General features: G+C 42.1%; 13 protein-coding genes across 21 annotated transcripts; 6 read left to right on the forward strand and 7 right to left on the reverse strand.

The window, feature by feature from the left end:
- Positions 1–8393: 8393 nt before the first annotated feature.
- Positions 8394–11010, forward strand: hmgcl (3-hydroxy-3-methylglutaryl-CoA lyase; the record flags this gene model as incomplete). Of its 2 annotated transcripts, none has more annotated exons than XM_083907750.1 (9): positions 8394–8498; positions 8639–8722; positions 9006–9113; positions 9247–9342; positions 9441–9589; positions 9701–9764; positions 9867–10055; positions 10148–10273; positions 10723–11010. In XM_083907750.1, the coding sequence occupies 9 exons, from the start codon at positions 8403–8405 to the stop codon at positions 10822–10824; spliced, it is 1014 nt and encodes a 337-aa protein (XP_083763876.1). In that variant the 3' UTR covers positions 10825–11010. The 2 variants fall into 2 exon arrangements, with proteins under 2 accessions (XP_083763876.1, XP_083763877.1); XM_083907751.1 differs by having other exon boundaries at positions 8403–8489.
- A 1756-nt stretch (positions 11011–12766) lies between these two features.
- On the reverse strand, positions 12767–14472 carry gjb3 (gap junction protein beta 3). The gene is made up of 2 exons (XM_083907418.1): positions 14342–14472; positions 12767–13750 (listed from the first exon to the last, which is right to left on the reverse strand). Exon 2 carries the CDS (start codon positions 13682–13684, stop codon positions 12818–12820), a length of 867 nt encoding a protein of 288 aa, XP_083763544.1. The 5' UTR covers positions 13685–13750; positions 14342–14472; the 3' UTR covers positions 12767–12817.
- Positions 14473–17306: 2834 nt separating this feature from the next.
- On the reverse strand, positions 17307–18456 carry gjb10 (gap junction protein beta 10; the record flags this gene model as incomplete). Its single annotated transcript, XM_083907747.1, has 1 exon — positions 17307–18456. One exon carries the CDS (start codon positions 18454–18456, stop codon positions 17671–17673), a length of 786 nt encoding a protein of 261 aa, XP_083763873.1. The 3' UTR covers positions 17307–17670.
- A 1860-nt stretch (positions 18457–20316) lies between these two features.
- On the reverse strand, positions 20317–24575 carry ppie (peptidylprolyl isomerase E (cyclophilin E); the record flags this gene model as incomplete). The annotated part of the gene is made up of 10 exons (XM_083908039.1): positions 20317–20385; positions 20535–20677; positions 20766–20951; positions 21634–21757; positions 21851–21954; positions 22063–22144; positions 22795–22821; positions 23150–23193; positions 23316–23414; positions 24545–24575. The coding sequence occupies 10 exons, from the start codon at positions 24573–24575 to the stop codon at positions 20317–20319; spliced, it is 909 nt and encodes a 302-aa protein (XP_083764165.1).
- Positions 24576–24997: 422 nt separating this feature from the next.
- Positions 24998–35521, reverse strand: pabpc4 (poly(A) binding protein, cytoplasmic 4 (inducible form)). Of its 2 annotated transcripts, none has more exons than XM_083907879.1 (15): positions 34910–35521; positions 31649–31842; positions 30551–30666; positions 29435–29574; positions 29259–29353; positions 29044–29181; positions 28654–28749; positions 28271–28540; positions 28010–28100; positions 26968–27060; positions 26716–26840; positions 26544–26634; positions 25656–25786; positions 25477–25584; positions 24998–25397 (listed from the first exon to the last, which is right to left on the reverse strand). In XM_083907879.1, the coding sequence occupies exons 1-14, from the start codon at positions 35100–35102 to the stop codon at positions 25483–25485; spliced, it is 1875 nt and encodes a 624-aa protein (XP_083764005.1). In that variant the 5' UTR covers positions 35103–35521; the 3' UTR covers positions 24998–25397; positions 25477–25482. The 2 variants fall into 2 exon arrangements, with proteins under 2 accessions (XP_083764005.1, XP_083764004.1); XM_083907878.1 differs by having other exon boundaries at positions 26716–26846.
- Positions 35522–40427: 4906 nt separating this feature from the next.
- tmem54a (transmembrane protein 54a) lies at positions 40428–44128 on the forward strand (the record flags this gene model as incomplete). The annotated part of the gene is made up of 6 exons (XM_083908040.1): positions 40428–40450; positions 42231–42427; positions 42652–42711; positions 42955–43149; positions 43227–43364; positions 44000–44128. The coding sequence occupies exons 1-6, from the start codon at positions 40438–40440 to the stop codon at positions 44126–44128; spliced, it is 732 nt and encodes a 243-aa protein (XP_083764166.1). The 5' UTR covers positions 40428–40437.
- On the reverse strand, positions 44129–48909 carry LOC310942111 (putative histone deacetylase 1-B). 2 transcript variants are annotated; one of them, XM_083907417.1, is made up of 14 exons: positions 48804–48909; positions 48004–48116; positions 47787–47904; positions 47617–47691; positions 47389–47527; positions 47144–47285; positions 46966–47058; positions 46775–46883; positions 46553–46693; positions 46191–46299; positions 45982–46112; positions 45742–45894; positions 45575–45626; positions 44129–45473 (listed from the first exon to the last, which is right to left on the reverse strand). In XM_083907417.1, the coding sequence occupies exons 1-14, from the start codon at positions 48853–48855 to the stop codon at positions 45446–45448; spliced, it is 1455 nt and encodes a 484-aa protein (XP_083763543.1). In that variant the 5' UTR covers positions 48856–48909; the 3' UTR covers positions 44129–45445. The 2 variants fall into 2 exon arrangements, with proteins under 2 accessions (XP_083763543.1, XP_083763542.1); XM_083907416.1 differs by having other exon boundaries at positions 45724–45894.
- A 1366-nt stretch (positions 48910–50275) lies between these two features.
- lck (LCK proto-oncogene, Src family tyrosine kinase) lies at positions 50276–69171 on the reverse strand (the record flags this gene model as incomplete). The annotated part of the gene is made up of 12 exons (XM_083908171.1): positions 50276–50469; positions 50555–50686; positions 51076–51229; positions 54013–54089; positions 56715–56894; positions 58332–58484; positions 58568–58717; positions 66045–66148; positions 66301–66399; positions 67185–67275; positions 68710–68770; positions 69064–69171. 12 exons carry the CDS (start codon positions 69169–69171, stop codon positions 50276–50278), a joined length of 1503 nt encoding a protein of 500 aa, XP_083764297.1.
- A 5189-nt stretch (positions 69172–74360) lies between these two features.
- fam167b (family with sequence similarity 167 member B) lies at positions 74361–77818 on the reverse strand. The gene is made up of 2 exons (XM_083907443.1): positions 77475–77818; positions 74361–75619 (listed from the first exon to the last, which is right to left on the reverse strand). Exons 1-2 carry the CDS (start codon positions 77778–77780, stop codon positions 75356–75358), a joined length of 570 nt encoding a protein of 189 aa, XP_083763569.1. The 5' UTR covers positions 77781–77818; the 3' UTR covers positions 74361–75355.
- A 1874-nt stretch (positions 77819–79692) lies between these two features.
- On the forward strand, positions 79693–84651 carry LOC310942543 (myotubularin-related protein 9; the record flags this gene model as incomplete). Its single annotated transcript, XM_083907944.1, has 11 exons — positions 79693–79877; positions 80103–80153; positions 80443–80551; positions 80696–80821; positions 81369–81542; positions 81879–82096; positions 82201–82362; positions 82966–83107; positions 83186–83406; positions 83514–83665; positions 84551–84651. 11 exons carry the CDS (start codon positions 79693–79695, stop codon positions 84649–84651), a joined length of 1641 nt encoding a protein of 546 aa, XP_083764070.1.
- Positions 84652–85431: 780 nt separating this feature from the next.
- On the forward strand, positions 85432–87536 carry tdh2 (L-threonine dehydrogenase 2; the record flags this gene model as incomplete). The annotated part of the gene is made up of 7 exons (XM_083908041.1): positions 85432–85624; positions 86100–86142; positions 86223–86293; positions 86378–86781; positions 86867–86957; positions 87030–87299; positions 87391–87536. The coding sequence occupies 7 exons, from the start codon at positions 85432–85434 to the stop codon at positions 87534–87536; spliced, it is 1218 nt and encodes a 405-aa protein (XP_083764167.1).
- Positions 87537–88612: 1076 nt separating this feature from the next.
- Positions 88613–97112, forward strand: srrm1 (serine/arginine repetitive matrix 1). 6 transcript variants are annotated; one of them, XM_083907961.1, is made up of 17 exons: positions 88613–88693; positions 89559–89648; positions 89831–89953; positions 91974–92144; positions 92371–92465; positions 92580–92807; positions 92906–93091; positions 93178–93297; positions 93410–93618; positions 93789–93860; positions 94262–94348; positions 94561–94696; positions 94807–94890; positions 94986–95465; positions 95549–95735; positions 96029–96202; positions 96306–97112. In XM_083907961.1, exons 1-17 carry the CDS (start codon positions 88673–88675, stop codon positions 96402–96404), a joined length of 2562 nt encoding a protein of 853 aa, XP_083764087.1. In that variant the 5' UTR covers positions 88613–88672; the 3' UTR covers positions 96405–97112. The 6 variants fall into 6 exon arrangements, with proteins under 6 accessions (XP_083764087.1, XP_083764083.1, XP_083764082.1 ...); XM_083907957.1 differs by lacking the exons at positions 88613–88693; positions 89559–89648; positions 89831–89953 and adding exons at positions 90069–90304; positions 91173–91215 and having other exon boundaries at positions 91347–92144; XM_083907956.1 differs by lacking the exons at positions 88613–88693; positions 89559–89648; positions 89831–89953 and adding an exon at positions 90069–91215 and having other exon boundaries at positions 91347–92144.
- Positions 97113–97936: 824 nt separating this feature from the next.
- clic4 (chloride intracellular channel 4) lies at positions 97937–113575 on the forward strand. Its single transcript, XM_083908133.1, has 6 exons — positions 97937–98331; positions 108298–108407; positions 109998–110123; positions 110350–110456; positions 111506–111687; positions 112548–113575. The coding sequence occupies exons 1-6, from the start codon at positions 98263–98265 to the stop codon at positions 112710–112712; spliced, it is 759 nt and encodes a 252-aa protein (XP_083764259.1). The 5' UTR covers positions 97937–98262; the 3' UTR covers positions 112713–113575.
- The last annotated feature ends 18663 nt before the right edge of the window (positions 113576–132238 follow it).

Here is a 132238-nt window from a genome sequence, read left to right on the forward strand (position 1 = left end):
CCAGAGGCAGTTAGACGGAACCCCACAAATTCGATGACAGGAACTGCAAAGATGCACTTCTCCCCGTTTACTGTGAGGTTGTGGCGAGAAAGCACATTAAGCACTCTGGAAAGATGGCCATCGTGGGACACAGCCGTCTGCCTGTGCACCACAATGTCATCCAGGTATACGACCACACCCGAAATGCCAGCGAAGATGGTGGCCATGATCTTCTGAAAACAGCTGGGAGCAGAGCTGAGGCCGAAGGGCATGCGGGTGTAGCGGAAGACTCCCATGTGTGACACAAATGTAGTGTGGTTACGGCTGTCTGGGTGTAGGGGAACCTTCAGGTAGCCCTGGCGAAGGTCAAGCTTGGAGAAGACCGTGGATCCATGGAACTGAGCAGACAGCTCCATTGTAGGCAGTGGATATTTATCGGGGATCACTGCTCTGTTCACCTGTCTGAGGTCCAGAGGTGGAAAAAGTACTAAAATATTGTACTCAAGTAAAAGTACCAATACTTTGATGAAATATTACTCAAGTAGAAGTAGACATGACAGATGATGATGAAGATGACATGCAGTAACTAAAACCATGTTCCTTGTCATTTAAGAACTATGTTTTAACACCAAACCTTCCCCACTGAAAAGATTGAAAGGTGAAGTCACCACTGAGAATCGTAAAATGAAGATCACATGCTGATTTAGGCCCTGTTGATGCACACCAGTTGTGATGGTTCTGCTAATTATGCTGTGTTTGAGTCGTTAGATTTGCTTTAGTTAGTTGGGAAAACTTACTGATATAATCAGTTTAGTTTGACAAAGAGGGTTAACATAGTGATATTAAAAGTAACTGAGATATTTAGTTAGAATTTCAACTTGGACTGAGAATTTAAACAATATTTTAAATCAGATCCTCTTTCTCGTTGAATCAATTCACTAAACTAAAAACAAAACAATGCCAATAAGAGTGATAGATAATTATTGTGTGTTGAAGTGATTAGTAATTTACTGTGAAGTTCAGAAAACAGTAAATTACTGTGTGTTACTATACATTGATATTATATTTCTACTTGTGCTAATAATCAATAATGAAAAAATAATGTCTCCGCCGCAAACATCATGAGGCAAAGAGAAGCTCCACTGCTGGGTTGCATGCCACCATGCATCGTTTGTGCAAGTATCAGTGTGTACAAAAAACTGTGGAAATGTCAGCAGCCAGTTTTGTGGAGGTGAAGGTCACAGCTCAAGATGGCAGTCATTTTCTATACTGCAGACATCTCGGTGTCCATCCTCTCGTTCTTAGGGAGATCCAACATCTTAAATAAAGCATTAGTAAAAACACGCCCAATGAGCAAATACACGGGATTACAAATAATGCACTGAGAGAAAAATATGGTTTTACCTTTTGATCCATTTTCTGAACATATAGCTCAGCACAACGGCCGCCAGCAGCAGCAGCAGAATCACGACAACAGGAGGAGCCATCTTGGCGTGGTACGCTACAAAATAAGATAAGTTATGCTTATCACAGTTCATCTGTATATTTATTGCTCAGTCTTGTTACACAGTATCATCGAGCACAAACTATTATTATTATTATTATTTCTATCCTGGTCGCTTCCATCACTCCACCATCACTTGACCTGGTAGTGAATGCTGATTAAACACATGACCACTGCTGGTCAAACTAAAGTTTAAACCTGGGATTAAACAGGTTGCTCGACCAGTAGAAATGGGGTGTTAAAGTGACACATGACCACAGATGCAAACACAAAGAGTTTTTAACTGAATCCTCCATCAGTTCTGGGTGGAGAAAAAGAAGCCAATACAGTCTTTAAAAAAAAAAACAAGTCTGTCGTGTAGGAATGGAAATGAATCTGAGGCAGAAAAAAAAGTCTGCTGTGCGTGACATGTCAAACAGGAACTATTGACACATAATGTTATGTTACATTACATATTACATCAAAAAATCTGAAAGTCACATAATCATTTTCAGCTGCCGCATTTATCAAACCCTGATCAGGCAAAGGATTGGGTGACACACATTTTATTTCGCATATTTGATTGGTGATTTTAGTTTGATCAATGAAGGCCAATGAGTGAGAGACTGTGACAGTGAGTACATGCTCACCTCCGGTGCTCCCTCCAGTTTCACTGCAGTTGGCTGTGAACAGAAGAGATTCTTACATAAGAACAGCGGTTGAATGGAAATACTGTGAATCTACTTTAAACTAAATGAGTCTTCACTGAATGAGAAAGTCGCCCTCATACAGAAATAGGCCTGACATGTAAACGATACTCACTCTTAATGTCAAATGGGACCTTACGAAGATTCTGTGAAAAAGAAAAACAGAGATGATACAGTGAGATTATTATTATTATTATTATCATAATAATAATCATTTTAATTTAATTTCTCCAAGTTATTAATCATACTTACCGTTTCTTTGTGTATAAACCAAACTCAACACTTCTCCTGTCCTAAGCACACAATATTATTCTGGTACCACTTTACATTAGTTGTAATGTAATAATATGGGGAAGCTATCAAATGTAATGAAAAAAAGTAACTTTTACCAAGTAAGATTGGTAGTAACAATGAGAAATAAGTAGTCTGGAGGTAATATTACAGTAATACCAAGTTATTTCAAAGGTAATATCCTGCTAAAAAATGACTACAGGCTACAAATCTGTGTAATACCTTCACATAAACATGTTTGGGATTAAAAATTGATTTTATTGGAATTCAACCTCCCTTACGTCCCACACGCAATCCTCTGTTTAAAGGTAATAATGTTCATATTATGTTTAATGAGGGACTAATAACGTGAAAACACCTACTGTGACATCACCAACAAACTGCATTGTCTGTGAATAGAGTGCTGATACTGCTGTTCACAACTCCATCTTTGGGCTCGAGTGATTTGCCTTTGTGAGTTGCCAACACACGTTTCTACAGTCAACAAACAAAAGGACAAATTAATGTAGGTCATGACAAACACCACATAACAAAGTGTCTCAGTGTGATGCTTATAAAAAATAAGTTTAGTAATTAACTGATAATATACTTAATATAACTCTTAATTGAAGCTTATCTTATAACTGGACAATAATGTCTGCATCCCTTCAGGTATGACAATATTACCCCACTGTGATGTAATTTTGTCATAGTACTATCAATATTAGTACATCATGATTTCAATTAAAATAATAGGGACTGGACTTGTACTCAATATTTTGCATTATGACCATAACACTGACCCCTCCTGTGCTGTTTACTGTTGACCAGTTAAAGTCGCACTCTGATGCATCAATAGGTGGTTTGACACTGTATTTGAAGACTGCAGCGATCTGAGGGAGAAAATCTGGAGATACAAGAAAACATTATCAGAGGCACAAACTAGTAACACAATGCTGACAGAAAGACCTGTGCTCATGCTATACACATGACACTTTGTCTCAATAGAACATGCAGAATATGTGAATATCGAAGGCTACCGACTGCTGTCATCCACATTTTCTAATTTTTAAGAAGATAAGAATGGAAATATAAGCACTGGAGCACTTCAGACACGTGTGTGGTTTGGCTTAACTCAACACACTTGTCGCTTTTCTTTTTATTTGACAGACTTTGTATTCAATTACATATAAACATAACACGATATTGTTATTACTCACATGCAAATAAGAGCAGCACCAGTGTTGTCCTCACACTTGTCATGGCTGTAGTCGGACAGAAAGAACCCTTATCTAAAAGCGCAGGTTTATATACCGTCTCCAGCGTGTTACCTCCACAGCAGCGGGCGAGAACAGGTGGAGGATTTATGTGACAATCGCCTCTGTGAATGAAGTCAACAAAAGATGCACAACACAGATAAAACTATGTATTGTATCATTATCATTTTGAAGAAAACAAAAAGCTACATTTAGGATTAAATTAAACAATGTTTGGGTTCCCCAAAATAAGCACAGAAAAAAAAACTATGCTTAAATTACAGCACCATCTCTGTCAGGAGCATTTAAGATGACGATTATTGTGCTGTGCATCAAAATGTCTGCACTTCTTTGATCTCTACCATTATTTCTTCGTCATTTCTCTCCTTCCTGCTAAGTCATCGCTTCTTTTTTCCCCCTCTGAAACTTTCCCTGTTTCCTTCCTGTGTCTCTTAACCGGTGCAATGTTGCTGTTGCCTCCTTCTGTCTTGACATCAAACTTGACAACCACAGATTCTAATAACTCCTTAAAGGTCCCATATTATCCAAAAAACGACTTTTTAATCATTTTAATACTTATATTTGGGACTGTGGAGGCCCTACCAGTAGCCAAAGTGTGAAAAAAGATGACTCAAACTCACTCGTGGAGCTCCACTTCGTCCGTAAAACACGTGCTGGCGAGGGCAACGGCATCTGAAAACCGGAAGTCTACAAAAAGTTCTATTCTTGGCTCCACAGTGCAGCACAGCAAGTCTTCCAGCCTCAGAGGATTTATCTGTCCAGTGGATACATGTTATATATGACAGCAATGTGCCTGCTAGAGCCTGCAAATGGTCACGTTTCCAAATGCTAACTGCTGTCAGCTCCCAATAGCCTCATTTCATGTGCTTAAGTTTCGCTTTCATTCTTACCAACCAGAGCGTTCTGAACAGGGCTGTTTTGGCAGGGTGATTGGACTGCTATGGTGATTCATTCTTATGGTATTTTGACCAAAGCATGTCACAGGCATGTTCATGAGAACACCAGGGAACTAGTTTAACTTGGAGAATTAAGATATAATATGGGACATTTAAGGGGAAATAAGTAGTTTATAGTGCCATCTAGAGGAGAGGCTGAAATTTACAACAAAGACCTGCTGCTCTACTCACCCCTCCCTTCCCTGAGCGCTACGGTATCCGCAGCTGGTCAAATCCTCGTTGTCTTTCTCCGTGTCAGCAGATGAGGTTCGTGAGGCGAGGGAGAGGGCGAGCTACCGCGGCCGTAGCAGACGAAGCGGAGAGAGAGGAGGCGGGACTTCCACGACAAGTAAAGAGACGCTTGTTTTGTTCTCTCGCGTTTGTCCTTACAGGCTCCGGTAGAAACATGCCGTCTCGCTGCTAACAGTGGCTATGCAACCGCGGTCCGCGGTCATGTTATTTAACATGACTTTTTGAAACACTACGAAAATGAAACAAAAACTATTATACAGCGACTAGACAATGCAGGAGCACATAGTATGTATAAAAAAGTGGATTTTGGGTTATATAAACCCATAAATACTACATATTGTACCTTTAAGAGGTGGGCGGCACAACATGCTGTGTGTGTGTTTAGCTCATGTTGAGGCAACCTTATTCACAGTCACATTATAATAACAGGGACTACTTATGGGGAAAAAACTGAGTCCTCATAACATAAATGTCCACATTTTAAGTTGAAGATTAGGATTAGTATTAGGCCAGTAACTAAGGTTAAGGTAAGAGGTCTCCAGGAAATGAATGCAAGCCAATGCCCTCTGAAGTCATGGAAACCTTAACTATAAAAAAACAACATAAAAGTGAAAATTGTTGTTGAAATCATTCAGTGAGTGAGCTGTGTGTCCTTGTATGGGTGATCAAAAGTCCTTTAACACCTAAGCCTCAAAATGTCCGCCTGAACTTTTTTTTTTGCTCATGTTGACCATAAAATGTCTTGTGAATAAGTGCTTCAGTCCATTTTTTCAGAATAACCTTCAATATCTGGCAGTTATTTACAATTTGTTACATGTTAAAATAGTGTATTAGTTAAAACAAATGAATGAATTCAGTCAACAAATGCACTACTTTCACGACAACAGTGCTTTTACTAAGAAACAGGCACAGAACCTAATTGCTTCACAGTTTATTTACCTGTGAACTGCACATAACTAGGCAAGGAAACTAGGAAACTAGGCAAGACTCAAAATCTCTGTAAATCTCTTATGCCATGCAGCCTGATTGTTAAGAACCACAGTGAGAATGCTTTACCTGTGCGTGAGGTCAGACAGATGCTGCCACTGACTGTCACATGGTCCTAGTGTCTGTTCAGTCACATGGTTCATCAGAGTGAAGACAAAGCCTCTTTAGTGAACAGCTCGGACATGACATCTTGAGAAAACACACATCAAAAAGGAAACAACATTCCTTATTTAGAGAAAACATGTTTTATTCTAAACACACATCTGTTGATTCAAAAGATTTCTGGTAAAGCTCTTTCTTACCTTGGACTCCTTGGATTCTCTTTTGTGTGTCTGGTGACCCAACGCACATAATGGTGTTCTTCACTCTCCATGTCAAACTCCCTGTCAAAGACATAGAGAATAACACAGATAATATAGACTCTCTCAACTGCAGCACACCATACAAGACACCTCATTCCTCTGACAGCAGTGTTTGAATACATTAAATGCAAATGCATTCTTGATCAACACGGGCCGATAGTCACTGATGACTGTGACAAAAACAGATGATAAAATAATCAGTCAAAGACACATTGCATTTATGCATTTTGATTTGTATGTGTTTAATATACAAACCAGTGTGTACTCACTGTTACTATTTTATTGTTGTTAGTATTACTACTATTACTGTTAGTATTATTACTATAACTGTACTCATTAGCTGCATTAGTGACTGACTCTACACACACACAGACACACAACATACCCTACCTGACATAACCCGTACTACCTTCCGATGTGACTGCCCTGTGCTTTATGTTACAGTCTTGTCATTGTTTGTCATGTTACTGCAGCCAACAATTCCAGTGTGTTGACAATAGTCATAGTGTGTCACCTAGTGGTAAAAACTACCTTCATCTTCTGCCCCTACAGGAGGCTTTCAGCTAAAGTGGTGCTGTTGCTTCCATTTTAGTGCTGCTGCCATTTGAAGTGCTGATGGCCCTGCTGCTGCTAATGCTGCTGCTGCTGGAATTGCTGGTGCCACTGCTGAGGATTCCTCTGCTGCTCCTGCTGGAGTTTATGCTGATGCTTATGATTGTTCCACCACTGCTGCTGCTTCTGACTGGTACATCACTGCGGCTGCTGATTCTCACTGTCACCACCCCTTTCCTAGTGAGACCAATCGATTTACAAAAGACAACGTTAACTCTTGTGGGGCTTTCAGGTAACATTTAAGGGAAAATACACCTGTCTTATATAGTTTTGTAAACACGTTCCTAGCCTTTTAGCTTTTTTTTTGCACAGAATTGGCCTCTTTTGAAATCACATATTTTACTGTCATTGCACTTAAGTTTAAGGGTGTCATTGTAATTAGAGATTAATGTCATCTTGTTGCACCACAGCAGAAACGCTCTTCCTACTCTTTATTTTCAATAAGGTACTTTTTTACACCGACAATTCTTTTTGTAATGTATTAAGTATAACTGTCAACATAAAAGCACCTTTACTTGAGTGAAACGTTAGCATCCTTTACCACCTCTACTGATTTTACGACACACAAAATGGACGTCACGTACAACTTCAAAAACACAAGTTCGCGGTATTTTACCACAATATTCCTCAGACTAGCAAACCAGTGTTCCTGTTCAATGGCTCTTTCCGTTGTTAGCCAAAACAAACACGCTTAATTCTAAAACGTCTAAATTCCTGTGATGAAGCAAACAAACACTGCTGAAAAGTGATTCTGCATTCACGATAGCAAGTTAGGTGAGGGCTAACAATGGCTAAGCTAAAAACTATCATCACAGTTAACTTTTATTAAGAAAGAAAATCACAACAACGCTTAACAAAGTTCAGTGTCATGCAACTTCTTTGACAGTCAAAGCTGTAATAATATATACGAAATGAACTCACCGCCATTGTGAGATTTTTTTGACTCTCCATGCGCACAGGTGTCAAGAAGTCAAGAATTCGCTAAATTACGTCGCTAATTGACGTCATTTCCTAATTTGCATAGTTCTCTAGTTCCGGTCCGTCCTTGCACAACATGAATGATGACAACAATTCCCATTGTTACAGAAATGGCCATTACAAACATTGCCGTTAACTTATATTTCGACTTTTTATCTCATAATTATGACTTTTTATCTAATAATTTCGACTTTTTAAAATCTCATAATTATGACTTTTTATCTCATAATTTCGACCCTTTTAAAACTCATAATCATGACTTTTTTTTAATCTTATAATTTCGATTTTATAATCTCAGCATTTTGACTTACCTCTTTTTTTATGGCGTAAATGGGCTTCCATAGAAAATGGTCTTACAGAGAGATGAAAACATTATCCTCTTCCAAGGACGTTATGTTATGATAAAATGTAATAAGTGAGGCATAATAACAGCACGGAAAAAGCACGACGAGCATTCATTAAAACAGCAATTTCAAGTAGTTCCGATCTGCGGCAGGTAGATGGCGCCCTTGCGCTATATGTAACCGTAGCTCCTGGCGAGGAAGTGTTCACTGAACAACATGGCGGCCTTCATAAGGTTTGTCAACAGAAGCAGCTACAGTTCAGCGATGGGCCAACAGTTCCTGACGTTCAGCTCCGCAGCAAAGGTCCAAGCAGTGAGTTTGAATATTTATTGTGCTCTTATTTGCTTATAGTGACGCGTTGTGTGGTTATTTAAGCCGTAATGTGTGTACGCAACATGCTGTCTTTTATTAGCCTGTGACAGGTAATGCTAAATCTGTTTGTGTGTGTGTAGGCTGGAGTCAGAGCAAACTCCGTTCTTCCAGAGAAGGTGAAAATAGTGGAGGTTGGTCCCAGGGATGGTCTTCAAAATGAGAAGGTAAATATTCACATGTGCATGCTTATATTTTATTTAAACAACACTTTAGGGTGTTTGTCGTGTCAGCTGTGTTGTGTAGCTAGGGCTGAGTCATATTTTAATAACAAAGTCCAGTATGTTTTTCATCTGCTTCATCAGGGTTCAATACGTAATGTTAATGTATTATTGCACTAACACTGAGATTCACATTTATAGATAGATAGATAGATTTATGTCTGAGTTTCTGCTGTGTTTTTAAAGTCCCCCCTGATTGCTATTGTTGCTTTTCTGTCCCCGCTCTCAGACTCTCGTGCCCACCGAGACGAAAATTAATCTGATTGACTTGTTGTCAGAGTCGGGACTGGCGGTCATTGAGGCCACCAGCTTTGTGTCTCCAAAATGGGTCCCGCAGGTGAGTCTGTTGTCCCAGAGCAATTCATATGCAAAGTGCTGATGTTGGTCACCGAAACAACAGCGTCTAGGGATGAAAGGGGGCTTGCTTTGTCAGCAGTAATAGGTTTCTGTTTTTGTTTTTTTTCCGTCAGATGGCCGACCAGGTGGAGGTGATGAAGGGGATTTGTAGAAAACCTGGAGTCTCTTATCCAGTCCTCACCCCCAACCTCAAGGGATTCCAGACTGCTGTGAGTGCCCACCATTACATTCCAACTAACTGTAGCTCTATATACATTAAAAGGTTAGATTAACTATAGTACATTTTCCTTGCATTTGCTTTCTACAGGTGAAGGCAGGAGCTTCAGAGGTAGCCATATTTGGAGCTGCATCTGAGCTTTTCAGTAAGAAGAACATCAACTGCTCTGTGGACGAGAGTTTGCAGCGCTTCGACGAGGTTATGAAAGCAGCTAAAGAGGCCGGTGTGCCCGTCAGAGGGTACGAGTATACGAGCTTGTGCTTAACGAACCATTAAATCCTTGGCATCTTTGCACCCTGGCAGTTTTGATTATTGCATGCGTCTTATATTTGATTTGTTTGTGGTCACAGATACGTGTCGTGTGTTCTTGGATGTCCATATGAAGGCAACGTTTCACCTGAAAAAGTTGCACATGTGAGTTCTTTTTTGATGCTTGTTTACATTACTAAAATCACTATTTTAAGATCTTTGACACCTAAGCTACATATAAGCTCATGTTTTGTTTCTGTCCTGCAGGTAGCGAAGCGTTTGTACTCTATGGGCTGCTACGAGATCTCGCTGGGTGACACCATCGGAGTGGGGACTCCAGGTAGCATGGCTCAGATGTTGACAGCAGTGACCAAAGAGGTGCCAGTCAGTGCTCTGGCAGTGCACTGCCACGATACCTATGGCCAGGCCCTGGCTAATATTTTTGTAGCCTTACAGGTCAGCGACTGCTACGATTATTGTCGTTGCACTTTCTCTAAAAAGGGAAATGTTCTCTCTCTAAAGAAGGGGATGTCGTCTTTGTTTTACAGATGGGGATCAGTGTGGTAGACTCATCAGTAGCTGGACTGGGTGGCTGTCCCTATGCCCAGGGTGCCTCTGGGAATGTCGCAACTGAAGATGTCGTCTACATGTTGCACGGACTTGGGATTCAAACGGTAAGAAGCCACAGTTGTGTTGTGTACTCGTGTGTGAAGCGGCTTGTTTTTCATTAAGGCAGCCATGTTATCAGATGACACCGCCTGGTGAGATGCACATCTCAGGTGCATGTCTCTGCTCTTCATCGAGGAGACTGTGAAAATTATCTCTTGCAGTTCCAGTGGCTAGATCTGTCACATATATAACAAACACAAAGCTTAAATGTTTTGATATTTTCAGGACTCTAGATGCACATATTTATACTGTACAGTCCTGGCATTTAGTTGAGTATTTGGACATGTTAAAAATGTATAGCAAAACTTAGCAGCAGTGTGGCTCAGATGTAAGTCAAGAAAGAAACCTTACAAGTTTCCTTTTGCAAGTGGTTGTAGCTATTTATAGTGAACATGTTGCCTCCTAAAATGCTTAAGTTTAAGTCAGCGTCTGACTTTCTCTCTTCACTCATCAGGGAGTGGATCTCACCAAGCTCATGACCGCCGGAGCTTTCATCTGCCGAAGCCTGAACAGGAAGAGCAACTCCAAAGTGGCACAGGCCACCTGTAAACTGTAAATATATGTGTATGAGAGTATTATTATTTTAATATCTGGATGGTACGACCCTATTTGATTCGATGATCACTACATGAAAGTGTACTGCTGGAACACGGTGCCTTATTTGCCGGCTGAAATCATCAGTCCTTATACATAGATGTGGTGGGGCATTGTGGTGGTTGATGATATGTGAATGAAATGTGTGTCTTTGTCTTCCTCTAATATGTTAAAAGTATTTATTTTAATATACCTGTACATATCCAACGACGTTGTGAAATTTAAAAAAATAAACATTTCCTAAAGGAATTGTGTCATTGATGCTCGAAAGCCGCTAAGTCGATGATATTAAGTAGTAAAGCGTGAGCTAATCTTTGACAATCTTACACTTTGCTGCCGAAAAGATTCAAGATAAACGCCGCCGCACCTTAGGGAAACCCGATCGACGAGTCCGACAGGCAGACTGAGATTCTTAACTGCAAACCTCGTCAACACTTTGCGACAGAGACGTTCATGTGTGACGGAGAAAAAGCAGCTCGTCACGATGATTCACGGAAATTTGCAATGAGGAGTGTAGGAGTTTTGACTTATGAGCTGGCACCAATGGAAAATTCAGCCCCTCGAGAAATTAGTCAACGTTTTGTGGGTCACTTAAAAATGTCCTTATTTTTTAAGGAAAAACATTATTCTATTCTAGCTGCAAACGTCTGGTTTTTAATGGAATATGTACATAGGTGTATAGAGGCCCATTTCCAGCAACCATCTCTCCAGTGTTCTAATGGTACATTGTGTTTGCTAATCGCGTTAGAAGGCTATTGGATGATGAGAAAACCCTTGTGCTTGAAGGTCAAAATTATTATTTTGAATAAAATTGAAAAAATGTTGCAACTCTTTTGATGAATAAGAGTGACATTTACTGGAAAACACACAAAAATTCTATAGGTGACCCCAAACCCGTGTATGTCGAGCCTTAGTTTTGTCTTTCTCTGTTATTTCCTGTGTAATGAATCCAAACGTTACTCTCAAACGTAAACAAAATCATCGGAACACACATTCGATATAGTTAAATTTAATTTATTCAACGTTATAAAAATGGACACGTTCAGTAACAAGTGCAGGGAAAAGTCCATTCCCACCTGATGTGCACAGCGGAGGAATAACAACTCGTAACAGTTCGTTGGCCGCGCTTCCTCCGGCTGTGCTCCAGCTCCAGCAACAGAATTGAACAGCAGCATTCCTTTTCGCCCCGTTTAAATCAACAAGGCGAGTTTGTGTACAAAAAACGTCAGCGGTCTGTATGTACAACATGTGGCTGTGGCAGCACAAACCTGAGAGGCAACATAGAGGAATAAAGTGATGATATATTGATTTAGTTTTGGGGAAATAATCTTGTTCAAAAGTATAAAATAAGTCATTTTTGGGCCAGTTAACACACCTTCAAGTATTAATCAGCCATAACTCCAGGACTTTGGGAGCGTCCATGCTCCGGTGCAGCTGTGTTTACCATTCATAGACACTTGAGATCATTGGGACGACAAAACTGTCCCAAGATCTGAGAGTAAATTAAATAAAGAGATGAGTGGACTGTACACTATACACTCAAAGCACCCTGACACACCACTGTAGACTCTGGCAGGGAGGGTGAATACCTCTGCCAGGTGTGTCCTGCCTCTCTATGGCTGGTGAGTGACTTTCCTTCCTGTGTCAAAACTCCAATCACAACAGACAAGAGTGAAACTCCACTGGTATGTTCTAACAGAAACTGTGAAGATGGAAAGGTATTGTATTGTAAAAAACATATTATCAACAAATCAATTTGGCTCTAAATGACTTGTAAATATTGTGGAAGTTGACTTGGAAACCAAAGTTCACGCTCTCCAAAAAGAGTCTCTCGCATCCAGTAACGATAACTCAGCCTCCAGGTTCTCACACATACTGTGTTTCTGGCTCACTGAACTGAGTCTCAAGCCCAAACACCACTGAGCTCCTGATATTTGTCCCGATGTTGGCTTCCATCACGACATGGACGACAGGTTGGGAGCCGAGGCCCGTATCTTGTCGTGCAGCTTCAGCGTGGACGGCTGAAATGACGGGAGGGCGCCCTTGAAGGTCGGCGGCGGGCTGTCCTTCTCCTCGATCGTCGGCATCGGCTGGTTGCAGTTGTTGAACGGGTCGTCGTGGTAGTCGGCCCCGTGATGCACGGCCATGTTGCGGTTGCGCCTCTTCATCTTGTTGGCGCACCTGGCGATGCGCTTGGAGATGAGGTAAACGATCTCGCAGATGTTCAGGACGATGCAGAGGGCCGACGCGCCGACCATGAAGTAGGTGAAGACCTTCTTCTCGGTCGGGTGACCGATGTAGCAGTCCACCTGGTTGGGGCAAGGCGACACTTCACACTTGACCAGCCTCGGCAGGTAGAAGCTGTCGTACACCCAGTGGAGGAGGTAGAGGAAGACGACCTCGATGGCTGTTTTCACAAAGAGGCTGATGAGGTACGTCCACCACAGGCCGCCGTGCTTCTTGCCCGTGTTGTTGTAGAGCTTGGCGCTCTCCCCGTGCTTGGCCCTGTACTTGCGCTCGCGGTCGTCGCGGTACGCCACGTGCATGACCACCATGAAGGAGGGGCACGTGACGAAGATGAGCTGCAGGGCCCACAGGCGGATGTGGGAGATGGGGAAGAAGTGGTCGTAGCAGACGTTGGCGCAGCCGGGCTGCTTGGTGTTGCAGTCAAAGTCCTTCTGCTCGTCGCCCCACACCCGCTCGGCCGCCACCACGTACACCATCACCCTGAAGACAAACACCACCGACAGCCATATTCTCCCGAACGCTGTCGAGTATTTGTTCACCCCACTGAGAAGAGCTTGGAAGGTCTTCCAGTCCATGTCCTTGGCGGAAAATCAGACGAATCTTCTGAAGAATCTTCTTCTCGTCGCAGTTTGTCTTCAAACCTGTTAGGGACAAAAAATTGTTTAGTTTGGTTTCAATCCAAATGGCTCCAGTAAACACCAAATGATATATTTTAAATCAGTCATTGAATGTGAAAACATTTCTCGCATATCATTTAAATAAGCCCCACCTTTTCTATACTTCTGACAAAGAGGCAGAGCAACTCGAGGCAAAACAGTCATGTTTGAACGCTGCTTTTGTGTTTGTCTTAAAGCGCAACTTAACACATCACTCACAGGGAAATGTGTATTCTATATGTAGACGTGTGAACAATATTAGTATTCTGTGGTAAATCTGTTGACGAGACCGCACGTGTGAGTATAATATGGGCGCTCTCTATGCCTTTTACGCACGGCTCCCGTGCGTCATTTCGGTTTTCGTGGCCAAGTTTGGCACATTGCCGACAACATATCTCTTTCTCTCTTTCTTTCCTGCGGAATTACTGAACTATAACTCTGACCTGATGAATACGATGAAGTTCAAGAGAGCGAATAAACACATCTGGGTTTCGACTGGCTCGAACGCGGACATTCGCGAAGACATCCTCTCATACTCAGACTCGCACACAAATAAAAAAAAATGTTTCCACTCACCGGAAGACGTTTTAATCCATGGTCGTGAGGGAAAGCTGCATGATTCCACGTATTTCCAACTGTTTTTGTCGCTCGCTTTCACGTCGTTTCAGTTCCCGGGACGCACAGATTAGTCTCTATAGACAGGTAGAGGGGACGCAGTGTTGAGAAATGCGCTCGTGGGTGTGGTTAAAGAAGAAAAACTGGAGCTGACTCAGATGATCCCCTTTCTTTTCTTTTCTTTTTTTTTCTTCCTCTCTCTCTCTCTCTCGCTCTACTTCCCTCCCTCTCTTTCTCCACCTCCTTCTCTTTTTTGTGCCATGGCCACATTCAAAGTGTTCAGCTCAAATGCAGTTAATAAAGCAGGTATAAACCATGTCCAGGTACTTGGACATAGGTGAGTAGGACAGTGAGGGCCTATTATATATTGTAATGTCAGTGTGAGGAAATAAATATATACATAAAACATAGAATTCTGTTCCTGTGCCAATCTGGGCATCTAAAAAGAAGCATATTATAGTTTATTTCTACAAGTTGTAGGCGTGTTGTTCTTATGTGCCATGTTTCCATGATGACGTCTCTTTGTCTGAACTTGTTCCGCGGTGTATATTGTACGTAACAGAAGCAGACACACCCTGAGGTGAATATATTTGTGCCGTGCATGTCCTCTGCCCCCCCTTTTTTTTTTTGGTCGCTTCCAGAGTATAAGCTGTTGTGACGGGGTTACTGCTGCTGTGGAAAAAGGTGAGGAGGTCACGGGAAGAACTCGTGTCATCGCTCGACAAGGAAACGCGTATTAATTGTTCATTTCCTGCTCATTTTTGTTTTTTGACTACATACAGCTGAGATGGAAAAAGGCCCTATTGTGTTTCATTGTCCTTTGTAAAACACTAATGGTTCCAGTAAGAACCATTTTGATACAGAGAACCCTTAAAAACCCCTTTCCTGAATAAAGGGTTTTAAAAGGGTTCTTGGTGGAACCTTTATAAAAATGTTCTACCTGGAGCCAAAAAGGGTTCTCCTATGAGGACAAGCCAAAGAGCCTTATATGGTTCTCCTTGGCACTTTTATTTCTCACTCATATTTGCTTCTACGTTTCCATTTTTTGACAATTCTCAGTAGAAAACTTCCCGTACGTATGTCTGTTTTCATTAAAAAGAAATTGCTCATTATTAGTCATGTTTACAGATGAATCCCCGGTCTGTGGATTATCCAACCTTGGCCTATTGTCAACAACTTGCCAGATCTTGCAGATCGGAGCCTGCGTTCAGATCTTATGAACCCTTTGTTTACGTCACGTATTAAAGGGCAGAATCTTCGCCTTTTTAGCCACGTTAACGTTCCATTTCTGTGTCTGAATGATAAACAGAATGAGTCTCAAAGTCTCGCAGCCCTGAGCAACAACTCTCAGAGTATTGTTAGAAGTATCGCAACATTCACAGAGACATCACAGAGATGAGAGGAGTGTTCAGAGAGAGTGGGAGGGAGGGAGGGAGGAATGGAGGAAGAGAGAGGTTTTTGGCTGCAGATGATGAACTGGTCCAGGCAGTCGACACTGACACACCTGCAGGAATGCACCCCATGACTCAGCCTCGGCCCGGGCCGCAAGTCCTAACAAGATGGAACGCTCTACTCTGCTGGGTACTGTGAGAGGAAGGAAATGTACTAGAGCAAAGAGAGCGAGAGCTGGGGCAAAGATAGATAACACCCTCCATTAAGTGGGAGTGGTAAGAAACAAACATCCTGGAGCCTTTTTTTATTTATTTATTTATTTCTACAGCCCGAACCATATAAGGTTCTTTGGCTTGTCCTCATAGGAGAACCATTTTTGGCTCCAGGTAGAACCTTTTTATAAAGGTTTCACCTGGAACCCTTTTGGAGGGTTCCATCAAGAACCCTTTTAAAACCCTTTATTCAGGAAAGGGGTTTTCAGAAGCAAATGGTTCCAGGTAGAACCTCAGCCCTTGTAGAAGGACCATTTTGGAACCCTTATTTCTAAGAGTGTAGCTGCAAATGTCTGGTTTTTAATGGAATATGTACATAGGTGTATAGAGGCCCATTTCTCTCCAGTGCTCTAATGGTACATTGTGTTTGCTAATGGCGTTAGAATGGCGCTATTGGACGATTAGAAAACCCTTGAAAACCCTTGTGCAATGATGTTAGCACAGCTGAAATGTCTCAACTATATTTTCTATTCAAGTTTTGATGGGAAAACACAAACAAAATAGTGTAGGTGACCCCAAACTTTTGAACTTTTGAAACTTGAAAGCTCACAATCTCTTTGGAGAATGTTTCCACTCGTGTGGAGGTAAGGTCACACACACACACACACACATAGTTTCCCCTTTAAATCCTGTGGCATCCAGTCTTTCAGGTATTATTACATTTCTGTGCACACATAATGTGAACAGGTGTGATTCAAAAACAACAGCAACTCTTCACAGGAAAAGCAGTGATGCCAGCTGCTGATTGAAACATATTCACTTTCAGAGTACATCCTCTTTCCCCCACTCTCACTACATCTGAGCAGTGTAAATACTGGATTCATCCATTCAGATAATTGTAAAGACCTTCAAATTCCTGCACTGGGTGGTTCCACGCGTCAGTGCCGATGAATCAGAGGAGGGGGAGGCTCCTCCTCCTCCTCTGCTTCCTCCACCCTTCTCTAAGTACCAATCAACCCAAACAATGACGGCGCCGCTGCATAGCAACAGGAAAAAAATCAGTGTAAGTAGTGGAGAGGGTGGGATTTATGGGGAAAACATGGTAAAAGTGGAAACAGAAGGAAAGTCTGTGATGTTTCTCTGTGCAAAAAAACAGCACACGAATGCACGTCAAACGTGAAAATAATCATCTTTAATCAAAAAACAAAATATCAACAACTCAATGTCACATAATTACAAAAACTTGGCATTATGAAGACTTCATGAGGCCTGTAAACACACGTTCAAAACCTTTTGATAAATTATGTTTTTTTTAAAAAGTACAACATTTACAGAGTAAAGCAGAGGGGGATAAAAGCAGCAGAGTCTGCGGTGAACGGTTTAAGGCTGGGCACCGAACGGAGGGAAAATCTGACACAGAGACCACATGTGTTTATGGAACTGTACTCTCCAAAACCACCCGGTGACTCATGTCAGTGAATTCAAGAGCAAAATCCTTTTCTTTTTCTTTTTTCTTTTCCACCAATCCCCCAAAAACAGTGGTCACATTCCAGATCAATGACACATTTAGTCTCGTGTGACTCTGGAACCAAAATGAACTCCAGTGTAGTTTCAGGAAGTGCCTTCAGGAAGTGAGAGGAAGCATCTTTCCTCGTCTTGTGTCTTTGCTCGCAAAGTCTTTTCCTCTCAAGATATGGCGACACTGTACGAGGGCGCCGGCGTCTCCGGCGTGTTCCCCCGCTTCACCACGGCGCCGTCCATCAGGTTGCTCCCGCTGGACATGGTGTTGGTCATGGCCTTGCGAGAGTGGTGCATGTGCGTGAGGCACTCGCGCAAACGCTTGCCGATCAGGTAGACGATCTCGAAGATGGAGAGCAGGATGCAGACCAGGCTGGTGACCACCATGAAGAGGGTGAAGATCCGCTTCTCCGTGGGCCGCGAGATGAAGCAGTCCACCTTGTTCGGACACGGCTTCTGCTCGCACTTGATGAGCGACGGGAAGTCGTAGCCCTCGTAGATGTGGTAGACGAGGTACACGAAGGTGGCGTCCACGCCGATCTTGAAGACCAGCGTGAGGACGTACGTCCACCACAGGCCGCCGCGCTTCTTGCCCGTGTTCTGGTAGAGGCGGCGGCAGTTCTCGCCGTACTTGAGGCGGTTCTTGCGCTCCCGGTCGTCCCTGTAGGCGACGTGCATGACCACCAGGAGCGACGGGCACGTGACGAAGATGAGCTGCAGCGCCCACAGGCGGATGTGGGAGACGGGGAAGAAGTGGTCGTAGCAGACGTTGTGGCAACCGGGCTGAGCCGTGTTGCACTTGAAGTCTTTCTGCTCGTCGCCCCACACCTTCTCCGCCGCCACGACGAACACCATGACCCTGAAGAGGAAGACGATGGAGAGCCAGACTCGGCCGAAGGCGGTGGAGTACTTGTTCACTCCGCTGAGGAGGCTCTGGAGGAACGACCAGTTCATGACGAGGTTTCTTCTTCACAGTCTGTCTGTCTGGACGACAGGGCAGACTCTAGGAATCTGTCAGTGGAGCAAAGACAAAAACAAAAAAGTCTCACATTAAAAAAAAATGTACAGGAGGAAACAAACAAAAAAAAAATACAACAGGACAAAGGATTTAAGTCATTACGATGTGAAATCACGTTTTTACACGCGAGTTTACAAACAAACGTGTGTTTAAAAACGAGCACAAACGCGACTCTGGTGTTTTATTACACTTTAGGAAACAACAACGGAGAAAAAAAAAGCACTCTCGCTGCGCGACACAACTTTATACGAGCACGCGCTTTTTTTTTTACGCATACATATCCAAAGTTGGAAAAAACACACACAAACGCCAAAGAAGAACAAAAGTCCGCGTCAAAAAACAACAAAAAAGTATCGAGTAAATCCAAACATTTACACTTAGAACTTCGTAACAAAGCGACTTTACGAATACTCACAAGTTTGTACGCAGATCGTTGCGGTTCCGCGTCGAAGTGGAGGAACAGGATTTGGATGAAACTTGTGCGGCGATAATGTGAGGATTTCTCAACAGGAGAGAGAGAGAGAAGGAGGGAGGGAGGAGGGAGAAAGAAAGAGAGAGAGAGAGAGGGTGGAGTTGTTTGCCTGAGATGTGTGAAGAGCTCTCGACCTGCTCAGGTGTGGCTGTAACGCTCCAACACACACACACACACGCACACACGCACACATTCACAGTATTTCAAGTTTGATACGCCCTTTTTATTCTAAACAGTAAAGATTTACATCAACATAAATGTTCTGCCTCCAGGACCTAGTGTTTTTTTTTTTAAATTGTTATTATTATTATTATTATTATTATTATCATTAGTTGCCTGAAATAATTAATATGTTGTATATTTAGTATTGGTTTTACTTTTTTCTAAATAAGACAATGTTTTGGTAAAATGAGCAATAACTTTTTTTTTTTTTAAGAAATAAAAAGTATTTCCATTTACCAAATGAAAGAGGCAAATTTCCAAATTCTGTGTTGTGACAGAAATGTAGAAATAAATGTAAAGCATTTATTTATTTATTTATTGATATGTAAGGTCTCGTCCCCCATAGTTATGAAACTTTTGGATTCTAATTAGTGAATTCCTTTAGCAAATCAAGATTACAGCTCTAATTTGATTTAAAACGTTAAGTCTTTTTAATCTTTTTTTTTTTATATAGTTTTATTACGTGACCTGTTTATTTGTGTTTGTTTTTGTATTTTCTACAGTATTTTATTGTTATTGTTTCAGTTGGATTTGATTTATTTAACATCTGGCTCATCTTTGTGTAGATAAAATCTCAGACTGTTTACTAAGTTATATTACACCAAACAAATTCGGGGAAATAAAAAAAAGAGAGAAGAATTTTGTGCAGTGCAATACATGACAAGGAATAAGATGTTTGTCTGTTTTCCTAATAAACAAAATGTAATATCAGTTCATCAGTTTATATAAATGTAAATGGGTCCTTTTGACACGTTTCAGCAGATACATATGTGATCGCTCTATTCATCTTATGACAGTAAATAAGAAGCCTCCAGAAGCTGAGGGTTTCAGTTTAGTAAATGAATCAAAACTTCTTTAAAAAAATATTTAAAAGGGAAAGAAACTCTGGGAGTAAGTGCATATATACAGATAATAAAGCAGCAGGGTTGTGACAGGTGTAAATGTGACAGTAAGAAAGAGTAATCCCAACATTTCATTTATAAAAGTATGACTTAGTAGAAAAACTGTGTTTATTGAAATATTTACATGGCAGAAGATGTGGAACACACTCGTGCTCTCACACATTTACACAAAAACAGTCAAGCGCACACGTGTTACTCATTCACACATATTCTCCACAGTCTGAAATGATCACTTTCTGCTTGGGTTTCCCATCCTTTGTGCCTTGAGCCTGCAAAAACAAAATGTTATCACAAAGACTGCAATACAGTGCTATAAATGTATGTTAATATCTATTATTTTCTTTGAAACATCATCTAAACACATGGGAATGAGAATGGAAATGGAATCCTGGCAAAGATAAACCCCTTTAACATTTACCTCCATTGCACGGACAACATCCATTCCTTCCACCAGATCTCCAAACACCACGTGTTTGCCGTCCAGCCAGTCCGTTTTGTCCGTAGTAACGAAAAACTGAGAGCCATTACTGTTTGCCCCTGAGTTGGCCATGGAGAGCTGTCCTGTGAGCATCAGAGACAGGTTTGTCCAGTCAGTAAAACAACAACAACAACAAAACACATCTCATAGACTGCTTATAAAGCCCCTCACCTGGAGCAGTGTGTTTCAGGATAAAGTTTTCGTCGTCAAACTTCTTGCCGTAGATGGACTTGCCGCCGGTGCCGTTGTGGTTGGTGAAGTCGCCTCCTTGGCACATGAACTGAGGGATGATACGGTGGAAGCTGCTGCCTTTGAAGCCGAATCCTTTCTCGTGCGTGCACAGGCAGCGGAAGTTTTCTACAGAGGATTTTGGGAAAAGGAGGTTTATGGTATCTTCAGGGGGCGGTGCTACCATTAGGAGAGGTCAGGGCCTCAGACACCAGGGGGCCTCGTCATCCCCACATTGTGTTTCAGATTTACTTTTTTGTATATATATATATATATATATATATATATATATATATATATATATATATATATATATATATATATATGTTACCATAGCAGAAACTTGCTAGTCTGAATGTTCATAGAGGTCTTAGTGAGGTGAGGAGCGAAGAATTCTTCTACGGAAGATGAAATTAATTTTGGATAGTTACCACAGCATCTGTTGAGCTGGGTTTAGCTAATGCTAGCTGACACACACACCATTCATAACTGTAATACCTTCAAAGGTTTTGTCTTTGTTTTTCTCTGACAATGTCATCTATGACAATAAATATTTAGCTTTTGGCCTGAGGTAGTCGCGGAGGTCTCGGAAGGGCCTTGGAATCCTTTGCCTGGGGCCCAAAGTTTCCAGAACCGCCACTGGGTGTCTTTCTCTAGTTTGTCACTGTCTTGTCTCTTGTCTTGTTGAATTAAACTAATAATAGCACATAGTAATATTTATCTTTCAATGAAGGTGTTTTCTTTAGATACATAGTGTTTTTGGGGGGGGAGAATGTGGCCATGGTGACACTGCACACACACACAAACATACCTGCTGTCATTGGAACAATGTCAGCCCGCAGAAGGAAGCGTAGCCTTCCTGCCGGCTTGTTTCCGATCTTGATGTCCATGTAGACCTGAGGATTAACTCTGCCTTTTTTAGCTGGGGGCTCAGCCTGAGAAAACAAATCACACTTGTATTAACACCTTCATAAAAGGGTCAAGTGTCAAATACAGCTATAAACAGTCAACGGAAAACACCATCTCACCTCCTGTGTCTCCGTATTGGTCGTTTCTCCACCTGCAGCCTCCGCCTCTGCTTCTTCGATCGTCTTCCCCGAGAACTTCTTCAGCCAGTCATCGTCCGACCAGACTGAGGGGAAAAGCACAGGCAAGAATCAGACTCTTGTGTCCAAACATAACTTGTATATCTATACAAGTGACTTCAAAGCCATCTATGAAAGCAGTTTTCAATAATCACCTGGTCGAGAAGAACCTTCTTTGATTCTCATGGGCTTGGCGATGTTGACCCGGACAGTCCGTCCAAAAAGCTCAGACTCATTCTAAGCGTTAAAAAAAAAGAAGACATTAACAAAGTTTGTTTATTCCTAGGACCAGCATAAAGACACGCCAAGCAAATGCAACCTCCACAGCACTTAACATTATTTGTAAATATTGTAAATTACTCATATTTTCATTACCTTATATTTAATAAATGTGTTCATACGTAATGCTTGAATGTGTCCTTGTTTTGCTGCAGTTTCTTAAGAAGTTCTCAGTGGATTGAAGGTGAATTTAGTCCAACATTATGTATGAAAACTATTTGTTTGCTACGTGCATTTATCATCATCATCCTTACTTTATTATATATTATTTTTTTTATATTTAATGACAAAATATTTAGCACATTACCTCTTTTTCAAACTTTGCTCAGAAATGTAATCTTTCATGAGCAAAATAACAATCTTCGATCGATCGAACAGAGTAAATAGTTTTTATATAGAATAAAAACAAGTACTATATTTTCTGTTCTTTCTGCTCCAAATAACAAAGAAATCAAAACGAGTCATTTTGGTTTGTGGACAAAACAAGACATTTGAGAACATCATCATGTCCATGTTTGAGAAACACTGAGCATCGACAGGTTAATTGATTGTAAAATAATTGTTAGTCGCAGCCTTAATGTGTGTGTTCAGGAGTGTGATCCACTCACCATGTTATCAATAGCTGCTGCAGCATCCTACAAAAGATGGAGGACATACAAGGGTTACTCAACACAAAAGGACCTCCAGGTGCAATATCAGTCTATGATGAACCTGCTCGATACAAAACAATATAATGACAGTATCACAGTTTTTACAGAATTCTGAAGTTCCACTCAGTTGTGTTTTTATGGTTTGTGGCTGTACAAAAAATAAGTTTAAGATAACACAGAGATAAAGGTGTGGGCAATGTGTGTTCACTTCAACAATGTACCTACAGTATATTCTGATTTGATTCTTGCAATGAATTACTCATTCATGTTTGGTCTAGATAGTAGATATCAGACTAGTACAGTCTCTACATACCTCTGCCAGTTCAAACTCAATGAAAGCAAACCCCCTGTGCTTCTCTGGAAAAAGAAACAGACACATTCAAAACGTCATTTCATCATTTTACTCTCCGTGTTTAACGTTACATGACATGAGACAGTGCATTACTATCAAACACGTCAGTACAAGCTGTGACTCTTACCGGTCTCATAATCTAGCGGTATCTGGATGTCTATGATGTCTCCAAAGGGGATAAAGGCTGCGTGCAACACCTTCTCATCCACCTCTTCAGCCAGACCACCTGATAAACACATACAAATGAAAAATATAAAATGCGCCAGTTAATAAGTTATACTCAATATTAAGACACATACATCAATCCTAACATAGTAACTTGTTTTTATAAGATATATGCAGCTAACCAAGCTAAAATCAGCCATTTTATAAACAGACCTCAAGTGGATGGCAGACATTTGCAGCACGGAATTATGTCCTTGTCACATGACAGTGGTCTCTCTCTGTTTTCAGTGAAGCATCTAGGCCATATTTACATATTGTATACTATTTACATAAGAGCACACTTTTTTGTTTTTGCAATATCAGATACAGTCCATGCTAGGACTGAGCAATAATTACATGACAATATCTCTGAGATATAATTTCCTTCAGTAGCAAATAAGAAATGTTGAATAAATATTGTACTAGGTAAACACACATTAAGATATTTAAAATTTGAATTCATGTTTTTTTATGAGCAAAACCCAGACATCTTAATTTTGACTGATTTAAAACTTAGCAAATGCTTAACAAATTTACATTTCTTGTATCCTGAACATGTAAACAGATGCCTTTTTTCCCAGCAGATATTTTGTGACAGCAGGTGGATAATAATACACACTGAACTAATAAGTATACAACAAAACAGCACAAAAACACATGAGAAATACTAAAATAAATACTGCAAAAATACAGACCAAAGCAGAAGCTATTGATAATGGGCCTGAATTACATTATTGACCGGATACTGAAATAAAAACAACTGTGGAGGAGGTGAAGCACAGGTGCTAATGATAACAATTCAATAGCTGTGTGCATTGTTGTGGTAGAACATGGTTTTCGGTGTTGTTTAAATTTGAAAAAGGAGTAGTTTCAAACTCTCTTCAGTTTATTTACGCACGCCTGTACCATAAACTTTACTATACAACCTGACTCAACGTGTTTTGTTCACGTTGTTCTTTAAAGTATAAGAAGTTTAGGACATGCTGTATTTCGCCGGCTGCATTGTGTGAGTGTTTTCTATAAAGTACACTTTATATATGTGTTCCTCTCCGGGAATTCGAGGACAATGACCTTCAAACGTCAACTAAACTCAGTGAAACAACGTTACAGCGGCGAGTTTTAGTGGAAAAATAAGAAATAATTATAACTCACCGACATATAGCACTCGTTTGCTGGCGGCCATGTTGGATTTAACCCTTCAACTTTAACCCCGGAAGCTCGTGATCGGTGGAGTCAAACTAAAGACCCCGCCTCCCTTGTCTTGTGCACTCTGGTGCCACCTGTCGGACGAAACCATCGACACAGTCTTCACTTCGATCTCTTTTATTATTTAACTTTTTTTTTTCACATGAAATAAAATTTGAAAAAATAAAAATAGGAACATGCAAGTTGAAGTCATGTTAATTTAATAAAATACTGTTTTTTCTATGTTTGACCTAATAATAATAAAAAAATACTACAAAAATAAATATTAAAACAACTGTACTGTTACAAATAGCTTTGACTTTTTTGACTCATCAGATAACACATGGTTTCTGCTGTGATCTAGTCACAAAGTAATACACCCAATTCCCCCCAGGGATGAATAAATTCAAAACACAAGAGTTGTAACCTTGATATATCATCACTTTATTGACAATACTGCAGACCCATGAAAACATGATAGGAGTCCATCATTTCAAATCAACCACCAAACATCGAGAAAGAAGAAGAACAATGCTCTATTTCCTTCAAGTATTTATTTTTTTCTCTCCTTAGCCATTAAATGAAAGGTCCTTCATTCAAGATTCATTTGCACTAGTGCTTTAGGTTAGCACTTCAAAAGTATTACAGATCTAGAAAACTATGAAGTGTCATGTTTTTTTTGTTTTTTTTTAATGGTTCAAGTATGTTTCAAAATTACATTTTTCTTTTCTTTTTTTTCCTTGGTTTTCATTTTTTGCATATTTGTTCAGAGGACTCTGGTGTTTGCTTCTCTTCCCATCTCTGATTGTTTCTCTGTGCCCTGTAACAAGACAATGACTTTACATTAGAAAAAAAAAAGACGAATCAAGCGTAAATAGTTTGCAAATGAACGATCATACCAGTCTTCAAGATGTGGCCGCGGCAGGAGTGGAAGCCATGCTGCCCACTTTTTGGGTGGCGTCTTTCTTTGCCTGATGAGCCTGCAGCACTGCAACAGCTTCTTCCACCTGCACAGAAGACACAGCACATGTGAATACAGTCACAGTGTGGTATGACGTATAGAGATAGAGGAGAGTACCTTTGAACGCAGAGATTCATGAGACTCCAGCATGTGCAGCAGTTCAGAGTTGTCAATCTCCAGCAGCATGCCGGTGATCTTCCCTGCCAGGTTGGCATGCATTGCCTGAATCAGTGGGAAAAGACGCTCCCCTGGTTAAAACAAAAAAGAGCAAAAATCAGGCTCCTGAAAACCTTTTTTTCCAGCTGGAATCACACGTTTGTAAACTTCTGCACCAAAGTCCATAGAGGAAAATTTACATTTTTAGCTTGCAGGGACATGACACAAGTTGTAGGTCTACTGTCCACTGATTTGGTTGATCTGAATGACAGATTTCTAACAACCAAGGCACAAGAGAACACATTTGAACTGAATGATGGAGGCAACAGTGGATGAACAATTCCTGTAGGTCATGATGTAACGTTGCTGCGTTTCTCTATGGACTTTGACGCAGAGGTCATAAAGGTTAAAAATGTCTGTCTCCAGCCAGTTATTAAGATTTTGTAGATTTAAGCATGTTTTATTAGGTAAACTGTTTGCTAAGTCGCTATAATCTGGGTTTTCTTCTGTCCTGTCAGCAGCCATTTAATTCGTGAAAGCCAATATCCTGCTTCTAAAATGGTGGACTTGGAGTAAGGTGGAGCACTAAGTCATACATCCATACACTCTTAGAAATAAGGGTTCCAAAAGTGTCCTTCTACAAGGGCTGGGGTTCTACCTGGAACCATTTGCTTCTTAAATTAACCATTTTGATCCAGAGAACCCTTTAAAATCCCTTTCCTGAATAAAGGGTTTTAAAAGGGTCAAAAAGGGTTCTCCTATGAGGACAAGCCGATGAACCTTATATGGTTCTACTTAGCACTTTTATTTCTAAGAGTGTACTTGAATTGCGGTTCATTCAGTGTTTACCCAGCATCTGTTTCTGCTCCTGAGGAGGCGCAGCAGCGAGCATGGAGGCAGTGAGCGGCTCCTGACCCTGAACGTGCACAGCCGGCTGAGTCTGGGAAAACACAGATCGATGTGAAAACGACATTGACGACAATTTGGACGGTGGAGCTGGGCGTTTCACGCGTTAACCGACCTGCTGTAAGGCAATCGGCTGCACTCCCTGGGGGTTGGGGTTCCGGATGCCCGTGGCGTATTTGTAAGGAGGCATGGCTCGAGGGCCTGGGACTCCCATTGATGGACGAGGAGCCATGGTCTGACCTGTAGCTGGCAGCCGGGGGGAAGAGATGGGGGGGCAGAATTGACACAAATATCTTCTAGTGCTTATGCAGTGGCAATAAAATTGCACAGCAAGAGTCAGATGATGATCAGCTGTTGGCGAACACACCTCGTGGACCCTGTGTGTTGCTACCAGGACTCATGTGTCTCAGGTTGGCGCGTGGTCCTGGCTGACGCAGTGAGCTGGGCATTCCCTGGAAACCTGAAAGAGACAATTCCTTTTTCTTTAATGATCTATGACAGCATATTTGATGATGCTTAAAACTGTAGGGCATAACTTTTGAATATAAATGTCCATTCGATAGACGTCGAATGAGTTCAGCGCCACATAACTATCTCTGTGTTTCTCAGTAGACCACAGTGCTGCAGAACAGGTAGTGATTTGTTTATTGCCAAGACAGATGGAGGCAGCAGCAACACTGCGCTAGTAAAGTGAGAGGTTGGTGCATGAAACTGAAAACACAGAACAGGAGAGAATTCTACCGCAGCTTCATAGGTGAATAAATGCGACGCTGCCGTGCTGCCACTGCATACACACAAACGCTCCCTCTGAGGTCCGTCAGTTATGTTTGACAGACTCAGCTTCCAGATACAAATAGCTTCTGTTAATAAAGACCAAATGGAGGCAGAATAATAACATCAACAGCAAAATGTAAGCATTAAATAAACTATATTACACTACCGTTCAAAAGTCTGGAGTCACCTATACATTTTTTTGTGTGTTTTCCATTAAAAGTCACACTTTTATTCATCAAAAGAGTTGCAAAATGGATAGAAAATATCGTCAAGACATTGACAAGTTAGAAATAATTTTTATTCAAAATAAGAATGTTGCCCATTCGTCAAAGAACCAGCAAAACTGTTTATAGCTGTGCTAACATCATTGCACAAGGGTTTTCAAATCATCCAATAGCTTCTAACGTAATTAGCAAACACAATGTACCATTAGAACACTGGAAATGGGCCTCTATTCACCTATGTACATATTCCATTAAAAACCGGACGTTTGCAGCTAGAATAGTCGTTTACCACATTATGTATAGAGTTATATTCATTGAAAAAAAGTGCTTTTCCTTAAAAAAGTAAGGATATTTCTAAGTGACCCCAAACTTTTGAACGGTAGTGTACATGTATAGGTATCATATGCTCACCTTGACCTCTACCTCCTTGTTGCTGCCACCGAGGGTTGGGTCGCATTTGGGCCAGCTGATTGGGCGCATAGTATGTCGTCCTATTCTGGGCCTGTTGGACACAAGAGAGACACTTATCATTTAAAAGACCACTGACCCTGACACTATATCCATATCCAGCTGACATCTAGCAGCACTAGCGTTTGAGCAAAACTGAACCGAAGCAGTCGCATCACATTAAGTCACATGATTGATTCTCGGATGACTTTAACTGTCCCCCACCTGGGGCACGGCGGGCATGAAGTAGCCGCTGGTGGGCTGGAACTGATTAATGATGGCATTAGCCGGCATGGCCCTCATGCCGGCGATGCGCTGCATGTACTGGTTGGTGAGATGAGCCTTGCGCTCCTCCTTGCGCTGAGCGAGAGCCACGTAGAGAGGTTTGGAGCCGACGATGCGGCCGTTCATCTCAGTCACGGCCTTGGTGGCTTCCTCGGGAGAGGAGAAGCAGACAAAGCCGAAGCCTTTGGAGCGACCTTCTTCAAGCATCACCTGAAATGTAGACAACGTGCCTGAGTGACTTTAAATATACAAATAATGTCAGTGCTGTTGCTGTTATACTTAAAAATGGATTATATCTGTGCAGTGGTCTGCTTTTTATTTACCTTGGCACTTGTAATGGATCCAAAGGGAGAGAACTCCTTGCGCAGTTTCTCATCGTCTATTGTGTCGTCCAGGTTCTTAATGTAAAGGTTTACGCCCTGAAACAGAACACAATGAGGTACAATCACTGATATAAATACATCTATTTAAATATATAATGGATTTAAAGCTGCAGTGCGTAACTTTCAGATGTGTGTTATATTCAAACCACTGTTAAAAAAGCGCCCACAAAACGCTTCAGAAGTGAATTCAGCAGTTAAATGCTCCTTGCCCACGCTGTATACACACAAATGCTCCCTCAGTCAGGTCTGATAGTATTGTTTGACAGAGCTGTTTTCACAAAGACGAGACACATAGTCACTAGATAGAGAGAGAGCCTAGATTCTGCTGACCTGATAACGACTGATCCTTTCTTGTTTCAGCAGCTCAAACTTCCTCTTCAGCTCCGCCTGTCGCTCCATCTTCTTCTGCGCCCGCCCGACAAAAACGGTCTTTCCGTTGAGCTCCATTCCGTTCATGTCCTCCACCGCCTGCGGATGGCGCCGCAGGTTATCAGAGGAAGTGTCTCAGTAGATACAGTACACTTGACACGTTTAGGTGAAATTACCTTGTTAGCGTCCTCGTGCTTCTCGTAACTAACAAATCCAAAGCCTCTGGATTTGCCAGTGGGGTCGGTCATCACCTTCACACTGAGAGTTTTACCTTGAAATGTAAGAAAAAAAATCAACGTAAATGAACGTGAATAAGGATGGCTGGTAAAGACCGGATCAAGTCTCAGTTTACCATATTTGTCAAAAAGCTCCTTCAGCCGCTCGTCATTCATATCGTCGCCAAAGTTCTTGATGTAGACGTTGGTAAACTCTTTGGCTTTGGCGCCCAGTTCGGCCTCCCGCTCTTTGCGCGACTTGAAGCGACCCACGAATCTGAAAACGGGGGGGAAAGAGAGAGCAGCGAGGCACACTCTTGTAAAACAGTCCTGAGAAAACTGAGAAAAAGCCACCTCTTCTGAATCCTCATTCCAAATCTAAAACACTGGTTATCCGGGGGGGGGGGGGTTTGGGGGGGGGTGAAGAATGCTCTCCATACAGACCTGACCACACAAACACGATAAGTAAAGGACATTCTTTTACAAAACATGGACAAGGTTTACATATCACGGCTACGTTTCATTGTGTGAATCTCATCCCTCCTGGAGTAAACCATGGACGAAAAACAAAATTTCAGCCGTTGTTAATATTAATATCACCAAAGGCAGGCAGATATGTTGGCATGCTAGACAACACAGTGACAACCATCAATAATCCTGGTCCAAAACGTGATGAGGAGGTTGGATGGAGAGGGATGGAGCAACAGAGTCTCACAGTACAAAGGAAAGCTGAGGTGGACCAAATGATCTTATATACCTTGTTGTGATGACCTCTCTCCCCTTCTGCCATCCAGTATTGCATTCCTGCATTCGATCCATCACTAAAACACACAAGCGTGGTCATACACACACACACAAACACTCCAAAGACGGGGGGGTGACCAGCATGTGGACAAATGAAACAACAACAACAACAACAATCCGGTAGGAAAGATAAGTAAGAGTTTTAGTGAGTTCTCTATCAGTTCTCGGGGGGTTATCTTCAAACCAGTGGCAGTGAGGGATGAGTTTATTAGTCAGATTTTTCCCCACACACACAAACTCACCAACTGAAAACAAGTCAAGTGAGATTTATACATAAGGAACAAAACACTTTACATCAGTCTAAATCCACAGAGGCCGTCGACATCTTGACATCTGGACAAACATTGAGAAATTCACAGCTGCGTACAAACACTGACGTTCAAGCGAGATAGCAGAGCCAGGTTCTAACGGACGAGGACGCGTGTGCAACAAGGCGATCGGACACTCACACCTTGCGGTCATTGAGGAGCATGCCGTTCATCTTCTCGATGGCGCGGTCGGCCGCATCCTGCGTCTCGAAGTGGACGAAGGCGTAGCCCTTGGATCCGTTTTCGTCGCACACCACCTTGAATGCAAGAAATTGTTTAAAAGATACAGTGCGTAAGAAGGGTTACATAATATATATAGGTTAGAAGGGGTTTATATAAGTGTATAATCACTTCAAATATGCTGTTGAGTAGCCTTTAATTTGTACTCGAGGCAAGGATCTACAGAGGCCGCCATGTTTCTGCAGTTTCTACAGGTAAAGCATGCAGTGTATTTTGCATTTTAAAGCATATGCATAGTATGCAAATGAATAAGAATGAAAGCCACCCGATGGTGAAGTGCGATACTGCAAGACCCTGACGCGCAAAACTACACCAAGGTCCTTGATACGCGACAGGCGGCATGTGCGCGGAAGTATACCAGGGCATTTAGGAAAAAGGAGGGGTGAGCAGTTACAATCTGCAGTCTCACCAGTAGATGTCACTAATTCTTACACCCTGGACCTTTAACCTTTATTCACTCATTTTGCAAAACATTTGGGGAAAAACAGGGCGTTATACTACTCTTTCGAAATCTTAAAGGCGCCATATGTAAGAATGTGGCCAAAAACAGTTACTACACTCAAATACAAAATACAGAGGTCTTTTAGGTTTTCGTTTCCATTGTAGCTCAGACGTACCTGGCAACCCGTGGTTGCGCGGCAGATGAGACTCTACTGACTGCAATGATTGGTAGACGGCGGTAGGTGGCGCCACATGCCAAAACATGATTTGCGGTCTGCAAAATATTTTTTTTAATGCAAATATTTTGGCTGTACTGTTGTTGGTGAGTTCAGTTTGTTATATGAACATTATTCCTGAGTCTCTGTGACATATTAGGATGATTTTTATGGCCAGATTTAGATTTATCACTTAATGCACCTTTAAAGACACAATATTCTGGGTTTAAAGCCCCTTCAGAAACAGTTAAAACAAACTGTATATGGGGATTAGGTGACTGGCGACCTATGTCAGCTGCGACCTTCATGTGGAGGATAAAGATGAATGAATGAATGAGTGTACCTTGCACGATAGGATGTTGCCAAAGGCAGAGAACGTGTCGTACAGGGCTTTGTTGTCAATGGACTTGTCGAGGTTCTTGATGAACACGTTGCCCACGCCGGACTTCCTGAGGGAGGGGTCTCTTTGGGACCACATGATTCTGATCGGCTTCCCTTTGACCACGTCGAAGTTCATGGTGTCGAGCGCTCTCTCGGCTGGAGGGGAGAAAGAAAAGATATGTATATATATATATATATATACATATGGCGCCTCTTAGACTGCCATTATGCACTGTATGGTTTTCTATTCCGCCGATACCATTGTGTAAATGCAAACCATACCTTTTAAGCTCCAAACCTCAGTATTAACATTAAGGACAATGATACAGTGGAGTGGTTGAGTGTATTAAAACAGCCAGAACATTAACAGAGCACCGAGCACGTGCGAAATGGATAAGAGACACTAGCAGTGGACCATGTGTGCTGTCTGTGAGCAGCTGTGTGTGTGTGTGTGTGTGTGTGTGTGTGTGTGTGTGTGTGTGAGGGGGGGTCCTCTAACTCAACACATGCTGTTCTACAGAAGCAGTTTTTTTAAAAATAAAAATGTGTTGCCATCGATATAACAATGGCTCTTAAATGTCAACGCAGGTGTAAAAAAAAAATGTCCTACATCCTTTTGTTCAGTTACTCCACAGTAACACACACACACACACACACACACACACACACATACAGTCCAGGCTTTCCAGCTAAAAAGTGTCTGGTAAACAAAACAGAGCTGCCTTGCGTCTGCTGGCATCAGCAGTTTGGCTCGCAATTGTACTTCACAAGCGGTGTGTGCTCAGAGAAGGTGTGTGTGTGTGTGTGTGTGTGTGTGTGTGTGTAATGTGGACTTCTGGAAGGTTCACAGACAGAGATCTTTGTCACAAAAACAGTGTAAGCGATCGCTCATAAATGAAGCGGTGATGGTGAGCTATACCATTCTGTCATCTGAGAGTAAAAGCATTGTGGGCAGGCAGATTTCGGGGCTGCTGAAAAAGTGGCTCTATATTTAGAGAGGGGTCCTGAGAGGTATGTGCTGGCCTGGACTGAGAGTAGAGCATTCTCCCCGCCATTGATGGGGAAGAGACTAACATCAAACTTCAAACATCTTGTTTCATGCACAAATCAAATATATTTAGTTTACTGTCATAGAGCAGCAACAATACAAAGAAATATTCACATTTTATAGAAGCTGAAATCAGATCTTTTATTTTTCAAGGACTTGCAGCCCTAATCGTCTCTCCCGAGTGATTACACCCTCCTATTTCATCATTTTATCATACCATTTTAGATGAAGTGGCAGCATTTAAATACCCAATGGTCACCATGTAACACCCCCACGTGTCTTCCCTTCCAACAACAAATGGCGTCTTCTTGCTTGTGGTTCTTTCTCCGTTTACTCGGGGAAACAGTGAACCCACGTTTCCTAGAAGTCGTAAAAACCCACCGTGACTTTTTTGGCTCGTCACAGGTGCTGGAACATTGATAAGAGTCGCGCACAAGTCTCTCCACACAAAGTAAACATTATCAGCAGACAGCTGGAGACGACCGCAACACCTGCTACGACTGCTCAGTGTCAGGATGTCACGCCATGTCAAAACGGTGGTTTCACAAGAAAGACTCCTAAAGGTTTGGCAGTTATGGATGTAAAAGGTTAGCTTTCAGAGCCCTATAAGAGATCGACTATCGCACACATGCTCCTTAAGTTAGACCATTATACTTTCAAGTAAGTAAACGAATACTAATGAAAAAGAACCTGGGGAAACTAACTGATCCACACAGAAGCCTTTTGTTCATCTACACTACCCTTGTTTGTTGTGAATGACTTGAACATTCACTGTACTCTTCATTTAATATACATACACATACATATACATATATACACACATTTATATATATATACATACATATACATATATACACACATTTATATATATACATACATATACATATATACACACATATATATATATATACATACACATATATGTACATATATATATATATACATACACATATATGTGCATACATATACATATATACACACATATATGTATACATACACATATGTACATACATATACATATATATATACATACACATATATACACACATATATATGCATACACATATATACACATATACACAAATACACACATATGTAATCATATACATATATACACATACACATATGTATACATATACATATATACACATATATATACTATACATACATATAAATAAATACATATACACATACACATATATATACAGACACATACACACATATATATACACATAAATACATATGTATTTATATGTGTTTATATGTGTATATATAAATACATGTTATACACATATACATACACATAAATACATATTATGTATTTATGTGTATGTATATGTGTGGGTGTATGTGTCTGTATATATACATGATATGTGTATATGTATTTATTTATATGTATGTATAGTATACATACATATACACATACATATATACAAGCAGATTGCTTTCAGGTTAGTGATGAGTCGTTTATCTACTCTTGGTCCTCAACACTCGTGATTGCCGTCACCTTCTCATGGTTGCTAACCTACATGTGACCTAGTGTCAGGAACCTTCTGGGAGCAGAGGTCTCCAACTGGTGATGATTTCTGTACATGTTCAATGCAAAGATCATAAATACATTTCTATTATTTAACAAAAAATATTGTTCCATAGCAATAGCCTTTTTGTTTTGTTTTAAAATTCTGTCAAATAACGTGGTCGTTTCCCCCCCCAAAAAAGTTTGACTTTTGACCCTTCTGACCAGACTCCATGCTCAGTGGCCCCTGTTCTAGGGGGCGTTTTCAACATCTTAATATTTTTAATGGATGAATTAGGAAACTTCAGTGTGACACAGAACCCCACAGAGAAGCACCAGTCTTGGGAATGAGTTGCACTCAGTGGCCCTTTAAATAGGAGCAGAAATGGGTCATTCTGGGCTGAATTAGAGATCAACCATACATACATTTTCCCACTGATTGTTGACTTTAAAGCACGAGTCCAGCTCTGTGTGCTTTAACATCAGTAGTGACATATCTATATGTGGAGTATAAAAGAACTGGGACATGCTTTTTTTTTTTTTTTAAATGTGGGTCAAGTATAACGACTGACATTGGTGAATTCTCCTGTGATTTAGATGCACATTTCTCAGGGTGACATTGCTGTGGTGGCTCTGCATCGCATGCACAGATGTCTTACCGTCGGCAGGCTGGGAGAAGTTGACATACGCGTATCCCAGCGATCGCCGGGTGATCATGTCCCTGCACACCCGGATCGAGAGCACCGGTCCGGCGGGGCTGAATTTCTCGTAGAGCATCGCCTCCGTGATGTCTGGGTGCAGGTCGCCGACATAGAGAGAAGCCATCGGATAACTCCCGGTCGCTGTGTTCATATCTCGGACTTGTCAAATGAAAACGTCGGCCGCTATCCCTCTCTATGATGAAGAATAGCCGATGTGAAGTGACTTTCCGATCCCAAAAAAAAAAACGACGACTGACTCCGAGTCAAAGTTGGGAGGAAAAAAATAAAAAAGGTAAAGAAAAAAAATCCGGTGTCCTGAAAGTACGATTTCTTCCTTTAAATACGTTAACTTCGGGTTAAAGCCCGAGGCCTCCTGTTTTTATTTTTTTTAAATTATTAATATTTTGCGATTTTTATTTAAGAGTTTGTTTTCTTTTTTTAAGTATTGTTGTTCTTGTTTTTATTTAGATTTTGTTGCTTTTATATTTTTTATATTCTTTTTATTTAAAGTTTTTTTTCAGGAACAGTGAGTTGGACACTCACGGTTGTTTTGAGGCCGGGGAAAGAGGCTGCGCGTGCGACGCGTGGTCACTTTATAGAGAGCGGCGGCGCTGCGGAGGAAACAGTGGCCAGGGTCAAAGCTGGAAGAGAGGGGGGGGAAAAAAAGAAAAAACACACTGAGAGCATGTGCTGTAAAAGGGAGAGAGCACTGTGGAGCTGTCCTAACTACACAGCCCAGCTGCCTACAGCGACCTGCAGAGGGTTCACACTGAAACACAGCTCCAGTCACTGCAATAACCGCACAGATTATAGAAAAACATGGATTATGAGATTAAAGTCAAAATTCTGAGGGGAAAAAAGGAGAATTCTGAGTTTAAGAAATAATTCTGAGATTAATTCAAACATGCATATTTTTGTTCAGAAGAGTAGTGCCACATAAAAGAAAGTAGTAAGAAAAAAAACTAGCATTAAGTCTGAGATTAAAGGGAGAACTCTGAGTTTAAAGTCAGAAATATGAGATTAAAATCAAATTCATTCAAACATGTATTTTTTCCCTGAAGAGTAGGACCACATGAACAAAACAATTGAAAGAAAGAAAAAAACCCAGCATTAATTCTGAGATTAAAGAGAGAACTGAGATTAAATGTCAAAATCCTGAGGGGAAAAAAGTCAGAATTCTGAGATTAAAATCAAATAATTTCATTCAAACATGCATATTTTTGGTCAGAGTATTAGGGCCATGTTTGAAAAAAATTTGGAAAAACCCACATGAATTATGAGAAAATAGAGTCAGTCTGTCAATGTGAAAATAATAAAAAACTACAGTCTTTTTAATCAATACCTTTATTCAACTTAAGTGTTATAAAAGTCTTTGAAACTGTCGTTATTCTGCTTTGTCCATCCTCCTAAAAAAACGAAAAGACAGAAAAAAGTTAAACATGACCAACACAAGAGTAACTAGAATAATTAAACATTCCCTATTGTATAAAGCGATTGTTTGCATAATTTTGAGTGATTGTATGAGATTCCAACACCAACTGCCAAGTCAGACCCAGCTGAGACATGAAAGCTCAAATAGGAGGCAAATCAAAGAGTAAATTAGGCCAGTGGCTAAAAATCTGTTCTGTCGCCCCCTGGTGGCAGCCATGTCCCATTCACTTGCATCTGTGCCGCATAAAAATAAAATTTAAACCAAATCCTGGACAATTTCTCAAAAGTACCTCAAGAAATCCAGGAAAGCTGAGCGCAGTCCCTTCTGCCCTTCCCTCATCGCCATCGCTCGTCTCATGGTCGCAGGTTTGACCTCCAGCTTCTTCGGCGCCACCTCTTCCTCCTCATAACTCAGCGTTTGCGTTCCATCTGCACTTTTGGAGAACTGGAGCTTAGAGCGAATTATTGGTCCATCGTCAGCGGGCTGTTCGCTGGACTTCTCGGCCGCTTCTGCCTGCATCCGAGTCGGCTCCTCTTCCCTTAGGTTAAGGTCAAAATTAAGGTCATTCGGTGTCATCTCAGCTGGTAGAAGGACGTCTACGGTCAACACTCCAGACCGTCCAAACCGGTTTAGTCTCCGAGACTCTGCTTTGTCAGGGGCTGGAATAGGCCATCCATCCACCGAAGGAAAATTCAGATCCAAAAATGAAATGGATTTGAATTCATTTTGAACATTAATACCACCTAAGGGTAGATTCAGGTAAGATGAAGGTTGTTGCTCAGGGATGTCATTTAAAGTCACGCTACGTTCCTTCAACTCAGTGTCAGAGCCATCATTGGTACGGTCCTCCATCTGCCCAGGAAGCAAGAGGATCAGACTGGAAACTGGGTCCTGAATCGCAAAAACGTCACCCTGCAGGGGCGAGGAAAATTTGCTTCTTGAAAGCGACGCACCAGAAACTAGCGTCTCCGTCACTGCAGCGTCGGACTGCATCGAGTCGGTAACCGGTGGAGGAGGCAGTTGCTGTTCAGACGAGACGTCGGGCGTGGAGCTCGTCTTCACGTCGTTGTCCACAGTGACAAACGGGCCAGTGCTGACCGTGGCCCTGAAGCCTGAGATAAACATGGTCTGTGAGACACCGAGTTACGCTGTATGATCTACTGATCATTGCACTTAAAAGATGAACAATCACTGACCTTCATGATGGGGTCTGCCTTTACACCTTGAGCTACAGCATTTACACACCTCATCGTCTCCACTCAGGTCTTCCCATCTGAAATAGGAACACATTTATCCATAAATTAACTCAAATTAATTATTTTGAATGTCATGACACTTCCCAGTAAATAAGCCAAAGAGGACAAAACTACTCGCATTTCTCGGGTTTATTTCATTCAAACGAACAGAGCATTTACAAACGTAAAGAATCATATAAAATGTGAACATTTTGTCTTTGGTTGTTGATCTTTCAGCTTCTTAACTGTCAATATTTCCTGGCTTCTTTGCTCCATATCACAGTTTGATCATTTTGAGTAAAACATATGGACCAAATAACTAAAATGGTCAAGAAAGGAAATCGATTATGAAAATAGTGTGTAATGTGTATTAGTACTGTACCTTGACTTGATGAAGTTATAGTTGCAGGATTTGGAGCCAGCCGTGATACCCTGGTTTGAGATGAGCGCAGTACAGTGGATGTAGATCTGCAAAGTCAAAATATAACTTCAGATGCTCGAAAGTTGATCGAAACAGCAGCTTCTGGACTTTTAGATTCTCACCGTTTCACCCATCCTTCCGAGAAGCCTCTGGGATTATGGGTGAAACATCTTCAAGTTCAAAACGTCTGCCTTAAGTAACGTTTGAGGTCTACTGCTCACATAGAGCCGAGCATTGACCACCTTGGTGGATAAAACTATAAAACTCACCTCAGCCATTAGATAAGTTGTGTTCAGAACAAAGTTGACCACATCCCCTCTGCCAGAGGCCACAAACTGTACAACAGGATGAGGAGAACCCAGGGCGGCTGTGCACCTGGAAAAGAGAGACAGGTTCACAGGTGGTCGCAGTAATAAACACTGCAGTGACTGAACTAGCGACTTCTCACCCTTTGTTCATAATGACCGCATGCCGAGGTTTACTTTGAGGATCCGGCGACGCAGAGACAAAGCAGGACTGGATGAAAAGCTGCTCACCACGTCCAGTGTTAGCAGAAACCTGGAGGTTCACAACCTGGCCTCTTTTATAGACGTCGGACACGGCAGCACTCGTCCAGGACGCTGCAGGAAAAAGTAAAGGTTTATAAAAACACATTTGTCAGCTTAAGAACATCTCAGATCTTTGACTCACAGTTCATGGCTTTGATATCGAAGGTCCTGCCACCTTCTGAAGACACCGCTGTGAAAAGAGACCTCTCTGGGATGCAGGAGACATGCACTGTGGAAGGAGTTTGCCTCCAGGCGGGGAGAGGTTTCTTCATATTCAAGTGCACGGAGTTGGTGAACATCACCAAGCCGTTCTGCATCTGCAAGAAACAAGAGCGTGGATTCACAAGAGCCTTACAGGAGGTGAGGGGGAAATATGGTGAACTCACTTTATGTGTGGTTCCACACTCATCCACATTGTAAGTGAAGACAACTTGGTTCGCTCGCTCTCCATTGCTGTAGCAGCCATTCCCCAGCTGCACCTCCTCCGCTGTCAGCATAGCACCATTGATTCTCTTATCAACCAGCACAGATAAGCGGGATTCGTCACAAAACACCTGTATCCTGGGGACGTTCATCATGGGAGGTAATTGAGCGTGCATGTGAAAGTCAGGAACCGGGCTTCGCCAGGAGCTGAAGATGGAGTCATGTGGAGTGAAATCGAAGTTTCCCTCAAATGGCAAAGGCTCAAAATCTGGGAAAAATCCAGGAAACGTATGGGACAGCATGACATCCTGCCTGTCTATCACTGACGCAGAGACTAAACAGCCCAAAAAGACACAAAGCAATAGATCCACGACCCTCATTGCACACCATCAAAGCAGGTCAACCTCTCTGACGGCTCCCTGGCCACAAGTGAGGTATTAAATAGGCGACAGAGGCACAGGTGTTGGTGATCAGGCTAATGAGGCTAACATGCTGCATTCAGGTGACTCAGGTGAAAATCTGTGAGCATCTTTGACAGCTGGAGTAAATATTGTTACGTAATCCCAGTTTTCATCATCTGCCAAACGGCATCATTAGCATATATTTACAGAAACAATGCCAACTGTTCTGATGAATAAAAATGACAAATTCTTCTCCATCTGACTCACACGTCCTGAATGTTTCTCCAGTGAATGTCATTGCTCTTATCTTTAACTCTTTAAGCATCAAAATGTCCGTGTGGACTTATTTTAACCAGAAAAGGGCCAGAAAAAGTAGCTTTTGCTCATTTTGCCCAGTTTTTGTCAGTTATTTACAATTGACTGCATGTTAAACTACTGTTTTAACAGTTAAAATCTTAAAATGTAAATTTTAGTTGTATGCAAGCACCAGCTTTTGCTTCATTTTTAGGCATTTATTTATTTATAAATAAATGTAAAGCATGTATTTATTTATTTATTCATGCATTTATTAATCAATTTTTTATTTTTTTATTTATGCATTTATTTATTTATTCCTGTATTTAGTTATTGATATGTCAGGTCTCGTCCTCCATATGTCTGATGATTAGCATGCATACACTCTGTACTCACACACTGTTAAAATCGAGAAACATTTATCACACACACACACACACACACACACACACACACACACACACACACACACACACACACACACACACACACACACACACACACACACACACACACACACACACACACACAGTCAGATTCCTCTGTAAAGGTACGGTGGGCGGGGCTTCCGCACAGGTAGGCGGTATTTACCGCCGGAGGTGAGAGCGGTAGTAGAGGAAGACAAGGACACACACACACACACACACACACACCAACCGTCACCGAGCTGCCAGACATGACTTTCAACACAACTGCCACACTAATGTGACCTAAGAGGACTTTAACGCCACCATGGTATATTTAGGTGAGTTCACGTACAACGTTTGTGTCTCTAAAGTCATTCAGACTTCCGTGTTTATAGTTAGTATTTGTGTCTGTGCTGCGTGTGGACTTTTTTTTAAGGCGTGGTCTGCGCACCTCAGAGGACAGGAGAGACATTTCTCTCGTGTGTGTGTGTGTGTGCAAAGTTGAAACTAATACTTATTAGTTTCATTGTCAAACTTACGCTGAGGTGTACTAATATGTCACTGTAAAACGTTCACTTTAATCATTTAAACTCTTAAAAGCTGCTGTTTAGCATTATTTGGGGCCTGTAATGGGTCATTCATACTTTTAGTCCAGCCCCAAAAAAGCAAATAATGTATCATTATCAATATTTATCATGTGTCATCATACATTGAACTTTAATTAGTTATATATATGTATACTAACTATATACGTTGTTATTCATTAATTGCCCAGTCATGAACCCACTCACTGTAACAGGGATGGGTCAAAATATCGATTTGGTGAAATATATCGTTCTTTGTGCGATACGATAATCAATGCGTCAGGGCGCCAATATCGATAGAAAGCTACGTTAAGAGATGCTCCATCCACGTTCTATACTGCACGTTTAAGTTTTCTTCAGATAGACCGATATCGCCATGTGTCGCGAGTGGCAACATATCGATTATCATCAGGAATCGTTATATCGTGATATTATTGGTGTCGTGGACTGTGTATCGTATCGTGAGGTACGCTGTGATTCCCGCCCCGACTGTACTATTACTGTAGTTACTTGTCACCAAGCAGAATGAAAGAAACAAGTTATGGGACGATACCACTTTTTTGAGTCCGATACCGATATCATAAACTCGAGTGTCTACCGATAACAATATTAGACCGATACAGTCATTTTAGGCCATTTATGAAGCTTTTGACAACACATTTGTGCAGTCATTTCAAATACACAATAAACAAATGTTGAATTGAATTTTATCAGACTTAACATTTTTTACCTGTGCGATATCAGATCCAGTGATTTCGACCAGTATCGGACCGATACAGATTCCCATCCCTTTAAGAAATATACAAATATTAAACTTAATACATTTTGATTAAGTTAGCATTACTAAACATGCACCTGTACACATCACACATGACAGTTAATCGATTACATATCCAATTAAAAACATTTCTTACTAAACACAGTATTGGTCTCCATGTTTTGTTTTGTTTTTTACCTTTGAACCATGCAGGTCGTGTCAAAATAGGGGCTCGTGACATCCATCACATGGTTTCTGTCCGTCTTTACAGTGACACAGTGTGCGAAAAGTTATATGGCAGCAAACACTATGACGTTAATAATTATTAAGCGCATTATGACCCCAAACACGCAGCCAGTATTTCCACAATGAGACAAACGGGGAGTCGGTAACCAGTCTGTCTCCACCTGACCCCTCAGGCCAGATAAATGTGGTGGTGGATATCACAACCACACCCAAAGCTTTGTCCCGATTGTTACGGGGGGGGGGGTGATGTGGACTTTAAAGCTCTATCTTTCCTTTAAAGGGAGGAACAAAATATTCCAGGGACACACAATCCCCCCCCCCCCCCGTCTGAACTGTTACCATAGCTGCAGCAGCAGGGCGAGATCTTCACCCGTCTCTGCTGGGGTCTCAGCAGGCGATAATTGTCGTAACTGCTCTTATCTGACATGTTATGGTGTGTGTGTGTGTGTGAATCGCAGAAAACCACAGAAAGATGCTGTGAAACCTCATATAACATCTGAAAAATAACGCATGTCTGCTTCTGCTGTATAGGAGTATGCTGCGCCAGCCTCAAGGACAACAAAGCCCTGATGAAGATGGGGCTGGGGCTGGTGCTGGTGGGCCACGTCAACTTTCTTCTCGGCGCGCTCGTGCACGGCGCCGTGCTCCGGCACATAAACGTGCACGCACAGGCTCGGACCATGGTCTACGCCATCTCTAATGTCATTGCCATTGTGGCAGGGCTGGTGGTAAGTGATAGACCATTGCAATTGCAGCAATTTGATCGTGACTTCATTAATATGTAAACACAGTAGCAGGTAGTGGATTGAAGTAGTTTTTTTTTTTGGGCACACCAAAATGGAAATGTATAAAACAAGACTACCTGGAAACTGTGTCAGTGGTCATATATGCTTAAAGGTACAGTAAGCCATTTTTACCCCATTCTAACCTTTGAACATCCTTTGTCTCTTAGGGAATCATCGGGGGAATAACCGCCATCGTGTTGTCCAAAAACAAGAGAAACCGGATCCTGGTAAATAAGTGTTCCCTCACTGTTGTTGGCACAGCGTCGTTCCCTCCTACACTCAGCACACACAGCTGTCATTTGGTGGCTCCTGTTAGAACTTGTCTTTTGTTGATGACTGATTGCAGGGCGAAATGATCTATTTAAATGACATGTAAATCTGGTTTTCTATACATGCATGCATGCATGCAGACGAGTGTGACATGTACCTTTTACTGTGGAGAAAATGTGTTTGTGTGATTGTCTTTGCAGCAGTGGGTGCTCTTGGTGTTCGGCTTCCTGGCCGGACTCTTGGCAGTTGCCTCCACGTTGGCCTTGTCCGTGTCCATGGTGAAAGCCATCATGGACAAAGGCAAAGGCCTGCTAACGCACTGCACATTCTCCGCTAAAGATGTCGGATCTTCCAGCATCACGTACGAATGCCCCTTCGACCCGACGCGAATCTATGTAAGTTGAATGCAAACACTTCACTGCGGTTTTCAGATAACACCTTCAGAAATGTTCATGCTTTTTCTGTTTTCCAGGCGACGACGATCATTCTGTGGGTGCCTCTCATCCTAATGTCCGTGGTGGAGTCGGTGTTTTCTTTCCGCTGCTTCGCTGCTTGCACGACGTTCCTCTACCTCTGTCCCTGCAGGAGGAGGCCGACCCGGGCCAGGAGGGTAAGTCTTTGGATCGACTAAACCTGCTGGATTGTTATTCAGTCAACACATTTGCTTTAATTTATTCAAAAAAATGTGGTTTCGCGAGATGTAAATTAGATGGCAACTAGTTTCAAAGCAGGGGGGGAACAAAATGTTGGAGTCAGAGTCAGAATAGTCATAAACTGCTGCCATCTTGTGCCGAAATGTTCCTACAGCAGCCCAAATGGAAAACCAGTCGCAGTATTTTTTGTTTTCATGGCATGAACAAAAAGCTTTCTGGTATGTGAAGGCCATTTTAGGTCCCAGGCACACTTGGGAAGGGAGGGGTGATCAGAGGGGGTCTCACCATTAGATTTCTGTAACTGTTATCACACTAGAACTTGATTTAAATTGTCCACTACAGCCATCCACACTAACATATTTGAGTGCCAGCTTGGGGCTGGAGCCATTAGCCCTAAAACAAGCATGTATTTGTGTAAACTCTTTGTATGTGTTGCTGTTTATATTATGCGTTTGTCACTTATTTCCTGAGACTACGTGTTTTTAATGCAAAACCCTTGACATGGGCCACAAACAACAAACAACCATCCACTCTCACACTCAAACCCATGCGTAAGCATTTCTAAGACATTACAATCGTCGTGTCGTTTCAGGTACGTATCCAAAGACCTGAAACCCTAACACCAGTCCCGCAGCCAAAAGAAGACCCTGAACCTGGGCCTGCGGAGCAGGACGACCTGCTTGACGGCGCCAACAGAGCCGAGCAGAGCCACTGGCTGTGAACCTGCTGAACCAAAATGACATTTTGTTTCCCCCGTCATCTGTGAAGTCGTCTGTTACACACCGGAGGAGATATTTGTGGCACCTCAAGTCAGGAAAAACAAAGAGTTCAGTAACATTTAAGTACAATTTTTGTTTGTCGTTAGTTTGAAATGCTCAGTTTTAAATGTATTCCGTATCAAAACGCAGTTACCAAATAAGACACGGTTTTGTAAATTTTATGGCAATTTTATTGGTGTTTTTAAATGTCGGGGGTCAACACACACCCACCGGGGCCTGTGCGACATACTGTAGGTGTCATTTGTAATCAATCTTGTGAAACACTTTTTGCTTTTGTTTTCAGAATACAAATATATATACACAACACATGAATGCATTCTGGCATTTTGTTCTGCCTCACGTGTCAGACAGCGTTTCCCAAACCGTCTCCACTGGGGACCCACTTTGATGGCAAACTTGTGCACGACGTAGCGTCGTATCTTTCACACCGAACAAATCACGTGTCGTTAATTCATTACAACTTCATTTATGCGTGTTATTTAAAATATATACTTGTACTTCTTTGACAAAAAAAAAGTGTAAAAATGCTGCACATTCGGTGGGTCCCAACCCAGTCTTTGGGAATCACTGTTTTTGAGTACTAGACAGTACATTGGAGAGTACTATACAGTATATTAGAAGTCCAAATATCAGCAGAGCCTAAGCTCACAAATATAAAAAAAAGAAAATACATATGAGTCACTTAAGGACAAATTCTATCATAACCTAAAATGTATGTATGAAACTGACATTGTGACATGTAAGGGGTACATAGGTTGAGAAAACCCTCTTGTCCATTCCTGGTGGAAGAACAATGGCACGAATGTTTTAAAGAAATCTATTGTACAAACATGCTTCAACTACAAATTAAAAAAAAAAAAGGCACAGAGCTAAAGTGGGAAGGAGAATAGCCAAAAAAAATCTATGATTTAAATAAATTAAATCAGATGTATAAAAGCATACGTTTACTAGGCAAATTTATTTTTACAGAGTAGTTTCAAAAGATTCAGAACAACGACGAAAAAGAAAAACAAGTATTAAAAAACAACCCGAAATAAACAGCCAGTTTGACTTGAAGTCCATTAACAGCAAAGTTGAAAAGTTGTCCTAGAAAAACATGTTCGGCTCCTCGTCGCGTTTCAAAAGGAGTAGGATGTGACATTACAAAAGAACAGTCCTTCACTGGTTTGCCAAAAGCCACAGACTGGAACATTCATCTAAAAAACAAAAACGTGAACTGGTCTGATCAGCTGCACTGGCATCTTCGAGTGTTGACGACCTCAAGGAGTCTTGGATTCCTCTTTTGGCCTAAAGGAGCCAGAGCGAGGATAATTATTATTATACGCTGCTGATCATTCATTTGCTGGAAAACATGCTCAATATATAATGTGTGCAGTTTTTGTTCTCACTTGGATGTGTCCATTTTCTCTTCCTCCGGCACTTTCTCCTCTGTTTTGACTTCTGTTAAAAAAAAATAACAGCCATAAGATTAAGACACACATATGATCTCTTTATTTGAAAAATATGAAATAATAATAAAGAAAAAAAAAATAGATACCTTTTGTTTCCTCCTCACCTTTCTTCTCCTTTTCTTCTCCCTCTTTCTCGCCTTCGGTTTTGACTCGCTTGGCTTTCTTGAAGCTGGCGGCGTTCCTGCGACCTCCTTCACCTTCGTCCTCGGAGTCAGAGAACTCCTCCTCACACGCTATCCTCTTGTCGTGAGCGCGGACTGCAGATTATGAGAGAGAATGGTTCAAATCAAAACATATAGCATGATAATGAAGAGAAAAAAACAGGCAAATGGCGAGTTAATTACTGGAGATGCGTTTGTTGGGATCGTCTTCCTCCTCGTCGCCGCTGTCCTCCTGCACGGCATCTTCAGGAATCGCCTGCATCTGAACTCCTGGCGCATGAGGCAGCATACGCAGGTTCTCAAACAAGCGCTGCCTAGAAGACAAATGTAACCACTTTTAAAAATCGCAATTTATGGCTCATGGAAGTGACCAAAACTGCTGCTGGACTCACTTTATCTTTTCCAGGTAGTCGTTGGTGTTCTGGTTGGTCATGTTGGAGGGGCTGATGTGCAGTTTGAAATCAGGCCCAAAGTACTCAAAGTAGTCATTGTATGGAAGTTCTGTAGAGTTAAAAGTGGTAAATTTCGATTTTTAAAACCTTCTAATGATTATTTGAACTGTTTTAGTGATGTGGTTTTGGAACAAGGCAGCCAGTGCTTTGTTATTATGATAAATAAATTGCAGATAAAATAGGAAATGTCCTGGCATTTGCAGAGCCCCAAAATATGTCTGAAGTCAAAGAATTTATTCCGATATTCTGTTGAGAAACATTTCTAATTCCAAGTCAATACACCTGTGGTAATAAACACTCACCATTAGGGATGGGGGAATCAAGTGCTACAGCGGTTTCGTACGTCCAGCAGCGAGCCACGTTACGGATGGTGTAGCCTCCTCCGCCCAGCATCAGCAGGGGCAGGTTGAAGCTTTTCATGTACTCCACACACTTGGCATGACCTGATCACAAATAATTAATTTTAACAGTTAGGGACCTCTGCTAGTGCTAAAACATCACAAGGTGCGCGTCTGTTAACTTACCTTTAATGGTGAGGTTAAAGCAGCCGAGTCGGTCTCCTGACAGAGAATCAGCTCCGCACTGCAGGACTACTGCACTGGGCTGGTACATTTCCATCACCTTAGCCATGATCTACATGGGGGGGAAAAGCCATTTTAATATGTGTCTGATCCTCAAGACAAACTCCAACTACTAAAAGGATCTGTTTACTCACAGGTTTAAATATGGCTTCATACGACTCATCATCGATCCCATCCCTCAGTGGATAATTCACGGCATAATATTTGCCTTTCCCAGCACCAATGTCCTGCAGACGGATGTCAACCGATTGTATTACAAACTGTGACAATATGGCTTTTAATCACATTTTATTTAAAAAAAGAAAGGCTTACTCTCAGGTCGCCAGTGCCAGGGAAGTACTCTCCGTACTTGTGGAAGGAAACGGTCATGACACGGTCGGTAGTGTAGAAGGCCTCCTCCACACCGTCTCCATGATGGATGTCAATATCTATGTACAGGACTCTCTGGTGGTATCTGGGATAGAGGGGAAGCGTCTTTGATGTTCTGCATTTTCATCCAACCAACAATGCAGAGTACAATACGAGCACAAAATGTGCAATATGACGTTTGCACTCACTTCAGTAATTCCAGAATGGCCAGCACAATGTCGTTGACGTAGCAAAACCCAGAGGCCTCGGACTTCTTAGCGTGATGGAGACCCCCAGCCCAGTTGATAGCGATGTCCGTCTGCTGTTTGTTCAACTTCACGGCACCGGCTGCACCACAGCGAGGAAGAAAATTTTGATTTCATGAAACAGATTACTGTACGTTTGTCTGAGCGGCAATTAAAGACAAACTAACTTACCAATAGAGCCTCCTCCAGAGAGCTGGCAGAACTCAAATAACCCATCGAACACAGGACAGTCCTCCCCCACATTAACTGCAAAACGGCACAGAACAGAGCACACATTACCACCAATGTCATTATGTTTCATTAACTTTATCTACGCAATCATCGCATTGAATTGGACTTACATCTCTGCATTTGTTTGCTGTACTCCGACATGTTGTCCGGTCGAATTGAGCGCAGGAATTTGATGTAATCGTCACTGTGATACTTGGTCATCTCCTCCCCGCTGGCTTTGTGGGGGCGCTGTAACACAAGACGTCAAATTAGCTTCTGAGACACAGGGCAAAACAAGTCATCCAAGATCTGTCCTGAGCATATGTTCACAAGTATTACTCAACATACATATATCTCCATCTTTCTGTAGAGGCCATAGTTGAGCAAAAGGTTGTGTGTCATGCGGATCCTGTGGGGCTTCATGGGATGTCCCTGTCCGTAGTAATAATTGCCAACATCACCTATCATGGGAACAAATACAACACAGAATGTCGGGTTATTGACTTACATCACAATTCTGCAATCAATGAGTAAACATGAGTTTTCGCATCCATGCGATCAAAAAGTACGCTAAGAATGTTATACTATGATGCCGTAACCGGAAATCTCACACTTTCAGTAAAAGTCTATTCTAAAACGTCAATAAAACATAGTACAAACTATCGAGGTCCAAATAGAGTGGAGTCGTGTTAGATTAAACACAAAGATTAGTCTAAAACTGGACTTTTCAGGGAGCTACCTGCCGGTCCCCGAAGGCAGCGGCGACATTAGCCATTTTGATGTTAGCTTAGTGCTGGTGTTAATTGTAGCGTCAATGAGGTACTTCCATTGTTAGCACGCTAGCAGCTGGTGATGTGAAATTATCTAGTTTGCGTGTTCAGTTTTGTAGATAAACGCACTCGCGAGCACGTTGAAATAAAACCAGCGCGTTTACAAATCCGACCAATGTTATCACGGTGTGTGTGTGAGTGTGTGTGAGTCAGACTGACGAAAAGCCGCTCGACACTACAGCTAGCTGGCTAGGTTAGGTTAGCTAACGTGCCAGTCTAGCGAGCGCTGAAACAAGCTGCAACCTTTGTTGGCGCAAAGTGTCGGATCTCTGCGATGAGTGCGTTTACTGGTGAAAAAGCAGGCTCACGAGTACTCACCGTCATAGTAGTAACAAACTTTTTTCTTTGTTCCTTGTGAAGAGAGCGCCATTTTGCTGTTTTTTGGCCGTCTTTTCTCCACTCACGCTGCAAGAGACAACGACCACAAGAGGCGGAGATTTGTATCTAATTGTCGTGTGCTCTCAACAGGGGGCGACAGACTCCACCCTACACGTCCATTGGTCTGTCGCCCTGTCTTATTTTAAAGGTACATAAAAGGGATTCTTGAGTAAAAGTATCTTACTAGAAAAGGACTTTGGAAGAAGTTTAAGTCACATTTTATAATAGTATTTCATTAAAATAAATGCCATTTCTTCATTATTTTTTATTTATTTATTATTATTATTTCTGATATAAAATCTACTTAAGTTTTGGAAGTAAAAGTAAAAGTATTAAAAAAGTTAGGCCATGGTCGCTTAATCCCATGTTGAAGTGTGTGAGGCTCTGTATAAATACAGACCATTAGCAACTCTTCTTCTTTGGATTTTATTTGGTAGTAACGCATAACAAAGATAGTTAGAGGAAATATAGTGGAGTAAAAGAACACAATTTATTTAGGAAATGTAGTAGAGCAAAAGTTTCTAGAAATATAAGCGTAAAGTACAGATATGTGAATTTTGCACTTGTGCTAGGTTTATGTTTAAAGTTTTAAATGTGTCTAAACTAACAACAATAACTAGTTTTATTTATTTATTATATGATGTTAATTGGACGATTTACATTTAGTGGTCTTACATTCTACTGCCACAAATTCCACTTGCTTTTGGATCAGGCCATGGATGTATTATATGAAAATATCCCCTAGGTTAGGTCGCCATGATTGTTGGTTCTCGACACCGCCCTCTAGAGGAAGTATTGCATAATGTCCAAACTAATGTAAAAGACACATGGAGGTATGTAAGGCAGTGATGGAGTATAAACGCGCCTTAAAATGTTTTTGCTGATTTTACACACTGCTCCTTTAATCCGTGACAATGCATCAATGCTGTATGTCACTCATAACTCATTAGCTGTAAACAAACACACATAATCTTAATGCACAAATGCATGAAGAATACAGTATATTGTGCTTGTTGGTGGTGGTTCGTTCTCTGCGGCGCGGTCAACAAACAACATCCAAGAAAAGCCTCTGACTGCGAGTAAAAGCATCATGAATACATTTATTAACCTGCAAAATGCAAGACTGAAGCCAGTTGACAGTATTTACACTGTAGGATCATCACCAATGAGCAGCTACTCATTCAGCAACAGTGGTTATTCAGTGATCCAGCTCTCATGAGAGTTTCAGCTTCATAGTCCACATGTAATAATATCATACAGTACGTAAAAAGGACACCTTTGATGCAGACACACAGTTATTCATAAAAGTAACAGTAATTACAAACGCTAAAAATCCATCATCCACCTTCATGGCATGACTTTAGTTTGAGTATATTTGTGTGGATGAATGTCTTTCTGACCCCTCAGGGTCATTAATGGTACTGTCTCTCTGTGGCAGTGAAAAAATCCTCCAGAACGCTCCTCAGGTACTCAAAGGTGGGCCTGTCTTCTGGGCTTTCTTTCCAGCACTCGTCCATGACGTTATAAAGCCCATCTGAACAGTTGTCTGGCTTTGGCATCCTGTAGCCCTGCTCGAGGTTCTGGATCACTTCTGGGTTGGACATACCTGCACAACACAAGACCACATTTGATGTTTTTTGTCTATTATAACCCATGCTAAACTTATAATAATGAGTACAGTGAAGGATTACCTGGGTAAGGTATGCGTCCATATGTCACTATTTCTGTGAGGAGGATACCAAAGGACCACACATCGGATTTTATGGAGAAGGTGCCATAGTTAATAGCTTCTGGAGCAGTCCATTTGATGGGGAACTTTGCACCTGTGGACACAGGAGAACATTCATATATGATAGAGAAAACATTTGTGTGCATACAGAGGGATGAGGAATGATGAAACTTGTCGGGTTTGCTCCTTTGTCGTACTTCAAACTGTTTGCAGCCGTTGCCTACGTCTGTCTTGACATAAAAAAAATCACTTCCTGTGCACAGAGACAGTCGTGTGGAGCGGACGCGCTTTCACCATTGTGTGAACTCATTTGAAAATGGTGTGAATGTAGCAGGCCTCTGTTAATATTTAAAAGTGCACACTGTGCAGTTTTAACACCACAACCTTATAACATTAAAAACTAAGTCCAGGCCCAAAGGCTCCAAGGCTCAAAGGAACATGGGACATAAATAACCTCAGGTCTCCTCTCCGAGGTGCCGTTACCTTCTCTGGCCGTGTACTCGTTGTCCTCGATGAGTCTCGCAAGTCCAAAGTCAGCAATCTTACAGAAGAGTTCCTGAGACACCAGGATGTTGGCAGCTCGCAGGTCTCGATGAATGTAATTCCTCTGCTCAATAAAGGCCATGCCATCAGCCACCTGCAGGGGGCAGCACATCATCAGTCAAACCAGTTTTGTGTGTGTGTGTGTGTCTTCTTTACAACCTTTTTCTGGCATCAACACTGATCCAAATGAGATAGAACCTAATTTCTGAGGAACTGGTTAAGTGTAGAGCTACACTTTGAATTTGAATACTTTGTTTAGGAAGTCAATACAGAGTCCTAAAAATGATAGTTGTGCACTTGGAAAAACCTATCTTTGAGAGGACATTTGACCTTGTGGGGACATTTTTGTCTGGGTTCCACAAATTTAAAAAAAAAAGGACTTTTTCAGGGTTGAGACCTGGTTTAGGTTTAGAATTGGGTTTAGGGTAAGGGCTAAAGGCATTTAGTTGGGATGGTTAGTGTTAGGTTAAGGGGCTAGGGCTAGGTCAATGTGTCCTCACATTGTGTGTGTTCTTGTATTTTAACCATTTCTTGCATAAACACTGACCTTGTCAGGACCAGTAATCCTAATGTAGACCAAAACCTGGTCCTAATATGGCAGAACCTCACTTCTAAGGAGCTGGTTGGGTTAAGGGCTAACATTTGAATTGTGGTTATAGGTTAAGGTTAGGGTTAGCCATTAACTGGTTATAGTTAAGGTGAATGACGTTGCTTTGTTTAGACTGTTCAGATGAATGGGAGACAGTCCTAAAATGGATAGATATTCCAGTGAGTGTGTGCGTGCGTGTGCGTGTGTGTGTGTGTGTGTGTGTGTGTGTGTGTGTGTGTGTGTGTGTGTGCGTGTGCGTGCATGGTTTTGAGAGACTCGTGTGTCTGAGTTGGACCCATGAACAGAGAAATTCCCAAACCAGGGAGTTTACCCCTTCCTCAGGTCACTTTCTTATACCCTATTACCTCTGTGCTCTGCCTACATACTCCACCCAGGCTCTACTTCCTGATTCTAAAACCTGTATGCCTGTCCTTTTTTTTAATTTCCCGTTCCTGTCTTTACACAACCACAAACTGGCTTATAACTCTGATTCAACTGAGAGCTTTCAGATATACTTTGCCTCTGCTACATATATGGGGTCAGTATAGGGGAAATGACTATCAGGGAACTACTGTCAACTTTTTGTGGCCATTTCTGCAGAATTCCACACCCACAGATGCGAGGTATCTGTATCCTGAGTGATACTTTATCTGTGTTTGAAATCAGTGTTGTCGCTCCGTCAGTGGCGCATATTACGCACAAAAGAATGTAGCACATCGTTGCGACAGGACCTCCTCAGGATCTTGTCAGAAACCTGAGATATGCATATGTTGATGTACGGTATTTCACAAACTCATACAACCTAACACCCTCTATTTCATTCATGTGACTGTGGAGAGAATCTGTGCAGACAACGTTTCCAATGGGACATCACATGAAGGTTAGGGTTACTTGCTTTCGAGGTTTTCACCACAAATGCCAACAGAGCATGTCGACTGCAGCTTTACTGCACCGTTCTTTGCCCACAAGGCCCTGCAGAGACTCTATGTCTCCGAGTCAAACTCTATGGGATCTGAGGATTTGCCTCCTCCAAATGAATCATCTTTTGTCTTGCTGGGAACGTCAGCCTGTCTTTCTGTGGTTGGGTTTTCCATTCCCACAGTGCGCGAAACCTATAGCTCCTTTAATCACGTGTAAGAGTGGAAACAGTCGACCGAGGATAGCTCTGTAATTATTAATGAATAGTAATTGGACGGAAAGTTCGACCTTTAATGATACACTCTGCTCGTTCGGCTCTGTTGTTTATGTTTGTAAGCAGAAAATGAACAGCATCTGGTTTGGTCATAGCTTAGCTTAGCTTAGCTTAGCTTAGCTTAGCTTAGCATAGCACTGGCTGAGTTCCAGATATTCAACACTCTCATTTGAACTTAACCAACCAAATTGTAGTCATTTGTTACTACTTCAAGGTCCCCGCGTGTGACACGTATGAGGATTCATTGGCTAAATTTGAAAATCCTACCCATAGGTATGCTAGTATATGTTTATAATTGCTTTAAATTAAAATTTTTCTTATAAACTGGAGCTTTAAAGGTGCATTATGTACTAAATCTAAAGCAACTGGCCGTAAAATCCTCCTAATATGTCACAGAGACTCAGGAATAATGTTCATATAACAAACTGAACTCACCAACAACAACAGTACAGACAAAATATTCACAAAAAAATCCTTTGCAGACTGCAAATCATGTTTATGTTTTGAAATCATGTTTGGGCATGTGGCGCCACCTACCGCCGTCTACCAAGCATTGCAGAGCAACCACGGGTTGCCAGTTACGTCTGAGCTACAACGGCGGAGAAAACAAAACCTAAAAGACCTCGGTAATTAGAATTTGAGTGTAGTAACTGTTTTTGGCCACATTCTTACATATGGCGCCTTTAAATTGAGTATTCAAGACTTTTATAGGAATAAATAGTTACCACAGCAGGTTTTGTCGCCGTGTCCTGAAATAGTCACTTTAGTTAAGCCGGAACATTTGTACAAAGATTTCCTTTATTTTGACTGTGGTAATAATGGGGTTGTATTTCTCCCATGTCTAGACTGACATAAATCATTGTACACGCCTGCACACACACACACACACACACACACACACACAGCTGTGTTGCTATCACAAGATTAGTATTGAATGTAAGCCTCATTAAAGCAGCGGCCAGTCTCCATGTCTATGAGGAGGATCACGCTGGGATTATGAGAAATTAAAGAAATTAACGGAAAGGTATCTGCTTAAATGCAGTGCAAAGAAAAGGACAAACATTGAGCAAGTAAAATAATAATAATAGATGCTTGCCTGAGCTGCCATGTCTATCAGAGTGTTCATGGCCAAATTGCTTCCCTCTGTTGTTTTCAGGTAATCCACGAGGCTTCCTGTAAGACATCACATGCACGGCTTCAGAAAAACAAAAGATTCCTGTTTTTCCTTCCTCACTGGCTCTCACTATACGCTCTGTATTTATCTCACATGTTCCATTTCTGCAAACACCCCCACCTGTACTGTGCATCCTGAATATTATTATTTTAATGTATTTTAAGAAGCTTTTCGCTGGAAGATTAAGAAACAATGAAAAGTGACACGGACTCAGGAAAACAAAAGTGAACATTTTCCCCTTTGTCAAAAACATCACAATTCCCCACAGGCATAAATAGACGCAGTTGGACCAGAATAGCAGCTGAAATCAGGGAACACAACATGGTGAAGGAAGTACACGATGCATCACTCAAGGCTGATGCCCAGTTTCTGACAGCAGACTTTGTGTTGAGCTTGATTAAGACGAGACAATACCTCTCTGGTCAAGGCAGACTAAAGGAAATACTTTAAAGACAGATGAATGTGACAGGAAATAGGAGGCAGAAGTCCGAAAGACTTGCTTTTGAAGTCTGAGAGCTGGAGGAGCGCTCTTTGTCAGGGGTCACAAAGGGAAGCTGGAGTGACGCGCCCTGTTATTTTCCATCTTTTCCCCGTCTCTGATAATAAAGAAAGGAGACAAAGCGAAAACGATGGGATCTCCGAGCCATCCTTTTCTCTTGACAACAGAGGCGACGACTGTGTCCCCTCCACACGTGGACGCCAGACAAAGAGGCCGCCTCATGGAGGACCAGTGCTGACGGTTTACAGGCCACTATAATAAGACCACACAAAGGCCCTCCTTTCATTTCAGCTGTAAGGTCGCTGTTGTTGTGTTTCCAGACAACGTCCTTCTATGCATTTTGTCAGTGTTCCACACATTGAAAAGGAGCGCAAAGTCCTTTCAGGTTCAAGTTCTGTTTTTAAATTGCAGTGCCACAGATTAGAATAGATTAGATTAGACTTTATTGATCCCACGCTGGGGAGATTCTCACGTTGCAGCGGTTAAAGGAGAGAGAACAGAAATATAACACAATTGAATAAGAATAGAACTATGAAAATTTTTTTTTATAATAGACCAATTGAAATTTCGGTAACACGTATCGTTAGCCTAATAGCATAGTTGCCTAAGTCATATTTGAATGTTTTCGGAAAACAATAAAAAAATATTTTTTTAGCAAGCACATTGGTAAAGTTAGGCAGATATCACAATTACCAAAATGACTTAGGCAATTATGCTATTAGGCTAACGATATTCACCGTTAACTAGCTGCTTACAAAGTCGCATACTAGTCCTTTATTAGTAATCATTAAGCGCATATTAACACCTTATATTAACTAACCTTATTCTTCCTCTAATATGACAAGAATTAAGATTTTTCCTACATAAGGTGTTAATATGTGTTTAAAATGTACTAATAAAGGGCTAGTATGCTACTTATATGCATGTAAGTAAGCACCTAGTTAATGGTGAATATATGTTCCTTTAAGGTACTACTCAACCCTTTGGTCGACCACAAAAGTCACTATATCTCATTGAAAAATGCATCAAGCTGAACTCACTAACACTTAATGTGACTTGCATGCAAACCAGGTTTATTATGAAAAGACGTCTCAACCGTTTGGTAGAGAGCCTGTATCTGTAATAATGTAGGGTCTAATTTCACGTTATTGTTATCATAGAGCGATAAATAGATGTCATGATACACATGATATCAGCATTATGGAGGTTGCTATAGGTAGTTTTCCGTTTTGATTTATGATCTGCAGTAAATTTGCTTTCACTTCGAGGAAGATACAGTGGAAACCCCTCCCCCCCACATAATCATTGTTTGTTTCTAACAGTGTTCCAAGACTTGTGTGCATGTGTCTTTGCATGTGCCCAATAAATACTCTGGAAAGCGTCCAGCTCTCGTCAGGGGTCTCGGCGAACAATAACACGGTCGAATCAGCCCTCTCCTGTTTTTACACCTCTAATCTCACACCGGCCAGGAGAGACTTCCTTTTAGTGAGTAAACACTTAGCCTGTAAAAATGGTGAAAGTTCATGTTTGGTTGGAAACATTTTAACGTGGAAGAGCGACTGCAGGAGAGTCACGAGGAGAGGCTGAAAATAGCCTATCAGAGGCCCGAGCCACTTCAGCCGAGTGAGGCAACGCTCATGGTGCGCCCCCTTATCTTGGTTTTTATCCTGCAGCTGCGTTCATGTGCAGTCACGGCGGATGATTACACTGCACACTAATGAGCGTCTCGTATCATCACCTATATCAAAAGGCAGGTGTGGCTCTGTGATTAAAAGACGTGCGGCGACTTCGCGTGAGTCACCGGAGCGAAGGAAAAAAGCTCATGAAAGGGTTGGAAACCGCGCGAGGCCCTTGTTGAAGCACGTTCTCATAGAGCCAGAGTCTGATAACAGATCGACATGTTTGATCCTGAACGGTTTATAACACACGCAGTATTAGACTTTGCTTCAGGCACAGAGAACCTTCTTTCAGCTTGAGATTATGCAAATGATCCTTGTTATACAGGCTTAGGCATATTTTCTTTGCTCAGACAGAATACAAAAAGCCGGTGTCATTACAATTTTCTTTTCAACGAACACTCATTTCATGGAAATACCCGGTAATGATTACAGCATGTCCAACCTACCGTTTTCCATGTACTCTGTCACAATAAAGATCGGCTCCTGGGTCACCACAGCGAAGAGGCGCACCAGGCGAGGATGCTGCAAGTTCTTCATCATGTTGGCTTCGGCCAGGAAGGCTTCCACGGACATTGTGCCCATCTTCAGGTTCTTAATGGCCACCCTCCTGTCATTATTGTAGATGCCTGCAGGCACACAGTCAAACAAACGTCAGCAACTCTGCACCTGGTTGCATAAATTAGTGTTTCCCAATCCTGCTACGACACAGCTGACTCAAATGAATGGGTCATTATTACGGTTAGAGCTTGATGACGAGCAGACTATTTAAATCAGGTGTGTTGGAGAAGTGGCAACATCTAAAACATGCAGGGCAGTATTGGGAAACACTGGCATAGATAGCAAACAAACTAGGAAAAAGTCAAGGTATTGGTTTTTGAAACCAATTTTATTAAAGGACTCATATTGTACCCTATTTCTCCAAGTTAACCTAGTTCCCTGGTGTCCTAACGAACATGTCTGTGACATGCTTTGGTCAAAATACCTGAAGGTTGAAGCACCACAGCAGTTCAATCACTCTGCCAAAACAGCCCGCTTTTGAGCGCCTGTCTCTTTAAATGCAAATGAGACACAGGAAACTACGTCAGCGTCACCGAGGCTCCGGCAGCTAACAGCAGTTAGCATTTGGAAAAGCGATCATTTGCAGGCTCTAGCAGGCACATTGGCGTCATATATAACATGTGTAAATCCTCTGATGCTGGAAGTTTGTGTAGAACTCTGTGCTGTAGCAATAATTGCGCAGAAGTCACAAAAATAGACAGTTTTTCTTTCCTTTTTGTTCGTAAAAAGACGAGTTAAGTGAACTTTGAACTGTGCAGTTTTTTCCAAATTTCACAAATCCAATCCGATTTTTAAAATTTTGAACACTTTTTGCCCAGGTGTGTTTGTGAAAATGAATGACAGGAGTTTTCCCGTACCTATGTGCAATGAAAACACAACTTGGTTATCACACGTTTTCATGTCACCTTATGTAAATAAACCTCTCACAGTGAACGGCAGTCTCTCCCATTATTCAAATACATCCGCGAGCCAACGCTTGGACGAAGACGCCCAAACAAAAACGCCAAGTCTACACGCGAGACGATCTTGTAAATAGAGAGTTGCTGAGAAATGAAGGACGAGTTTTGTGGTCGGACAGTGTTTAGCTCTGATACGGTGGTTTGTTTGGCATGTTTTAAATGGTGCCACTGACAGAGGGATGGAAAATAGACGGCACAGAAATCTCTCCCATTGAATAATAAACAGGTCGTGGTGCAGATGAAAACATTCAGACTTCTTGTTTAATGTAACACTCTGCAACCGCAATAGACAGATATTGTTTGGAGACACTATTTCCAAGCAATTATGTCACAGTAAAGGTAGATTACAATGATGTTGTGTAACGTGATTAATGCTTCACATCACTCTCAACTTAGGCAGCTCAGACAAGTCTATAATTAAAGGCTGTTCGTGCATACGCTGCAGAAAAACCTTGGTGAAAGCCTTTTCTGGCAGTCCACAACTGAGCCGTGTGCAAAGTGCTTTAATCTGCTCTGTCCAGAAGGGAAATGATCTTTGTTACCCACCCATCCAGACTTCTCCAAACTGGCCTGCTCCGAGCCTGCGCTCCAGCTTCAGGGACTCGCGAGGAATCTCCCATTCGTCCTGCCACCAGGGCTTCTGCGGCGCCCTCGACTGACACGGCTTCATCATCTTTGTGCACAGCCCGTCTGCATCACCTGGACCAGCAGAGAGAGAGATTTAAGGTTACAGATCCAGCATGACATAATCTTTAAGATTAAACCAGTTCCTGTGTACGCACGTGAATGATGCTGGACCAGCTCCTTCAGAGAGTTAAATGATATCTTGGCCGTGATATAGAAGCCGCCGTTGTCCATGTTGCGGATCCTGTAGTGCTTGACTCCTTCGCCTGTGTTATGGTCCAAGTCTCTGATTGACAAGGCGTAGGAGCCTACAGCAAAGGGGGGGGGGGGGGACAAGCCTCAGTCACAGAGGTCACAAACTCGCGGCCCGCAGGCCACATGCAGCCCGCCGCTTAATATCAAGTTATAATAAGTTATTACTGCATGTTTTATTTGACGTTTATATTGTGAAATATTTAGTCCCATATCAAAACAAACACGCACTTTAGATTAGGGAAACACATATTCACCATTACTAGGTGCTTACTAACATATATAAGTTGCATACTAGCCCTTTATTAGTCATCATTAACACCTTATTCTACCTCTATTACGACATGAATTAAGATTTTTCCTACATAAGGTGTGTAATATTTACTAATAAAGGGCTAGTATGCGACTTATATGCATGTAAGTAAGCACTGAGTTAATGGTGAATATGTGTTTCCTACTTTTATTTTGAAATTACGTGTAATATCATCATAAATATGATTATTTCTTTGACTTTTTTTCCCCACTGACCAAACTAAACCCTCAGTGGCCCCCAAGGTCATTTGAGTTTGAGAAAAGTAGTTATTATTGATGGATTTTGTCACTATAATTAATACCAGTCTAGTTCCTGTAATATCTCCATTAAAAAGCATGTGGAATTATAGCGATTAGCAGATTCTGTTGACAGAACATGGATTTAGGGATAGTTGGGGGCGTGATACTGAGGAATCTTATACAGGTGATGACAGTAATGTCCTGTGAAAGCTCCAGTTACACGTTAATCATGTGAGCCATGTGTGACGGCCCAGGCCGGTCTAGGTGTTCTCCTTCTGTATTCTCCCTTCCCCCCCTGCAGTGGCTGATGGCGGGGCGGTACCCTGATGGGAAACACCTGTGACCTGTGTCTATATTAGAGGGTTGCAGTCTGCTCGGTCTCTCTCTGCCTGCCGCCAGCGAAGCTCCGTCCGAGCCACCGTTTCCTTTTTTCGTTTGGTTTCTGTTTGGTCATGGTTATGTTGCACATTCTATTAGTTGTAAATAAATTATATCTTTAATTATCGTTCCTCCGTCCTCCCTTGGTCGTTTTTGTTGTGGTCTTGTGAGCCAGACCATAACAAATGGGGGCTCGTCCTATTGGTGTAAGTTGTTGCGTAATGTTGCTTCTGCGGAGATTGATGACTGATGTTTGCGAAGCGCTTTGTTTGATGTTCGCGCGTTGATTGCTGTGACGTCATTCTGGGGGTTCCGTGAGGGATTCCCCGTCGGAACGCTCGTAGGTGAGGATTGTACGAGAGGAATTGTTTTGGGCTAAGTATGTGGCTGTGATAGACGTGAGTGTGTTTGTGTAGGAGGATACAGGGAGAAGTTGCGTGTTGGCCTCGGTTTTCGCAATCAGTGTGGTGTCTCCCCGGCAGGATAAGCGCGTTTCCCCTTTGGGTTTCGTGGTGCCACTGTAGTGTGGGGTGAAAGTGGTTAGAGCGATTGTCTCGGGAGCACGTCCATAGTGCGGACGGGTTGCCAGCTTGCTGGTCGCTTGGTCACACTAGTGGTAGAAAGTGCGTAAGTACCCGCCATCAGTATCCCCTGAAGACTAGGGTTGAGTTTAGGTAGAAATGGATAGGCAGTTAGGGGGGGTTCATCCGCTGGGATTGAGGCCATAATCGTGTCTTCTTTTTCGTTTCCTTGGTGAGTTTGTCTTTGCACGTCTGTTATCATGGCAGGAGTAGAGGATTTTGTGAGGGCACCTTCAGAGGAATTTGTGGAGCAGTGCACAAAGGAGCAATTGCTGAAACTCGCTGAGGTTTATAAGATATATGTCTCTGATAAAAGGTTGAAAGACAATGTGAAGGCAATTGTGTTGGCGAATTTGTATGATCAGGGTGTGTTGGCGTGTGCGTCGGGGCCACCTGCGGAGGGAAAGGCTGCCGGTAGAGTCAGTGCACAGGTTGCAGATTCAAATTTAACGTTTGAGCAGCAGAAGGAGTTGCTTACGTTAAGGTTCCGGTTAGAGACAGAGAAGGAACTGGAATTGGAGCAGCTGAGGCAAAAGGCTGATTTGGAGAAGGCTGTGACCCTGGAAAAAGTAAAGCAGCAGGTTGAGTTGACTAAATTGGACTTGGAAACTCAGAGGTTGAATCTCATGAGCGACGGTAAATTTGTTGGGGGTCGAAGTGGTGACTCCGGTGATATTTTGAGTAGTTTAAGGTTAGTCCCGAAGTTTAATGAAAGAGACGTGGACACGTTTTTTGTCTTGTTTGAGCGTGTAGCCAATACGAGAGCTTGGAGCGACGCGGACAGGGTCGTGTTGTTACAGTGTGTGTTGACAGGGCGCGCACAGGAAGCATTTTCCTCGCTGCCGGCGTCTGACAGCGGTGACTACTCAAAGGTTAAAGCTGCGGTTTTGCAAAGTTATGAGCTCGTTCCGGAGGCGTATAGACAGCGGTTTCGGAGCTGGAGAAAAGGGGACAAGTCTCATTTGGAGTTCGCACGTGTGTTGGGAACGCATTTTCACCGCTGGTGTGCAGCTGCCGGTGTAACAGATTTTGGTGGGCTGGGTGACCTGATTGTGCTTGAGCAGTTTAAAAACTCAGTGTCTGAGAGGTTGGCAATATACATCAGTGAAAAGAAAGTGAGTACGGCGGCGGAGGCGGCCGCGCTTGCTGATGATTACTTGTTGACACATAAGAGAGGCAGAGGAGATTTCCCTGTCTGTGCTGATGGTCCAGTGGGGGGGGTGTCCTCCTGGGACAGGCCTCGAGCTGGGTTTTCACCGGCTAGGAGGAATGATCGGGGTCATAACAGTTGGCTGCCAAGTCGGGGCCGCGAGAATGAGGATTTTTGTCATTTCTGTCACGAAAAAGGACACTGGAAAAATGAGTGCCCTGTGCGTAAAACGCGCACTAAGTTTGGTGGCGGATTTGTGAAGCCAGCTGCCATGGCTGCGCCCGTCTCTGGTGCTGTGAGGCAGTGTGGAGATGTTCCGTCGTCAATTCAGTTGAATCCTGATTTGAAATCATTTTTGCCGTTTGTTTCAAAAGGTTACGTGTCTCTGGTGGGCAGCCAGGACAAAGTCCCGGTGATAATGTTGCGGGATACGGCGGCATTTGATTCGTTCATTGTGGGGTCTGCTCTGCCGTTTTCCGAGGAGTCGGATACGGGTTCTTTTGTTCCCATAAGAGGCATGGGGATGTCAGTTTTTCGTGTGCCATTACACAAACTGGTCCTACAGTCTGATCTGTTCAGTGGAGTAGTGAACATGGGTGTGCGTCCTGCTCTGCCTGTAGAAGGGATCCAGGTCATTTTGGGGAACGATGTTGCAGGGGGCCGTGTCTGGCCGGATCAGCCGGCTCGTCCGCTGGTTGTCCCGGTACCGCTTGGTACTCGGGGGCCAGATGAAAACGAGAAGAGGTTCCCGGAGGTGTTTAAGGCATGCGCTGTGACCCGCGCAATGATGAGAGCTTGTCCGGACGCCGGTGGCGCGGATCAGGCTGACCAAAAACTCATTGTTGCTGAATCATTGTTGTCACGTGTGTCTAACTCTCCATTTTCTATATCTCGCAGTGAATTGGTGAAGGAACAGAAGGCCGACTCCACATTGGCAGAGCTGTTTGAGTCTGTGCGTCCTGTGGGTGAGGTAAAGGACCTGGCACAGGGTTATTTTGTGGAGAAAGGAGTGTTGCTGAGGAAGTGGGTGCCGCACGGAGAGGGTTTCATGGGGGAACCAGTGTATCAGGTTGTGGTACCGTCGAAATTCCGTGATGTGGTTCTCAGTGTTGCGCATGATGAGTCTGGTCATATGGGCGTAGCAAAAACTTATGACCGGATCTTGCGTCATTTTTTCTGGCCACGGGTTAAGAAAAGTGTTTCAGCATACATAAAAACGTGTCACACCTGTCAAATGACAGGGAAACCAAACCAGGTAATTAAAGTGGCTCCGTTGTGTCCCATTCCTGCAGTATGTGAACCTTTTGAACATCTGATAATTGATTGTGTTGGTCCTCTTCCCCCTTCTAAGTCTGGTTCAGTGTATTTGTTGACGGTGATGTGCCAAAGTACCAGGTACCCTGCTGCGTATCCGTTGCGCACGCTGTCAGCCAAGGCGGTGGTGCGTGCACTCAGCCAGTTCATCTCTATATTTGGTATTCCAAGGATCATTCAAAGTGACCAGGGGTCAAACTTTTCCTCACACCTGTTTGCTCAAGTGTTGAAACAGCTACACGTCACGCACAACCAGTCCTCAGCATATCACGCACAGAGCCAGGGAGCACTGGAGCGGTTCCATCAAACATTAAAATCTTTGTTGCGGGCTTATTGTGTGCAGTTGAATGCTGATTGGGAGGAAGGTTTGCCGTGGTTGTTGCTTACAGCAAGGGAGGTTACACAAGAGAGTACGGGGTTCAGTCCAAATGAGTTGGTTTTTGGTCACACGGTGAGAGGTCCACTGGCTGCGCTGAAGAGTGGCTGGGGGGAGGCAGAACCTCCGCAGAATCTCATTGATTATGTAAATGGGTTCAAACATCGTCTTTATGCCGCTACTGAATTGGCAAAAGAAAAATTGGCCTCAGCCCAAAAGAAAATGAAGCGCATTTATGACCGGCGAGCTGAGTGTCGCAATTTTTCTGAAGGTGACCAGGTTGTGGCGCTGTTGCCTTTGGTGACGTCACCGTTTCAAGCAAAGTTTATGGGTCCGTATACAGTGGTCAAGCAGCTGTCGGAACAGAACTACTTGATTTCCACGCCTGATCGTCGAAAAAAGAATCAACTTTGTCATGTAAATTTGTTGAAGCCGTACCATGTTCGGGAGAGTCCGTCGCAGGGTGAGTCAGCTGATGTTGTGCCAGATGTTGGTGCACATCCAGTTTGTGTTGGTAACACACTGAATGTTTCTGGTGACAGATTTTGTGAGGATGGTTTACCTCAGCTTGACTCTGCGGTGATGTCTGGTCGGTTGGAAAATTCCCAGATGTTGGCAAACTTGGATCTCGTTGTGGGGCATCTGTCGGAGGCGCAGCGCACAGAGTTGGTTGGCCTCATTCAAAAATTTCCTTGTCTGTTTGGGGACACTCCGTCCTGCACCAGTGTGTTGGAGCACGATGTTGAGGTCGGTGAAGCCAAGCCGATAAAACAACGGTTTTATCGGGTAAGTGCAGAGAAGCGTGTGTTGATAGATGCAGAAATTGCTTACATGTTGTCAAATGGCATTGCGGAACCGTCGTCCTCCGCTTGGGCGTCACCGTGCGTACTTGTTCCAAAGCCGGATAATACGCAGCGGTTTTGCACAGATTATAGGAAAGTTAACAGTATAACCAAACCAGACTCCTATCCTTTGCCTCGGATGGACGATTGTGTAGATCAGGTGGGTTCTGCCAAGTTTATCAGCAAATTCGATCTCTTAAAAGGGTACTGGCAGGTCCCATTGTCCCAGAGAGCGCGGGAGATCTCTGCTTTTGTCACTCCGGCTGGGTTGTATTCTTACAAGGTCATGCCATTTGGTTTAAGAAACGCGCCTGCCACCTTCCAACGTTTGATGAATAAAGTCGTTGGTGATCTGGAAGGGTGTGCAGTGTATCTGGATGATGTTGTTGTTTTTTCTGATTCATGGTCTGTCCATATTGACCGTATCCAGAGGTTGTTTGTCCGTTTGTCCGAGGCGCAGCTTACTGTGAACTTGGCAAAGTGTGAATTTGCTCAGGCCACAGTGACTTACCTGGGTAAACAGGTTGGGCAGGGCCAGGTGCGCCCTCTGCTGGCGAAGGTTCAGGCTGTTGCTGGTTATCCTCCACCGCTGACAAAAAAGGAGTTGATGAGGTTTTTGGGTTTGGTTGGTTATTACAGATGTTTCTGTCGCAATTTTTCTACTGTTGTTGCGCCGTTGACTGACCTGTTGAAGGCAAAAGTTACGTTTACCTGGTCTCCTTTGTGTCAACAGGCGTTCGAGAATGTCAAGGCGATTTTGTGCGACTCTCCTGTTTTGGCTGCACCTCGGTTGGACAGTCCGTTTAAGTTGGAGGTTGATGCCAGTTTTGTCGGTGCTGGTGCAGTACTCTTACAGGAAGATGATGTTGCTGTTGACAAACCTGTGTGTTTTTTTTCCAGGAAGTTCAACAAACATCAACTGAACTACTCTGTGGTGGAGAAAGAGACCCTGGCTCTCATATGGGCCTTACAACAGTTTGAAGTGTATGTGGGCTCAGGTCCAGTGGTGATCTACACAGATCATAACCCTCTCACATTTTTGAACTCACTGCGGTGTGCAAATCAGAGGCTTATTCGTTGGTCGTTGTCTCTCCAGGCCTATACTTTAGAGATAAGGCATATTAAAGGGAAGGACAACTTGGTGGCCGACGCTTTGTCTCGTGCTCCTGTTTGATTTTTTGCTTCTCTGTTGTGTATTCTCTCTCTCTCTTAAATTGCTTCCAGGTACCAGTTGCTGGGAGGGATGGGGGTCACGCAGGTGATGTTGGGAGTAGATGGTGTTTTCCTCACATGTTGAAAACTGGGTATTGGGTAATGTATATTATTGTAGTTATTGGGTAATGTACTTTATATTATTGTTGTAATTGTCGTGGCTGGTTGGTCCACAGGGTTCCTGGTGGGACCCTGTTTTGATGGGGGGGGGTGTGACGGCCCAGGCCGGTCTAGGTGTTCTCCTTCTGTATTCTCCCTTCCCCCCCTGCAGTGGCTGATGGCGGGGCGGTACCCTGATGGGAAACACCTGTGACCTGTGTCTATATTAGAGGGTTGCAGTCTGCTCGGTCTCTCTCTGCCTGCCGCCAGCGAAGCTCCGTCCGAGCCACCGTTTCCTTTTTTCGTTTGGTTTCTGTTTGGTCATGGTTATGTTGCACATTCTATTAGTTGTAAATAAATTATATCTTTAATTATCGTTCCTCCGTCCTCCCTTGGTCGTTTTTGTTGTGGTCTTGTGAGCCAGACCATAACACATGCCTATAACTGAGTCATGGCTGGATTTTATACTTTGTATAAAGTACCTAAAAGGGATAAGTACAAGTATCTTACCAGAAAATTACTTTGGTCTAAGTAGAAGTCACTTTTTTGATAATATTACATCAGTAAAAGTCTAAAGTATATTACGTTTACTGTACTTAAGTAATTTTCTGATATAAAATGTATTACTTGAGCCATGGTATCTCAGTAGTAGGATTTTTAGACTAGTACATTTACTTGTACTTAAGTCAAATCTGATCAAAATAGTGGTACTTTTACTTTTTGTTTGTAGGAGTATGATCTCACTCATGTGGTAATTACACCCTTGTATTACAGTTTGGAAACTGACAATCCCATTTATCAGCGAACAGCCTTCGGTGCTAAACAGAAACTTGTAGACAGTGGGTGATGATGATGATGATGATGATGTAACCGTCTCACCTGGGTTGGTCTCGCTCTCTCGGATCAGGAAGGATCCTTGCGTGTTCCCGGGAGCGAGGAGGAGCCTCATGGCTTCGTTTCTGGAGATGTTCTTGAAGAACCACCTGCAGCGCAAACACACACAAACACACACACACTTTTTTTTTTTTTTTTTTAACCACTTCCTGTTCCCCAGGATACCCAGCATGCACTTATGTGAGATGAGATAAGGTGGTGTTGAGAACGGTATATTTTTTGTGTTTCCTGTGCGACGTACGGTTCGGTCTCCACCGTTGTCATAGCAACAAAGTTGTGAGGGATGAAGCCCTGCTGGCCCGTGGTGAGCGACTCCGCCAGGTACCACTCCGGGTCGTTCCTGCACGGACGTCAAAGGAGACAACGGCACGGGTTAAGTTACGGCCCTGTGATTTCCCTTACTTTAGGACCATGTAATGAAACCTATAGGTTCAGAAATCAGTTTCAAAGAGGGCCCCAAAGGCAAAGGAGTTCTTTGCAATGTAAACAATCAGTATATATGAAACGAGTCTCACATATCACCATAAGAGATGGGACAAAAACAAGTGAGTGAGATTGTTATATATCTTAAATAAGTTTATCAGGAACAACATAGAAAATATATTTTTTTTACGTTGACATCTATCACAGCAATTGCCAGGATTTGAGAAATAGGTATTTTGATTAAAGGTCCAGTGTGTAAGAATTAGTGATACTTTCGTTACAGATCTGTAAGCCTCTTGATTATTGGTTTATGTTTCCTGTCCTCACAATGTTTCCTTTTCAAACCCCATAAAAGTAATCACATGGTTATTGTTGTTTTTTTCAAGTGCTGACAGGAAAGAAAGAAAAAGAGAGTGAGAGGCAGGAAACATGGGGTGAGAACAAGTCAAACTTGTATAACAGCTATCTTGCTGGAAAATTTGCTTGGGAAGAGTCTCCGTTGTGCACCTCGATGACGTCGGTTTATTTTACAAGCTGTAAATAATGGTCACAAACAAACAGCTGGTAAGGATGCACTGGAGGCTATCTTTGCTGCACACACTGACAGGAAGTGGTGGAGGCTGAAATGTTGACTGGGCCTGAAATGTTGTCATACTTCACTTTACCAGATTTGGCACGTGTTGCGTTTTGTCAGCAACTTACTTGTTGAGGATTTTGAGTCTGTCGCCCTTCTGAAAGCCCAGGTCGCCATCATGGTTGGGTTCATAGCTGTATATGGCCACCACGAGGTTGTCTGCAAGAGAAATGTGCTCATTCATCTACTACTGACAATCCTAGCTGGAATTTGGACGACATACTATATGAAGACTTTTTGTCAAGTTTTGGACGACATACTAAAGTGTGGTTTTTTTTCAAATTTTGGAGGACATACTATGCTATTACTTGTTTTTAATCAAATTTTGGACGACATACTAAAGTGTGACTTTTTGTCAAATTTTGGACGACATACTATACTATGACTTTTTGTCAAATTTTGGAGGACATACTAAAGTGTGACTTTTTGTCAAGTTTTGGACGACATACTAAAGTGTGTTTTTTTTTCAAATTTTGGAGGACATACTATGCTATTACTTGTTTTTAATCAAATTTTGGACGACATACTAAAGTGTGACTTTTTGTCAAATTTTGGAGAACATATATATGATGACTTTTTGGTCAAATTTTGGACGACATACTAAAGTGTGACTTTTTTGTCAAGTTTTGGACGACATACTACACTATGACTTTTTGTCAAATTTTGGAGGACATACTAAAGTGTGACTTTTTGTCAAATTTTGGAGGACATACTAAAGTGTGACTTTTTGTCAAATTTTGAATGACATACTAAAGTGTGACTTTTTGTCAAATTTTGGAGAACATATATATGATGACTTTTTGGTCAAATTTTGGACGACATACTAAAGTGTTACTTTTTGTCAAATTTTGGACGACATACTATACTATGATGTTTTTGTCAAATTTTGGACGACATACTATACTATTACTTTTTTTTAATCAAATTTTGGAGGACGTACTAAAGTGTGACTTTTTGTCAAATTTTGGACGACATACTATACTATGATGTTTTTGTCAAATTTTGGACGACATACTATACGATGACTTTTGGTCAAATTTTTGGCGACATACTATAGTATGACTTTTTTGTCAAATTTTAGACGTCATACTATACAATGACTATACAAAATTTGGACGACATACTAAAGTATGACTTTTGTCAAATTTTGGACGATATACTATACATTGACTTTTTGGTCAAATTGTGGACATTTTCATTTCACCTTTTGAGAGTTAAAGGTTTCATTCCCTGGAGTAGCTATATTATGTTTCCAAATGGAGTCCAAGCATAGAAGGAACAACAAAGATTTGTCGCTAACAAAGACTTGCTTCTTACTCAAGAACAGAAATATAACACTGCATGTGATGAAAGATGATATGGAGCATGGGGGGGGGGGGGGGGGGGGGGATTTGAAGCCCCTGAAGCAGCAGCACACCGGTAATAAACACCTATACAATTGAAATGATGTCAAAATAAAGACTCAAAAAGAAAAAGTAGGTCCTGCACAGATTCTACAGCACTAATAGATATTTAAAACAGAACATTTCACATGAGTAGATTAAAATCTAATCAGATACTAATCATTGTGCTTTTCATATTTTATCTGATTACCTGGCAAAGGGGATGTAGGAGGCGAATGTTGTGACGCGTATGGAATCAGCTGATCTGTGTACTGGAGCAAAAGGGGAAAACAACGAGGTTCAGTTTGAGATTTCAGAAGAAGTGCAATGAATAAGCATTGGAAACTGCAGCACATAGAGATACAGGTGCTTTTGTCCTTCAAACTAAAGGCACATGTGACGCACGCAGAGAAAACAAATAATGAGAGTGGTCAGGCCATTGTGAATGTGTGGTCATTCACTGTCAGCCACAGAAAAACCCCCAAACCTACACTATTCATACCAAGCTACACACAAGCGCTTATTTTAGACACATTTGCGTGCGTATAAAAGGATGTGCACTTACTGGATTACATGACTGGGGAGGTATAGGACAGTTGCAGTGTTCACAGATCTCATCCAGGTTCTCAATCCAGTCGGTGTCTGAATAGTCTGAGCTGCAGTTACATCCCATCTTTTCTGCAGTGCAGAGAGAGCTTTTGTTAAGGCATTCATAACAAGGACTCATTTCAACAGGGGGGGAAATAATTCACCATTTTGGTTTGGACATTTAAGGCAGCCCATGGTATCAATCTACGGTCATTTTAAAACAAAAAAGTGATCATAAGGGGTCATTATACCATTTTTTTTTTGGTGTTTTTCATTAAAACTCAAACTTTTATTCATCAAAAGAGTTGCAAATTGAATAGAAAATATCGTCAAGACGCTGACAAAGAAGCAGCAAAACTGTTTTCAGCTGCGCTAACATCATTGCACAAGGGTTTTCTAATCATCCAGTAGCCTTCTAACGCAATTAGCGAACACAATGTACCATTAGAACACTGAAGAGATGGTTGCTGGAAATGGGCCTCTATACACCTATGTACATATTCCATTAAAACCAGATGTTTGCAGCTGGAATAGTCGTTTACCACATGAACAATGTATAATGAGTGTATTTCTGTGTTATATTCATTGAAAAAAAGTGATTTTCCTTCAAAAATAAGGACATTTATAAGGTTTGAACGGTAGATGGCTTGGAAATAATACATAAATGAATGAAGGTTGCACGGGATACGTTTTAATGTTTTGTAGTCGCAGCTAAATATGCAAAATGTGCCTTGATCGGATGTGACTGACGGCCTCAAAATGGAGGCTTTTTCAACCTCCTTCTTCCTGCACAGACGTGCAACACTCAACTATAATAACTGTTAATAGAACCTTTGCTGTGCTGCAAAATCTCTGGCCTCTGCATGTCCCAACTCTGGTGTAGACTGTGCATAAAACCGAACACAAATGCTAATCTTGTACAATCCGCACGTCGGCACGCGCTTTGTATTGTTGTGAGACTGCACAGGCCCCGGCTTTTCTCAAGCTCGCTTGGCCCCGACAGTGGAACTCTCACAGACCCACAGGGGTCAGTGGGCTAATCGCAGCCGGAGCCGTGAGAAAAGCCCGGAGAGGCCTGACCTGGTAATAAGTGAGACCCCAAGAAATGAATCACAGGAGTTTTCCCCCCCTTCCTCCTCCTCCTCCTCCCTCTCTCTATTTTAAATGATCAGTACTCCTACGGCTTCTGTTCTGAACTCAAGGAGTCACACGAACAAAGTCAGCGTTTTCCACTGAGGGGCTATCCTCTGCTTTTTATGGCCTGCAGCTGAAAACACTTCACGATGTTCACTGTGTGAGTGAGAGATCCATGAAACCGAACAAAGACGCCTGAACTGAAGTCACCAATGTTGTCAGTTATTAATAATTATTTTAATTTTAAATTCCTATAAAAAGAATCAACCCTACAGTGGATACAAAATGACACATGGTGTAAATTTTCCTTTTTGTGGCATTTATTTCCTCATGAAAAGTATTTTCAGTTGACATCCTGTTGCTTTTACCTACATTAACTGTTATATATTATAATATATATATATATACACATACATATATGTGTATATATATATGTATGTATATATATATATACATACATATATATATATATATACACAAATGTTCTATTTTAATCATATACTTGTAATTCATCCATTATAATAAAGCCTACCTATTTTCTAAGTTACTGTTTTCTTCGGTTTTATCAGCAGGTGAATTTGTGAATTATGTCTAAAAGAAAATGTAAAAATCGAAGATTCAAGTCAAGGGTTCACATGATATGACACATTATTTCTGCGCGTGGCCGCTGGTGGTTTCCACTCTGCTTTTAGCGTTTAGAATATTCCATACAAATGTCAACATTTAAAAATAATCCTTTTTTGGATTTATTGTATGTCGTATGTATAACACACAGTCTAATAATAATGACAGGAAAATTACAATTTCTGAACTTCTATCTAACTATAACTGAAAGAATCACAAGTTTGAAACTCACCGTGTGAAATAATATGAGCCGTCAGACATCAGGTGTCGCCATAGAAATATTCGGATTTAAATTGTCATTTTAAATTATTATTTTTCTTAAATTAAATAAAGAAATATTCCACTTTAAGTGAGTTTCTCACTGCCGAAGCATATAGGTGTGAAGATGTCATCACCCGCTTCTCTTATTATAACTAACCCACTGCTAGGTAGTACTGATGTGGCATCTGTAGCGCGCACACACACACACACACACACACACACACAACCACACACTCTGTGGAGGAGAGCGAAACAGTTTCCTGTCGTTGAAAGGTTGAGGCTTGCTCTGCAGACTTTACTAACAGGTGCTTACTTTGCAGCTGTGTGTGAGCGCAAAGGGAACGTTATACAGGCTCCATGGTTAAAAGAGGTCAGGACAGCCGAGACGTGAATGTTCCAGTGCAGTTAGGAAAAGGAGGCTTTGGTAGACACTTATTTGAGGAGACAGTTGCAAATCCAATCGTGTCGAATATAGTGTCGACACAACAAAGGCTATTTTTGTCCCCCCCCCCAGACTTGTGGTTTGTGTTCGTCTGTGGCCACTGGACCCTTTAAAAATAGACCTTTGGTCTAGTTTTTCACAACCAGGTCGAATGTTGGCACTAAATCGGACAAAATTATTGAGTAAGTGTGTGAGTAAGGTGATGAGCAATCACATAAATGTATCGCTCTGTGGAATGGAGGTCACATTCAGCCACAAGAGGGGTCACGGAAATCACATACATGTCAGATTATGGACGCCCTGACGATGATTCTCGATGTGGACCGCATTTTGTGGTGAATGGCTGCTGCTGCTGCTGCTGCTACAGAGCGTGCACCGGCAGGAAGTCGGTCCAAACATGACAGGAAGCGCAGAGAAACGTGTGCTCAGACGACTCTCAAGGCAAAAAGATACGCGCCTCGCTTCTCAAGTGAAAGAGTTTGTGCGTTCGGAATTGCGGCGTCTAAAGATTTTGAGCAAGTAGTTTCGCTTTTTTCAGAGAGTGGACTGATTTCAATACGACAAACATAAAAGGGCACATATCATACATATCGGATCAGCTGACAGTTTTGCGACGGCGTTGCGCTCGCCTACAGCTGTTACTATACCCAAATGTGGCTGGAAATCACTTTCTCTTACGCAATCAGATTAGAGATACTATCAACGAGCAGCGACTTTTCCAGACCTACGACCTCCACCGCTTCACAATCCAGGTGTTGGCCTCCTTCATGTGAGCAAAGTAGGGCTCTTTGCTCGCTGCAAATCCCCGCTCGTGTGCACAAACGGTCTTTAAAGGTCCAATATTATATCTTATTTCTCCAAGTTAACCTAGTAAAATGAACCTTAAAGGCGCCATATGTAAGAATGTGGCCAAAAACGGTTACTACATTCAAATTCAAAACACCAAGGTCTTTATGTTTAGTTTTCTGACGTAACTGGCAACCCGTGGTTGCTCGGCCGCTGAGACTCTACTGACTGCAATGATTGGTAGACAGCGGTAGGTGGCGCCACATGCCTAAACATGATTTCAAAACATAAACATGATTTGCAGTCTGCAAAATATTTTTTTTAATGCATATATTTTGGCTGTACTGTTGTTGTTGCTGAGTTCAGTTTGTTATATGAACATTATTCCTGAGTCTCTGTGACATATTAGTAGGATTTTATGGCCAGTTGCTTTAGATTTATTACATAATGCACCTTTAAGGGACAGGAAATTACATCAGCCACAGAGGCTACTGGGAGCTAACAGCAGTTAGCATTTGGAGTCTCTAGCAGGCACATCGGCGTCATATATAACATGTATCCACTGGACAGATAACTCCTCTGAGGCTGGAAGTTTGTGTAGAACTCTGTGCTGCACTGTGGAGACAAGAATAGAAGTTTTCGCAGACTTCACGGACTTCCGGTTATCGGATGCCGGAGCTCTGCTAGACAACAATTCCAAGAATTTAGCATCAACATCGCGTGTTTTATCTCCTGTACTTAGACTGAGGAGGACCACAGAAACATGAGTCATCTTTATTCACACTTTAGCAACTGGTAGGGCCTCCAGATTCCCAAATAGAAGGATTTTAATGATTAAAAAGTTGATTTTGCATAATATGGGACCTTTAACTAACTCATATATCATGCATTTTCATCCAGTATGTGTCTTCACTCTGTGGCATAATGTGGGGAAAAGGTCAAAGGAAAGTATCTGCGGGGCAAGACACGAAACATTAGTCCGCTGTGATAGGCTTTCACCACAGAATAAAGCCTGAAGCTATCATGTATGCGTTCTCCTTATAACACTTCTTTACAATATCGCGGTCTCACGTCACGCATCAGGTCACGTCACCGGAGTATACGGCACATGCTGATCATTTCAGCGCTCCCTTAGCTGTGCTCTCGTTTTGCACAAAGATCCCGCTCTCGCTGAGGCATATTCAGTTTCCTTGTTCGACTAATTATCTTTTTTCCGACACCGTCTGTCGCTCTGCACGCGCCTCCAGGGACACATTCATACGTGTGGATAGTACTGCGATACATGGTGCAGACCCTGAAGGAGCATTTACCCACTGATAGTGGATTGCACAATGTGTATTTTGAACTGTATTGTTTATTCCAAGAAACACAACTTAGAACTCATAGGAAATGTATCTTTAAAGCTCACATAGAGTGGTCCTGTTGCACATATATGTTAATTATGGAGGTCTACTTCCATATATTAACTTGTTTTTATGGTCAAAAACCTCCTAGTTGCTGTTAATGAGCCGATAGAAATCTCTCCTTACTGACGCTCTCCTCAGCCGCGATATTTCAGACATATATCTCACACCCAGAAGACAGTGTGTGTTGTGATTGGCCAGCCAGCGTAGAGCCTTCCCAACTGTCTTGTGATTGGCCAATATCCGGAAGTGACATAATGAGCACACCAGCTCTCAGAAGCGCAGCTCCCCCCTCTGGAACGGTGGATGCACTGCTACTCATTATCAAAACATTGTTTTGACAATATTTAAAGTCCCTTTTATGACTTTGACCCAGAGTCAGAAGACACTGTCGCTCGTGAAACACCTCCACAACGGACGTTATTCTTCTTCTGCGGTACAATGTACGCAACCGGATGTGCTGGTTACGTAACCAGAAGGGTTTTTTTCAGAGAGCCCGAGATTACAATACATCATAGCGTTCCCAGCAATGGCTGAACTGTTTGTTTCTAACCTTCAGGGCTTCATAAAACAGGTAATGTCGCAGATACACACCAAAAAAACAACGTTAATTGGAACTTCCAGTCTAGGTCCACTTTAATGTTTTATTCTTAATTCATATACAGTATATACACACATTCACGTCATCATTTCACAATATCGACAAGGAAAAAAGGTCTAAAACATCGCTGAACAGAATATTATATTATTCTACATTATTTAATAAATCATCTTACTTTGACAAAATGAACAGCATAAGACGTTTGGTCACTGGTCAGCAACGTGGAGCTAAATATAGCTGTGACTAAATGGTCTCCTGGGTCCTGCTACTGCCGTGGTGGGAGTGCAGAGACTCTACTGATGAGCAACTGGAATGTGTTACTGAAAAACTGTTGCTGAGCATTGTTTTTTGACTTGTCTACCGTCAGCAGGAAGGAAACGAGGAAAACCCAAGGATTTTTAGCCACTTGATAAAAGACTTACGTTATAAAAGCTCTACTTTTACGTTCTTTGACATTCTTTTTTTTGACTGAAAACTGAAGATGAAAGTTGCTCTGGGGAGCGCTCACACCAAAGTCAATAGAGAAAATAAACATATTTACACTGCGGCACAAGTTGGCGGTGGTGTTTGAAATCCTTTGTTTGCGTTTACCTCAGTGTCTAATGCCGAGGTAAACATATCCTTATGATATTATAAGCATGTGTAGATTTTATTAGGTGAGGGCTAAGCATTGACTTTATTACTTTATTACCTTATACAACCCTAACTATCATTGGAGATCTTAATAGTGACCTAAATCAGTCTATTCTACTTGGGTTCACATTAAACTGTGCAAATACCAGTGCAGAGCAGCCCAGACTCTTTCCAGCAAGAGGGTGTGTTGGCATTAAGGGAGTGTTCCTGTGCAGGTCTGCACACAGGAGCTTCCTCGTGCATGTCATTATTTTCATTTTCACTGCTGGCACCAGTCTCTGGCAGCCTCCAAATCTTCAGAGGAGGAAATAACCGTAATAATGTGTCCGCACAAGCACAGAGGGAGCGATGGGAACATTCTCAGTAACAGTGAAATGGAGCGAGTTTAGCACAGCGAGAAGCGCCTGGAGTTGATGTTCATCTTGGTGAGGCCCAGGTGTTTCAGCGGGGTGGACAGAGCGAAGGCGGCCTTCATGGGGATGTCGCACAGCAGGTCCGATTCCTCGCCGCACTCCTCCAGCTCGTACGACGCGTCGTCCAGCATCTCCTTATGGCGGTCGCACACCTGCTCCACTTTGAGCCGGTGGATCTCGCTGCGCAGACGGATCAGCTGACGGGCCAGGCGGTTGTCCTGCACCTGCATCTCCCGCTGAGGAGGCAGCAGAGGGTGGGGGAGGTTGAAGAGAAAGTGAGATTCAGTGGAAGTGTGGATTTATAACATTTATTATCTCCACCAAAGCGTTATCTTTGCAGATGTCAGGAATAAAATTATTCTGAGTTTCTCCTGAAGCCAAATAGGAAGTAAAACTATACTGAATAGCCACCAGGAGGCGACTCCTCTGATTGCAAAAAGATGTCAATTTGAATGGGAAAATTAGCCTACGTCTCAATTAATAAAGGCTACTGGTTTTCATCATGGCACGGTTCAGTTTGGTACAGTATGGTGTGGCTTTGAATGGTAAAGCCCTGGGTGAGGCTTGCGTTACAAGTAAGAACGGTACCTTAACTCGGTAAGCGGGGTGTGCATGTAGCATGATGTCATAATGGTGCGACAACGACAAACGAAGGCATGGAATGCAACACAACAGACAACAGGAGGTCGTCCAGCAGCTCTATTTTTTTCCCCTGCTCAGTCTGTGGCTGTTTTTCTGTCGCCCCAATCAGCTGACTGTCGTGGGCGGAACCAATCTAGCTCCACCCTGACTGTACCATACCATTTTTATTTAGTTTCCCCAAGGATAGGGCGCCAACAAATGGAATGGTTGGAGCTGGTTATTTTGGTACTATTCCTACTAAATTTTGTAAATTGCATTCCCAATAAGAGGGAAATTGACAAATTGCCACACATGTCTGTTTATTTATCATCATTTATCATGGTTATGAGCAGCATAATGCAAAAAGTAAACAACATAGTTTGATTCCATTTTACGGGCATGTACTGCAGGTCGTGGCTGAAGGAAGAGAGCGATTCGATTTTGTTGATGGTAGAGGTTTGCACTCCCTGAGTGTTTACACTCGTTTTAATCCTAGTTTAATCTACTCATCGGAGGGTGTTGATCACTGACTTGTGCAATATATGGGCAGCAGCAGCAGCAGCAGCAAGAGCCTGCACGACTGTGAGCGTTCAGACATCCAGTTGTTGCAAAACTATTTGTTTAGACTAGAAGGACCACGCAGTGAGGTCACTGCGGCGATGCCTCGAATTAAAGCGTGGCGCTCATGCAGGGCAAATCACTGACACATGAAACCTTTTAAGATGACGTGTGTGTGTGTGTTTTGTAGCAATGTCTGTTTGTGAGCAGCACAACGTAAAATCAAATGTTCCTGGGATGTAGTTATGGTGATCCAGATACAGGATTTGGTTAAAACAACAGTTTACGTTGAAACATTAGAGAGTTTATTGACATGCCAATAACTTCTAGAATGTCAGTATTGCTTAAAAACAAACATGTAATTGTTTTTCAGTGTTACTGTGTATTTTGGTCAATATCTGGATCAAGAACCAGATTTGAAGCATGTTGGATATGCTGAGTGTCAAGAGCTGTTATTTAATCATTTGTTTTATTAGTTTTACTCTTGTCCTCTGATTTTATTTTTTGTTGTTGCATTTTTGTCTTATTTATACTGTTATTTTCACAATCAATTTATCTGTAGATCATTGTCTCGATTCATCGAGTACTTGCTTGGTCCCTAAAATGTAAGAAAGTGTGCAAAAACCTGGAAATGATGATGTTCTCAAATGTAAGTTTCAGTTTGAATTATTTATTTGTTTCATGGAGGCAAAGAAACCAGAAAATATTCACATTTAAGAAGCTGAAAACTTATTTTAATTATTGAAAACTGATTAATTGATTATCAAAAGAGTTTAATTATAGATTTGTGTTAACTAAATGGAGACCTGTGAATTGTTTGGAACACATTAAAAGTACAATTAAATAAATAAAATTAACATTTTATTTTTGCCCTGTTGCTTAAAACCCCTAAAACAAAAGTTGAACACTTACCAGCTCTTTTCTCAGGAACTCCAAAGCGTCATCGATGGTGTCAAAGCCGCAGATGTTGCGCACAACCAGTTGTGAGTTCTCGTTGCGCAGAATGACCGGCACGGAGCCGACCCGTTCCACCGCAGGTTCCGCACCGTCTGCACTGGAGCTGTTGTCCTTCCACGGTCCGCTCTGGAGCCGCTCCTGCCACTCCAGATATGACGGTCTGCGGGTCTGAAGCTTCAGCTTCTCTGTGAGCGCTTTGACGTTGTCCAGGTCCTCGGCGTTTGCCTCGCAGGACTCATCTTCACTATCTCTCTGATCCATCTGACCACAGACAGTGAGAGGACGCAGTGGGCAAGCAGTCAGTGGACAAACGCGAGGATCCACGGAAAGTTTGTGCTCAGCTTTTAAAGTGCAACAGGTTTTTGAAGGAAAACCTCCTTTATATGGAGAGTGACCGCCCATCCCACACACACACACACACACACACACACACATACACACGCACGCACGCACGCACGCACGCACACACACACACACAGAGGCATAAACACATGGGACACCTGACGATGTGATTCCCAAACTGAGGGCTGTTGCCTCCTAGTGGGCCGTGACGGTACTGCAGGTGGGCTGTGAAAGGTCATTCAATATAAATAAATATAATGTTTTTATTTCTAACCATTCTGTTACCAACATTTGGTATGCGTACTTCTAATTGCCGTAATTAAATAAAGAATTACGGGTTACTTCCGGTACTTCGCCGGAAGTAAACAAGCCGCCATTGTTGCGGGGGCGTATCCTTACAATATGCGATTGAATGAGATATGCCGTAAGAAGTGTACATTTTGTACTTTTACCTGTACTTTTTATGAAGAATTACTTTATGACAACGATGTCTAGGAAGTCGGGAAGAACCTGTCCATTTCACGGCTGCTCCAACAGCAGTGGGAAACTGCAACTTTGGATTAAAACCCGAATGCGAACTACGCAAACCTTTACCTTATGAAGAGTGCACCTGTCTGGGGCTGTACGGTCTACATCGATTCCATGGGTGTGCAAAGGACCAAGATGTTCGCCAGAAATGGATAAAAAATATTAACAGAGGGGACTTTCCCAAGGACGTTCCCAAAAGCAGCAGCACGGTAAATTTTGGTTAACACTTTTGGTTAATCTCACAATGAATAGCATGCGGCTGCCTAGTTTAACAGAGTGAAAAAGTAATGTCAGCTAACACTGTTTAGCTAGCTGACGTTAGACGTTTATTTAATATATATATACATAAATATATACATATATGTATATTAAATATAAATTAATTATTAATATATTAATTATTTAAGATATATACATATATTAATTATAATTTTTTCTCTCTAGCAGAACAAACTATATATTTTGCTGGCCCACCTGTAATACCTCCAAGTTCCACAAGTGGGCCACAGCGCACACTGGTGTAGAATACAGTCTTACACACATAAACTGTACAATGACTCAATTTTTTTTATTTATTTCACTTTAACTTGAGTGTTTAGACCAGTACTTTTACTTGTACTTAAGTAAAATGTTATAAAAAATAGTGGTACTTTTACTAGAGTAGAATATTTCAGTTCTCTTTCCACACCAGACACAAACATTAAAAGAACTAAACAGATGCCCTTAAAACCCTACAAATATCTACTCTCACTGAATGGAGGAACTGTATAAGGTTTAGTGTTGCTTTATGGGTTGTAATTAGTGTGCATTGTGTGTGTGTGTGCTCCCATCTTGTGGTCATTTATTGTAAAGCAAACACATCAGTGCTTCCTCTCTCTCTCTCCAGTGTTCAAACTTCTACCAGTGACACATGTTAGTGTCTCTGTCTCAGGAAGCGTGCACTTCCGTTTTCAGTCAACCCAAGACACACTTTTGTTTTTTTTGCTTGTTCCATTACTAGATCTCTCTGCTGCTGCTGTCACCTGTGTTTGAGGGAGGGGTGTAGCTATATAATGTGGCTGCCTGTGTTCACAAAATCTATTTTTAGCCCCTTTATCGTCAAAAACAAACAGAAAGCAACTACAGTCAGAGGTGTAGACCGAGCAGGAGGCTTGTTGCTTTCATTTTCCTGTAAGAGAGAGAGAGGCGAGGAAGTGATTTGGAGCAGGGGGCAGTTCTACGTGTGTGTGTGTGTGTGTGTGTGTGTGAGAGAGAGAAAAGTCCAGGAGCTGAGGCTTGTTATTAGTGTTGTTTTTTCATTTGGATGGAGTTTTCTGAGCACATCAAGACAGCCAATGTGGAGGATGTGGTGCTGCGGCAGCCCCTGCACCCGCCGAGCAGAGGCACCCTGTGTGTCACCGGCCACCACCTGCTCTTCTCGGACAGAGAGGAGGGGAGCGCTCGTCAGGTTTTACTGCTCATCAGAAACATAGATGCCACTGAGAAAAGGTGAGGGGGGTCAGGGACTGAGCATCACTGCATCTCATCAAAGTGACAATCCAATCTTGATGTTGTGTCTAATCTAATTTAATGACTTCATGGGTCATTCTTTTATTCCCTCTGGAGATGACAAACATCTGCATGGACAATACCTAACCAGTGCCACATGTGACCAATCCCCCCTTATCTAATTCACACTTAATTACATTATTCCTCAAATCTTTTTTTAACCAGTGTGGAAAACCTCTGGGGCTCTTCTGGCCTCTTCTCAGGCCGCAATGAAAGGTTGGACAACATTTGTGTTGCCTTGTTTTCTTTTTTCGTCTGCGCTGCTTTTTGGTGCTGCAGAAGGAAATTTGCTAACAAGATTGCAGCAACTCTCTTTCGCCTCTCTCTCTCGACACACACACACACAGGTTGTGAGTTGCTTGCTGTTATCAGTCTGTTGCTGTGCACCCTCGTCAAAGCTGAAATGTTGCTGAAACAGCTTGATTTTTTGCTGTAAGTCAAACTTTCTGGATGTTTATTTCCACTGTATTCTGAGATTCATAATGGTGTGTGTGTGTGTTTGTAGGATATCTGGATCCTCAGGCACAATAACCATCAAGTGTAAAGATTTGCGAGTTCTCCAGCTCGACATCCCAGGCATGGAGCAGTGTCTCAACATCGCACACTCTATCGAGGTATAATCACAGAATCCAAAGCCATGTTGACATTTCACAATCTATACATCATGTCTTACGTGTCCTCTTCTCCGTCATGCCTGCTTCAAATCTGATCACAATCTCAATTTCACAATACAATAACCTCCCTCTAACTCCCTACAGACCCTGTCCGGTCTGGACTGCGTGTCGGAGATGTATCCTTTCTTTTACAGACCTCCTGATCTCAGCCTGCAGGAACCCTGGGGTCTCTCATCCCCCGAGAAGTATTTTAGTCACACGAAAGAGCTCGTAAGTAACATAAAACTCTGTATGAGAACACACACGCTCACTAATATAACCTTTAACTACAATGGTCACCCACACCCACATGACAGGAAAATTACAGGAAAGCGTGAATGTAGGGGGTCGACATTCAGGATATCCCTGTTGCTTAGCTTTCATTTGTTTTCCCTTAACTCTAGAGCGCTGCACACACAGCTTGAATTCATGTTTACGCGATCTTCCTCTGGGATTAGCACAGTGCCATGGCGAGGGGCAGAACATTGTTGCATGTGTTCTGTATAGGCACAATATTCCCAGAACATGGGATATATCTGTACTTGTCATCAGACTGACTTCAGAGGGAACTGACTGGGGCTTTGTCTGCTTTGTGAACCGTAACATTTGATTTAAATAAAATGTGTTGTTCAGATGTGTCAAGTGGAGTTTTAAATGATCTATCTGCAGTGACCAATGTGACTAAATGAAATGTATTTTGTGTTAGGGCACGACTGTAATTACTGCGTTTGTTATTTGCCTCTGTGTGAATCACCCTCTCTCTCTCCTCTGTTTGCAGCACGGCAGCTGGAGACTGAGCAGTGTGAACAGAGAATACTCGGTGTGTCCCAGCTACCCCACAGCTGTCATCGTTCCTAAGGATATGGACGATGACATGCTGGTCAAAGTGGCCAAGTTCAGACAGGGAGGACGCTTCCCTGTGCTCTGCTATTACCACCAAAAGAACGGCATGGTAAGATTTTCTCCTCCAGCAGATGTGTGTCCCAACACATGCAACTATCTTCTTTGGTTCCCAAAATCATTAACAAAGAAAGGAGGAGATGGAGTAACAAAACAAGGCTATGCATGAGGATGTCGACATCCAATCAACCGGTTTTAGCTAATAAAATGAAATGATAATTCTGTTCCTAGTAGAGGATGGGTTAAATGCATAGAAAGCATTTCCCTAAGGGATAAAGTATACAAAGAAAAACAAATAATAAACACATCTACAATAGTCTGGAGTTTCCTGCAAACCTAGTCTGTCTTGGACAGCTAGTCATTTCTAACAAAACTATAAATTTTTCAGGTCATCCTGCGCAGCAGTCAGCCACTGACAGGAGCCAACAGGAAGCGCTGCAGGGAAGATGAGCTCCTCCTCCAGGCTGTGATTGACAGCTCAGACAAAGGTTACATTATTGACACACGCTCGAGTCAGCAGGCTCAGCAGGCCCGGATGACAGGTGGAGGCTTTGAGTCCAAATCGTGCTACAGTAACTGGAAGCGACTGCACAGACAGATGGAAAGGTTTGTGGGAGAAGTTGATTTTTTTCTCACTTTTTAACAACATCGAGACGAACGATCGAATTAACCTCTGTGACCCCATCCGTCTTCCCATGTGTGTGAAACAGAGGTAAAGCCCTGCAGGAGAGTCTGATTAAGCTGGTAGAGGCCTGTGGTGATGAATCCAATAATATGGACCGTTGGCTCAGTAAGCTTGAGAATTCAAAGTGGCTGTCGCACGTTCAAACCGCTCTGTCGACCGCTGGCCTGCTGGCAGAGTGTGTGGAGAGGTACGAGCTCACAGCACACAACATACACTAACTTTCAAATGGTACATAGGTGTATAGAGGCCCATTTCTAATGGTACATTGTGTTTGCTAATCGCGTTAGAAGGCTATTGGATGGTTAGAAATCCCTTGAAAACCGTTGTGCACTTATGTTACCCAGGCATTAGTGGTGGAGATGGTTCTTAGATGCTTTAGAGGGGGAAAAAAGTATAGATCTGAAGATACCACACAACATAAATGGATTAAGGAACAGATTTCTGAAGACAACAGCAAGAATATAGGTTGAAAAAGACTATGTGTTGCTGTGCTACTGGATAGAGGATGCCAGAGGATAATAAGCAGCTGTTTTCTCAGTTGACAGCTCCAGGAAATGACAGCAACATTTCAGAGTGTGCATGCAAAAGAGACAGGATGAAACACAAACCTCAACCAACGTGGTAAAAAGAATAGACTTCCTGACTGAATAACAGAAAAATACCACGAGCAAAGGTTTGTCAGGTTGTAATGACACCACCAAATATAGACCAGGCTAAAAGTGTTTTAAACCTTCTCTAGTTGTTGTGTGTGTTTGTGGTTATTTACATATGAATGGTGGTTTTTTTGCAGGGACGGTCACTCAGTACTGGTTCATGGCTCTGAAGGGACAGATTCCACTTTGCTCATCAGCACTCTGGCACAGCTCATCATGGACCCGTGCTGCCGCACCTTGGAAGGCTTCCTGGCTCTGCTGGAGAGGGAGTGGGTACAGGTGTGTGGAATAAATGTGAAATAAATGACAAGAAATAACACGCAAAACAACACATTGTGTGTATATTGTGCGTCTCAGGCGGGACACCCGTTCCAGCAGCGGTGTGCCCATTCGGCCTACTCCCACACTCGTCTCCAGCAGGAGTCGCCGGTCTTCCTGCTGCTGCTGGACTGCGTGTGGCAGCTGTGGCGTCAGTTCCCTCTGGCTCTGGGATTCTCGGAGACGCTGCTCCTGAGGCTGGCGACTGAGGCCTACGCCTCCGACTACGGCACCTTCCTCTGTAACAGCGATCAGGATAGGTCAGCGCGACTTCCTGTCTTCGTGACATTGATAAAGAATGTCTGACACAAGACCTTTTAACCTCATCAGGGGTGTTTCAAGACAAAAGTCTTTCTCTTTACTGCAGGTGTTTACTAGAAGTGAAGGAGAAGACTCATTGTTTGTTCCAGGCCCTGCTGAGACCTAAGGAGAGAGAGATTTACTCCAACCCCCTGTACGAGCGCACTGAGCTGGCAATCTGGCCCTCAGTCCACCCTCAGTCCCTGCAGCTCTGGAAAGGTAAGCTTGGATTGGAACCTGATGTTATATTTTAGTATCACTGATATATAGGTATCTAGATGAAGCTTTTTTTCCAGGTTTGACAAACACTGATCGATGTTTTTTAATTTTATGGACCAAACGATTAATCGAGAAGATAATAGAGGGATTAATCGATTACGAAAATAATCGTGAGTTGCAGCTCTTCTGGTATAATTAGTTTCCCAGTTTAGTTGTATCTCACAACTGTAAGTTATTTCTGCCACTATGGGTCTCTCAATCCAAACAGTAACAGAAGACCTATAGGAAGCAGCATGGAATCATGGGAATTGTTGTCATGTTTGGTTTGGAGAGTCTAACCAGTAGTACAGAATATTCTATTTCCTTTTTCACTCTCGTGTTTCATAGGAGGTTTACAGGAGGCTATAAAAGTTATAATGTAGCTGAAACTATCAGGCTGAACAAACACTGTGGATGTGGACTCTACAACAACAGCCTCTGTTTGAACCTTATACTGGTCTTTTTTTTTTTTTACTGCTTTTGAGCAAAACTGGTTTCCAAAAATGGTCATTATTTCAAAATAAAACAGGAAACGGAACATACGACTACTCAGGATGTTACAGAAACTTGAATAGAAGTACAGATTTCTGTTGGAAACACTTTGGCGAGAATGTAAGTACACTATTCCCAAAAAAATATACGATATTTAAGATATTGTAATGCAGAAATAACATATTATATATCACGTTATAGACCAACTGGTCTGTCCCTCCTACACAACCCAGTCTCATCCCATTCTCAATCTCCTCCTCAGTCTCATCCTCTACTTATTCAATATAACATATTGTGTTTTTGTCGTCTTTGATGATTCTTGGTGCCGACTCATGCCCAAAATCTGATCCACAGGCTTCTTTCTGAGATGGACCAAGCAGACTCGGCACCTGGAGGAGGCTCAGGAGGAAATAAGAAACATGGTGATCGAGTGGGGGAGGCTGGTGCTCAGCTGATAGTAACCCTTCCTATTATGAAAGAATAATGTGAGGACGGCCGGAGTCAACATGTTGAACGTGTTGAATGAGGACGAATGTTCCGACGTGCAATGTCCTTGGGCTGTGTAAATTGACAACCAGATCGTGTTTTTATGTAAACTATATTTTATTCTTTCATAAAACTTGATTTAAGAAAACAAAAGTTTGTTGATTGAGGCTTTTTAATTTCACATTTTACTGTTTTAAAACTGCCCCGGGGAGAATCATCATCTATGTATTCCACTGGGTTTATTATTTTCTTACATAGTCATTCATAAACAACGATCAAAAGATTGAGGATCGTACGAATGAACCCCCCCCCCTCCTCTTTGTCCTGTTAAGCTCAGCTAAACACTGTGCACAATACAAATCCCTGCACACAGCAAGTCAGCACGATTGCTCGCACGCACACAGCTTCACAAGCTGGAGACTGAAGTGCTGTTCAGTCAAGAGACAAGCGGACAAGAACCACATAGGCCATACAGTGTGACTTCATACAGCTGCTTATTTACTGGGGACTGGGGAGCTGAAACTCTGTGGATGTTCATCATATTCTAACAGTTAAATGCTCTGAAGAATGTTTTGCAATTTAGTGTAGTAGAATAGTTTGTGATCTGCTGGTGTTGGATCAAAAGTCGTCTGATTTTGTCAACACTCAGGTAATCTATTTCTTTTACATCCTATACACTTATATCATTGTATGATAGAATAGAGTGTGATTTAAGTTCTGTTTAACGTCTCTGAAGAACCGCAGAGGAGATGCTGCTCGGCGTGAGGGTCTGTGCGCCCACGGAGGCTTTGCTGGGCCTGTTTTGCCGAGGTTCCCTGAGGAGGACGTGGAGCTTGTCCCGTCGTGGCGTCAGTTCTTCGCACAGACAGTTGAGCAAGTGGAACAGCGTGGAGAGCTGCAGCCCCCTACCTCGACCTGAAAACCCCCGCATCCTCATCACAGGTGATTCAAATATCAGTCTGTATTTAGCGTGTAGTAGCCGCAACTGTATGACCTGTATTAACACCGACTCTGTTTGGCTGCCTTTGGGTCATACCACTGTCACGATAGTGGTTAAAAAACTTGCAAAATGCCTTGCTGAAAGATACATTTTCAGGGAGTGGCACTTCCATACACATCCTATGTTTCAAATAAAATGATTTGTGGTAATATTTTATCCAAAAAAATGATATTGTGGCATCATTGGAATACTATAGAGAAGTCCGTTCTTTGTTTTCGAGTTGTTTTCACCTTGCACCAGGACCCCATTTTGACGCATCACAATAGAGAGCATGCAGACTGCTCGTGGGGAGAATAATAGGCTGTTGTCTCTTTTTGAGCCACGATAAAGCCTTTTTTTCTCAACATGAGCATGGTGCAACCAAAACACACTGATGTTATTTTCATACCAAACTCCCTAACATTGTTTTTTGTACAGGTGGCCTTGGGCAGTTAGGTGTGGGGCTCGCACAATTACTGAGGTGAGATCTTCGGACAATACTTGGACGTTAAAGTTTGCGATGGTTATGATGTTTGATGTTATTTCTGTATTAATGTGTAGGAAACAGTACGGAAAAGAGAATGTGATCCTGTCAGACATCAAGAAACCTCCACCTCATGTTATCAACGATGGTAAGCTTAATCTATTTCAAGGATTATCACTTTCTGGCTGAAATAAGAGACTAAACTTCCCACTTCCCCCTCTTTTCCCATCAGGTCCGTTTGTGTACGCCGACGTGCTGGACTACAAGAATCTCAGAGAGCTGATTGTCAATAATCGGATCACTTGGCTGATCCACTACAGCGCTGTGCTGAGCGTCGTGGGCGAGGCTAATGTGGCTCTGGCGCGCAAGATCAACATCTCAGGTTTGCTTGATTGGCACACAGCATTTACAAGTGCCACCTTTTCTTCCTCCATGCTGAGTGTTTGTCGTGTTGTGCGTCTAGGCCTTCATAATGTCCTGGACTTGGCCCTAGAGAATTGTCTGCGCCTCTTCGTTCCCAGCACCATTGGTGCGTTTGGTCCCTCTTCTCCCCGTGACCCGGCCCCAGACCTCTGTATCCAGAGACCTCAGACAATTTACGGCGTGTCCAAAGTGCACGGCGAACTGATGGGGGAGGTACAGTTATTTTAACAGAGACACAGATAATGGCTAACTGCATACAGTGAACCCAAATCGTTTTGGTATGTCATTGTTTCTTCAGTACCTTCATCATAAATATGGCCTGGACTTCCGCTGCCTACGTTACCCAGGTGTGATATCAGCCACAACAAATCCTGGAGGAGGAACAACAGGTATTAAACAACATCCGCATATACTACACAAGGTAGACGTAATACAATGGAATAAGCACTCTGTCTTTACAGACTATGCAGTTCAAATCTTCCACGATGCTGTCAGCACTGGTCACCATGCGTGCTATTTGCGGCCCGACACCCGTCTTCCCATGATGCATATCTCTGACTGCCACCGTGCCACAGTAGAGTTCATGCAGGCCCCCGAGTGTCGGCTGTCTTTGCGCACCTATAACATCGCCGCCATGAGTTTCACTCCAGAGGAGTTGGCACAAGAGATTTGCAAGCATCTCCCCCAGTTCAAAGTCACCTACAACCCAGATTCTGTCCGCCAGACCATCGGTATGAACTTGGAGCTGTATGTAGATTGTGATATCTCTACTGTATAACTCTTGACTATTTAAATGTTATTTTGAAATGATTTGTTTTGCAGCAGACAGCTGGCCTGTGAGGTTCGATGACACCAATGCCCAGAGAGACTGGGGCTGGGCACCAACCCTTGAGATTGAAGAGATGGTGATAAACATGTTGCACTCCATTCGACACAAGAGGACCACTGAGGGCTTGCCAGTCAGCTAGCTTAATCCTCCTTCGAAAAGCCTGACCGATGGTTTACCCCAAACCAACCGACAATACACCATCTTTTACTTCTGTCGCAGACATTGTCAACCACTGTTCTATGTTACTCTGGAACATCACAGCAATGAGCCAAGGATTGTTTACAAGGTGTGGATTCTCAGTCAGAACCTATAAGACAGAGAAATGTGACACACAAGCATGCACATATCAGTCAGTCTTTTTCAGGGACTAATATACTGTTAAACCTTCTTATCATCTTTGTTGCCTGTAATTGTTCCCACGGTGTAAACATAACGTCATATTTACCACATGCATGGACAACACAGTTCTGTTACAGTGCTAGATAAAAGAATAGGTAATAAACCTATTGTACTCTATGATATGACTATGATATAACTATCTGGAATGGCTCGCTAAGTTAACTGAATGGATTTAAATGGACAATATTAAAATAATCTTTGTGAAAAAATCACACACTTTGTATGCACAAACTGACACTGTTACATCTATCAGGAAGCATGTACATATACTTTTTTGGTCAGCAGTGTGATTTTGGCAATTAATAAATATGAGTAACAAATGATGCTTTATTTACTTGATTGCACTGGAAATGATGACTAACATTTTTTTAAACAATTTTTAAACAAAACATATTTAAATGACAGCCATTACACAAATCCTGGTTATTATACCAATAGTAATTTTATTGATTTGTTGCTATCTCATCCTACACTTTGCAGCACTCCAACAATTGTACATGTCAAAACTTTCCAGCGCTCAAGGACATTCTCGTTTGTAATTCTTTTCTTCTGGTTTTTATACTTTTGGGAATATTTAGGAACTTTGAATTGAGAGTGAAGATCAGAGGCGGGGGAGGAAGAACACGCACAGATCAAAGTCAGCACGATTACTCTGAATATAAAGGAATACACAGTCAGACCCCACAGATGGTGTGAGGATTAGTTTTCTTAGAAATGTTTTATCATCGATCATGATATAAACTAGTCCCCCCCCTCCCTCTCTCTTCTGCCATTCCAGCAGATGTAGTACCGGTTTGCTCCATCAGAGGCGCAATCTTCATCCGGCTCGTCACACACGTCTTTCTCAGCAGCGGTGTTTATTCATTTTCTCCGATAATGGACGCGGGATTCTTCCGCGTAAGATATTTACACTGATTTATGTCCTCCTGGTTATGTTGATGTTAGGTTGCATTTGGTAATATAGTTTGTTTAGAACATGGATGTGCTATTTGTGGTCAGGAGAGATCCATGCAGCCAGGAACGTCACGGCCAGGGCTTCGTCTATCATCTGATCACAGTATAGGGCTTCGTCAAGGGTCGTGGTTCAAGTGTGCAGTTTAATAATATGAGAGCACACATCTTAACGTACACATTTGCTCAGATATATTCGTGAGCTATTGTGTGTTTCTTATGCACTGTAACCACTCCACACGAGCTAGCAAAATGGCACACTACCAGGCATTAGACGAGCCAATCTAGCTAGCTACGGCTGATTAGCTGTAGCATAAAGATGGCGGTGCGGGCGGTGCGTCGTTTCTGAGACTGTGCTCGTCACGACCAATAATTCGCCCCCGGTAGCGAGTATACATATTCATTGACGTTTATTGAATTACGACACGTATATTACTTTTAACATAGGTCTTATTCGGCTACCCTGTTATGTTCCGGGTAAAACATGCATCGGCTAACGTTAGCATGTTAGCCTTCATCGTGTAGGATTTAACAAGCTAGTTGTTAGCTTGACTATCGATAGCTAACAGGTATCCGTATCATTTGGCTCAGCGTGGGGGTATACATTTAACACGATAATGTGGTCACCTGAGTACGTCTTTACCCACTATTTGAACGCTCAATGTTACGACACACGTGTTGGCACAATCAGTACTGTCGTCCTGCTATCTTAGTGTTAGTTACATGTCAAGTACCATGGTTGCAACATGTGTATTAGACAGGACGCTGCTAATCCTAATAATAAGCTGACTGGGATCTGATTGTTCTTCAGGGCACAAGTGCGGAGCAAGACAACCGTTTCAGCAACAAGCACAAGAAATTGCTCAAGCAGCTGAAGTTTGCAGAATGTCTGGACAAGAAGGTTTGTAGTCACCCATATTAATTATTAATAACAACATGTCAGCTAATTGTTGCCACAATTGTGTGAGTACAAGTGAGATTTGTGATTTGCCAGCCCCCTGAAGAGTTTTGTTTTTATTTCATCAAATGTCATACTCCTGTCATTGATGGTCTTCGCTTTTTTTTGTTGCTTGTCACCCTCAGGTGGACATGACCAAAGTGAACCTGGAAGTCATCAAACCTTGGATTACTCAACGGGTGACTGAGATTCTGGGGTTTGAGGATGATGTCGTCATAGAGTTCATATTTAACCAGCTCGAGGAAAAGGTAACATCAATACTTGTGTTTCTTTGTTTGTTTCATACATTTGAGGGTATTGCTTTGCAAATAATAAGGCATATAATAATTGCACATCTTTGTCAAATTGAAATTGAATGGGTAGAGTAACAATTGGTATCAAACTAATATGATGACATAACCATGTTTTGCTGTTATGTGACAAAGTGCCTTTATTTAGCAGTCTTCTAATGATGATGTGATTTATGATTTAAAAGGCCTGAACCAATATGGATGTTATACCTTGCATCAGAAGTATAGCACCAACACCTAATTAGCTCTCTCCTGAGCCCAAAGTCACTGAGCCCAACTCTCCCTTCATGATGCAGTGTGTGGTTTGAGGTGAGTTGTATGCAGGGTCATCTATATCATGTCCGTGAAAGACGCAACTAAGCAATGCCATAATCACATTCTCTGCTGGTATATGATGATTAATCATTTAACTTACCAGATCCCTTAATATGTAACTGGCATTATAGACTGGAAACATGAAAGGTTTTACAATGTGTCTCAGCCTATTGTTTAGAGAAACTAATCCCGTTTATTGTCTTACAGAATCATATTAAGAGTTTCATAAAGCCAAGCTGAAATGCATTGTTTGGATGAAAGTTTCAAGTCTTGGGTAGCTACTGTTGGGAGTGGCCAGAACAGTGACCACTCCCATGTCCCCTTTTCCACTTTTAACCAAGCAACAGTGATGTGAAGGTGTCGCTGCACCACTGTATCAATACTGAGAGCTTATAACCACTGGAGGTCACTGTTATTCTGTTTACACCTCTGACTACACGACATCACTGTTGCAAGTGGTCACATTTAAAACAAATTGGATCTTCAGTCGTAAAAAACAATGCTTTCCAGCTTTGTAAAAAAAGAAGATATTCTTGTCAGTAGAGCTGTAATGCTGAGGCTCACTGATGTTGATGTTTCATTTTTTAAAAGTCTTTTGATCATACTGTCCCACTGATATATTTAATAATTTAGGATATTTGAGGGAAATGTCCATGTCGGGGATTTTATATAGTGTCCCCCATTAGAATAATATTATTGCCATCTATAATGTATTTAAAGGAAAGATTTATTTACCTTTTTAAAAAAAAAAAAAAAAAACTTCAATTCTGCTGAGGTGCTAAAAGTAAATATCGGTACATGTGACAGCATTTCACATTAACAATAAGATCAGTTACCTTTTGCTTGCTATGGTTTTTTTTAGGTTTGGGGGTGGCGGGGTTGACTGTTGAAGCTAAGTTTTAAAGGTTACTTTTGCATTGTGGTCTATTAAATTCAGATTACGAACTCCCAGTAATTCTCATAATCAGTTGTTTGAAAGAAAACTTTTTTGTGTAACTGTGTACTCATTATTGCTTGTTCGTCTCTTGCAATTTAGATAAATGATATAACATTAAGCTCAAGGTGGTTGAGTCTCAAGCAGTAGGGAGGCGGAAGCAAGCCAAGGGAGCTCCGTGCCCACTGATCCCACGGGACTCACTGAAGACACCGGAACTGTATTTGCACTGTTGGGTTTTAAAGCACTCTGTATTGTGGCTATTTGTTTAACTCCAGAAGTGTAGACTGTGGGGAGACTGGATAACAATGGGTGGGTAGAGACATAGTAGTGGGGACAGCACAGAGAAAATCAAATATTTGAACATGTCTTTTGATATGGTAATTCTATGATAGATAATGTATATGGGAAGTAAATCAGAACAGCAGGGTTGCATGCAGTTTTTCTATCACTAGACGTCTCCCCTCAGATAGCTCGCATTCCCAGTTTGATGAGTTTGTGAGTATGTTTTTAAATCAATCACTTTATTTATTTATTAAGTTTTGAATTGGATTCAGGACCTAAGTATTCTTGTTAGTATATAACATGTTGAAAGTACGGTTAACTACATAGTGTAGAGAAGTGGTAGGAAATCTCATTTGTGGGATCCTGCCTCCAATTGATTTGTGCCCTACATTATTTCAATCCGTCTATGGTTTTTTCTCTCCCCCCTTCGTGTGTGTGTTGCAGCACCCGGATAGCAAGATGATGCAGATCAACCTGACGGGTTTTCTCAATGGAAAGAATGCCCGGGAGTTCATGAAGGACCTGTGGCCCCTGCTGTTGAGTGCCCAGGAGAACATTGCTGGCATCCCCTCTGCTTTTCTGGAACAGAAGAAAGAGGAAATTAAACAGAGACAGGTGAGGAACAGACATTAACAGACATACAGACAACACTGTAGTGTGGCATACACAGCAATCCAAAGTTGTCTAGTGTGAACTTAAAAAATGCTAGACAAGAAATGGATGAGACGGAACTATATATAAGAGAGTGAGACAAAAGTGAACTTCATGTTTGATGCCACAGGAAACTATGTACACTGTCAGGTAGATGTTCGGCCCCTCATAGTTCCCTTTTGTTTTGTAGATTGAACAGGAGAAGCTAGCTTCTCTTAAGAAGATTGATGAGGATAAGAAGGAAAAGGACACCAGAGAGAGAGCTCAGTCAAAAAGTCCAAGGAGGTAAGAAAAAAATGATTTCAGTGTTCGGCATCACAGCACAGCTGCTGGATTTATTATTCTTGTTATTATTGCAGTCGATGGAAATGTGTTCTTGTGTGGTTCTTCTCCGTTAAGACGAAAGACAAGGTCACCATCCCCACGACGAAGGTCGCCGGTGAAGCGTGAAAGGAAACGCAGCCCGTCTCGCTCCCCAAGGCGCAAACCCAGTCCAGTTGGTGGCGGTTCACCACCTCCACCTCTGATGCAGCTGCCCATGAAACCCGTGGAGCAGATTGTGGAACCGGATACATCAGAAAGACCCCTGCCAGAACCACTGGTTCAAGAAGCTGCTTCTTCGACCTGGTGTGTTGAGTATTTCCTTAAAATAAATGTATATTCATATTGGTTGTAAAGAGCAGTACAGAACAGGAAAGCATTTAAACTTTATTTCTGGTTTTTAGTGAAATAGTTGTGGAGGTGGTGAAAGCAGACTCAGTCGCAGAGGTCAAAGAACCCACCCCAGAGAAAATTCCGAAGAAAGAAGAAAAGCCCAGGTCTCGAGAACGGGAGAAGGAAAGTAGGAGGGAAAGACCTCATCACCGATCCCGTTCTCATTCCCGTTCTCGCAGACGGCGCTCTCGTTCCAGGTAAGTTCTGACATTCTTATATGACATCATCTTCCAGTTGAGTAACGTTCTAAAATGTTCTCAATTTACCTTTTCTACCTGGGCAGATCTTATTCCCCTCGCAGAAGACCAAGTCCCCGGAGGAGGATGTCTCCTCGCCGCAGGAGTCCTCCTCGACGTGGTCCCACCAACTCTAGACACAGACACAGACGCTCCCCACCTCGAAGGTCAGTATGGTCGTGGGCTAGGAGACATTACTGCTTACTGGTTTCTATCCTCTATGCTACCTTTCTGTTTTTAGTTTTTTTTGGTAAATCTTCATGTGTGCTCGTCTTACAGGAGGCGCTCTCGCTCTGCTTCATCCTCGGGCAGCAGTTCCTCAGTCTCTGGCTCGCCTAAAAAAGCTGCGAAACGACTATCAAACACACCACCCCGAAAACCGCTGCATCTTGGAGACGCCTCCGCTAGCCCTGCAGGGAAAGACAGACGGTCACCGTCTCCCAGGGCGAGAAGAGGACGGGGTTCAGCTTCCCCATCCAGATCATCAGGTACTACCCATTCTCCATATTTATTGCGTATTTATGTTACACTGACAGCCACGTGACGAGTCCATCTCATTGGCTCATTCTGGTTCATATGCCTCTAAGCCATGATTTCAAATGTTTTGAAAAAGATTAGTGTTGCTTGATACTAAAATTCTTGATGCCCTGTGTTTCAGGTTTAAAGCAGAAAACAGGAGGAAGGGGTGACTCTCCTTTTAAGCCTAGGCATTCTGACAGGTCTGAGTCAGGTAAGAGATGAATTGTCTGCTTAAAAACAACAATGGCCTTTAACTGTATGGCTCAATGAGATGACCACTCATAACTTCCTCTGCTTTACTTAATTGGACACTTTATTTTTTGCCTCTTTGGTTTGCCCTGTTTTTTTTGTTTTTTTTAAGAGGGATAAGGATGATGCAGGCACATTATCCTCAGTGTAGATATAGACAAATTCTATGTGCTACTTCTATCTAAACTAAAACCGTTAAAACAGGGAACATTAAATCTGTATCTATATAGGTCATATGTTGCACTATGCAATATTGAAACCCAATAAAATACGTCTGTTTTTTGTATTATTTGCAACTTTTCCATGGCAGTCTGTCACTGGTTTGGTTAACACTGATGGGACACTCAATGCTCTACATTTCAGAAGAGGATAAAAATGACAAAGGCGCAACAGCAGATTCGGTGCAGCAGCGACGTCAGTATCGCAGGCAGAATCGACAGTCTTCTTCAGGTTAAAAGCGTTTTTATCCCCGTTCTTTCCTCTCCCATACCCAACCCCCTATCTCTAACCAAGTCTCTGTCCATGTCATGTTGCTCTCATCGTCTCATGGACTTTTTTGAAGCTGTGTCCTAACAACCCAACCTTAGTGTCTTTTCCTCACGGTATACAGTGAAGACTATAATGGAACACTTTCTGATGCTGTTGCTCTCCTTCTGTTTCAGATACAGGGTCTTCCTCGTCAGAAGATGAAGCCCCCAAGAGGCCAGCAGCGGGGCCTGGAGCCAGAAATGGTGAAGTCAGGAGGAGAAGAAGCCGCACGCCTTCCCCAAGGAGGCGACACAGGGATCCGTCTCCAAGGTTGGGCACCAAGCATAGTTTTCGTGAATGATTTATCTTTTAAAACCAAGTGCATTATATTGTGCAAATGATATCCTTGTTGCATATTTATTGTGTTTGTTCTCCAAAAGGAAAAGGCGTTCTCCATCTCCATCCAGACGTCGCGCCCCTTCTCCCCCACGACGCCGCAGATCACCCTCTCCTCCTAGACGCAGGTATGAACATGTTTTTTTATTTTTATGTCACTAGTATACATTTACAGAAAAAAAGTTGGGTCTTTTTTTTATAATTGCATTTGGTGCTTGCCCAGGTCTCCTTCCCCACCTCCTCGTCGACGATCTCCATCTCCCAGACGATATTCACCCCCTATCCAGCGTCGCTACAGCCCCTCACCGTTGCCTCCACAGAGGAGGAAGTTGTCCAGCTCACCCGCAAAGCGCTCCTCCCCAGTTGCCAAGCGACATTCCTCCAGGTCTCCCAAGCGCAGAAGTTCTCCACCTCACAGGAGACGCTCACCTCCACGCTCATCCCCACCCAGACACAGGAGGAGTCCCATGTTACCTTCTGGCTGGCAAAGCAGGGATGCACGATCTCCTGCTGCAGAAGCACACCGCATTTCCCCGTCCCCTGTAAACCGCGGTCGCGCCGTAAGGAGCTCCACCAGTCCCCAGGGTCGTTTTGAAACCTCTACTACATCCCCATCTAATCACAGAAGACAACAGTCCCCTTCACACGGTGGCAAACCCATCCGCAGAGTGTCACGCACCCCAGAGCCGCGCAGCAACCAGAGGTAACGAAGACTCAAAATGTTCGAGTTTTTATTTTATTTCTTTATTTGAATGTCCACTGATGTCACTGGTTTCTTCTCCACAGATCCTCTCCAAGTCCTCAGCCCATGAGAAGAGCATCTTCCAGATCAAGATCTGTTTCCCCTCAACCAGCAGCTCAGAAGCGCCCAGTTGCAAAATCTGCCTCCCCCTCACCAGCTCACTCTGCCAGTGGTTCCCCACCAGCAGCTAAAAAGGCCCGCAGCGTTTCTGGCAGTCAGTCTCCAAGCAAGGTATTTTATCTTTGTATGACTTTACTACTCCATTAATTATGTTGGTGTTTTTGTTGTCTTTACATTTGTAATTTTGTCACATTCAAGAAAACCTTGATTGAAAAATTCTCAATGTGCCATGAAAACATTTTGCTTTGATTGTTAAGTCGAGCAGTATAATATAATATAAGGTTTTTTCAGTATATCATTCTAAACCATGGTGGTTTTAAAGTGCTCTAATGGGCTGAATATCATTCTTGTTATGTTGTTGCACGTCTTTTTCGTCCTCCTAATAAAGTTCCGTTTCATTGCAGAATTCTGACGTTGACGGCAGTGGAAAGAAAAAAAAGAAGAAGAAGGAAAAGAAACACAAGAAACACAAGAAAGAGAAGAAACACAAGAAGCATAAGAAGGAGAAGAGCGGTGCCACCGGTGTTGGAGATGGAGCGGAAAACCAGGTTGTGGAAGAGGATGGGGACTCAAGAAAGGTAAACAAAAAATGTAAAGACTTTTTTTAATTTTCAAAATCAGTACAATGCGAACATTATTTTCGTTTGCCATGCACCTTCATTGTTGTTTGTGTTCTTTTAGGAATCAGAGAGTGAAGTAGATGACAGCTTGGACGACCTAGAGAAACACCTAAGAGAGAAAGCCCTGCGCTCCATGAGGAAGGCTCAGTCGTCTCCATAACGGATGTCCTTAAACCAAGTGGCTTTCTCACTTAAGAATTTTCCTCTCACTCTTGATGTTTGTCATCAACCTGGTTCAGCTTTAGAATGTACAAATTGTTAATCCTTAAGTCTTTTTTGTTTTCTTTATACTGGTTTGGTACATTCTGAAGAGTGTGTTGCATTCAGAGCTTGTTTTGTCAGCTTGTGTAAACTTGACAGTTAAGAAGTCTGTTGTCTGTTTGAAATTGTTGCGCAGGGAAAATGGTTGCAGCTCACAGGTTAGAGTTGGGCAGGTTTCAGATAACTTCCACAGCCTACACTAGACTTGCATGTGCAGCGATGGTCTCTGATGTGCATGAACCACTGGTGTTACGAAGTGTAGAGAAAACCCAACACACAGTGACACACTGTTGCTGCCTTCGATTAGTCGAACCAGGGACACACAGCCGTGTGCTCTTAAAAGGCTCTAACTGAATGTCTTGTCCCACATTGTTAATTAATCGAGTTGTTTGGCAATGTCTAACCTGCTGTTTTTTCCCCCCTGACTTTGAAATAATCTTGTTTTAAAACTAAACCAGTCTGATGTATGGAGTATGCTTTAATTTTCCAAATGAATCGATATGCAATTTTATGTTGACACTCTTACACCGAGCCAATCTCCATTGGACTGCTATATAATTTGTATTTAGTAATCCTGGTTCTTGTCATCTGATCATCCTGTCAAAATTAAAACCTTTTTTATAGGACACGTGTATTTTCCTTAACTTTTGTTTTTATTTTTGGTAAATGGTTCATGGATGTTGGATGGATGTCCACAAGTAAATCGCTGCGTACTGCGGTACATTGATGGGGAAAGTCGGCCTGCAACTATTTATTTTCACAATAAATTAGTTGGTTTTATCTGGAACAAATAAAACTGCTAAATGCTTGTTACGCAAACTTCCAAATGACATCCTCAAGTCAAACAAAAGAGTTTCAGTAACACTGCAGCAAATAAATTATAATAGTACATTAACATTTAATAGGATGAAATCCGATAATTTGACCAAAGTTTATGTGATTGATTGATAGCTGGTTCATTGTTTCAGCCCCAAACATTACACACATTAAACAATGGATAGTTGACTATATAATTTAATTTATTTAATGACATTGCAAATCACTTTTTGGGACAAAATTAAAAGTACAATAGGCAAATGGAAATAACAAGACGAAAATAAAGTTTAATTATGAGTGATGTATCAAAGGTTTAACTTTGTTCTACGACTTTGATCTCCCAATTTAAGTGTGTCCAAAATGTCGAACATTAAAGGAGACACACTACTCAAATATGGATGTTGGTGATGCTGAGTACATTGTTCTCCCGGAACTGGCAGCACTACATGTGAGCAGCCGCTGAGTGGCTCCGCGGCATCCACCTCATCCTCTCCTCCTAACAATAACTCCCCTCCTCGAAACCTCCCACATTTTTCTCTGTTTGCGCTGCAGATGACATCACTGCCTTAAATATTTCCCTTTGCTTCTTCCCACTCGTCCTCATACTCTCCTGTTCAACCTCGGCAGCAGAAGCCTCGCACCCGGGCTATGGTTTAGCCGCAGCTAGCTCCAAGTTACACGTCCTCGTTGAAACAAACGGCGCTCGTTAGCTGGAGGACACCGTGGCGCTGCCTCCTTCTCTCCACATTTCTAACAGACTATTCTTCCTCCAGCAGCGGCTCCTCCCTGGGGAGGAAAAAAAGGCGCCTACTGGGCTTCAGTGCGGTAAAAAAAAGAAGTAAGGTTCTGGAGAATTGGAGCGGACTAACTCGGGCGTGGTAGCAGGGGAAAAAAACACCTCTTCATCCTTGTTAGCAAAACTTCCAGAAGTAGCATCCACCATGTCGCTGTCGGTGCCGCAGAACGGAGTGAAGGCGGACACTGAGCCCGTTATCGAGCTCTTTGTGAAGGTAAGAGCGCAGCACACGTCGTCTGAGAGAAGTTTTTCTGCTTGTTTTAAGTCACATTTACCAGTTCTTGGCGTGGAAATGTGTTTTATTTCTCTCCCGGAGAAAGGGAAAATAACGTTAATGTTATGTTAATGTTTTGTTAAGCTAATACCCCTCAAGCCAGCAGTGTCCGAATGTTTATTCACGCTTTTTAATATGTATTAAGCAGAAGGAGGTGTTTTTTTAACACTAAGTAGACATTTTCTGTTGTGTTTTAACACTAAGTAGACATTTTCTGGTTTAACATCTCTTTGCCTTTGTGGCCATGTGGACCCCGCAGTGTCACACGCAGGGCGGGTGCAGCTCCCTCCCTCTGCCCCTTTATCTCGGTCCCTCTCCCGGGCGTTATGTCGCTAACAAAAGCTCAGTCCTTTGAGCGACACGTACGACACTCGAACGTTGTCTCACACGCTTCACTGCTTCTTGTGTGCTTAGTTGATTAATGAAGTATATAATGTATATGTATGTAGTGTGTATATCATTTGTGTTTGAGTAGAATTCAGAGAGGTTCAGATCACGGGATATCAATCCAAAAAACATCATAATATCTCAGTAGTAGTTGTGTCCATCATTTTTTCTGTGTTGTTAATAATCAAGTGAAATGCAGCAATATGTATATATTATATATAGAGGAACCTATTTATTTCCCCTTTAAAATCTATGTAGGTTATTTATTGCAGTTTACACGCTTTTGTCCTCAAAATTAATGATTTTTTTTAAAGATTGGCATTGACCATAGAAACTCACATCGGTCAACCTCTACTATACATAATATTTAAAATCAAACTTAAACCAAAGCATCTGTCCAGGTGAAAAATTCCCAGAATAGAATCTGATTGTCTTCCTCCCCTTGTGGTTTGAAACACTGATTGGTCTAAACCAGAGGCATCAAACTGGCGGCCCAGGGGCTACGTGCGCCCCCCCCCCCTCCAATCAATTACGTGGTGCCCACGATTTAATATCCCGTTATCATGAAAAAAATCTTCTTAACATTAAATAACATCTACATATAAGCTTGAGTAATGTTTTATAGTTGTCTGCATTATTATTATTTTCCTACTTTTAGATTTATTTCTTGTTTTATAATAATAGATGTATTTCGCATCATAGATGTGTATAGTAAGTATACACTGTTTGATAGCAAAACAAGCATTTTTACTTTGAAACTCTGTGAAATATTCTAAATATCTTCATTGTGATATTATGATGGAATATTGTGCCATAATTTAAGATCATAACGGTTCTTTTTTTCCTCTAGACCGACCCCCCGTTAAGTAGACCAGACACTCACTGGACGCAAGGTCATTTGAGTTCGAGATGCTCATTGTAATTTACTGATGTGATCGACTGTCATTAAATGGGGAAGTTGCAGCGCATGTAAGTGGTCTTAGTTTGCCGCACTCCTAGGGCTTTATCCTCCACATGAGGGTTGCAGGAGGTGCTGGTGCCAATCCCAGCTGACATAGGGTGAAATGCGAGGAACACCCTGCGCAGGTCCTGCATAGGGGAGCATGTTATTGGTGTTGCAGTGGGTTGTTACTGAGCAGAAAAGAAAACTGTCATTAGAGATTGTGATTGTTTCTATATTTGGAAAAAAATCATTTCTAAATCCGACTTGTGAGTAGTTAATTACTAATCCTTGTAAAAAAAGATTCTTATCTGCTAATCTGTCCTCCCGGCTCTGTAAAAGTTGTAATTGTTAAGCTGCAGTAGCTGTGGTTTATGGCGCTTCTATCTGAAGTCGGGCTGGGTGATTTCATATCAGCCAATATGGATAATTATCACAATAAAATGTCGAAGATTATGTTTTGATCTTGAGTGACTGTTTGCAGTCTTGATCGCCAGCTTGTCCAGATCCTGTTTTGTCTTTACTTGCATTGTTTTCACGATCATAGAGAGACTATAATTGTTAGGTATTGGTGACACTAAGGGGAAGGAACTGACCAGCATTATCTACCAGCATGGAAGTTTTTATATATGGCTGAGTTAGGCAGGACTGTAGAGTTAATTTCAGTGTATGTTTTCTCAGTGTGCCTGTGTGAGAGATTGGTGGTCTTTAGTTTTCATCGCTCTAGCAGGTCCCTGTGTTATGTTTAATCATCTGACATGTCCACGTCTATTATTGATGCCATTGTCTTTACTGTGCTGAGATAAACACAGTCATTAGAGACAATGGCAGGCACGCAGGTTGCCATAGGCACAATGCTGCTAGTCAGGCCTCTGGGAACAGCTGATAAGACAGTGTGTGTGCTCTCCATGCACAGTAGTGTCAGATCTGTTAGTCCACTGCCACATATCAAAGCAGACTAATTATATTTGTGGTGTATGAGTTGCCACAGTGTCTTTCTGTATAGATTGACCAGTGACAATGATGTTTACCCACTGACATTAGCTGACTCAGAGCTGCTTTGATGATCTGGCACTTTTCTATCTGCAGTGTTTATAGCAACAGTCATTGCATTGCTATGGGAACGCTCAACATTGTGTTCGTCTGTGAGGACATTGCGGTGAAGCTCGGCATTGTCACAGTTTTTATCGCGTTTCGTTGAAAGTGAGCGCAGCGTAATGACTTTGTAAGAGGGAGGGCCAACCATTGACCTCATCACTGTACAGCAGATTAGATACTGTATTGTTTTACACAATCTCTCTCTTCCTGGTGTTCACCCATGTCTGTTTCACTTTGAACTTCTATACTTTGTTGAAATCCTAAAGCCCTAAATCAGCTGAAATGATGTGATAATGAAGACAATTACCAAAATATTATATTTCTGAAATCACTGCACATCACGTCACTCAGTCAGCCATGTATCCACAGTGAATGGTGCTTATTCTGTTCACTGACATAATTGCTATGAGGATTAATTAATGAGGATCTCTTGGCTGCAACTGTGGTTCCAAATCCTCTTGCTGCCTCCAAACCTATATACTCTTACCAGAGGCATCAACAAGGCCAGAGTTAACAAAACATGTCGCAGATGTGCTTTTCAGTCTGGGTAACATCTGTGTTTGTGTACGTCCTCTGGGACGGTCCCATAGGAACAGAGATATTGGTCCCAACACGAAGCAGCAATTCTGTAGATGTGATCAGGGCGAGGAGCGCGAGTACACTATGTAGTCATGCACACACATCACAGTTTCATTACCATTAAGAAACTACAGTATATGGTTCCCATAGAGTCGTGGTAGACGAGACACAAGGAGTCTGTTCTGTTCGGTTTATTTCAACATAGCTGCTCCTGTCCTATTGAACTGCCACAACATGTGACAATAATGAACATGAGACTTGTTCCACATGATGTGCTGATTTTTATGGGAACACAGTGAGCTGGTGAGTTATTTTATTCAGGGCAAGACTTGCTTGTATATTCTTTTTTTACCAGTTGGTCCGAGAGTAACCTTTGATGGGTGGTGGTCATAAAACCTTTACAGCAATTTACTTTCTGTTTGCATGTTCTTTTTCAATGAAAAGACAGTTTTGCATCACGAGTGATTGGGCAAAGATTAATGGCTTACTACTGTTGTAGAATGCTGTGTCATTGTTCTCGATCTGTGAATTTGCTTTTGCAGCACTTGGTCTTTTACCGTTGACTCTGTACAACGATCAGGTCGTCTGGCTCTCCTGGAAATGAGAATGATTATGTTAATGTTTTATTACAGCAATTCGAAGAGGTACTGTGCAAGCATTGCCTTTTTAATGGGAAGGCAAATTCAGAGGTTAATTTATGTCTATGCCAGAAGATTATTGGCCGGATCATTGCTTGACTTGTGGCCCTGATCCTAATTGCGCTTGGATTAATGGCTGTATAATTTAATGCTAGAGGAAAAGCTTTGTCCAGTCTGTTAGGTTGAGCAAGAGCTCGCCTCTCTTACATGACCAGGAAACCAATGGCTAATGAGGCGTTTCACTTTCAAGGTCAATGACAGGAAGTTTGGCTAGCCTCTGACATCAATGATCTGACACTTCAGACTCTTGTAAGTACTTTTAAGTGTTTCCCTTTGCATTTTCTTCTGTTTCTTTGGGGGTTGTGCTCAAATCGTGTGACGTTGTCATGTAAGATTTTAGTGGTGATAATAACGGTGATGTGCTGCTGCTAAATGAACAAAGGAAAACATTCACCTTGTTGGGTGATGGCCCTGTACAGGTCACTGCAGTGGTTTAATCTTCCTAATCAGTATACAAAGGAAAAAAACAATCCTCTGACTGTACCTGTGGCTCTCTGTCACATTATCTTCTCTGTGAGAAGAGGTGTGTTTACGAATAAGGAGAATCTGCCCGACTCTCTAGACATGTAACTCAAGCAGTGTTAACGTGATCCAGTGTGCTTGTGTTTCACGTGTCGTCTACGTTTTTCATTACTGATGTGTATGTTAAGCCAAAGTGCGGTACCTGAACGTGGAGGATAAAGTGACTAGGTTCATCCTCTCCCCCACAAAAGCAACAGGTTGACCAACTATTAGTCATTAAGAACCTCCATAAACCTTTAGTTTATCAAAAAAATGATTGAACACTGCAATAAGACAACCAATGGTGCTTTTAAAATGTTTATGCTAACAGCTTAAATTATTTTATGACATGATTATTGTTCAAATTAATACGTATCAATGTGTCCGTGTGTGTCAGACAGGGTAAATCCAACCAGCGAGTGGACAGAGACAGTGAGACTGTGGCCATGGCACATGGCTCTGCTGCCTCCCATGTGTGGCTATGGTATGCCGGCACTGTGTTTGTGCTCAAGTGCAGTGCACAGTTGTCAAGACGAGACAGTTGTTCTACAGTGAACAGATGGGAGAGTTCATTTGAGCTTAAATTAAAGGTTTGCACCCCTCCGTCAGTGTAGTTTACATTTTAAAGATGGCAGCTTTAAGGACTCTGTGATTGTCTTGATTGGGTCTCATCAGTCACGACTTAACTTCGGTACCACATAGATTTAGTAATAGTTTGACCGTGTCATTGATCCAAGATGGGAAATGCATAGATGTATAAATAAATGTGAATGTGTAGTCTTAGTCATCTGTCTGGGGTCTATGGATGTGTAATTGGGTGGAAGGTGGATCTGAGGCAAACTTCAGTCTTGTTAGTGTGAGACACTTGAATCAGCAGAGTGACGATGACCGTTTGTTCACACTGATCTACCACTTGCCTCTGAGTTTGCTTTTCCATCATTTTGGCTCCGTCTTACTCATTAGCAGACGCTCACCATGTGCTTAAACTCACTGTCGGTCTTATCTCTTTAGAAATGTAGTGGTCAAACGTTATTGACTTAGCTTACATCATTGCCATAGCATGGTTGTGCAGTAAAACACTTTTTTTTAGACCTGAGCCTCCAATTTTCCACAGAAACCAAGGCGATGCTTATGTGCTCAGGCCTCAGAAACAGTAGCCCTGTGTGTCTGGACGGTTTTGAGGTTTCCACTCTGTGATGTCAGCCTGAGTCAGAGCCACACCAAGGATGTGATGGTGTTTCCGTGTTCCAAGCAGGGTCTGACTCCTCCGTACACTCATCCCCCCTCACCATGGTCACAGCTGGGGAAGCATTTCTCATCACCCACAAGGACTGGAGTAGTCCTTGTCATTCAGACTTGTGGCCAAAGTTAAGATAAACTCTCTCATGTTGTCTTCTGTAGATGTTTCTGATTTGAATTACCTTGTGGGAATAAATAATCTCACATTTTGATCATGTTATTGACCTGTGTTCTTAACCACGGTCTTTGCAAGTATGTACCTTCAGCACTCTATGGCAAAGTGTGTATGTGTCATTATTCTGATGTATTGTCGTCCAGCAACCAGGCTCAGGTTAGACCACCGTGGACCAGCCAACACTGTCTGAAACTGACTGAAGATTTTGGCTGGGACAGTCCTAACATGAGCCTCTATACTTAACCACCAAACAGGGAGAGGTGTTGCCATGACGTTGCCATGACGGCCTACTCCCAAACAGACATTCCCACTGTGTGTCAGAGCAGGAGGTGGAATGCTGCTGCATCAGTCAGTTCCTTATTCGGTCAAAGTGTGGCTTGAAATTGCTGAGCAGCCCACCCAATTTAGAGTATGAAGTGTACTGGGGAGGGGAAGGCACGGGCCACCGTGTTACTAAAATTAGACTGTGAGCAGAGACTTGGGAGGACCATGCCCAGACTGAACAGGATCCATTGTCCCTGATGGTTGGCTACTGTTACTGTGATCTTGCATCAGATGAGTAGAAATGTCAGTGGAAGAACACAGAAAGGGGGGAGAGGTTAAGTAACAGCTCTTGGATTTTTATGTGACTGCTCTTAAAATGTTATGGGACTGGACATGGATACCTGTTAAAACTCCTTATTACTCTTTAGTTTGTTAGTCTAGGTTTTGTGATTACATCAGTGACTACATAAGCACTCAAAGTCAAAAAGGAAGTGATTGTAGGAATGACCTCACTGTGTTTTCTTTCAAGGACATGATTGGACCCCTGGCTGAAAGAACCTTGTTGTACTGCTGTGGGGCCAAGCTTTCCTTTTGAGACGATTTCTCAATGGCATCCTGCTTGAGCATGATTACCACCCGCTGTTGTGCAGCTGTGTGTTTGGCATTAAATAAACAAGTATCTTGTCTATGGAGCCGGTTAGCATTCGTCAACTGTTGCTGCGTTTCACAGGACATTTTCAGTATGAATCTTTATAAAAGATGGCACTACTGTCTCCAAGATGTGAGTCATAGGTGGTAAAATTGGCCGAGTACTCCATGGACACAGCTCAGTGATCATGTGAATGCTGCTTGTATTTGCAACTGAATTGCTGGTTTACTTCTTGGAAAATGTGCTCTTTTTTTGTGAACTAATGTCCGTTGCCTTATAAGGGGCCAGTTAGAAACCATTTTTGTGCCCGGCTGTGTTTTTTTTTTTCCTTCTGCACTTGCGAGATGGTGACTTTCCTAACACTTTCCAAGCAACAACAAAAAGTGCTTTGTGTTGTTGCTGTATAAAATGTTCTCCAGTGGCCCATTTTTGAATGGCACACTGAACAAGCTGCATGCTGGGTTTTGTATGTTAGTGTTCGTGTGGTAGAGACCAGTTGTCCTAATGTTTTACAGATTGAGTTTAGGCCCTTGGCATGATGTATAAATATAGCATGTCTGTGACTTCTATTGATCAGGTGAAGTCAGTGTCTTGGTGCTAATTTGAAATGTTATGCCCCACTGGGATTGTTCTCTGAAGGTCTCCTCACTTGTGTCCGTCCTCACAGTAAAACGTAGGGTAGCTCCTTTTAACAGCACATCACTTTATATACCACAGGCAGCGGAAATTCAGCCCAACCAACATCATCTCTTAAACTAAACAAAGCACCCTCTTTGGCGGGAGAAACAGGACATTTCTCGAATAGTTTGCCTCTCCTCCCCAAATGCCCAACCCCCCCCCCCCCCTCTCTTCTGACGCCGCAGAGGGGCCCAGGATAAGGGGAAAGAGGGATGCAGGGGGGAAAGGAGGAAGAAAGAACAGTGTGCCAAATAGCACACAGCTGCTGAAGATTGCTGTCTTTCCTCTTTCTCTCATCTTGTATGACTAATTTTCCTTCTTTTCACGCGGCACTGCCTGTAAAATCCTTGTTTCCAGTTGTATCTGTGTCTCTTGTTGCATCCCACCTATCATTGTGGTTGGCAGAGAGCTGCTGCTGTGCTGCAGACTCCTGAGGGTTGGAACCTTGCCACTGCTCCGAGAACAGACCAAGGAAGTGTAAAATGTCTTTCTTGCCTGCGGTGACCTTCTTCTTGGCCACTTGAGACGCACAACTTAGATGAGCTTAAAAAGCAGCTTGTTTTGTCCAAGTACAGTAATGTTTTTCATGAATGATTAATGTCCTCACAGAAAAAGAGTTGTCTTCAGACACTGGTTGCCCCCTCCACACTGTTTGCTCTGTTTTCCATGTCATATGTGTCTGACCATTGCCATGGGAACAGTTGCTGTGCTGCATTGCCACCTTGGATCCAGAACTGAATGGTTCTCTGTAGGTGTAAGGCTGTGGGGAAAATTGACTAATCATCCCATTGATGTCTTTCTGATCCCCTAAGGATCCGCTAATGCAAGTCTAGTCCAGTGATGGCCATGAACCATGATACCGCCAACACTTCATGGCCAAAGGTTTATTGTGGAATTGAATTTTGTGAAGTGAAAAGAGGACTTTCATTTGCCGAACAAAGGCAATGATCTAATCCATGCTTTTCAGATACTGCATTTAGGGGAGGGCAGAGGGAGAGGACAGTCGCAGTACAATGGGAGCCAGCAGGCAGATCAAACAGAGCCATCCCACAGGGTGTCACACAGAGGACACTGCAGCCAGCCTGTCAGCACCAGCAAGGAGCTGCTGCACTGACTTAATGCTCCAAAACAAAGTCTTCTATTGAGGACAGTTCAGAACCTGCATCTCATCGCGGAATTAAGTTGTGGAGCTAAAGCCGATTTGTTGCAACATAGTGAAAAATGCATGTGTGTGAACATATTTTGCATTACACATACACTTTCCCATTGCCGCTGCAGTGGCTAAAAAATATGGAGAATGACTGACAACGCATGAGGCGGACAAAAGAAACAGTATTATCTGCAGTATTACGCTGAATAAAGAGGTGCATTCCAGAGCACAGATACATGAATGACCTCCATGCATGTCCTTGTGAATAGATGAATGGATGATTCTTTCTTGGCTGGCCTTGAGTGGAGAACGGCATACCCTAACAGGGCTTGGTATCTAGTGTGTTATACTGTAGCTCTGCAACAAGTCCTCAATGAGGATTGTAATAGGCATGGTAGTTTTAAGTATATAAAGGGTGAAATTATGCATTTTATTTTCAGAAAACATGATGGCTCTATGTTTTCCCAGTGTGTGAATGCAGTTTGTCTTGGAAGGTGAAATAACTGCACACATCAGTAGGGCTAGACAACAAGGCCAAAGAGGTTATCACTATAGGTATTTAATCATGATACGTGGAGACAGATGTTTGCTCTTGAGTGAAAGTTTAAGGTTTTTATGGACGGTGTATTTTACATTTGTCTTTAATTAGGTCATTTGGCGGCGGCTCCAAACCCCAAAATCCCTTTCTACACCCCTCTTACACCCTACATGGCTGTGAGTTGAGCAAAACAAATATGCAACATAGTATGTAACACTTGGAGATATCTCTGACAGTTTTGTTGCTTCCCACTGGCTGAGAGTGTAATAAATCACTGCTTTTGAGGTTTTTTTTTGTGCCTTCATCCAACTCTTTAGTTCAGTTCCTCGAAAATCTCACAGATTCAGATTTCAGACGGATGTGAATCCTGTCCTTTTTGGTGTGTCGCTGAATGACAAACATTCTGTCATCATTAATGCGGGTGGCGTTCCATTGATGTACCTCTCACCACCACTGCTCAGTCTTGTGTGTGTGTGTGCCGTCTAACAAAAGAGGTAACAAGAGGCCGTCTGAGTGAGTTCATCACTCTAGAAGTTTCCTCTTACTCTTAGGCAGCAGTTTGGCAGACTAACTGCAGGGAAAGTGTGGTGGAGCATTTAAGAGTGGGAGATGGCCCTCTACTGTTTCCCTGTTCCTTTAATGTATTTGAGATCTATGATTTGTATGAGAGAGTAATTGCCTGAAATGGGCCTCTGTCTGGCTGAGTGCAGTCAAATGCCCTGGGCCATAAAGGGTTGTGCAGTAGAGATGACATCTGAAGATTATTGGTATCTTTCCGTTTCAGGTTAAAGCCAAGTGCTATCAGAAATAGAAACTTGTTACAGATGTTTTTTTTTTTTGAAGATCTTTGTTTTTTTGTGTGCGAGTTATATATGCAATGATTAAATCCAGGAACAGTCTGTCTCCATCAGATAGAAAGAGTTGCCATCATTTGTGTACTCAGAAATGAGGCCTGTTGCATATTGCTGAGTGGTAATCTGCTGCTTTTCTAACTTGTCTGTTTATATAAGGCGGGAAGTGATGGCGAGAGCATCGGGAACTGCCCCTTCTCTCAGAGGCTCTTCATGATCCTGTGGCTTAAAGGAGTCGTCTTCAACGTCACCACGGTCGATCTCAAGAGGTGAGTCCTTTTGGTTGTTTCAAAAAAAGGATAAAAACATTGAGTTTTTGTTGAAACCTTGGGTGTTTCCGTGAAAGACTCAGCAGCTCCGTAACACAGCCACACCTCTGACACGCTCAGTGCTTCCCGACTACTTATTTGGTTTTCCCATGACCCTTTCCCAGGCTGAAGAATATCAGAGGAAAAATAAACACAGACCCTGGAGGGGCTATTTGAGGTTCCTAACTTCACTCACTTCCTGCTTAGATTTTGGTGGGCAACGTCGTATTTTTCATGCCGGGGATCAGAAAACCAGTTATCATCTGCAATTTTCCCCTCACATGTGGATTCCAGTTACCAGATGTTCTTTGCCAAACCCTCTATGTTCTGTCTGTATGATTCATCTAAATGGTCCCTTTAATGTTTTTTTTCCAGGACAGACAAGTGCCAGATTATTTTCAGGCTGATGGTCAGATGAATGCCTGGGTTCTATGGGTTTTACGGTTTTTCATTCATCATTTGACTCAGAGTTTGAATTATTTCTTAAGTGGTGTCCCACAGTCTGTATTGCAGCTGGTTCTCCACCAGTGGCCTCATCTGATGGGACATGGATGCTAACAAAAAAACAACCAAAAGATACACCTGACCATTGCTGTGCTCTTTTTTTATGTTAAAAGGAGAACTGTCTACACATGAAAAGGCCAGTGCATGCATAGACTTGAGCATATTTGCATGTATTTTACCTGAAAGAGGTTGTGTAACAAAAAACTGCATGCTGATTATAACCTGTGCAAGGCAAAGGAGGATGGATTCAACCTTCCCTTTGTTCAGCTGAAAGGAAAACTCTTCATTTCAATTTATTTCTAGTGGAAGATCATGAAATGACTGTGGTGCAAAAGCAGGCACATGTTTGCCATAGGTATGGCTCTCCTTTTATTGTACTGTAAAAACACTACAGCTGCACAAGGATGTGGGTGTCACATGTCATGTCCTTGTTGAGTGTTTACATTTCCTGAGTTTAGTTGTGGGTCAAAGCTTTTGCGTTCATATTTGTTTCTGTGCCACAAGGCGGTTTCTTACCCACTCCTCAGTGCATACCAATGAGTCAGGGTACCACTTCCTTTTTTCATGCCATAAGCTTGAGGATATTTCCCGTTTTTTGTGCCTTTTTTTTTTTTGGGCTTGTCACAAAACTCCACAGTTCTCTGTGGACTAACGGAAGATTCACAGTGTTTGCCAGCGTACGTCCATCTGTTCGGCTGTGCGCTGTGTCGTCTCCAGTGAGTGGATTTAAGCATCTGGGGGCTGTGTGGATTCACACAGTAGTGCTGCTGCTGCTCCTCACTCAACACATGCTCATATTTGTTTGTGTGTCAGTGTCATCTGCCTGCCAGAGACATCTGGTACAAAATATGGTAGTTTGAAGGACACCGAGGGAGAGAACAGGACACACACAAGCGTTCTCATGGAGACAGACGAACCCACTCACTCAAAGACATAGCAGCTATAGCTGGATAAAAAAACAAGTGCTGATTTGTATTTATTTATATAAGAAGAAATGTCTCGTATGTCGCCGACATGCTAAAGTCTCCACATTCTTTGTTCTTCCAGAAAGCCAGCAGACCTTCAGAATCTGGCCCCCGGCACACACCCGCCCTTCGTCACCTTCAATGGCGAGGTCAAAACCGACGTCAACAAGATCGAGGAGTTCCTCGAGGACATCCTTTGCCCACCAAAGTGAGTGCTTTACCGTTCCCTGTGCCTACAGCAGACCACACCTACAATCTAAACATACTGCTGTCACAAGCTCAGTGTGGTCGCTTTAACATCATGTACATTGAACAACACTTTTGGTTGTATACTTTCTTACTACCTTCTAAGTTCATTTATCCCAACTGAAGAAATAATAATCGTTAGTTGCAGCTCTAGTAAATGTATCTGTGTGCCTCTTTTTTTTGTGTAGGTACATCAAGCTTGGCGCGAGACACCCTGAATCGAACACAGCCGGTATGGACATCTTTGCCAAGTTTTCAGCCTACATCAAAAACTCCAAACCTGATGCAAATGAGGGTAAGCCGCCCACATGCAGGCACGCATGCATACACGCAAAGAGAAACCTTCCTATTGTACATCGAGAGTTACCGGTCGCTAGGTGACATTGGTCGCCCTGCCCTGATTGGTGAATTACCGTCTCGCTCGTGGGACACAGAGCTTTTGTTCTGTCGCCGCCTTCCTGTCCTCGTGCTTTCCGTCTCACCTGGTCGGAGCTTTCCGCAAAAACCACAGAGTAGTTATCCTGAGAATGAACTGGTGCTCACAATCTCACCCTGCCAGTTCTTGATTTAAATGTAAAAAAAAATTGAGAAATATGTAATCTATTGGCTTTTGAGATTCTGTGGAATCCTGGTCGAAACAATGTCTTTGTTTTCTATCGGGAACAATGTCAATAATCTCCACAGAATACCTAGATTTTGCATCATGCTGTCAGTGTCTCCGTTCTCCACCCTGGGAAAATATTGAGCCATGTGCAGCTGGATGTGAAAGACAAGGCTATGTCAACAGTTTGAAGCCGAGTCTCATGGTTCAGTGATAAGTGCTATCTAAAGTAACAGGTCACTGAAGCCAAGCACAGAGTGACATTCATGTCATACATTCAAGCTCATGTCATGATTTCCAATGACGGAGTAGCTGGAAAAAATAGTATGAATGACTAATCTATAAATGATAAATGAAGAGTGTAGCCAAAGTAGAACACCTGTCCAATCAGAGCAATGCAACAATTTAGAATGTCTTGTTCGTAAAAAGCTTCTTGAATATGTTTTTTGAAAAAATATATATAGCTGTTGTGTTACACTGTTGTTATAATAGATAAGGTTAGATTGACAATACACCGTGTCTCAGTATTGAAACATGACAAGGGCTTGTCTTGTGATGGAATGCTGCCCTCATGTGGTTGCCCAGTGTATAACTCCAACTGCAGCGGTCGAGGCGTCAAGAAGAGCCATGGCAATTACACACATAAAAATAGTGTTTATACCTAAACATAAACTCAAATCTGAATTTATGTTATCTTAAATAACTTGTTTGTATAATATATATATATATAAATCTTCTCGTAGGTCTGGAGCGTGGCCTTATGAAGACCCTGCAGAAGCTGGACGAGTACCTCCGATCGCCGCTGCCCGACGAGATCGACCACAACAGCATCGAGGACGTCAAGGTCTCCAGCCGCAAGTTCTTGGACGGCGATGAAATGACTCTGGCTGACTGCAACCTGCTGCCAAAACTGCATATAGTCAAGGTGAGCAAGTATGCAGGAATGTAGTAGAACGCTTTATTGGTATAACATGTTTGCACAGGGCCACACAGTCGGTGTCGTGGTTTTCTGACTGTGTGATCCATGTTAGTGTTTCCTCACTTCCTTGTCTCTGTCTCATGTGTAATATTTGTTCATCTTATGTGTCAGTGAGTGAGGAGTGTTCTTGTTCCTCCTTGTGGTGTTTTTTATCTGATTTTGTCTAAATCCACTCTTTCATCTTTAAACAGTGGGACCGACTCATATCAATGGCTAATTGTTGACCTTATGTCATTTCCAGCTTCAAATCCAATTGGCCCAAATATGCAACTGAAAATAACTATTGTCTCCAACAGATGATTCATTGTGTGAAATGGCTGCTATTCTCACACACTCTCTCTCTCTCTCTCTCTCTCTGCCAAAGATGATGAACTTTTAAACACAGAGATGTGTCACAGAGTTGTTATTACGCTCATTTTCTTACTTTTTTTGTCTTTTTCAAAACAAGTTCTTTTTAGACCAATAGTGACATGTAAATACAATTAAATGGCTTTTAATAATTTGGTACATCTCAAATGGCACAGATGGTGTCAAACTGAGAGAACGCCTAGACATCTCTTTGCTAAAACCTCTGTAATTTGACCCTGCTTCACTTCAGCATCATTAGGCTCATGAAAAAAATCATTCATTTATGCTGTGTTCTATGTGCATTTTACTCTGACACAGTGGCATCTACAGTGAAATCTATCTTTATTTTGAAACCAAGATAATCCACATAGAGCTAACTGTAACTGCAGAGATTACAGAGATTTACTCCATTTGCTTCTTCACTTATGTCTCTTCATACCCTCGCGTTCCCCATACAGGTGGTGGCCAAGAAGTACAGAGGTTTCGACATCCCCAAAGAGATGACGGCCATCTGGAAGTACCTGAACATCGCCTACACGCGCGAGGAGTTCACCAACACCTGCCCCAGTGACAAAGAGATCGAGATCGCCTACGGAGACGTCGCCAAGAGGCTGGTCAAATAAACCTCCCTCCACCCGGTCACTCTGTCGTCACCCCCCCCATCCCATCTACACTCCCTCACACCCACGAGAAAGAAAAAAACAAACTCTGGACTTCTTTTTCTTCTTCTCCCCTCTCATTTAGAGCAAACCCCAAATGCATGAACCCTCATTTGTCTCCCACTTTTTGATTTATATGAAGCTCTTTAGTTGGCGCAGTGTCGTTCCACCTTGAATTTCTCTCGTTTATTCATTTACGGATGAACATCACGAGGAAAAGGCAGCCGTCGCTCGCATGCATCCGTGTCGGGAGCGTCATCAACCCCACGCCTTGATAAGTGACCTTCAAGTTGACCTTCTCTCTGGTCACAAGCTGTCAATTTTCTACTTTAATAATAATAATAATAATAATATTGAATTTGCTCTTTCTTTTGCTATAAAAATGAAACACTGAGAAGCAGTTTTTTTTTGGATTTCTTTCCTGTCTTTTTGCTTATTAAGAGGCGTCGTAAACAGTGTTGAAGCTTCAGTGTTTTTTGTTTTTGTTTTTTTTATTATTTTATTCGACAGGTTTAAGTAGAAGAATCCAAACATAAGTGGTTTACATATCAGATAAGCGACGCTTTTATTTTATTGTTCATCTGTTTTAAAAAAATAAATAAATCACAGATAATTGTAACTGCAGGTAAAGCTTACCTGGTCATCCATGCTCTGATTTCCTTTCATTGCCTTGAACCCGGGAAAAAATGTTGTCGTAGCTCAGCTCTCATCGACCTTTTCCTGTAACGGCTGCACAACTAGCAACTCAGGAAAAGTGTAACCTGAGGTCTAAAACAAATATTCAACTCTATGTAGCTCACAGACATGTTTAAAGGGATTGTGTAAGTCACTACATTGCCATACAAGACACTAGTCTTTCCTTTTTATGAGGAAAACATGGAGTGGATCACACGTCGGAGCCACACTTGTTTCTCCGCACTTAACGCTAAAGATATTTATACTGACTTAAGCAGCGTAGCAGTGAAATGTGCTGTGTACCTTTTCAGTTTCTCTTCAGTCAGTCAGTCAGTAGGTCGATCGCCGAGGTAGTGAATGTACGTTACGATACAGTAGCTCCCAAAAGTGCTTTAGCGCGGATGAAACCAAACCAAAACCCGTTTGCCATATTATATTTCTGACATTTCATGGCAAGGACTTGTAAATGTTTTGTTTTTGATTTCTCAGAATTAAATGTGTAAATTTTATACATATCATCTGAAGTTTGAGGAGGGAGGGGGGGGGCATTTTTTCTGGACTAATCCATTTCCTTTTTTTGCCCTTACTTGAGTTTTATTTAGCAGGAAGGTTTTTGTCCCCCCCCACACACCTCCACCTCCTCCTCCCTCCCAGAGATGATTTCATAACCCGTGTTGTTGAAGGAAATATCCGAGCTATGTTGACTGAACTGAAATAAACTTCTTCTTGGCAACTCTGACTTGTTTCGTAGAAGATGTCGGCTCATGACGTTAATATTTAAATCCCTTTCACTTCAAATTTTCGACATGTTTTATTATGCGTCACGGCCAGCGTTGCCATGACTCCCCCTCAGTGCTTTAGTTTCCTTTTTATCTCAAAGATTTTATCTCCTTTGCAGTTAAAAGTTCTTTCTTGGCCTTAGGGTTAAGTTACATCAATTTTCCACTCTTTGTATTGGGTCCTGCTGTTTTATCAGTTATTTATTTTAATATATCTGTGTTTCTCCACAGTTGTCACGGAGACTAAATAACTTCATCAGCTGAGGATGAGGAAGTTGTTTTTTTTATCTTCAATTCTACAGTTCCTGCTGTTCTAAGTGCTTATGTATATATATATATATATATATATATATAAATAAAGATGAACTAAAAATAACTTTTTTAATTGATTTTTTAAATAATTTAAGTCCTTTTTCCACTTCAAATGACAATTATGATGTAATTATTTTCATCATTTCCCACAGCGAATGAATGGATTCTGGTGACAAGAGCTGCAACTAATTATTATATTTATTGTAATAGATTAATCTGTTGATTATTTTCTAAATTAATCAATTAACCGTTTGGTCTATAAAATGTCAGAAAACGTTTGTCAAACCTGGAAATGTCTTGTTTTTGTCCACGTTTTAATTATTTCATTGTCATGTGGAGCAAAGAAACTAAGAAAATATTCACATTTGAGAAGCTGAAACAATCAGAAATCTAGTTTTAATCATGAAAAAGGTTTTAAGGTTTTATAAAAAATAGTCTAAACCAAACATTTATTGTCGTACACTGTTCAAATCACACTCGGCTGTTGTCCTGTACAGCGTAAAAGCAAGAAAAAGGTTTCCCAGAGGACCTTTGTCGTCCTATGTGAACCCTTTTATATGTTATTTGTGAATATAGAGGATGTTCTGATATATTCATGTGTTTTTTTGTGAATCTGTGTGGAGGCCACCAACACAGAAACACACAGACACAGTTTGGGAACCCTTGGGCCAAAGCATGTTTGTTTACAACTCTCTGTCTCCAAGGAATGTCTCATGTGGGTGTCCACCCACTGCGGGCTCCTCCTCCTCCTCCTCCCTCCCGATGACACCCTCTTGCCGTTGGCGTGACGATGTTTTTCAGCCAGTTGCCTACTGTTCTGAAGCAAGTAAACACACACACACACACACACAAACAAGTCTGTTCTACAGGGACGGTTGCAGCCAAAGTTTTGAAACAGCAGGGGTGGATTTTTAGAAAAGATATAAAAGGTGTGGGGGGCGCAGAGTTTTGTTGGAAGAGCTCCAGATCATTAAAGTGTCATGTTTCACCTCCAGACATTCTCCGCTCCACTCAGACACAGACTCCACTTGTAGTTCACGGGGAGGAAATCCACCCAGACACAAACACACAGCAGACCCAGTATGTGTGTGTGGATTTGCTGCCTATTTTTGATCCCTTTTTGGGGCATAAACACTGACCTTGTCAGGACCAGTAGTCCTAAACCTGGTCCTAATGAGGTAGGAACTGGTAGTGGTTAAGTTTAGGGCTCAGACTTGAATTGTGGTTAGGTTAAGGTTAAGGATAAGTGTCCTCAGAAGAATAGCTGTGCAAACCTCTGTGTGTGTGTGTGTGTGTGTGTGTGTGTTCTCTATTTTAAAGGAATATAAACACATCTATAGTATATATATAATTCTATTCTATTCTATTCTAACCATCACAACTAGACCTAAACCTAAACCCAATTCTAACCCTTCTAACCCCATCTGTGCTGCAGGTGCACCACAGCAATTTGCTGTGGGAATAACACAACTCCTTATATGGACATCCTGGGGGTGTGTCTTTATAGGTCACATATTCAGGCTTTAAAAATATGTTTTCTTCCTCTTCTTATTATAATAATAAACATAATAATAAGAAGAAGTGTGCAATAATTGTGCAGAAGTCACAAAATTAGAGCGTTTTTATTTTCCTTTTGTTCATAAAAACGAGTGAAAAGTTAACTTTGTAGTACTTTTTGCTCAGGTGTGTTTATATATATTTGGTGAAAATTATTTTTTGTGCTGGAAAAAAAAAAAAAAATATATATTACACATTCTTATACCCTCTGTATAAACTTAATGGAAAAATGTCCTCACTTCTTATGGTTTATACCTTTTTCAAACAGAAGAACACACTCACACAGCCTGTATCAACACTTACTGCCCTTTCTTTGTTGGGAAGAACAAAGTACAAAGTGTGTGACTCGACTTGTACGTGATGTGCACGGTTTACTGTCCGTTTCTTCGGCCTTCAGATGCACGTCCTCGCTTTTTAGTTGAACAGGTAAATCAGTCGACAGTCACTCTGCTCCTCTTTATCGTTGGCTCTTCTTTCTCTGCGGAACCAGTTCAGTTTGCAGGTCGTGCACAACACCCATTTATACAGCTGGCTAAATATTTACACGGGGTAAAGTAGCTCACTCAAGGTGCACACAGTGGCATCCCAACTGGGTTTTAAAACTACAATGTGTGAAAATCCTTCTTTGCATATGAACTCCTTGCACCTGTCATTTGATGTGGTTATTGATCGTCTTGTGTTTGAACAGAACAAAGGCCTCTCGTGTCAACTCATAGCTACGAGAATCACTTTTGTTTATCAATTCAGACATAAGCGATGAGGTATTTAAACTTGGAGAGGCTATTTGTAATTTTAGAGGGAATTACAAACTGTATTTTGTAAGTCATTGTACCTTCGAATCATTAATGAATTACCCACTTGTTCAAAAATGAGTGTCTGCTGACATCAGATCACCCACAGAGGGAGTTCCCTCCATGTTGCATGTCAAACCTTAACATACTTATCCAATAATAATTCATAATTATATATATATATATATATAATTATGAATTATTATTGGATAAGTATGTTAAGGTTTGACATACATATGTATATGTATATACATACGTTTATATATATACACACACATATGTATATATATACATATGTATATATATATATATATGTATTTTCTTATCTATCTCTATGGATGTCTGTGTTAAATGCAAAAATGTAATAAAAAAGTGATTTACATACATATATACGTATATACATATATAATTCGGTCAAATATGTAAACAATAATTTTTTACATATATATATATATATATTATATATAATATATATATATTCTTATCTGTCTTTATGGATGTCTGTGTTAAATGCAAAAATGTAATAAAAAAGTGAATTACATACATACATATATATGTATAATTTCGGTCAAATATGTAAACAATAATATATATATATATATGTATATATATATATACATATATATATATATGTGTGTATTTTATTTTCTTTCTTATCTGTCTTAATGGATGTCTGTGTTAAAATTTAACACAGACATCCATATATACATATATACATATATATGTATATATAGATATATTTGATTTCGGTCAAATATGTAAACAATATTTTTTTTACACACACATATATATATATATATTTTTGTTATGTCTATATATATATATATTTTTATGTCTATAAATATTTGTCTATATATATTTTTATATATTTTTTTTCTTATCTGTCTTTATGGATGTCTGTGTTAAATGCAAAAATGTAGTTAAAAGTGAATTACATACATATACATACATGTATATATGTGTGTATATGTGTATAATTTCGGGTCAAATATGTAAACAGTCATTTTTTTCCAGTGAAACTTGGCTGACAGCTTTGTTCAGCTCATGAAAAATCAGGACATCGTGACACTGAACCAGCAGCTGCACACACCCTGATACCGTGCTAAAGCGAAATGGAACGCAGCCACCATTCATTATTCACACCTGCCTGCGCTTTACCTGGTGTGACCTGCCAAAGTTAACGCCGCTGCCCCGTCTTTAAATCCACATCCTGTCATGATCACGCACATCAGTGAATGACTGAATACCTGATGGGAGCTCATTAGTGTGCGTAATTGGCCCAGGTGTGCGTCAGTCAACTCCAGCTGCTGAGCCAATCAGAGCCTGGCCTGGCACGGCAGAGTGTGTTGTTGTTGTTGTTATTGGACAGGAGTAGTAGTAGCCTCTCCATCCCATAATGCCTTCCATGCCGTCCATCTTCTCCAAAGTGTTGGCCTTCATTCAGAAACCGTGCTGGCACGAGCTCGCTCCACGTCTGCGCGTGGATAAGGAAGAACGCGCCGTGACGTTCATCCACAGACAGAAAAACAGAGGTGTGTGCTTTTCCCGCAGTTTCTTCATGAAGCACGGGCCATTTACGTGGTTCGAGTATTTATTCTCATACATTTAATGTATGGGTTCAGTGTCAGTGAATATATACACATAGTTCATGTGATTTATCAGTTATATTTTATTGTGACCCAATGTTCTTTTCAAATATTAAGTGGCAGCCATTTTGATTAATTAATTAATTGGCTGCCAGGGTGACATTTATTATTATTATTATTATTATTATTATTATTGTCAGAGCCACCTGTGTTTCCCCACTAATCATTATTCCATTCAAATGGCCCTATTTATGCAAATGATTTTAAATATTTTTTATCCTATGATCAAACAATGACTGTTAATTGTTTTCCCCCCTGACAGAAGATGTGTACAACTTGTTCATAAAGTTGTGTTTGTCCACGTCTGGATAGAGGGAAAAACGCAACTAAGACGTAGACAAGTACCTGTAAAGGGATGCTTGAGTATAAGTAAAAGTATCTGAACAGAAAATTACTTTAGTAAAAGTTGAAGTCACTTATATATATGACATTTACTGTACTTAAGTATCAAAAGTAATTTTCTGATATAAAATATAGAAGTAAAAGCTCAGTGGCAGGGTACGTTGTCTCTCGACTGGAAGGTTGTGGGTTCACTTCCTGGCTCTGCTCATCTATGTGTGTCCTTGAGCAAGACACTGAACCCCATGTTGCAGCATGTGAATGTCAAAACTATAGTATAAAGCAGAAAAGCTCTATATAAATACAAATACCCTTCTGATTCTTTATTTATTTGGTAACAATGATAGTTAGAGGAAATGCAGTGGAGTAAACAACACTGGACGTATCCACGTGAGGTCATAGGTCATACCATTAGTTGATGGGACTTTTCCATGACGCGTTGACTGTCGCAAAGTCTTGACTTACAGGAACTGAAAAGAGCCGTCAATGATGTTAATAATGTTATCGGTTAACACCTGGGTGTTTCCTGCTTAGACACGTTCCAACGTCACTGAGGTGAAACTGGCCTATTGACAACTCACACACTCAATTTGAATTTAGGAAGAAACCATTGATCATTGTTTTTTGATGAATATGTACAAATGTGTATAGAGGCCCATTTCCAGTGTTCTAATGGTACATTGTGTTTGCTAATCGTGTTAGAAGGCTATTGGATGATTAGAAAACCCTTGTGCAATTATGTTTAATTTCAAATCTTGTCAATGTCTTGACTATATTTTCTATTTTGCAACTCTTTTTAATGAATAAAAGTGTGACTTTTAATGGAAAACACACAAAAATTGAATAGGTGACCCCAAATTTTTGAACGGTAGTGTACACGTACCACGAATAGTGAACCGTTGACCCTCCACATAAGGGTCATATAGGGCTGAAAGGTGTTGGACACACTTAACAAGTTGCCGGTCCATCGCAGAGACAGTTTCAGAGTGTTTTATTTCATAAAAAGTAAATCTATGAACCACATGCTTTGGTTTGTGCAGACGAATTTGGGCGATTTGGGCGAATTTAACCTTCATTTAGAGTCTCGGTGTCGGTCAGCTGTTGGCCGTCCCTATTCCCTCACGAGAGGCTGAAGATAAACACCGTGCCCTTGTTATTGGAGTATTGTGAGGGTCTATTTGCTGCCATGCTGGTGCAGTTCATTGTAGCATCAGCCACCCCATGCAACTCCCAGACCGGCGATTAACAGCCCGGGCTTATCTGCTCTGCTCCAGTGCCTGCAGTCAACCAGTCAGGGTGGGTTTTTTTTGTGTGATCACATTGTTTATTTTAGCCCTCATTAAAATGTGGTGGGGTGGCTGTATCTCTCCAGGGCTCGGCGGTGGCTACTGTGGTGGGGAAATGGGGGGCCTGTGGTGGGACCCCCTTGGGCGGCCCACAAAAAGCTGCCTCCTCACCTCCCTTCTCCCCCCTGCACGTCATCTGGATCCGGCAGTCACACCCTGTGGCAGAGCTGTGGTTAACTGCCGCACTTGGTTGGTTAGTTTTTTTTTGGTTGCTAAAGAGGCGCAAATGAGGGTTTTGGGATGCAATGTCAAGAAGGACATGTGCTGTTATGCCGGATAATGGCCACTAGAGGGTACTCAGCTACAGTAAGCCAAAAGAGGGGGTACTCTCACAGCTGGTGGACACTGTGCTCCATGGCTTTTCCTTTACATGGTCAACAGTGTTGCACAGGAAGCATGAGAGGGCTGGTGTGAGTGTGAGATGATTTTAAATGTAGTACTTGTTTTTTTTTTAAAAGAGAAAACTGGGATCCAGGAGTCTCTGTCAGCTGTGTACATGACAGATGCCAGGTATTCCATGCCTCCAGGATGCCTTTGTCCAGGTTGTTTAGTCTCTTTAGCAGACTACAATAGTGGCCTGTTTTATTTTGTCTGTGACGGAGAAGTTATTAGACATAAAAGCCTTTGCTCTGTCAGCAGCCACGCCCTCACCTTATCTCCACACACACACACACACACACACACACACACACACACACACACACACACACACACACACACACAGGGGATGGTTTACCTTGCAGTTTATATTACGTTAGTGTGTCAAAGCCTGTGGCGAGTTTTCTGTCTGGTATGTAGTGAATTATTGCTCTGCGTGTTTTTATAACCAACCACGCTTGTGTTCGTCCTTTTATAAAAGGAATCAGGAAATGTACGTTGGTCGCGCTGATGATCTAAGGTGTTTGGTTAGCTAAGCTAAGGTATACTTGCCAAGTATATTTTTCTAATATCTAGTCAAAATATCTCATCACAGTGAAAGGTGCATTATGTAATAAATCTAAAGCAACTGGCCATAAAATCCTCCTAATATGTCACATTATGACTCAGGAATAATGTTCATATAACAAACTGAACTCACCAACAACAACAGTACAGCCAAAATATTTGCATTCCAAAAAGATATTTTGCGGACGCAAATCATATGTTTTGAAATCGTGTGGCGCCACCTACCGCCGTCTACCAATCATTGCGGTCAGCAGAGTCTCGGCTGACGAGCAAAACCGCGGGTTGCCAGTTACGTCTGAGCTACAACGGCGGAGAAAAAACGAAAACCTAAAAGACCTCTGTATTTTGAATTTTGAAGTGTAGTAACCGCTTTTGGCCACATTCTTACATATGGCGCCTTTAAGCAAAGACAAAAATCACCTAAAGAGTCAGATTTAAGTGAGATAAAGGAGCTTGCTTTTAGACGGTTCATCTTGAATATCTTGTTTTGAGTCATATCTCGGATAAAACAAGGTTGTTGACACGTCGTAAGGTTTTTAAGCGTTTTTTAATTGTAAAAGAAGAATAATCTTGTTTCAAAAAATCGACTTAACTTTACTTGAGACGTCAAATCTGCTTTACAATAAGGTAAATACACTTGAGATGATGACATTATGGTGAATTACGGCTTATTGTGGCAAAAGAGCGCTGCCTAATATGAGTCAGGAATGGAAAATTCAAATTTCTAATCTAATTTCAGGTAATTATAGAACTAAAAATGAGTTAAATATACTTGAAACAAACAGGATGACAAAAAGATGCTACTTTTGAGCATCACAATACTAGTAAAATATAGCTAAAAATTAGTTTTCACAGCTAATTCCAAGATCACTCTTATCATGTAAGGCTTAAAGGCGCCATATGTAAGAATGTGGCCAAAAACGGTTACTACATTCAAATACCGAGGCCTTTTAGGTTTCGTTTTTTGACGCAACTGGTTGCTCGGCAGCTGAGACTCTACTGACTGCAGTGATTGGTAGATGGCGGTAGGTGGCGCCGCATGCCATTTCAAAACATAAACATAAAATATAAAAATATTTTTTATAATGCAAATGCATTTTGTTATATGAACATTATTCCTGAGTCTCTGTGACATATTAGGAGGATTTTATGGCCAGTTGCTTTAGATTTATTACATAATGCACCTTTAAATATAATGTTTTATTTTTTTGCTTGTTTTTGAAGAGGCCTTTTTTCCAGTGTGCACATCTTTGGGCTAAAGTGAATGAACAGGTTCCCTTTTTTCGAACTACATAGTGAATCTAGGAGGAGTGAGAGCGAAAGAGGAGGTCTTTGAAGTTTGGGTTATGTCATCCATCTCTAGCTTTATTTTCATGCAGAGAGGAGGAAAGAAAGAGGAAGAAATGCTCCAGCTGGCTTCTCGTTGCCATGTCACCATGGTAAATGACAACAGACTAAATTCACATGCCCCATTTTGACTCGTGCGTCCTCTGCGCTGCCTCCACACACACTAACAGTTGTCAGATGCAGCCGAGGCCCAGAGCAAAAAGGCAATTAACTCGCAGCCGACGACGTTAATGGACGCATGTGATCTGCCCACGCTTAAGGTGCTCTGCTCTGCAGCCCCTTGGCTTCTCTCTGATCTAAACCAGCGTCTCCTTTACTCGCCAGCAGCCATAGAGGAGGCTATGACACTTTAGCTTTAACACTGTAGGAAGAAAGCAGCATCAAGAGGAGGAGGAGGAGGAGGACGGGTAGAGATGTATTGATTGCCCTGAGCTGCTCCTTTCGTAGCCTCCGTGCATGGTTTGTGTTGGCTAAGCCTTCTGCAGCCTTAATGGCTTTTTAGACTTCCATTAGTTTGTAGCAGACAGTGTGGTTTAAGTAAGTAACAAAAGGCTTTGTCAGAATGCTTTAAGCATTAATAAGACAGTCAGTGTTACTTCTCCAGCCTGTCATGGTCTCAAAGCCGGGAGGCTGCTTCACTGTCATCAGCTCGAGCATTTTCTTTGGACACACATGCGTTTTTATTAGTCCTGACTGAGTCACATTTAGTTTTGGGACTGAGCGGCGAAAAGCTGTGGCTCCCCATGTCTCATAAACTCTCTCCAGTGTCCCCTGTGTTGTTGGAGTGCCGCCTCACACCGACAAACACACTGTGAAGAAGTGTTTGAACATTTGTGCCGTTTCTTTTAATGAGGAAAGTCCTGTGGCTCGATATCGGCGGGGGAAAGTAATTCGGTAGGAATGGAACCACAGGCCTCAACTGAGAGGATTTTTGGGAAGTTTTAGCTTCTTTTTTCTTTTTTCTTTTTTTGCTGCTTGCTGGTTCAACTTCTGGAGCCATTTTAATTTTATGAATGTTGTTTATTTGGATCAAGGTCCCTGCCTCTTTTGCTGAGTTTTGACTGTTTCTAATCACTCTAATTGGGCAGTTCTGCCTTTTATATGCAGACAGTGTGGATACAGTGTATATAATAACGACATGGGCACTACTCATTTATTTTAACCATATAAATGTATTCCTTTTGTAACCAGACTGTGGGTGTATTCTCCTGCACTGACCCAGTTTACCCCATGCTTTTTTGGATATTGTATTATGCGTTTCGTCCTCCTGCTCCGTCTAATAACTCTCTGTCCCTGCGATCCCTCAAAGTCCTGCACTTTAATGCATCACTTACCGTATTTTTCCAGTGAGTTGACTGTCGCCTGCCGGGAAGGCTGCACATCGTGTGTGTGTGTGTATGTGTGTGTGTATGTGTGTGTGTGTGCCACTTTTGTGCCATTTTTGGACCAGTCCCCTGTGTTCTCTCTGCACCAGGGCTCATACTACGGAAGCCTCTTGGGTCCATTGCTTCTGTGGCTTGGGCCACATCACCCAGTATCCTGCTTTGGTTGGATGTGTGTCTGTTTTTTTTTCCTACCCATCATCATATGAGAGAAAAACTTCTTTACTGTCTCCCTATTCTATATTAAAAGGCTGTGTTTGGGCCAGGACTGAACCAAAACTGATCCTCTGTGGACATGGTATACTTGCTCGTAAAATCACTTATAAATGTCCTTATGTTTGAAGGAAAAGCTATTTTTTTCAATTACACCTACCGCCATCTACCATTCATTGCAGTCAGTAGAGTCTCAGCTAAACCTAAAAGACCTCGGTATTTTGAATTTGAATGTAGTAACTGTTTTTGGCCACATTCTTACATATGGCACCTTTAAATTAATCAGAAACACATTGTTAATGTGGGAAACGACTATTCTAGCTGCAAACGTCTGGTTTTTAATGGAATAGGTGTACCGAGTCCCATTTCCACATCAGTATCTATGTGATCTGATGAAGGGAATTTCTTTTTTTGCTCATTAATTTCCTCAAGGAGTTACCACTCGCTGCACCTGAAGCATTTCCTTCAGGTGCGTCAAGACGAGGACCGTTTTAGACTCGCGTCTTATTGGCTGGCTGCTCTCTGATCTGCCAACCAAGCAGGAAGTAATAGAGGGCCTGAACAATGAGCTGGCTGCAGATCAGTTAGGGACCCGCTTGGCCTCTCCCAGACACTACGTCTTATTTCCTTTTCAATTACGCACGGCTGCCTGATGAGCAGCACGCTCGCACTCCTCTCCGTCTGCCTGCCCACAAGAGAAATCAAAGAATAGACTTTTTCTTTTTCTTTTTTCCCTCTGTAGGAGAGTGGTTTTGATTTGGAGGCTGGAATGCCTTTGTGATACTGTCGCAAGATTTGTTGGCAGGAGTGAACGTCTCTGTGTGTGTGTGTGTAAAAGAGAGAAAGAGAAATGTTGTAATGTGTGTATTTCATGACACAGTCAGGTATCATGTGGTCCTGAATATTGTGTGTGTGTGTGTGTTTCTGTGCTAATTCATGTCAGTTCCCACTGATGGGCTTCCAGGGTCTGCCCATAAACAGCCTTTTAAAACTGGAGAAGAAAAAAAAAAAAGGGGGGAATAGCCGTCCTGGCACTGAAGTCCACACTGTATTGCCACCCAAGCGTGCTGCTCGCCTGCTGTGGGTTGGGTCCCCTTTGCTTGGCCCTCGCTAGCTCCCACCACTGCTTGTTACCCCCCCCCTTCACCACCAGGCCGGAGGTAGGAAATCAAACCAATTACGGTTGTATTTAAAGAAAATTGGAGCACGGCCGGAAAAGTGGGGGCATTTCCAAAAACCACAAAAAGAAAACTGCAGGACTGCTCTTTGGGAGAAAAAAAACCTGTGGAGCAGAATACATGGCACAAATCTATTGTTATATCATTTCTTATTTTTCTGACTAACACATTCAGTTGGAGTCGTATATCTGACCGAGTTAAAACCCGACCAAGATAAACTATTATTCCCTGTCGGTGTCGTCAATAATCCTGTTCTGCATTTGTCTCAGTTTGAGAGATGGATGGGTTTTGCTCCCTGTTGGACTCTGCGTGATGGATGGTCTTTTAAGAGCGGGACTGCGTTCGTGTTCACGTCTGCTTGTGCCCCTGCTGCGAGTTGCCGTGCCAGAAAAGGCCGCACCTCATCGTATTGGCTGAATGTGCCAAGTATCAGGCCTCTCATAAAGCACAAACACCTGTAGGCTTTAAACTAAGAGAGAATAAAGTATGTATATATAAGTGTGTGTGTGTCACAGACACAGAGGCCATGTTTACAGCCAAAAAAAGCTTGTCTAGGATCAGCGTTGTACTCACCCCCCCAACCCCGGTCTGATGTGTTCTCTCTGTATTACCTCTCTCTGATCCTCCTCCTCACTGTCATCTCTCAGGAAACCCCCTCATTACCCAGTCTTTATTTTCCATCCCCCCCCCCCCACAAGTCCTCTTTGTTCCCTGGCCCATTTGGCTGTTATATCGCAACACTTAAAAGCAATCATCACAAAAAAAAAAAAAAAAGAATACTCCCTATCAGACGTCTCCAGGCACTCCAAATGCATTTTTCTTCCTTCATCTTTTCCCTCTCTCTGCCTCCACGGAGAAAAACAAAAGGAGGAGAAATCAAGGTGTCTGATGTCTGTCGGCCAACACACACACACACACACACACAAATTGTTTACTTCACGTGCACTCGCCATAAAGAGTGTAAAGCGATCTCCCATTAAGGATGAAAACAAACCAATGTGTGGGAGTTGTCCCCCCGAGGAGGAAGTCCTCGGTAGCTATAGTGGAACCGTGGAACCATGGGAACTGGGAATAGGAAGAGACCTGCGGGGGCAACCACGGCCAGACACGGGGGTGTGTAACGCGCTGCAGACGTCAGAAGATCAAACTAATGACACCTGACTAATAGCTGATACTGTTATTTGGATTGTTTCAGACACACATTGTGATGGCACAGGAAAGATGAGGACATACACTCCCGTTCAAAAGTTTGGGTTCACTTAGGAATGTCCTTATATTTGAAGGAAAAGCACTTTTTTTTCAACGTTAAATGAATCAGAAATACACTCTATACAGTGTTAATGTGGTAAATGCTGAGGTTCTTGAAACCATTTGCTTCGGAAAGGAAATGAAAAGCAAGGGTTCTTGGTGACACTAATGGTTCCAGTAAGAACCATTTTGATCCAGAGAACCCTTTAAAACCCCTTTCCCGAATAAAGGGTTTTAAAAGGGTTCTTGGTGGAACCTTTATAAAAAGGTTCTACCTGGAGCCAAAAAGGGTTCTCCTATGAGGACAAGCCGAAGAACCTTGTATGGTTCTACTGAGCACTTTTATTTCTAAGAGTGCTGTGTGATTGACAGCTTCTCTTGTCCAATAGGAGCCTGGTTGCAAAACGTCAACATGGCGCCGGCCAAATCCCAACGAGGAGTTCTTCATGACCACTTTCCACTCGGTTTTAGAGACATTTGAGAGGATGGGAAGGGGGGAAGAGATGTTTTTAATATCGTGCGGTTGGCAGTTTATGGGTTGGAGGAGGCTGCAGGTCTGTTGTGCTTCAGCGGCTCTCACATGCTTTTCCTCTCTCTCCCTCAGTTGTTAAGACGTTAGTCATCGAGTTAGATGTTCAGGCCCAGAATGACATTTGCGTTTTTTTTTTTCAAGGGGCATAAAAGAAGTAGATAATGGAAACAAAGGACAAGTGAATGCAAGTTGTTTTTTTTCCCCTTCTTTCTCTCTCTCTCTCTCTCTCTCTCTCTCTCTCTCTCTCTCTCTCTCTCTCTCTCTCTCTCTCTCTCTCAATGACCGTTCACACTCCCACATGATTCATAACAGACTTGAGCAATCGTCCTCATTTTTTTTTCTTGCTGCTTGCGCACAATCACATGGATTTAAAAAACGTAATCTGGATAGAAAGATAGACGGCGTCTATGTGAACTGCTAATTTAGCATGTTCCCCTGCTCGAAACAGGAAGTGAACGCAGACCTGGTCCACAGGGAGGCCGGTTTCCCTTTCTTGCATTATAGCCCCCCCCCTCCCTCCCGCTTGTACTCGGGACCCCACCGTGATGATGAGAGCCTGGCAAATGGCTACACTGTGTGTGTGTGTGTGTGTGTGTGTTAATTTCCTGTTTTATAGAGGAAGCACTGTTCAGATCATTATTCCGATTTACTCTATGAGAAAAAAAAGGGTTAAAACGAAAAAAAACCCAGTAAATTCTCATGAATCTGTATGGGAAACAACAAGCATTGTTTCTGTTTCTGGGAAACATCATATTTTAGTTCACTGTTTTTTGTTTTTTTTTCCAGTCACATTTCAAGTCTAAATCAAGCTTTGAAAAGCATGTCATTGCATTACTACAATCCACAAAAAGCCCGAAAAGATTTCAAGCCATTAACCTCTGATACGTTCCACTTTGATCCCTTAACTCACTGATCGAATTAAGGGCAAATTGGTTGCTGTGGTCATTGTGCAACGACGAGGATCTAAATCCGAGCTATCGGGGCGAAATCTAAATGAAAAAGTCGGCTGCTGTGGTCTTCGCCAGAAAACCCTCCAACCATCGGCGAGGCCACAGGTCCATGAGGCCACAGGTCCATGAGGCCACAGGTCCACCAGGCCGTGGTCTGATGGCTTTCCAGAACGGCCGCCTTCTGGTTCTCGCTCATTTACATGTCTGTCTCCTGTGATGAGAGGAGTGAGGAAGGATGATTCAGCCTTAGTTTTAGAAGATTGTTAAAACAGTTTCCCCTTTTTCTGATGACCGATATCACGTTTCTGTGTAGCCGAGTTGTCTAATATTAAATAAGAGGTATTGGAAAGTTCTCGTAATTGCAGCGACCAGGAAAAAAAAAAAACAAGCTCCGTAGTTCTGAAAAATCCCAAATTACTCCATAGGACGAGGTCTTTTTTTCAACACATGTAAAATTCTCTCCACATAGAAGTATTTTCTCCCTTTTTATTTAAAAAAAGAACCTTGTAAATTGTAAATGATGAGTATGTGAAGCGTTGAGTTCAGATGAATGTAAACAAATGGTATAATATTGTCTTCATTCTGTACATAAATGGTGAAAAGGTTAAATAACATAAGTTTATTTGAATTGGGTGTTTAAAGGTGCATTATGTAATAAATCTAAATTAACTGGCCATAAAATCCTCCTAATATGTCACAGAGACTCAGGAATAATGTTCATATAACAAACTGAACTCACCAACAACAACAGTACAGACAAAATATTTGCATTAAAAAAAAATATTTTGCAGACTGCAAATCATGTTTATGTTTTGAAATCATGTTTTGGCATGTGGCGCCACCTACCGCCGTGTACCAATCATTGCAGTCAGTAGAGTCTCAGCTGCCGAGCAACCACGGGTTGCCAGTTACGTCAGAAAACGAAACCTAAAAGACCTCGGTATTTTTAATTTGAATGTAGTAAGTAGTAGTTTTTGGCCGCATTCTTACATATGGCACCTTTAACTGATTTAGATGGAAATGGGCAATAATGTTGGCAGTGAAAAGATAGTTCAGTGTCATTATAACATGATTTCTTATTTCTTGAAGCACTTGCCATCAGTTATTATTATTATTATTATTAAGGATTATAACAGTCTGTATAGCTGTCTTAGTCACATAACTGTAGATTGAGCTGTTTCTGCAAAAAGCTTTTATTGGGACCCAAGTCCCCGCTCCACAGAGAGGTCCTCTACTGTGGGAACTGGGAGCTGCCTGGTCCATCGTAACACAGAGTGGTCTCTGTAGACCCCTGCGTGGATGAGAAACTACCTTCACTGGGATCCCTCTGAACTGGGAGAGCCCACTTTTCTCTCTCTCCATCTCCAGCTCCCTGTTCGAGCACGAGTCATCAGTGTGAGAACGGTTGCATCACAGCTCTCGTGGTTTCTTAGCCCCCCCCTGGCCCCCCCTGTGTTTCTCGGTCAATCTGTGGGAACCCTGATTTTTGGACGGCAGCCTCTGTTCCCACCACCAGTCTGGTTATAGAAAAATAGACTTCTGGTCATGTACCAGGCGGCCCAAAACCGAGCCGGCTCGAGCCTGCTCCTTCTCACGGGTTCGCGGGAGGAGAGGTCAGCGGCTGCAGAAAAAAAGAAAAAAAAAGGCTCTAATGGGTTTCGTATGCAGGTACCACAGTAGCAACATGGGATACTGCACTCATGAGAAATCAGAGGGCTTTTACGATTCAGAGCTTTTTCCAAAACACTCCCTCTGTCCCTTCCCACTTTCTTCAGTGTCTGTCTTTAATTTGTATCTAGAAGTCCTTGCCATGTCCCTCGTCTCTCCGATTAACGGGAGATAAAGTCACAAGGACAAATCAAAACACATTGTTCTGTTCATCAGAAGAAGAAGAAGAACATGGGTGAATTCCAATTCCTTGCTTAACCCTCAATCTTAACCCTCAATCTCAAAAATGCGCGCTCCCTCTAGTGCAAGTGCTGTCCCGATTCTCAGAGAAACTAAGTTGAGGGGCAAGTTTAAGGGCTGTGTCGCCCTCAATATTGAGATTTTCCGAGACCACCCTTGGGACCAAGGGCTACCCAGAATGCATTGCGTGTTTTGACATAACAAAGATGGCGCCGAAAGCAACGAAACGAGTACGCTACAAATGAAGTATTTTCTTCTTCTGTTAATAGAGATATAAAACTTATGAAAACCTTTAGTTTAGGCCCATATTATGGATTACTGACGTCATTGTTGCGTAACATTTATTTTAATTTTACTTTTGTTAATAACTGTCCGGTGCGGACAAGCGATCGTTTGCTATTGTTTACTTTTCAATAAGCCGTGGTGTGTGGTAACTGTCAGCTGTAATATGTCCGTGGTTGTGGTATTTGTATGAGTATCATCTTATAACTAACCGACAACCTAATAACTTGACTGACAAACGGATCGTAATAAATAATCCTGACGTAAATGTGTTCTTCTTCTTCTTCTTCTTTTTTGGAGTTGACAGACTGGACGCAGCTTTCGCAATATTCTGCCCCCTACAGTCTGAAGACGTATCTGCATTTAAGGCGTGTCCCATTTGACAAAATAACCCTCAACACTTGGTTTTGAGGGTTAGTTAAGATTAAGGGTTGAGCTTGAGGGTTAAGATAGGAATTGGAATTGGCCCCAAGTCTTTTCTCTTCAGTTTTAGTTCCGACCGTGCCTCCAGTCGTCTTTACTTCACTTTACGTTTCATCCACTTAAAAAGCAATTTTTTATGTCGTCTTACAGAGCAATTCATCATGCCTTTTTGACCACAATTACATCCAGACAAAGCGTTCACCTCTGGAGCGCTTACAGCATGGCAGGAACAGAGGGAAGACGGGGCCTGATGATGAGGGCTCCTCTGCTCTCCACATGTGGACGAGAGAGATTTTCGGGTCTCGGAGTGTGTGTGTGTGTGTGTGTGTGTGTGTGTGTGTGTGTGTGTGTGTGTGTGAAGACAGTCGGGAAAATTCCCCTGAGCCCCAGTCTAATTGAAAGCTTATCATCTTCTCTTTGTGCTTCCTGGGCAGAAGAGCCGCGCTGTGATGAGACCTGGAGGAAAGAGTCGGGAACGTTTTAAGATGGTTGCAGATCTGTCACTGTGAAGTTGGAGGCTCAGGCCGTCTGGGCAGAGGCTGGTGTGAGATCTGTCGGCAGGGGATTGTGTGTATGAGTTTCTTGTGCGTGCGTGGAAGTGCTTTGAGTGTGCAGAGTTAATTGAATACAGTGTGTATCAAGGCCGTGTGTGTGTGTGTGTGTCCTAAGGCTTTGTTGTTCTGCCAACACTGCCCCCATAGAAGGCCTGACGCACACACAGTAGAAGCCATACAGAAGGAAAGAAAGGCGAGCACTGAATGGGAAGAAAGGATAAAAGAGGAGGGGAAAGAGCAGAGATACAGGAGAGTATAAACAGAGCGGATAAAAGAGTGAAAAATTGAAGAACGGGGGGGAAAAACAAAAGCCTTTAGAAGCGAAAGCTCTTTTTTCGTAGGCGCATCAACAGGTGGCATTAGTTTAAGAGCGAAGAATTTATGGTATTGTGTTTCAGGTTAACCACATGAGACGGGCAAAAATCAGACCACCCCGCAAGGTAGTATCTCAAGTGTTTAATCTCGTGGCCCGGGCTTCAAATGGTCCGAACAGATGCCATCAGCGCCGCATAAATTAACAACCACATAGCTGGGTTTTAAAAAAAAAAGAAAGAAAAAAGGGGGCGACATTCCAAACTACTCCTGTATTGTTTTTAACAAGTGACAACTCGCCAACATGGAGGCTGCCAGGGCGGCGCTGGATTCCTTAGCTGGGTTTTATTTACGCTCATGGTACCGTCGCGTTGACAGCTGAGGCATTTTCAAATCTCTGAGAGGTGTGTAGCAGTGCGAGCGTTACCCCCCCCCCCCCCCCCCCCCTATGAGAGTGTAATTATTAAAGTGGGGGGGTTATTGGGGGTGAACTGCCAATGAACTGCCAGGGTAATGAGACGGAGACGGCGGCATGTGTGGTATTTAGTGTGCGTGAATTAGAGCTTTTGAAGTGCAGAATTCGCTGGCTTCCTTGTTTGACGGCTGATGTGACAGCGTCTGGGTTTGTGAAGGTGAAATAATATGCCGTGTATTTTTTTTAATGTTTTTCACACTCGGCCCCTGTTGGACCATAAAAAAACAAGTTTTGAGTGATGAATTTCAAATAATACACAACCATTTTTATTGACCACCACCAAGGAGGTATATGTT

The sequence above is a fragment of the Microchirus variegatus genome (assembly GCF_963457635.1).
Source record: "Microchirus variegatus genome assembly, chromosome: 21".
In the NCBI taxonomy this organism is placed as follows: domain Eukaryota; kingdom Metazoa; phylum Chordata; class Actinopteri; order Pleuronectiformes; family Soleidae; genus Microchirus; species Microchirus variegatus.

Coding starts and splice junctions, on each gene's coding strand:
- gjb3 (XM_083907418.1), bottom strand. CDS start 13,684: ATGGACTGGAAGACCTTCCAAGCTCTTCTCAGTGGGGTGAACAAATAC.
- pabpc4 (XM_083907878.1), bottom strand. CDS start 35,102: ATGAACACAGCGACCGGGAGTTATCCGATGGCTTCTCTCTATGTCGGC. Junction 31,843..34,909: donor CTTCTCCCAGCCTGCCGACG/GTAAGACATCTG, acceptor TCTCCCCTCCAG/CCGAGAGAGCGCTCGACACC. Junction 25,787..26,543: donor GGAGCAGAAACAGATGCTGG/GTAAACACTGAA, acceptor TGTTTTAACCAG/GGGAGCGTCTTTTCCCACTG.
- LOC310942111 (XM_083907416.1), bottom strand. CDS start 48,855: ATGGCGCTCTCTTCACAAGGAACAAAGAAAAAAGTTTGTTACTACTAT. Junction 47,905..48,003: donor ACAGAAAGATGGAGATATAT/GTATGTTGAGTA, acceptor CTTGTGTTACAG/CGCCCCCACAAAGCCAGCGG. Junction 47,692..47,786: donor CAGCAAACAAATGCAGAGAT/GTAAGTCCAATT, acceptor GCCGTTTTGCAG/TTAATGTGGGGGAGGACTGT.
- fam167b (XM_083907443.1), bottom strand. CDS start 77,780: ATGGATCAGAGAGATAGTGAAGATGAGTCCTGCGAGGCAAACGCCGAG. Junction 75,620..77,474: donor AGTTCCTGAGAAAAGAGCTG/GTAAGTGTTCAA, acceptor CTGCCTCCTCAG/CGGGAGATGCAGGTGCAGGA.
- srrm1 (XM_083907961.1), top strand. CDS start 88,673: ATGGACGCGGGATTCTTCCGC. Junction 89,649..89,830: donor CAGAATGTCTGGACAAGAAG/GTTTGTAGTCAC, acceptor TGTCACCCTCAG/GTGGACATGACCAAAGTGAA. Junction 89,954..91,973: donor TTAACCAGCTCGAGGAAAAG/GTAACATCAATA, acceptor TGTGTGTTGCAG/CACCCGGATAGCAAGATGAT.
- clic4 (XM_083908133.1), top strand. CDS start 98,263: ATGTCGCTGTCGGTGCCGCAGAACGGAGTGAAGGCGGACACTGAGCCC. Junction 110,124..110,349: donor GACATCCTTTGCCCACCAAA/GTGAGTGCTTTA, acceptor TTTTTTGTGTAG/GTACATCAAGCTTGGCGCGA. Junction 111,688..112,547: donor CAAAACTGCATATAGTCAAG/GTGAGCAAGTAT, acceptor TTCCCCATACAG/GTGGTGGCCAAGAAGTACAG.